General features: G+C 41.8%; 1 protein-coding gene across 2 annotated transcripts; it reads left to right on the plus strand.

The window, feature by feature from the left end:
• Nucleotides 1-18,972: 18,972 nt before the first annotated feature.
• Nucleotides 18,973-103,601, plus strand: SLCO5A1 (solute carrier organic anion transporter family member 5A1). Of its 2 annotated transcripts, none has more exons than XM_075743924.1 (10): nt 18,973-19,392; nt 20,163-21,519; nt 55,246-55,378; nt 62,247-62,473; nt 70,504-70,668; nt 75,502-75,700; nt 88,616-88,775; nt 92,375-92,616; nt 95,533-95,597; nt 96,880-103,601. In XM_075743924.1, exons 2-10 carry the CDS (start codon nt 20,592-20,594, stop codon nt 97,323-97,325), a joined length of 2,565 nt encoding a protein of 854 aa, XP_075600039.1. In that variant the 5' UTR covers nt 18,973-19,392; nt 20,163-20,591; the 3' UTR covers nt 97,326-103,601. The 2 variants fall into 2 exon arrangements, with proteins under 2 accessions (XP_075600039.1, XP_075600038.1); XM_075743923.1 differs by lacking the exon at nt 18,973-19,392 and adding an exon at nt 19,494-19,636.
• The last annotated feature ends 3,604 nt before the right edge of the window (nt 103,602-107,205 follow it).

A 107,205-nucleotide genomic window follows, 5' to 3' on the forward strand; every position in this document is an offset into this window, starting at 1 on the left:
CAATTTTTCCTAACTCGATATTAATTTTAATATAGTTTTGATGTGATTTAGAGGTACTGAAAATTATTCCAAGTAACTACGTTAGGGGTCTATCTGAGTAATCTCTTGGAGAAGTCATTCTTCTGCATTGGACTGTCAGGAATTTAAGAAGATTTTACTCCTAGATATTTATAGGTAAAAAAATGAGAATAACCCCAGTATTTTTGGTGTAATGACCCATACTGCCCTGTCACCTTAAGAAATCACCAAATAAGCACACTGTGCTTGCTCCAGGGACCCTGGGAAAGCACATTTCCCTCCTCCACAAACTTGGAAGATGCACCTTGGCTGACCAAGCAGAGCCCTCAGGGTTTGCAGCCAGGTGTGCTCCTGGGGCTGACATCACACTGCCTGAAATACAGTTTAGAGCTATAAATGTTTGGGCTTGCCTTCATTGAGAATCATAGAATCATAGAATTGTTTTTGTTGGAAACGACTTTTAAGATCATCAACTCCAACCATTAACCTAACACTGCCAAGTCCAACCACTAAACCATGTCCCTAAGCACCACGTCTACACGTCTTTTAAAATACCTCCAGGGATGGTGACTCAACCACTTCTCTGGGCAACCTGTTCCAATGCTTGACAAACCTTTGGCAGAAGAAATTTTTCCTAATATCCAATCTAAACCTCCCCTGGTGCAACTTGAGGCCTTTTCCTCTGGTCCTATTGCTTCTTACTTGGGAGAAGAGACCAACCCCCACCTGGCTACAACCTCCTTTCAGGGAGTTGTAGAGAGTGAGAAGGTCTCCCCTCAGCCTCCTTTTCTCCAGGCTAAACAACCCCAGTTCCCTCAGCCGCTCCTCATAAGACCTGTTCTCTAGACCTTTCACCAGCTTCGTTGCCCTTCTTTGGACACGCTCCAGCACCTCAGTGTCTTTCTTGTAGTGAGGGGCCCAAAACTGAACACAGCACTCGAGGTGTGGCCTCACCAGTGCCGAGTCCAGGGACACAATCACTTCCCTAGTCCTGCTGGCCACACTGTTTCTGATACAAGCCAGGATGCTGTTGGCCTTCTTGGCCACCTGGGCACACTGCTGGCTCATGTTCAGCTGGCTATGGACCAACACCCCCAGGTCCTTTTCCACTGGGCAGCTTTCCAGCCACACCCCCCCGTGTCTGGCATAGGCAGCCCAGGGAATACCCTACGCACATCTTGCTGTTTCCAGTATGATCTGTGAATGTACTTCCCAATGCAGTCTTTTTAAGTCTAGTCCTATATATAAAGACTTTGATGCTTCAGCAGAAGACTTTTATAGAAATGTAGAAAATGGTCTTGATAAGATTAAACCGTGTTCTGTATTTTCAAGCTTAGAAGAATCTGGGTTTAGACCTGGGATCATCAAATGGGTAAAACTAATAACGGTCAGAAGCATACGAATACACTTAAAAGTGGTTAATCTCCATGTCAGCTGAGATTTTTCTGGGAATCCTTTGACAAAGGCCTGGGTCCGTTGTGTCTCCATAAATTGTTTTCCGCACTGTAAATGTGAGATTATATAAACTTCTGCCATTGATGACTGATTGCATCTACTTTGGCAATGCTTTTAAGGGTACATCAGGTTTTCCAAAGTTACCTATAATGAGTGATACTTGGAAAGGAAAAGAATATTTTCTTATATCAACTACCGCAAATGATCACTCTGAGATGTTACCTCCTAATTCACTCTTCTCCTTCCCTCCCAAAAGACCCCCAAATCATTTAAATTGCTGTGCTGGTGACTGATCCATTTGGACTACTATTTCATCTGCTTCTTTCTTCCCAAGCAGTGTCAGTGTCTGGATTTAGGCCTATGTTCCTTAAATGGATGAAACTCTGCACACTCAGCAACAGGCAAAAATGCATTTATAAATGTGTTAATCTCTTTGCCATCTGAGTTTATTTTCAGGGAATCTCAGCTCTTTCCCCTCTCCTGGATTTCAATATACACAGGCCCATGTAAAGCTAGTGATATAAATCAGGTCAGCTCTGAGATTAGAGGTGTGGGAGCGAGGCAGAGAGAACATAATCAGTGCCTGCACACTGCTACAATGCTAATGACATGGTTATGAGGAGTAACTTTAATCCCAAATGTCCTATGTGTTCTGCAAAAACGTGTCAAGCCAACCTGCCAGGATTTAAGATAAATCCACTGAAATTAAGTGAACCATGGCCTTTGCCTTTTTTTTTTTTTTTTTTTAAGTGGCAGATGTGAGTTTAGAAAAAAACCAAAACCTCATTCAAATGCAGAGATTTAAAAATAGAAGCTAAAACAGTTTCAACTTTCTGGCTAGATGGCAGATTGTCTGGCTGTAAAAAATAATAAAAGCACTATGGCCAGTATGTATTTTAGAAAACAGAAGAAGTTTCATTATAACAGTGAAGAATGAAAGCTAGAGGAAACTCATAGTATTCCTGCAGTATGATCAGCATCACACAGATTCTGGCCTTAATTGCCTACAACTATTTTAATTGAGCATATGCAAAACTGTGAGCTGGCTAGCTGGGCAGTTCCATGCTGTAATTATTACAAACTTGAATAATTAATATTTTGGGAGAGTATTCTTGGTAAAAAGGTCTTTTTTTTAATTCTTTCCCAAGGTGCTTTGTTATGTAAGTGCATGAATCCCAGATTGGTACTTCTAATTAAGTAAGTCAGAGGTTTCTTCTGAGGTAAGCACATTAGATAACAGGGACAGAAAGCAGAGTGGCCAAGCACACAGATCTTTGAACTTATTTTTAACCTCTTCGTCACACTTGGTCCATCTTTCCTCAAATAGATCAGCTACTAATAGTAACAGTATCTCCTACTGCCTTTGGGACTTGTTAATGTTTTTGTAGGATCAGTTTGGATCAGACTGTCAGTTCACATGGAGAGCCCAAATTTTTAACACTGGTGGAGGATTTGGGTTGAAAATGCCAGAGCCACAGCTACAGGACCAGGATTTAATCAAACACAGTAGGAAGCACAGCACAAGTAACAAACTCCCATTAGGTATTTGAACCTTACTGGATACCATCAAAGTTTGGGTCCTGCTATCTCCATCTTTCACCAGGTGCTTTTGTACTTTTGCACTTAAAATGATTGTGTATTTCTGGGTTTTATTAACAGTGTTTTACTAATTTAACATTGCAATGTGGTGCAAAATTGTATTGCACTCATGCTTATGGAGTTCATGGCTTTGGTTAATAATAAGATCTGAGAAACAACCTGATGTTTCGCTGAAACAGATAAATCAAAGAAATGATTTCTTATTGGAGAAAAAACCCCCAGAGAACCAGGATGCCCCTGGGAAGGAAGATTGCATGACAAGAAAACATTTAAAGAATTCACTTCTTTTATTTAGCAGCAGATTTCAGGACGGGATCCAGAGTGCACACAGCTGCCTGGGTCCTGCCTGCCTCAGGCTCTGGCCCTCCACCAAATGGGTACAAAACATCTGGGGAGCACTGCAGCAAGGCAAGAGCCGTCCTTTTGGGTCAAGACCCTGTTGCTGGTGGGGCAGTGGTTGCCACAGTCCCAGCAGGGAGGAAGGCAGTAGGGAGCAGGGTCAAGATGCACCTCTGGGATAGGGAGGGATCAGGAGCTGTGGGGAGAAGGGCAGTTGTGGGTCAGACCCCTGTGCTGCAGTGGCACTGAGCTGGAAAGCAAAAGCCATACTGGGAAGGGAGGGATTGAGAAGGGCAAGGGAGGGGAGGGCAGATATTTAGAACTGACCCCATAACCAGGAGGTCAACAGAGGTGGGAGGAACTGTTGAAAGGTGTAGGTTAGAGGAGCAGCGTGACAAAAGTGGTCTTTAGATTGATGCGTGCTTTTAGTACGGGATACATAGGTGTAACAGTCAAGACATTTAAAAAAGCATGGCCAGCATACTCTACCCATTATAGAGGAGGAAAGATAAAGTCCAAAGAGCTGGAACAGAGCTGCCTACTTCAAGCTGGAAAACAGTGAGAGGTGCAACACTTAGTGCAAATGCAGATGCACTGGAAAGTGCTGAAATAACACCTTTTCTTTCTTCACACTTGATGAGAATGAAGCACTCTTTCTGGGGTCATTCTCATTGGTTCTGCAGGGCAAAAGGAGAGGACAGGGTGGTGGAGTCTCTTGTGGAGATACACAGCCCATTTACACTACAGAACTGTGTGTCTCCTACCAAGTCTGAGCAGGTGGGTTGGGACAAAAACAGGCTGGGGAGCATACCAACAAGGTGAGCAGGTCAGCATCCTCTAGTCATTTCAGTGGAAATACCAGCAAAACTTCTGGAAAAATAATTTATTAATTGAAAATGCATTTGGCACACATTGTGCAGCTGAATGTAAAAAAATGGTGATGGCTGGAGAAATGAGACCATATTAAGCTAAGCTTTGCTTTAGTTTAAAAAGCAACTGAAGTAACCATGCGTTTTATTTGGGAAGGTTGGCATTTTTGCTATGAAGTTTTGCTAAGGAATGGATTTTTTTTTTACATGAAATAAAATATCTCTACTTGAAGTTTGCCAGGTTTTTCTCATGCAAGTTCTAAGCTAATTACACAGACCTTGAAACAATAAATCAGGCCTAAGATCTCATACAGGTCTACAGAATCTATTCAATAAAAAGATCCCTCCAGCTCTGGTAAGGAGCCATACTTAGATTAGATAATGACCCATTTATTTTTTAAAAAGAAATGAAAATACTAATATTTTCTCCCTTGACATATTTTTTATACCAGAAATTGGTTCTTTCATAAAAACATGACCATTTATTTTTGAAATCTTCCAGTTCAGCCCTGGGAGTGAAGAGATCTGAGTTTTATCTAAGTTCACAGTAATGAAATTCTGGGTGAACTGAGAATAAAGGAACCTTTTTATTACAAAGCCCCCATTGGCTATAGAAGCATCCAGCAGTCAAATGCTTCTTTATGCCCATAAATTTGTTTGTAAAAGCCTGTTTCATAGCTTCCAAAAAACACAAAAATCTTGTGGGAAGACATGTTTCCTATTTCTTTTGCCAATCAGATATGATCTGCAAGCTTCTTAAAATTAAATTCAACTTCAAATACTCCTTACTTAAAGACATGTGCCTGAATTGCACGTGCGCTGCAGAACTAAGGCTGTGCACCTGAAAAGAAACGCCCTGTGTTGCCTAGGCAAAGGCAATTTCACCAGCTGATGTATGTCAGCAAACTGGCTGCTACTGTGAGTGCTTGAGTATGATGACGATGTGATTTTGTATTTATCTTAAGACTGTGCTCAGAAATCCACTTAGCTGAATTTATTTTTTTTCATATTTCCACTGAAGTTGTGCATGGTAAGCAGGAGTTGCAAAGCCTTGGACACAAGCGCGAGATTTAATGTAGGACATCATGTGTGTAATATAGACTGAGTCCTGAGTCAGCAGACCTGTTAAGCACACCTTAAATTCCCATAATATGCTACAAAGCTTCACTGAGTAAAGATAAAACTTGTTACATGCTTAATGGTAAATACTTTGCTGGCATAGGACCCTACCCATCAACCTGTCCCAGGTGATGTCTAATTCTGGAAATTGCTATTCCCAGAAACATCAGTGTTACCTGCTGCACAAGTTTTACTTCTATCTCTGCAATTCTCAATAACTTTGTGTTCTTATCTGTACACCCATGGTGAGATTCAGCACCAGATCACAGACAAGTAAGTGCAGGTACCTACATGTAGGTAACAACATGGGAATTAGGTGTCTAAACTTTGTTACGCTCAGTGGAAACCTAAATGATGCACCTGACAGACAATGCTCACTGCTGTGAGCTCTTCAAGCCATCCTTCTTCAAGTCACAACAGTCTACACGAGGAGCTCCAGACTCTATTGAATTGGCCTAATGGAGGAATCTAATGCCCTTTGGGTGTCCTGCCCGGTCTCCTGCTGAAGTTTGGAAAGGCATGGCTCTCCTCCATAGCTTGTGCCACATCTGCAGTGCTGCCAGGTGTCCTGAGACATCTCCAATGGTACTTGACATCTGTACTTGGCAAGTGAGTCAAGTATCTTATTTTCGGTGACTAGAGCAGGAACTTCTACACTTAGGTTATATGTGTTACCTACATTTAGACACTAAAATGTCCTACAGGATGAAAAATATCAACATTTTTTAAAGTATTCTCATGCTATCCATACAAAATCTATTCCAAAATATTTATATTCTTTAATGCTAAAAGCAACAAGAGACACTTGCCTGAGTTTTAACACAGCTGATTAAAAATCTGTGCTTCCTTACCACTCACTGAATTGGCAGTAGAGTACCGACCGTATGGTTTTCTTGTAGAGAAGAGTAAGGGCTTTGTGTAGCTAAGAGGCATCCGAAATTCTTTTCTGTCTACAGCGCTTTGAAGCTTTCCTTATAAACTCTTGACTGAAACTCTTGACTGCACAGATTCTAGTTTGCAGGCAAGACAGGATAAGTGACTAGAAAATCTCTTTCTCCTGGGGGCAGCAATTCTGATCAAAAGAACCCAATATATGCCCTTTTGCAAAACCTGCAAAACAAATGAGGTTCCAATACTGATGTGCCGTGCATATCCTGAGCTTTTAGAAAGAGCTGAAAAAGCTTTATGCAGCCGAAGAGTGGGAGGGGAAAATAAAAAGTAAAAAAAAAATTTATTTCTAAGCACATTGCCCCAGTGTAAGCTTGGCTAAGGTAGGTGGGCCTGTGAAACATTCACACTATTCCCATAGTCTTAACTGGTTGTAACTTTCTATGCTTTTATTTGGATGTGCTAGGATATGGCAGCCTTCAGTCACTTCTATTATTTTAGAGCACTGCCATTAACATCTCTGTTATTAAGGCTATTAAACTTCAGGAATTTGAAGCATCTAAGTGCTGGGAATACTTTCTAACTTGTGCATTTCTCTCGTGTCCTAAGGTACAAGAAAGTATATAACAGAACTTGCATGTTTATAAGGTCTGTTTGTATTAAAAAAAAAAAAAAAGGAAGAAAAAAAAAAGATTAAGAACTTACTCATGCATTTGCTGTATCAGATGCAATGCTTTGTTACATCATGATGCCTCTTTCATGATATGACACAAGCTCTGCTTGTGCGATGTAGTTTTCCTCTGGAAGTGAGATTCAGGACAGCTTGTTTGGCTGAACAAGATAAGGAGAGGACGAAGCTGTGCCATCATGCCAAAGTGAGGCTGGTAGGACCAATTCATCCTTCCGCGGTCTGCACCCTCTCTTTTGTGATGCAGAGACCACGCGCTATAGGACCTGGACGTCGTCCTGCACACCTGCTAGGTGACTTCTAGCATAGCTGGCAGAGCAATGGGACAGACCTTTTTGGAAGGCTGGATGAGGAAGGGTACGGGGATGGCTAGGAGGAATGGAGACTGTAAGCAAGCCTGACATTAATCATTGCACTTTTTAATAATTTTCTTTAGGATTTCTGACTGAATAAGAGTAGAAAAATATACAAGGTGTACAAATTTTGGTTGTGTTTCCCCCCCGCCAATAACTAAAACCCTAAGGACTTTAAAATCCAATATATGAGAAATATATCAACCAAGCACTAACACTGAAGGGTATAGAGGTAGATGTAATGTGTCTAGATAATACAAAACAGGTAACCAAAGTCTTAAGCCCTCACCTATTTCAGTTTTGTATAAAATCCCACTGACACTAAGCAAAACTGTTCAGAGCTACTTCATTGTACAGACGCTCTAAGCATTTTCACATCAGTATAACTATTCACTGCATGTGTATAAAGTGATGAGCAAAAGATATCTAGAGGACAACCTCTGACTTTGCTCTGTATTTGTTGAATATGGAGCCTAGTCCACGACCCCAGTGTGGATGGCCTGTATGAGACAACTCCAGTTAGGTGAGTTGGATCCCGTTCACTGCTTTTAAAATCTCTTGGCCTGATAGGGGGGAAATGAACAGACTTTCCACAACATGAAACTGTAATTTATCAGAGATAAAATGGCAATTTTCCTCTATGTACTTACATTTTCTGTGTCTTCTAGAGCTGCAAAAAGAGTAACTAGCAAATGAGAAAAATACCACAGACTGATGTCACATGAATGATGACAGCATCAACTGATGACAGTCTACTAATAGAAGGAAAGAAAGGAAGGAAGGAAGAAAGAAGGACAAATTTAAGTAATGACCTGGCTCAACACTTGGTTATATTCTATATTCTGCTTAAAATTGGGCTGTAACGGTGTCCAATTAACGAGACGACAGACTTCCTTGCTACGCAGTGTCTGCTCCAATCTTATCTAAATCAGTGGAGCTACATCTCTGTAACCTCATTTTGGTGACAAAACACAGTGTTTATGCCAGTAATATCACAAAGATGAGTATACTGAAACTGGCAACTCAACACGAACAGTGCTGAAGGCCTTAATATGGAAATCTTCTGTCTTTCAGTATTCACAGTTTTAATTTTGCATTTTGAGGCTTTAAAATTCATTAAACTATTCCTTGCCTTATTCATCTGAGTCATCCTTCAATCTCCTTCCAGCATTCTGTTTCTGATTAATAGTTATTAAGTAGTAACAGCAATCATGGGAAAATTACTATTTTGTGCTGGAAAATTTAGCAGTTCTAATAACTGTAGGTATTTCCACAGTTGAATGTGAACATATAGAATACAATCTGAAGCAATGCTAACCTTTTAAAATCTCTCTCTAAAGAATATTGTGGTTTTTTTGCTTTTTCATTATGACTGTGAGCTACTATGTTTTCTCAATAGTTTATTTTAATAAAGCTGATATTTCCTTATGTGTAGTAAACAATAAAGCTGATCTTTCTACTGCAGAAACAATTTATGCTGTAGAAATAATTAAATCTGTAATTGTGTAACATGCCAAAAAGAAGAGTAAATTGGATAATCCAAACATCTGTTTCTGCTCATAAATGCAATGTAGAGATCCATAAACCATCCAGGGTAAATACAGACTATTTTGTATTTAAATTCAAATTAACTACCTACAGAAGAAGATGTCTATTTTTTTATTAGAATGGTTGGGTTTTAAGGTTCTTAACAATGAGGCTCAATACACATTTCAGGTGAAACCATGGAAACAGCAGGACCCATTTTACTCAAAATAGAAATACAACAAATGACCTTGACATTTAAAAGCCGATGCTGCACATTGTCATTTAGATTGTGAATGATGGGCATATTATCAAGTCCTCTGTTTCAAAATTGGTTTTGGTCTTCCAAGAAGGAGTATTTGAAAGCTGGGGACTTCTCTCATCCTCCTTTTTTATGGGTGTAAGGTAGGAAAGTAGGAAATATGCAGGAAGACATGACAAATTAATGATGGTAGTGGAGTTTGGAGGAATTCATTTGCACCTGAAGACTGGTTTGAATTCTGTCTGAAGACCCAACATGTAAAACTTCTCCCCTCAGGTAGCTAGGTGTGAATGGCTTTTTGCTGTCTGTGTGCAGAGAGATAGAATATATCTGCATTACATGTCTGAATAATACTAAACATTTCAAAATACTGCTGAATTTAAGGATTTCATCCTTTCAAGGATTGTCGGACAATGCAATTTCTTAGTCTATAACCCCTGCATAAACCCCTAACTTCTACCATCTTTAAACAGTTGAAAATGGTGAACGTATTTTTGCTTTTTGCTGTCAAGCCATCCTTCTAGGAGCCATATTTCTGTGTCTGTTCAAACGATATACTTGTTGCTGAAACTCAATTGGTAACCTGAGGCTGCTGGAGGGATTGGGGATGTCAAACTTCTCAGTGCAGGGTCCCTTTTAACAGGGTCCTACTGGGAAACACATCTCCTGAGAGGGGCTGTCCCTCTTGTAGGACCTGCTGCCAGGGACAGGCACCTGATGTGGTGGCTAGCACATATGCTCTGGCATTGGCACCCTGTGCCCCGGCCCTCACCAGCGGGGAATAGTGAGGCAACACGGTGTGTGATGGGGGTTTGCTGTGAGGGTACAGCGATTTGGGTTAAGTCCTTCATTGGCACTAACTTCTTCAGAGGCACTAAATGGAGGTCGTGTTTGGGAGGGTGGGACTGGCACTCCCAGTTCTCCAGCCTGTTCTTCTTTGAGAAGACTAGGCCATATTTTTTTCCCCTGGTATTCAGGATTCCACAGTTATAGAGTCAAAGACACTCCTAAAGAGGTTTCAGGTGCATGTGGGTTCTTTGTTTCTCAGAAGAGAAAAAATGGGTTGAGGGAGACAATAACCTGCAGAGTACATGCCTGGCAATGGAGATTTTATCATTGACTTTTGTAGGACTAGGATTTTACCCTTTGACTTTGGACAGCCTTTCATCTCTTGGGTGTAGCTAACACTTAAAAAGCCCAAACCCTTGTTGAATTCACCACTGCCCCATCTGCTAATTCACAGAACACAGGCCAACACATGTCAGTGGGAATTGCTGCTTCACTGAGGAGCAGTGAAAGAGCCGGCACTGGCCACCATATAAGGAGAGAGTCGAAGTGCCTACTGCCGCTTGGTTTGCCTTCTCCGGTGGTTTTATACTGCTCTGCTGAATTCACACCATTTCTTTCAGTCTTCAGATCCAACTCTTTCCCTTTATTTATTACTAGTGGGAGCGTAGTCTGTGTGTGCACGTGCCTCTGTGCACGCACGTCTGCATGTAAGTATTAATAGCTTTTACCGGTCTTCTCTTTCACTTTGTTGAGTAATATTTGTACTTCTAAATAGGATTTTTAATACTTAAAGAAGCCTGCTAACACTGCCCTTGAAGCTTTACTTACTTTGTCTTGTCCTTACGCTGGGAGCAACTCTTCCTTTAGGTGATGGATTGGAAGCCCATTTTCTGACATTTCAGATCCAGCAGCATCAGGACATGAAAGGCAAAATAATAGCTGCAGGGACAACAATGACAGACTAAAGATATCTGAGTGAGAATCTGCTTTATTAGGATCATTCTAGGCAGACTTTCCTTTTAAAACTATTTAGAATTAATTTTACATAGCCATTTTATATGTAAAAGCATTTAATTCCATTCACTACAGGTAATGCTGCGTATTGAAAGTGAACACACTGCAGCATTTCTTGTACAAAGACAAAATCTGTCCCTGTGGACCAGAAGGATTTCTGAGGAGGAGGAAAGACAATAAGAAACTCGATGTTTGCTCCTGCTGACAATGCGAGCAGCAGTCCCAGTGATGTCCTACATGACTTCAAGCCTACCATGAGAGCCTTGAGGTCACATTCTGCTGTGTGTCCTTGAACGCTGCGCAACAGCCAGATTTTAATGGTCCCTACAGACATCTAATAATAACTTAACAATTAGTACAAAGCATTTTTTAAAAGAAGAAAATAAAAGATTACCGTCTGGGTGAAAGGAGGGCTACTGTGCCTCACTTTGAGCTGAGTGAACTCATGCTCTGGGGCACACTTGGGTCAACAGCACTTGGCCCCTAACTTTTTTGCAAGTTGTATGATCGGTTACAGATATAACCATAGACAAAATAACGTTTAGCTAGTAACCAGGCCAGGACCATGCTGCCAGCCAGGGTGAGTGGAGGAAGGGAGCAGATAGAGCCTTCTTCTGCCACAGCAGAGTGGAAACTGCATTTGGAGAAGAGGGAACGGCAGTACCTCAGCCCCTCCTGCAATTCCACTTCAGGCCGTTACTCGCTCTGTTCCAGCCAGTATTTCTAATGAAAATCTCCCATCTTCCTGCTATGATTTAACCTGCTAACTAAAGCCAAAATGAGAATAGGCCTTCCCCAAAATGTCATGACAATAAGTATCTTACAAGTATCTGGGACCCTAAGCTGAAGAGCTGCACAGGCCGGTGACCTAGCTTAGCTGACACAGAATACTGTCATTTAAAGAAGCACTGCAACAGTCACCATCCTCTTCTTGACAGCAACGAGACAGCTGGATCACATCTGGAGGCAGCAGTACAGCCTGCAGTAGGACACTGAGGGCAGGAAATTCACTGGAGAAAAAATGGGGCTAGCTTGCTTTCTCCCCTTTGAGAAGATGTCCTTTCAACCCTACGTATCTCCACCTGTCTCTGGTGACACCCAGGAAACACTAGAAACACCAACCCTGCTGTGTGCAGAACCCATCAGGCCACATCTCTGCTCTGCTGCTTCTCACTTGAGCTCCAGTGCAGCAAGCTTCCCCAGTCCCGTGCCAACCGATGAATACTGGATTAAATCAGTGTTCATCCTCGCTGGCAGCTGGACAGTCCTATGGGTAGAACAAACCCAATGGTATTTTCCAGAACCCAGGGAAATTGTTTTGTCCTGTAACTCAGATGAGGATTTCGGCCACAGAGATTAGAGCTCAGGGCAACAGTAGGGTGGTCTTTAACGCAGAATGGGAGGCTGCAACAGTTTACATTTACCATTGGATTTCATACATAAGCCTTCATGACCGCCATGCCTGAAAGCTTTCTTGGGTCAGCAGCTGCAGATGCTGCTGTTTGCTGAATTAAGCCTTCAGAGTGCCCACATTAAAAACATGTTTTCAAGGATAAAAGGTGAATAATGTCTCAGCATATGGTTCCTCTTAGAGCATTTCCTTTGGTTCCTTATAATAATAAATACATAACTTCGGGATAACTTTGCATGCATTCTTCTAAGAGATCTGCAAGTTTTATTTGTATAGGGACCCTAAGGCTGTAGAATATGCTTTGCTGGGTAAAATATTATTCCTAAAAAACCCACAAAACTCTGCTCTCATATCTGGCCTAAATCTGTTTTGAACATTGGTGCATATTTACCAGTTGCTTTCCTGGCTACTTTTTTGTAACTCTGTTTTTTACACTGTATCACTTCAGACCAGATAATTGTAAATTGCTCACTACATTCCTTTCAGGTTTTCATATTCTAGGTAGAGAATTTGGTTTAAGTGCTGGAGATGTACAGTAGCCCCAGGGCTTCGAAAGCCCCAGGGCTTTACCACTCCAGAGGTAGGGAGAAGAAGTCTTATGGACTTATCTCAGACTGTAATTCTCCTCATTTCAGCAGTTTTCTCCCTTTTCAGGTCTACTGAAACAGGATGAAGCTAGCTTCATCATACTGGCAACTGACGAACATTTTTAATATTCTCAGATTTCCTGAACTGATTATATCAAATCATATTTTAGATGGCAATGTGCTTCATGAGAGTCTATTCTCATCTCTCCTTCTTGTGCTATCCTTATTTTGCGCTCCATTTCTCTATATTCATCAATGCCCAGTTATTTTATTGCTACTCACTAATTAAACTTGCTCATGATTTTATTTCAAGGTATCGGTTCTGAATGACACGCACTTTCCCCGGACAAATGCTTCTTCCCTTGTGCGAAGGCACACGTGCTGATTCCAGGTGGCACGCTGCTGACTCCCACCTGAGGTGACTGGCTGGGGTGATACCGCGGAGCACCAACTCAGGCACAGCTGTGGTCCTGAAAGATGGATTTGATGTGTCTACCTCTAGACACACACTAGATTTACTTAGAAGCTGGCAATGAAATTGATTTTTTTTTTTCTTGCTCTCTGTTTAATGGTGCATTATAGATTTTGTGGGTTTTTTGGTGTTTTGTACTAAACCCCCTATGTTTTGCAGTTAGTGATGTTTGTGGTCAAGCCACACCATGGCCCACAGTAGACTAAAAGCCTATTGTGTTGTTGTAACTGGGATCAGGGGATGATGACCCAGGAGTTCCCAGACGTTTTTATGTTCCTGTGTACTGACTTTCGGAGAAGATATTTTTACCCAGTGGCATTCTTCCATGTTTCTTCTATTGTGGTGCTGATATTTTGTGATTTTTGCCAGTGTGCTTCCCCTGAGAGAAACTAAGGATCAGGTGGACGGAAAAAAACCAATGAGCAAATGTTCTATTTTAATACAGAATTTTGAATTTGGATATGGGCAAAGAATTCAAACAGATTCAAACTGTTGTTTCAAAGTATTTTGACTTTGTCACTTAACATTTAAAACTAGCACACTTAAAGGCATATAAGCGTAGAGAGGAGAATAATGTTTAAGGATGGTTAAGGTCATAATGCATATATTAACCAAATATAAATGCATTAGCTTATACACGAATACAGAATTCTTGCCAAAAGGCTGCTGAAAGGTGACATTGAAATAAAGCGGCAGATGCTGAGAAATGAGATCTCTGTGAATGAGAGTGAGAGGGAAATCTGGTTTAGTGTTTGTTCATGGCTTTGATCCTGGGTTCAAACAATGCTTCCACAGTTTCAGATGAATGCTTACATCATTTAAAAAGCAGGATGTAGTAGAGGAACTGGGACTTTTTGGGGAAAAATGTGAACATGAAAATGAAATGGCACAGAAAGGCACAGTCCAACTGCCTCCTTCTTCTCCCACGTAGACTGTGTGAGTATCTCATGTCTCCTTATTGCCCGATACTGCTGTGACAGTAGGAAGAAAAAAAGGCTTAAAACCAGAGGTATAGATCTTAGGGAACAATTAGAGGCACTAAACATGCCTTTGCATTCAAGACATATGCCATATCTCATCTTATTGCTGCTAGGCTACCATAGCCCTGTATACATTCTTAACAAAGTATCCTCATGTTTAATAATCTGGTATATCTTACATGTAAATAACTTGGAAAAAAGGTATCTTTGATGATTATCATCTGGTGGATTATCTGCCTTTAGATATTCCTTGCTCAGGGCTAGAGTGCAGCACTTACAGCACTGCGCTGCAGGATGAGCTGTGGCTCAAAGCTGCCCAGATCCTCGGCATCCTGCCGTGCCCAAGCGAGGGGCTCCAGCCCGGCTCCAGAGTGGAGGAAGGGCCTGCTCCTCTCCTCAGCACAGGGATGGAGGAAGCCCTCACAGCTCTCCTCAGGCCTGAGAGACTGCCCATATAGAGGTTCTGTACTGACTCTGAAAGCTTCCCGCATCCTCCCCCTTCCCTCTGCCCCATTAGACAAATTCCTAGCACACTCTGACATGTTGCAGGGTTGGGAATTAGAGCCCCTGCCTCCTAGTTTGTCACATAGCATTTATCAATATGATCTCCAGAGGTTAACGGTATGTACAAAAAGAAAACATGCTTCAGTTTCTCCTTGTTTCTTCTATACTTTCTCTTCTAGGTTTTTTTTTTTTTTAAATATTTTATTCCTTATACTCCTCATGTATAAAAAACAACTGAGACTTTTTACACTTAAATTTATTTTTCAAAATAAGAGTTTTTCTGTGTGTACTTGCTTAGGAGATAGACATAAATAAATGAGAGTCAGTCCCATTTTAAAGATGCTTGACTAGCTTTTTCAGATAAACACACTTAAACACTGGGCTTTTGCTTGAGAAGGAAAGTCTAATTTTGAAACAACTGTAAAAATTATCACATGTAGATTCACTATAACTTACCTTCTGAGACTTGGCACCTTCTCAAATAAAACAGTAAGCCCTACAGAACCATCACTATGGGTAACATAGGCATCATGGGCTCTATCCTGCAACTAGGCACTCAAAGGGGAGCCTATGTTTATAGGCAGGGTGCCAGATTCAGCTCTGCGATGGGCAAGGCATGCCAGAGCCTTCCCAGCTCTACCCTTTGCAGGTTGCCTTATCACTTGTTGCTTCTGACTGGGCCCCCTGCACTGATGCAAGCCCGGCTCACCACCTCTCCGTGCCCGATGATCACTAGATGGCCAACTGAACCCATCACTCACACCGCCCTGGCCCCACTGTGGATGGTGGGGCAGCTGCCTGCATGGGAGGGCATGGCACAGGGCAGACCGTAATGTAGAAGAATGACCTCAGTGAGAAAAGGTAGCCCTTCCTTCTCTGATATGTACAGTTTTAATGCTGATAGCTGTCACCCCTAAGCTTAACCGTTATTTCCGAGGCTGTATTTCTCTTTTCTTGCTTTTGCCTATCGCTTTGCACCTTCCTCCCATTCATGGTTCATTTATTTCATTCACAAAACTGTAGCTAGCTCTCCTCCAGAGACTGACAAACGTTAAGGTGAATTTATCTGAACAGTGTCTGAGTGTGGTTAAGCTCATTTCTTGTACTAAATGAGCTCTTTAGTTTAGGATCTACTGTTGTAAGTGCTCTCTCTGACATTCCAAATAAAAATAATGAGCTGCTCTCTTCCAGCAGTGAGCTGCCCTCGGGAGTTCATTAGGACACTAGCTTGGTGTGGGTCCCTGAGGAGTGAAGTTACTTGTCCTTTCGCTTTATGCTTCCCAGTGCTCACACTCCAGGAGGACCTAAAGCCCATTAGCTTCCTAATGCACATCCTGTTTTGCTTATTGCTTTATTAATATTAGGCTGGGAATGAGGAGCAGATGTTGCCCAAAAATGGCAGCAGCATTACGGAAAAAGGGAAGGAAGACAAGTGTGTTGATTTATTGTGTTTGTGGCATAGCATCGAGTGGAAAACCTGGCTGGAAATGTGAAATACTGAAGAAAAAGCGGAGTCGTCAACTCATGCCACCCTTCAGCCAACTTCTTCCCTCTCTTCGTGGCCTGGAACAGACCAGGCTGAGGCACCGTGTTGGGCATCAGCAGCTCCTTAGACTAGCAAGTACACGTAAAGCCCTAAATCTGTCACAACTAAAGCGTGACCTTAAAAAGATGGCACCTTTGTAGCTCTTTTATCTTCTCTTCTGAAACTGATACAGCTGATGAGACTAAGCCAGCCTGAATAAGGTACTGCTCTCCCCCTCTGCTGATGGTTCCCAGCTCTCTGCCAAGAGGTCATGTCCCACTCACCACGACGCAGGGGCAGCCCACGATGGAAGGAGGTTGTCAGCTGGGAACTTAGGTAAGTACTGTTAAGAAGAAGGGCCTGTCTCCCACTTGTCCTGACTTAATGTCTTTCACTAACACAGATAAATCAAAAGTAAGATGTCAGCCCGTGTCCTTACTCTAGTAAAATGGGAACTATGTTCTTTTGCAGCTGTAGCCATAAACAGAGCATTTTGCAACACCAACTGATTGCTTTGTGCTTGAGGGATACTGTCTATTTTAAATTCACTACAGTGAAACTTTAAAAGCAGAAAGTTTGCATAATAAGTCTTATACATTTTATTGTGAACTTGGGTACCATCATTGCACCTTCTGTAATCAACCTGTCAAGTGAAGAGAGTAATATTGATTTCCTATTCACCCCTTGGCACTGGATGCTCATACCCACTGCAGACTACAAATACTCTCTTTGCTCAGCTAACCTGTTATTTAAGTATTCAGAGCCAAAAGTAAGCAGGGAAGTCAGGCATTTTGGCAGCTGTAGTCAGCTGGAGCAACCTCCTAAAATAAACATCTTCACCTAGTCCTAAGGACAATTTTATCTCTTAGTTTGTTTGCCACTGCGGAAAGAATTGCCATTGTACTTGTTTGCAGGCTGTACTGTTTGCAACTGCTGTGAAGGCTGGGAATGCTGCACCCTTATATTTTCCCATGGGATTGGAGAATGCTTTGGTGATATTTACTGTTATTCTGTAATCTCATGAAAATTATTGTTGGTTTTATAAAACAATGGCTAGCAATAGAACAAGATCCCAAACCTGATGTATAAAGACATGATCTGTAAAGCTTACAAACTGCATTATCAGCTCATCATATACTAGTTCAAGTGCAATGGAGTTACTGAAGCTTAATGGGTTACTGCGTACCAGCTGAATTATATGTATGTTCTCAGGGATGGCTCAATGAGATGATTGAGTTGAATTAAGAGCTTGTCCTTGTTGAAATGGACTATCCTCTCTTCCTCTTCCTCATCTCTTCATCTCTTCCTTTTTTTTTTTTTTGCAAGCTCTTGTGCTTCCATTGTTGGTGAAGTGATCCAGCTCATAAAACCAGCAAAAAAATGTTTCTTTCCCTTGGATTGGTTTCCTGCCACCTCAGCGAGCTGAATCAGCTTACTGAGGGCTGAGCTGAGGGCCAGAGCTGGCGCGAATGAAGCTGTGGACACGAGGGCCTGACCGTGGAAGAGGAACAAGAAGAGAGGAGCTGCAGTAAAAACAAGCTCTGCGATGATGAAATAGAAGAAACTGTGTTACAGACCTTATCTAAAAAGAAAGAATAATTGTGAGGAGTTTTTCAAGAATCCTTGAAAACCTGTCTGAATCGAAGAGAATGCTAAAACTGCAGGCCAAGCCAACCACTGCACTTGGGGTACCTCATCAACATGGGAAATATGGTGAAAACCTAGGGAAAAACAAAATTGTTTTGGCTGTGTTGAGCTTGAGCTGTTTGAATGCTAAGCAAGCACAAAGAGGTATCAAGCACAAGCTTGATAAAAACTGAAAATGGTATCCCATGAAAGTATCTTATCGATCAACATTATAAATAAGTAAACAAATATGGTGAGTCAGTCTTAAACACTTTTTTTTTTTAAAGGAGAGAAAAAAATCAAAGGTAAATCCTCTATCCTGCCAGAAAAGCACTAGCTATTCAGAAATGTGTAGGCTATTACACTTCTTTGGTGTATTCCTTGGCATTATTTTATGGTAAAACTTAGGGCAAAAAGAGGAATACTTCATGAGTCCACCCTCTATCAAACCGCAACAAATGTAATAATTTGCAGGACTATTTAGACTTGTCTTAGTACTAGGGCTTTGAAAACAGAGACTTGAGAGGAAAACAAACCAGTGCAATTCAAGACACTACACAAACTGAGAGAGGGGGATTAGGAAGGAACTCTATGAGAAGTAAACTCCAAACTACTTTTCCCAGGTTTTGTGCGTGTTTTCCACTTTTGGAGATAGTTTACATTGGAGACAAGACCCTGGACAAAACAGATCAGCAGGTGGCCTGGCTTTATTTTTTCCTAAAAATAAAAAAATACCCGCCCCCTTCGTTCTTTCTTCTCACTTTTCAGCAGACGCTGTAACTGAGGTCTCGTCTTCCGAATATTTCATTATTTTTTACACAACGCGATGCCACACCACGGAGCATCCTAAATGCCGCCTGGGGCTGACAACCGCGCCTACATTTCGCGGGGCGCTCCGCTCCGCTGACTTTCTCAGCGACGGGCGCCAAGTTGCAGCGTTCGGCACCTCCAGAGGCGAGCGAAGGCACCGGCCAGCCCCTCGCAAAGCCTGCCCCGCCGCCGGGCTCACCCTCCCGCAGGGGCTCCGTAGAGTCTTGCGAGGGGAGGTAAGTTGGTTTATGGCGGGCTGCCGCTCTGCCCCGTCGGTGCAGGTCGCGGGGGCCCCGGGACCCGCTCCCTGCTCGGCGGCGAGGGGAGGTCGGAGAGGACGCGAGTGCCAGGCGGTATCGCCCGCCCCAGCCCGACCCGCCGGCGCCCCGGCCCGCGGGCGGTGGCGGGCGGCGGCGGGCGCGCCTGCGCTCCGCCGCGCCGCCCGGGGAGGCGGAGGCGGCCGAGGGGGACCTGGCGTTGGGTGACAGGCGGGGTGGGGGCGCAGGGCCCGGCTGGCTCCCCGGCTCGTTCGCCGGCCAACCCCCCGCGCCGCAAGCAGGGTGAGTAGCCCCGTCCTTCTTCTCCGCGGCGGCCGGGAGAAGAGAGCCCGGAGCGCCCCGCCGGCTCCCCCGCCCTGGCCGCTGCACACCCTCCCGGGGGTGGGGGGAGAGCCGCCGCCGGGGCGCGGTTGCCCGGGCTGCCGGTACCTCCCCCGCCCGCCCGCCCTCCCCTCCCGCACCGAGCAGGCGGCGGCGGGGAGACAAAAGCGGACAAAGGAGGCAAAACGCGTGTTTGGCTGCCGGGGTAGGCAGGGCTGGGCATCACTTGTCGCACGGCGGTCCCGCGTGTCGGCGGGCACGGGGGGCACCCGGGCGAGCTAGGGCGGCGAGGTCGGCCCCGGGGTGCCGGCTCCCGGGGTGCTTGCTGCCGGGCATCGGCTTTGTTCTCCTCTCCTCCGCCCGCTGCCGCTCCCCGGGCCGCAGAGTTGTAGCGGAGTATTTATTTCAGCGTGTTTATTTTTAGGCTGGAAAATAAAAAGTCTTGGCACGGCCACCTTTAGCTGTCGCATCCGGCGCCAAATAAAAGGGTCGCGCTCTGGCCGAGGCCCACGGACGCGTACGCCCGCCCCTGCTCTTATGTAAATCCATGTGCTGTCCCCAAGGACGCGGTCCCCGGGGCGCTCCCGCGGCCCTGCCCCCCGTGGGGGCGGCGAGCACTCCCCGGAGCAAAACGCGGACTCCGGGGTCGGGCGGGCAGAGGCCGGGGCGGCGGGGAGGGGGGCGCTGGGGCCGGCGCCGCTGACCTCCCGTGCTTGCTCTCCGCCCCGCAGATCGGCGGCACTTCCCCCGGAGCTCTGTCACCGGCGTCGGCGGCGCGGAGAGAGGAAGATGCGGGCGGCGGAGCGGCAGCAGCGGCGGCGAGCGGCGCTCCCCCGCGGCGGCCGGGCTGGCCGCGGGGCTCCGGCGGGCGGCTGCTGAGCGCGGCGCCGCGGGCATGTGGCCGCGGGGAGCAGAAGCCGCGGGCAGCGGGAGCGCCCCGGCGGGCGGGCGGCCCCTTGAGCGAGACTGAGGGAGGATGGAGCCACAAAGGACTTTGGCTGACACGTGCGGCGGGGCCGGCGGCCGCGGCTAGGGCCACCCCCCTCCCCTCCCTCCTCCCCTCCCCGCTATACTGCGCTCCCGCCGGGCCCCTCAGCGCGCTCGACGCACGGCGGCGATGGAGCCGGCCGGGCTCCTCTGAGGCCGCGGCCGGACCCAGCATGGCCTCGGCGGAGACCCCGGCGCAGCGGCGCCCCGGGGCGGAGCGGCCGGCGGCAGCGGGGGGCCGGGCGGAGGCGCCGCGGTGCCGCAGCCTGCCCGCGCTCGGCGGGGCGGCGCCGCGGGGCCGCGGGGCCGCGCTCGGCTCCCCCCTGGCGGCCGGGGGGAGCGGCGGCGGCGCCCCGCTGAGCCCAGCGGCGGGACCGGCTCCCCAGGACGGACGGGGCGGGGGCCCCGCCGCCGCCGGCGGCACCGGGAGCTTCCCCCGGAGGACGGAGCGCGGCCAGCCGGCGGCTCCCGGCCGAGGGGTGTCCCCGGGCCCCCCGCTGCCGCCGCCACCGATGCTGCTGGCGGGGCCCCCGGGCAGAGTGTGCCTGCGGGCCGTGCTGGCGGACTCCCGCTTCTTCTTGGTGTGCATGTGCTTCCTGACCTTCATCCAGTCCCTCATGGTCTCCGGCTACCTGAGCAGCGTCATCACCACCATTGAGCGGAGATACAGCCTCAAGAGCTCGGAGTCGGGGCTGCTGGTCAGCTGCTTCGACATCGGGAGCCTGGTGGTGGTGGTCTTCATCAGCTACTTTGGGGGGCGCGGACGGAGGCCGCTCTGGCTGGCTGTAGGGGGGTTTTTCATCGCCCTGGGGGCTGCGCTCTTCTCCTTACCTCATTTCATCTCTCCGCCGTACCAGATCCAGGAATTGAACTCGTCCGTCAGTAACGAGGGCTTGTGCGTGACTGGCAATGGCACCGCCAAAGAGCAGTGGGACTCGCCGGCCTGCGTCAAGGACTCCGGCGGAAACGACCACTCTCTCTATGTAGCTTTATTCATCTGTGCCCAAATCCTCATTGGCATGGGCTCGACACCCATCTATACCTTGGGACCAACCTACTTAGATGACAATGTCAAGAAAGAAAATGCTTCGCTTTACCTAGGTAAGGCATCTAAGTACCAGGGTGCTTTGAAGGCTGAAGCCCAGATCTCTCTGAGGGACCAGTTACAGGCACTTCTGCCCTGTTCCTTCTGAACAACATCTGTGCAAAGCTTTCTTTCTGAAGTGAACTTTTGAAGTAAAATTGCCATGCTTTCCTATTTTAAACTCTTTTATTCCTCTTTTTGTGGAATGGTGAACAGCAGTAACAGGTGAAGCTAACGTAGTATGCGTAAAAGTGGCTGTGCTCACACCCTCCCGCACGGGGAACGGGACAGCACAGGTTGGCTTCTCTAACGCTTTTTGGCACTTGGCATTAGCCGGTGACTTTTTCAGAAAGCAATGCTAAAGTTTGCTGTGCCCCTTCAAGTTTCTTTTTGCTAATACAGAATTTTGGTCTAAATTTTGGTCAGCGTGCCTTTAGCCTAGAGTCTCAATCTATGATGTAAAGCCTTTAGAAGAACTTTGAGAGATTTTGGCATGCTTCGTTTTGCTTTTCCAGCATTCATTTATCTTTAACCAGCAATGAATTTTGACTGGCATCGGTAAATCATCTGGCAACTCAGAATGGGTTAAAAAACCTGTTGATAAAAAACAGCAAGTAAAACCTTCAGGGTTAAGAGCTCGGTTATGGGAGCTCAAGGGACGCAACAAAATCAGAGTCCGATCTGGCACCTTGCTTCCGTGAGGTACGGACCGGTCTTCCTCATAGTCCTTGTTATGGTGGGAGAAAGGGGTTTCTCAGATAACTGTGTACTAAGCTTCTTTTGAGTTTGAACATGATAACGAACACCATATATTTTTGATAGTTTGTGGAACGCGTAAGAAGAACGACTGTTTTCTGAATTTGCATTAATATTTCACATGATTCTGTAAGAAATGAGCCTCATGTACTCCTTGAAATTCTTTTCAAATAAGGAGAGGCACTTAGGAGGCTGAGAGAGCTGCCAAGGGGTTTTGGATGCTCAGCATTACCATTTGCAGTTCAATTTACTTTGGCTTTACGATAACTGTGGAGATAATAATTCTGTGCAAAATAGACATGCATGAAAGGAATACACTCGGCGTGTGTGTGCAATTACTTTAATAAGCAAAATAAGTATTTTTATTCCTTTTGACCTGTTCTTCAGCAGTTTGACTGTTCCCTGAACCGTTTTAAAGCCATGCACAGTCTATGTGCGGTGTCTTGAGAAAGCCTGAAGCACTGTTGGTTTTCGGGAGACGGAAGAGGTGTTACTGTGTTTTTTCTGTTGTTTTCACAGCATTGCTAATCTGCCTGATGAAATATTTGACAAAGAATTTTCCCTCTCTTCCTCCTCTCTGAGAAAAGTTAAGTGGTATGGAAATTTTGATTAACCTGTAATCAGCTTTATTGGCAGTATGAAAAAGCAAAGCATCTTGTTGCTGAGGTTAGTTACTGTAGTTTGGAGCAGCAGAGAGGGGACTGAAACTTTTGCAAATAGACCATTTCATACAGTTCTCAAAAACATGGAAAAAGAAATGGAAAGGCTGTAGGTGAGGAGCGAAGGGTAAAAGAGATGAAGGGTGTAAAAGGAGGAAGAAGTCTTCACCAAAGGGGGGGATAAGGTCAGCGGTCGGAAATCCTCACTGTGCAGGAGAAAGGATGCCTACCGCTGAAGTGCTTCTAGCACAGGAAATCGTAATAAAGTGACTCAGGTAACTTTTAATTGCGGCAAAGATCAGCCTTAAAGTTAACAAAGGTAAAAGACACCAGCAGCTGTTGGAAGACTGTGTGTGACCCTGTCACCAGGCACTGAAGGCAGCTTTGATCTATACTGGGAATAAGTTGAAGTTCATACGCAGTGATACAGAAAAGCAAAGATGAGGTACCCAGCTGAAGTGTAAATGAAAAATTTATGCCTGTGATCTGATTGTGTCCACAGGGAGAAGAACTAAAACGAACACGAAGCATGTTTAAACATAGAATAAAATGTACCATCACCTCCTTTCAGTCTTTAAGCCACTCAGGGCTAGAAGCAATGTTGCTTGCCATTAGAAATCTTGGTATTATCTTTTTTAAACAGTGTGAAATTCTGAGGAAACTTTTAACTCCTTCAGGTTTGAATATTTACCTCGCTTTAGACATAGGCCAATGACTTTTTGAGGGGCAGGAGTACAATCTGAGTTCAGTGGAAAAAAAGAGCATTGTTTGGCATGTTGATGTGAGCAAACATGGTTTTTGGAGCTTCTCAGAGGTTTGGAATGTTTAATGTCCTCGAGGAGAGGGATTTGTGGGTGGCAGGCAGCCCAGCCAGGCACGGGGATGGGATAGAGGTGGCCGGGGCATGGCTCTGCAGGCCAGCCACTGCACATCTTGCGTTACGCAATGCCTGTTTCTCAAGGCAGTGTGATTATATTACTGGGGCAAGCTATGCAAATGATGTCATAATGTAAAATGTATGTCTGCATGTAGACATGAGCTAACAAAAAGTCTTGGAGTGGGCTGTGGGAGCCGAGAGGTTTTGAAAAGAGAAGAAAGCCTGGTGAGACAGATGCGAGTCATGCAGATACATGTGTCTGAGTGAGGACAGTTAAAAAAAAAAGGTATCCTCTGACATAAAGTGGAAGGTCACTAACGTGTTTGTTTGTAATCATGCTGGTATTGCATTCTATTTTTTTTTTCCAAAGAAATGTAACATATATAAAGATGTGTTCAGGCGAGAAACTTTCTTTACGAGCATGCACATGATAAAAGTTCCACCGAGCTGCAGAGCCGAAGAGCTCTTCCACACTGCGAGTGTGCCCACTAATCGTAGGTCAGTAAAGCCCCCCTGAGTATCACTAATCCTGATTCTGCAAAAACTCACCTTATGTGGCTGTGGAAGCTATTTTATTTATTTTCCAAGTTAATCCAGCTCAGGGCTCGAGTGGCAATAGCATATCCTCTTAAGTGTAGGCATGCAAGCTCAATGTGGACAGCTGTTTTAACATTCCTGGCTGGAAGTCCTGCTCTCAAAAAACATATTCGATGCTTATACATAGTCTCTTGGCTGCCTACACTTAAGTCCATCTGTCAGGGTGGCAAGGCGCCAGTTTACAAGGTGGTATGTGGTTTGCAGTAGGACAAAGGTGCCAAGCAAGGATGTGTATTTGGGCCGTCTGCATAGCAATGTGCGAGCTCACTCTTCTGCAGGATGTTTCTTCCTTGTTAAGGCAGTGCCACCTCCGGGTCCTCCTGCCCCTTAAACCTGGCGGTGCTTTGATGCCCTGATGCTAACTTTGAGAAAATGTATGACATCAGGCTTGGGAGCAAGTGGTGATTGTAACAGGTGCCTAGGAAATATAAGAACCGGCTCTCTTAATCACAGATAATCCAAAATGGAAGTTACACACTTTCTGTAAAAACTGAGCAATCACTAAGTTGTCTCCGTCCGCTCCTAAACTCTCTCCCTTCTGAGTTTAGCCATGCTGTAGCATGTCTGTCGTCAGCTGTCTGATGTGTGTCGGTTCTCTTTCTAATTTATTAATTAATTAAATTAATTGCAATTTAATTTGGAGTCAGATTGGACTTCATGAGTCTTGTTTTGTGCTCTCGATGTTGTTTCTGCTACTTGTCAAATTCTAACACTTAAACACAGTTTTTTCCTAAAGACTGTGGATTTTTTTTGTAAGGATCCGATAGTTTGTCTTGAATGTGAATTTATCTTGTGATTGTATCATGAATATATCATGAATTTTAAAAGCAGTTCCTTCAAATGAACTGTGGCACTTGGAAAGGGAAGTTTTATTAGTGGTATTATAGTGCCTGAATATTTTTTAAATATTTTGCTTCTTTTGCAAGTTGATACTGTGATAAAAAGGGAATTTACTTTGAGAATTTGTGCATAGAAGGTCAATGTTAGGTTTTACAGAAATGTTACATTAATGAGAATATTTGAGCATTCAGGAATGGCTAGTACCCCCAAAAATGACTAGTGGATGAATTAGTCATTGTGCTAAGGATGTTTTATTTCAGTTTCCAGAATGCTATCGGCTGGTTAGGATATGATATAAGAAAAGGGTCTAAGTTTAATTTCATGCAGACTCTCCATAGTTTTGGGAACAAACCATAATTACAAAATGCAAAGATAAAGGTTTTATGAGCTAAGAGCTGAAAAATTGGATAAACCCGTGTAAATGGGGCTGGTGCAGATAATGGCTTGAGAGCCAGGAAAGTAAAAAACCTTTCCTAACCTGGAAAAAGAACAAATATTTAGACTAGTTTCAAAAATATCTTGGACTCTAGCTTTGTTATCATGAGGATCATTTGTGGGTTGCTGTTTCTAGCATTAGGTAAACCATTTCACTGTGAGTGTATTCAACTTGGAAATCACCTTCCTACTGGTGTTTTACAGCTGGATGCTCTGTGTACCCCTCATGTCTTTTACAGACTTCCCCAGAGCATATCAACATGTATATATGTTGATTGTATTTATTGTATTTCTAGTTAAATGTACCCTTATATTGATGTCCTGCCTGGAAGGAGAGGGCAGAAGGAGCAGCTTCACGTACTCCATCAGAAACCCACCACCTCTGCCTGCTGGGTCCTGGGGCAGAGTCCAGCTGCCAAACGAGCTGGGCCTCCATAACATGCCGTTGCCTGGATGTTGGCAGGAGAAGCCCTGCGTTTTTGTGCCGCTGTGATTGATTCGTTTCGGTCTGGCCACTTCTGGGGTTACGGATGCCGCTGGAGGACAGGGGCTGGAGTCTGTCGGGGGCATCAGGTCCTCTGGGTGGATGCTGCAAGATCACTGAGGTTTTCCAAGGCAGGATCAACTTTCTAGCTGAACAGGAAGGACCGTCTGGAAGCAGTGAAGCAGCTGACCAGCATTTCATTTTATTCTCACCATTCAGCCTATGACCAGTTGTGGTTTACATCGAATATGCTTCCTGCTACCCGATATCAGAAAACACTAGTTTCCTACAGGGTTTTCTCAGCATTGATCCCTACAGGCATAGTACATTTATTTTTACATGTCCGTGAGGAGGCAGGATTTTATGAATCAAAAATCGAAGCAAAAGGGCATGTTCACCAGCATTTTTTATTGTTTGCTGTATTTCCCTTGTAAAAGAACAGCGTGCTGAGCTTAGTTGTCAAATACAGGGTTTTAGTTCATCTTAGTGAAAGCCACATCTTGGTTTATAGGCTAACGTAGCCTAACACTGAGACTTGGCCCATCGGCAGTCTTTTCTGTGCAAACATGTGCTTGCTTTGTTTGCACACTTGGCTGGGCAGAGCTAGCTGCAGGCTGAGTGCGCTGTGCTCTCGGCTGGGTGTAGAGAGCATTTTGGGATACAGGTGAAGTGACGGTGGGTCTGTTTATGCATATGGATTATATTGTTTTCCAATACATGATTTAGCACTCAGAGGGTTCAGTATTGTGCTTCTCTGGCATTTCTGTAACACCTTTTTTGTGAAAACACTGATCAGGCATCAGGCATGGTTCCTAATAATTATTTAAAGTAGTACTATGCAGTTCTATTGCCCTTTGCTATAGCGGAGGAAATAGATAAATTTTACTTTTCTTCTCCAGTTTAGTCTCCTGCTCCATAGATGGACTGATACCTTTTTTTTTTCATAGTGTAATCTTAAATATAATTTTCTTAGGCATTTAGAGAAGGTGGGGTTCTGTGTCCATCTAAGCAGTGTGTGCATGCAATGAGTTCGATGAAAGGTCGGGGCAGCCTTTCCTCTGAAATTTTCTGCCTGGGGGATTTAGTGTTGTGAGTAATATACCTTCACTGGCCCTGCCAGTGTTGTGTCCCTTGGGGATGCTTTCTGCATCTCTCCTGTGGTGTCCTTGCCATGAGCTATGTCATTGTTCACAGCTTTATTGACAAAGCATCGCTTGAAGTAACTGGCAAAATGTGTTTTGCCCTTCTTAGGAGCAAGAGGAGACTTATGCACATATTTCCCTGATTGTCTCTATCCTTTTGTATTCAAGGAGAAAAACTGGGTGGGATCCAGGGATCTGAAACACACTGAAGTCCCAGGCCCAGTTGTTTTCCTTGCTTAGCATTTGTCAAAATGTTTAGCATTTTGTTTCTGAGGCTGAGAGTGCCCTTTTCACCTGTCGAGTTGGGGAATGGTGTTTTCTTGGATAGCAGCTCCTCTCTTCTCTGCTTCTTTGAGCAGACAAGCGTCTGAACCTGCCGTGGTCCCCGGAGAAGCTTGGAAACTTAGATGTGAAAGTGGCTTTTAAGTAACAGCTTGTTTGTATCTTCTCCCAGGAACTGAAAGCTTGGGATCTAGTGTCTGATTACCCCGGGGCTGGAAACTTGAGCTGTCTCCTGGATACCCTGACTATTTTGTAAAGGGTCACTGTAATTACTCCTGTTGCAGGTGGATTAGAGATGCTTTGTGTTTCATGCATTTTCCCTTAACCTTCATTCAGTGGCCACCTCACCTGGGAGGACTTAATTGCTGTGAAAGTGCTTATGCAGTCAAAAGAAAGGAGACTGGATTTCTGCCTACCATCATTCAAAGAATTTCTCCCTACCATCATTCAAAGATATGTAGGTTTCTGTCTTGGCTGTGCAGGGAACGTGGGCAATTAAATAAATGAAGCTCGACTTGCTGTTTCATCCTGAAGGTCAGCACCTAAAAATTCTGATTTTTAAAGTAGGTGAATGGATTTCATCCATGGATTTTAAAAGAGCAGAAAAGTAACTCAGTCATTAGACTAGTCTCACGCTCTCTTTTTAATCCTATTTTAAGTCTTTTTCACCCTGATAGAACTTTTAAAACCCTTGTTACTTGGGAAACATGAACTCAGTTTTCCTTTTTTGTTGGTTTTACATGCCTTTCTCATTTCTTTTGGAAACAGCTGAGAAGTTACCATGCAAAAATGGCACATACTTCAACTGGTCCCCTCTGGCAGTTGCTGCCTCTGTTGACTCTAGTCAAGTAAGTGTTAGCTCTGTGTCATGCTGCTGATGGATCGGACAGTGCCACACGAACTCCAAAGGCAGGGCAAGCCGATTTCCTGCCTTCCTGTGAATTGTTTCCAGAGCTGTCAAAATTTCAGCTCCAAGTCCAAGGGTGCCTTTGCAACCCCCCCTCAGTAGCTGGGGGGGTGCTGTGAGTTGTTAGGGCTGTAATCTGAAGGTGAAGTGGCACAGTCGGAAGAGGGAAATATTTTCCCCGGGGAACCTCTAGAAGTGAGGGCTCTACACAAGGAGCAAACAACTCTGTTGGCTTTCTGGGTCCTGGTGTCCGTGCTTTTATTCAAGCAGCAAGGCTCAGTTGGACTATTCGGGCACACGGGCCGGAGCTAGCAAAGTCTATGGCAGCAGACGACTGTGGTTCAGTGCAAACTAATTCCACTTGAGTCAGCCAGATCCGTACCCCAAGTTCTTCCAAGTGCCCAGAAAAAAATAGGACGTTTCCCATGATGGGAAAGAATATGTCAGTGTCCGGCAGCACAGAGAAGTATGGGCTGTGTCCTGCTTTGCTGCTGAACAGTTGGGAATTTGGGCATCTGTTGTGCTGTCACAAGGCCAGAAATTCAGTCACTGCATGGCGTTAACGGGAGAGCTAACGAACCGAGGACTTTCCTCTTCCCTTTCCTCCATCCTTCTCTTCTGCCACGGTGAATTTGTGCTTACCTGAGAAATTGGGAAGTGCGGACACAGAAACTGGAGTGCTATTTTATGCTGCCGTTAGACCCGATAGTCTAATCTGAAAGCACTAATTCTCATGTAGGTTAACAGCTTACTTGGCAGCAAAGACAAATTACACCAGTTGAAAACATCGTACTCGAGTATTAATTACATTTTGTGGTGAGTTTGGAGGAGATGCAGTTGGAAAAATAATGTATATTTTTACTTGTAATTTGAACAAGTGGATACAAAATTATTCAAAGAAAATAAACATGAACTGTGTCATGCGAAGTACTTGCAAAACAGTACTGCATGTTTAATAATCATATGCTCCTGTGCTGTTTCTTTTTGATTTTCTATTCCATTTTGAGTATGGGTTTTTCAACAGCCTGCTTTTTTTTCATTAGCTTGCTGGAATATTTTTTGGTTGCTCCCATTTTTTCCCGTACATATGTTGATATTAACACTTTCTTTTTTCTTGCACCATGCACAGCAGGACCTCAATCTGACCATTACCCTCTGCACCTTTTATTTTTGGTGCCTACAGGATTAGAATGAAAGCCTCAAGAGTGTCTCAGAATTGATTTTCTTAAAATTCAGTGCTGCTCTGAAACCACCTACCAGCTCTTAAGTTGCTTGAATTTAGTAAGCTTTTGTAAATTAGCAACTACTTTCCATATTTATCTGTCTGTTTTCAATCAGCTGCTTCTAAGTGATAATAAGTAGATCCTGGATGGATTCTCCTGTGGTTGTATCCTTTCTTTTCTAGATTAATTAAGCTATCCTCTAGAGTCAGAATATTTCAGATAATCCATGTATTAGCCGAGCATATCTTCTGATAGATGCATTGCTAGCAAGGGCATGGTATTTGCTGTTTCGTGCTCAAGTTGTAGTTTACTGCAGTGTTTGTCACAGATTTGTTCACGGTGCTTTACTTCAGGTGTCATGTAGGCACTCAAAGGTGCCAGTGGGCTCCTGACGTCAAGTGCTCCCAATGACACCTTAGTTCTCACTTCTTTTTATCAGTCCCCGGTTAGATTGAAATCTAAATACCCAACCTCCCCAGACATATTTTAAGAAATGTGTTTTTGTAGATAAACCAAAGTAGATAGTGAAATAGTTGTGAGCACACTGTGGTGGCTGCTAACCTGTAATTACTCCAACAGAATGTGTTAAGCCAGCCTCATTTGTGTCTAAAAATATCTAAAGGAAATACTCTGTAAGATATTATCTGATGTTGCTGTGTGTTAAGCTTTCACTGTACTTAAAGAGAAATTGCTGTATTCAGCTGAGCTGTTGATCCAGTAGATTTTGCTAGGTGTAAGATGACTGAAAACACTACCTTTTCTATGAAAGGTCCCAAAGGAATCAGCTCGTACGCTCAGAAGTCAAGACCATGTGAAATTCACGAGCAGAATACCCTCAGGATGCTGGTTAGGTGGCATTTTTCAGCTGAAGCAAAACCAGGAAAGTTGAAGGAGAAGGGGAAGTTTAGTGCCAGTGGCGTGGGACCAGCAGTGCTCTTCTCTGGTGTGGTCCCAGGTGGTGGAGGGCAGAGCCAGAAGGGGCTGTGGCCAGGGGGCACCTGGTGGGGCCAGTTCCAGGTGGAGTCCATGGGAAGGGCTAAAGATGCTTCTGTGTCTGTGGAGTCCGGGAAAGCCCCTGGCAAGGCAAGGGAGTTTTGGAGATGGAGACAACAGAGAAGCTTTTCTTCTGCCCACACTTCTTTCCCCCAGCCCAGCATTTCCCAACATGCCTCTCCACACCATCCGTCTGTCCCTGCCGTTTCAGTAGCTGGAGTTTAAAAAATAATAACAAAATAGTTTGCCACTTTGTGAATCTGAATTTACGTTTCTGTTTGTTACTTCATCCCAGTGAGTGAAGATGAGGTTTAATAGAGAGTGTAACCTTTTGGAGCGCGAATATCTTCAGTAATAACCCTCTCATTTTAAAACGTAAAAAATTTGCAGAAGACCACTACGTAATATTTGTCTATAATTTTTGTAAATGGGTGGTTTATATCAACTTGATTTAATACAGCTCTCTCATGACAAAAATAGTGAGGGGATCCCTAGGGAAATTTTATAGTCGTGGGGGAATATAGATAAAACATGAGCTTTTGAGTCTGCAGTATGGTAGTGCTGATGCACACAAATTCACACATTTATCTGGTAAGTTACATAATTGACCTAAAATGGGAATTTCAGAAAATTAAATTTCTTCTGCTGATAGCATGACTGAGGGCAGGAAGTGGCATTTTGGGGTTGTTGGAAACAAGTAGGTGTTAGTTTGTCACCACACCTGCACTGTGTAAGTGGAGGAATATTAGTCCTATTATATAAAGAGAGTAAAAAGGCTCTGAACTCAGCCCTTCATTACTGTCATGTAATGCCATACCGTAAATAATTTTTTAAAGGCAGAGCTGCGGAGTGAACGGTTGCTTGAAGGAAGAGCTGTACTCTAAGTTATGGTTCCTAAGTAGCAATTGCAGTCTCTTGTTAGGTGGAAGCTCTGTATATTCATTGGCCTCAGTGACTGAATATTTTAATGGGACAGTAATGGTAATGGCAAAGATAGAGCTGGCCTGTGTGAATTCCATTGGCTGCAGATGCAAAATAGGCAATGATATCTGTATATTTACTCCCATGGATTCTCCAAAAGCTCTGGGAGAAAGAAGATGAGCATTTCATTTGGGAAAGAGTACTCTCTGCATTTAGAGTACCTCTGTGCCTGAGCCTATGCAGAAGTATAAAAAAAGACCTTTCTTCATTAGCTTTTGATATTTGCTAGCAATTGATTTTTGGTTTGATTAGGACGTTTTTTGTGCTTACTGAGTTTATGGGTTATAAGTCTCCAAAGCTGGAACTCCAGCTTATAACCCATAGCTCAATAAGCTCCATCTTTGGACGCTTAGAAGCAAGTAGGACACAGACAGCAGGTAGAGAGGCATTTCACCTTGAAAGGCAAAATAAAAAGACTGGGTAAGGCTACTGCACCTATGCATTTGTGGTAATTAAAAGAAGTCCAGAGGAGGGCCACGAAGCTGATCAGAGGGCTGGAGCACCTCTCCTATGAAGACAGGCTGAGAGAGTTGGGATTGTTCAGCCTGGAGAAGAGAAGGCTCCGGGGAGATATAATTGCGGCTTACCAGTACCTGAAGGGGCCTAGAGGAAGGATGGTGAGGGACTGTTTATCAGGGACTGTAGGGACAGGACAAGGGGGAATGGGTTTAAGGTGAAGGAGGGTCGATTTAGATTAGATGTTGGAAAGAAATTCTTTACTGTGAGAGTGGTGAGGCACTGGAACAGGTTGCCCAGAGAGGTTGTGGATGCCCCATCCCTGGAAGTGTTTAAGACCAGGTTGGATGGGGCTTTGGGCAACCTGGTCTAGTGGAGGGTGTCCCTGCCCATGGCAGGGGGGTTGGAACTAGGTGATCTTTAAGGTCCCTTCCAACCCAAACCATTCTATGATTCTATGATAAGATCAGCCTTCTATAAGAAATGAGGTGAAACTGATTGACTGGTATTTGTCAGGTTGGCTAACGGTGAAGGAGGTGAAAAGAGCTTTTAAATCTGGTGACTCAGAAACCTTGGGTACATGTGTACCTTCTCAGCCTACAGTAAGGATAAGAGATGCAATTTACTGGAGAAAAATAGAGGAATATACAAACTAAAATAATGTTAAGAGTTCCTACACTGATGTTGTTAGAGCAGCTATTACTCCTTTGGGTAAGTAGTAATATTTTAAGTATTCGGATAAGGTAAAAATGAGCTGTTTATGATCAGATGGATCTGTAATTAACTTCCCTTCATCCTTATTCTCCCTTTCATCTTCCCCTGCATCCCCACAATCCAAATTTTAATCCTACAAAAAGAAGAGCTTACCATGGCTGTGATGCAATGTAATGCTTTCAAGAACCCCCCTTGTTTTAATTGAGTTGTACTGTGTATTTATGCATATCTTGAGGATTACAGAGACTAAAGAAGGGATCTATCATATGTCACAGTTTCAGGGTATGCGAGAAATGACATCTCATTGTTTACCCAAGTTGGCATACTGAAATCTTTTGCTAACTGTTGGGTCAGTGTTGACCACTTTCCTGTAAGAGAAGAAGATGTAACTGGTTCAGCCAGCGAGAAGACTGCTGAATGGTCGTGGCAGAAGAGTTTGAGAGCCATGAGGTTTATATTAGCAGATAGGTATCCTACACAATGCATCAGCTGCATTTTGTTTGAATTATGCCTGACAGGAAAAAGAACAGTGTTGTGTATTAGGAATGTGGTGAATTTCCCTTGTCTAGTTTAATAAGATGCTCATATCAGTTATTTTGTGATCTGAGCATTAGGATTTCTCCAAGGTACAACTGCTGGGCTAAGCAACTCTTCTAGTGCTGGATTAATCCCAGTTTGCGTGGCCTGTCTGGAGATATTAGAAGAATTAGTAGCATAGCATTAGAAGAGACGGTAGCATAACCCATGTGACTGTGTCAGAGAGTCCCTGGATGCTCTTAGGACTGCTGTCTGCTGCTTTTCTACTGGATCAGGATACAGAGTGTGAGGAGCAGTGCGGTTATTTTTGTATGCAGAGGACTGAAAAATATTACAACAATTGTGCCCTTAATTTAGACTGTATTGCATTCCTGTTAAATTAAAAGCAAAAATGTGTTGAGTTTTTTGCTTTCCCCCCCCCCCCATTTTCTTGAATAACAAAATAGTGTGGCGCTTGGGGAACTGACAGCTGGTGGTTTTCTGATGCAGGAGATTTGACTTGAAGAATATATGTGTGGGTGTGATGATATGAGGCAGCCTCTTTGTACAACCCCTTGGTGATGTGCTGTATGTGCTCTTGTTATACATAGTGCCAAAATAGACAGTAATCCTCTTACGTGGGATTGTGAAGCAAGTAATAATAGAGCACAAGTCAGTGTCATCAGTTCAGAGCTGGTTTTTTTTGATAAACATATTTGTCATTTGTATCTCCTACATTCTTTAGTACTTCTTAGTCTTTATATTAACTAAGCCCTTCTCTCCAGCTGCAAATGTTAATGTTTCACAATCGTAATGTCAGCTGCAATCAAGACCTTTCTATTCATCCTTGTAATTGATGCACTTGCTTTAAAAAGGCCACAGAGATTTTAAGTTTTATAATTCAACTCATTTCCTAATATGAAAAATTCAGATGAAGAAAAACTCTAAGATCACTTAGTCTGCATAAAACATTTCAACTGTCTTACGAGGCACCCTGAAAAGATCTGAAGCAATCAGAGTTACTATCTGCAGGCTGTTCATCCCATTTAGAAAACATGAAGTTGGCTGCTATGCAGCAGGGTAGGCACCATAAGCGTGTGCTGGAGGAGAAGACAAGCAATTAGCTCTACAGCAAGCACAATCAGAGCAGAAAGGAAGGTCTGGAGGCGTTTAATTAATACTAATGCTTTTGTGCTTAATGGCGGCCAGAGTCATGATAGGTTACTGCTGCCTTGGTCTTGTGGTTCTCAAGTGTGGCATCTAATGAACATTAGATTCAGAAAAGCTTTCCGGAAAAAGTTAATAAATCACAACTAACTGTGGCACATTCATATTCCCCCTGAAGATAATGAGGTATACCTGATATTGAATGGGAGCAGGATCCGATCTGTAAAGCTTTTTCATTTTTAAACAGATAACAAGTCCTCTTGGGATTTTTGTACCAAATTTATGTAAGTAATCTGAAATAATGAAAACGCATGTTGTTTATTAAACATTTCTCAAGTCGCCAAACCAATTAGGGAAAAATAAAACAGGGTTTCTTTTCCATTGTGAAAACAATTTGGGATCAGGTATCATTTTTATTAATCTGAGTTTGATGGCAAAAGTACATTTGGAAGAATGTTTAGCCATCAGTGTATACTTATTTGCATAGCTTGACATTTTGAGATGCATTTTTGCTCTTTAATTCTGAATGTTTACTATTCATTTCAACTTCCATTCATTCTTGGATGGGAAACACAAGTATTTGGTTTGAAGACCACTCTCTGTGTAACTCCTCTTGCTCCTGTTGTCATCCAATGTGTTGTTCAAGACATATTTAGACTCCAGCAGGCTGGAGAGTATGAATTTTTCCATTTGCTCCCACTGAGGATACCAGTTCTGTGGCTTCAAGCTTACCTGTTTTGACATTTTGTAAATGTTTCCCTGATGGGTTTCAGCAGTGCACATTAATAAAAGGATGATCTCTGTGATGATTTACTCTGTGTGCAGGAGCACTAATATAATCCAGTTTGAGGTGTACTTGTAATCACAGACAATTTGGATAACTGTAAGGGGCCATTCACAGACTTTTCGGTTTTATTTAGAGATTGCCTGTGTTTAGGTAACCCTATGTCACCTCTTCTACTGATGGTTGTCTGTACAAAGAGCTTTATTGTTCCATTTTGGGAGCAAGCCTCCGTATCACATTGCATTTAATATATTCTTGCATTGCACTGATTGTCTGTTAATACATATATTCAGATTTTGCAGGTATTGTGTGATTAAAGTATTCTTATTTGCACAATACTGTATGATCCACGAGTTACATATCAAGGTAATTAGTCTATACTTTCTCCAAGGAATAAAAAAAAAAAATAGTACTGGATTAGAGTCACAACGTTTAATGATTATTTATGTCACAAGAAAACAGCTGAACAAAAGCATTTGGATTTTCCTATTCTGATGGATTTTTCAGTGTATAGCAGTTTGTTTCCTTAGTCATCTGGGACTCTCCAGCTGAACGTTGTTAGCGCCACGGTAATAGCTTACAGGTCTGGAAAATGAACAAAAGGAGTTGAAGTCTGAATTACAGGCTTCTGAATACCCTTAATAGCATCAGTATGCTGTTAAAATAATCAAAAAAAAAAAAGAAGAAAAAAAGTTGGTTTTAACTTGAATTGGATCTGGAGGCCATTTTCCCTGAAGGCTGTCCCTTAGTTTTTGTCAGCCAGCAGGTGTGTTTCCACGTCGGCATGGCGTGCCACCTGGAGGGAGGTCTTCTACAGGACCACCCGGGTCAGCAGCCTGCAGACGCGCTCTCCGGCATGGTGGGTGAAGGCCCAGGCGGCGGCTGAGCCGCAGGCTGCCTGCGGTGGTTGGTCTGGAGGCCTGAAGAGAGGCAGCTGCAACAAGCATCGGAATTTTTAGCAACTGCCTGAAACTTTCGCTCCTTTAGTCGTATTTTCTTGAAACCAGGAGTGTATAGCTAATTAGATCATACATTTTTAGTGTTTTGGAAGAGAGGATTTTTTTTTTAGTATCATATTTGGAATGATGACGTCTTCATTGCACATCTTTCAGTGGAGTGTTTTCTGTGTGGGCCTTTTTCCTCTATTATTGTGAATGTTTGAAGCTCCCACACTACAGGCAACTGCCTTATCCATTGATCTGCTTCTGACACACTTGTAAATAAAAATTTGCAAGTTAATATTGTAATTAATAGTAATACATAGTGGATTACTGTGATGCTTGTGTAGAATAGCAGCTAAATATAAAACCCATTTGATTTTATACAATACTGAATATTGAAAATGAATGATAAAATGAGAAATGAAACAAAGACGACAGGGGCTTGATCATCCCCCAAAATAGGCGTACTCCTTGTCTTTCCTCTGCAGTAGTTTGCTGCCAAACTCACCTTATTCTGCCTTACCTCAAACATCTCATTTTTGTTTCTGAGAACCAGGAGAAATTAAATCGGTGCTGAAGTGTCCATGCTGTAATCTGCTTTCAGATTCTGCAATGATGAATCTGAGCTAAAAAAATAATAAAATAGTGTTGAACAACCTTTGAGATTAAGCGCTCTCCTTTCACTGAGTAGCACATAAGGAGATGGATGTTACAGTCTAATAAGGTATTTCTTTTGATTTGGGATATATTATTCTTACAATGGGAGCTCAAAGAATTTTCAATTAAAAATTAATAAAATAGGTAGAGAAAGTACAGTAATGCATTATATTTTTTAGAAATGGTGTGAAGTGGAAGTAAGTGGTCCTGCAGAAATGTTAGCTGGTAGAGTTGCGTGAAGTCGAACCTCTGTCGAATCCCATCTGCTCTGTAGTGGGGAGCAGCTCTTCTTCAAGCTTGGCTTTTCTCTTTCCACTCATAAACAAAGTTGACGCATCTCTGCAGAGATTAATATCTCCAGTGTCACCAGGCTAGCTGTGAATATTTAAGCATCTGCTTTTGGGTTTGGTTTTGTTTGGTTTTTTTTTAATTGAATTGCTGGAGGGGGGAATAGCTTCCATTCTTTAAGATTCAAACTTGATTGTTTGGCCTTCATTTATGTCTTTCCTAATGCAGATATCTGGAGTTATATTAATTATGTGATGATAGCTGCAGCCTGAGGCATGGGAGAACCGTTGTGTGGGTGACTGGCAGGAGGACCTCTGGGAAGGCTGTGCGGTGGCTCCATAGTAGCAGAGGACTTTGGAGAGGAAATTAAACAGACAATTAATAGCAATAACTACAGTATTTTAGAATTGTTACAAATTTTTGTTTCCTAGAACAAAATCTCTACAGAAATGAAAGCCTTCTAGTTTTCATTTCTTTCAAGTGGAATAAACTATCAAAAGTAAAGATGGCACATAAAATGTGTGACTCAGGTGAGCCTACTGAATAACTAGTTCGTAAATAATTGTCCCCAAATCAGCGCTCCCATTTTCTACCCGAGAGTCTTCAGGACATTCCCAGAACTGGGCAATAAGGAGAGAAAACCGTTTTCTAATTTCGTTTCCTCCTGTGACAATCTGAAGACATTTCATTGAATTCTGTGGATTTTTTTTCTGTATTAAATCAATGTAAAGGAGAACATGGTGTGATCTAAGCTTTCCACTTTTTGTTTCTTTTGTTTTGGGCTATGCAAATAGTTTATTTTTTAGTTCATCTCCTGAGCCAGTTCTTCTATAATTAAAAGACTGCGTATTTTCTGTGATTATATGAAAACTAAAAAAAAAAAAAATAAAAAATAAAAAATACTCTGTTAAACAGGTTTTTCTTCCTGGGCACTTTTAGTGGTACAACTGAAATGAAGGGCTGGGTTCATAAAAACATCAAGGGAAGCAGTGTCCATCAGCTGTGTGCTAATATCCCAAAGATAAGAGCCTGAGGGGGTATCTCAGAATTGTTTGTCCTGTGAAAAAGGAGATGCATGCTGTTAGAGTTTTCTACACATTGTTTCACATATGTGAAACTGGGAAGTAACATTTTAGTTTGGTTATTCAGCTATATTTGCTGAGAACAAACGTCTGATTCTGCTGTCATATCTCTGTTAGTGTTTCACTGCAGTGTTTTGATCTTTTAGTTGCTAAGTTTTTCCCAACAGTTTCAGTGTTTGAAAAGCAGAATGCTGTGTTACTATCATTTGTCTGTTTTGAAAGAAACATTTGTCTGAGTGGTTTATTATATGAGTTAGCAGATGGCAAACTGTGCTTGATCCAACAAGATTCTTGGTTCTGAAAGTATGCCTGCAGCTCAGAAAATCTCTGCAAAGCACTTCTAAATCAGTGAGCAAAGTAGTGGGAGCTGTGCTGTTTGGGAGCACAAATGGAGCAGCTGTGACACGTTTGACAAGGGTTAACACAGTTTTGGGGGTTAGAAATGGCCTCTAGACAAGGATGTGTCACTCCAGTGTGACATACGGTGACCTCAGGGATGCAACGGGTGAGCTGCTTGATTGAGGAGAGGAGGAAATTACGGCAAGAGATATCTCAAAGTTGAATTTACTGTGCGATGTTTCATTCCTATATTTGTGTATGAGCGTTACCATGAAATACTTCATGAAATAGCTGAAGAACTTCTCCTGTAGAAGAGGTCTGCATTTCTCAGAAGTTCTGCAAAGACTCTTTCTTAACTTGTTCTGGTTTGTCTGAGCCATTTGTGGTCCCAGTGTAGTGTCAGCACTCACAGCAGAAGTAGACTTGTAATCTTTGGATGTTTTTTAAAAGTTATTATAGACATGCAATTTAAATTAGGGATAGGAATGTATCAAATATAATTATCTATGTAATGGTATAAAAATACGGATCTACGCATGTTATAAATAATTTACATAATATTTTTAGTTCAAAAGAATGTGATAACCAGAGATATTTTTGTTCTGAAGGCAAATATTTTATTGTAGATTGTATTTTTATTTATGGAGTATATTAGAAGTAAGTATGATTTAAACAGTGATCAAAAATTTAAGAGGATTTTATTGCCAGTGTTCTCACATTTGATTATTTTAACTTTCACATTGTACCTTTAGTTGTTTCAGAGGAGACAAAACTGAGACTTGCACTGCATCGTCAAGTATATGTGTTTAATAAATAGTGGTGACTGCTGTACTGAGTTTATCATTTATATTGTCATAAATGAATCTCATGACAGTATAGTTTGTTAAAATAATTAGTACAATGGATTACAACTGCAGTTAAATATAACGTGCAATATAGAAATATGTTGCATGCTTTATACTGTCTCTTTGAAGGGATACTAGATGTTTATGCGTTTTGGTGATTAACATTTTCACTCTTTTTCTCTACCTATGAGGTGTGTGCTTTCATTGGTTTTGGTAGCAAATCTATCAGTATGAATCTGAAAATGTAGTTGAGGGTCCAGCAGTGTGTGAAGACATCTCTCTTCTGTCACATGTTGTAAAAAAACTCCCATAGAGTGGAAAGATGCCAGATCGATTTTCATTAGGCTTGGATAAGCTCTGACAGCAGCAGAGACCACTGGTAACGCCCGCAATCATGGTTATTCCAAGCAACTCCAGTATCATCCTGTGAGGACCTCCCTGTCAATCTCTCTCTCTCTGTCAGAGTAATTTAATAACTGAGGTTAAGATTTCCCAAGGAGCTTAAGGAAGGCAAGGACATGACTTTCAATGAATTTCAGTGGGATTTAGGGCTCAAATTTAATTTTCTTTGCAAACACAAGCCTAAAGTTTCAACAAATAACTTGCTTGTGGTAAACTTATTGAAAGTTGTGATAGTTTGCCGCTTGTGTACGTAAGTGTAAACTTCCAATTGAATCTTCCTAATGTAAATAACCAAAACCATGTTCTCTATGAGAAGGAGTGAGAATGGACAGAGATACTAGGAAGAAAAGGTCACTGAATTGCTTGATTAAGCAAAATTTAAGTCATGAAATATATTTTATTTTTATTGGTACTTAGTATCTTATTTCCTAAGCCTGGCTGAGCAGTTTCTGTGTTCAGGCATCCGTACTAGCTCCCATTTTTTTGGGACATTCTTGTTCCTTGGTGCTCTCAGAGTCAGCCTGGCAGAGAGGGATGCCCCAGGGTGGCTCAGGACAGGCTGGAGGTTCCCAAGGCCGCCCATTCTGCGGCCACCCCTGCTAAATGCTCGACTGATACATTGGTGAAATATGTAAAGGGCGCGGGGCCAGCTCTGGTCCTTCCCTTACCTGGGTAAGGACTTCAGAGATGTCTCGAGGCAGCATAGCCAGGAAGGAAAGGTGAAGAGGTTTCTTGTCTCTTGGCATCCTTGTTTGCAAAGGATGCTGACTGCATCTGTAAGGTCTGCTGAGTCAAAAAGAGAATTTGTGGTATAACTTCATGCTTTATTGGGCCAGAAAGGACTATTATGTTCTTTTACTCTGACATCTGTGTTGAATCAGATTTCATTACAGCATTATCCCTATGCAAAGCTCTATTTATATAAAACCATTTAGCTTAAAAAGAACCACTTGCAGTTAAAGAGTCTGCCGCATCCCTAGGAATATTGTTCCAACAGTTAATTACCCTGTTAAAAAAGTTACTGTTACAAAAGTCTGCCTAAAGTTGGCTGAAACTCATTTGTTTGTAGTATCTAGCCACCACCACCTTTTTCGTGTCTGTCTGCTACAAGTGTAAGCATTTTTACTATTGGGGAATAACAGTATGTTTAATAATCTGGTAATCTAAGTAGTTGAGAAACAAAGCTGTCATGTCAGATTCTACTCACACAAGAGAGAAAGAAACAGAATGAACAGTCTTTATTTAAAAAAAAAAAAAAGACTAAATAAAAGGATAGTGGCCAATTTTCCCCAACACATGTCATCTGAATAGTTAAATTACCTAATTAGTGAAAGTAATTATAGCCGATTTTAAATTTTTCAGTTTTTGTAAATCAACCATGTATAGTGTCTTGAAATATCTAGGAAGGATCCCTGGGAAGTTTTCCCAGATAATTTTCTGTTGGAAATACTAACATTGCAAGTTAGTAATTCTCCTATATTTTAGTAACATATTAACATATCTTACTGTGACTAGGAATGAACTGCAAATGGAGCCTTAAATCACAGTGGCAGTTTGTATCTTAAAAAGGAAGAAAAACTTGTAAGAGTAATTTTTCAGTGTAACACTTGGTGTTTAAACTATGCCATTTAGTAGCACTGATAAAGATATTCTGATGGTTTTGCTCAATTAAATCTGATTTTTGGAATATATTGATTTAATTTTTTCATGTATAAAAATTATTTCCTTTTGATAAGGTTGAAATATTTAACTTACATTGTGTTATTTTGACGTTTATGTAGGAATACAGGTTAGCATTTAAAAAAATCAGGTTATTCTTACTTGACAGATAGACAACCAAACCAAAACATATAAGCCACATTACTTAATAATGTCAAACTAAAATATTTTCATGGTTTTTAATTTGCTTATTGACTTTGCATGTCAATATCTACTTTTTCCTGTGAGACGAATGTTCATTTCTTTCAGGACCCTAACTAAAACTGGCTAAGCAAATCATCAGGATTTATAGAATCAGTTTGTTACTAACAAGTGGTTTTTGTGGTGGTTTTCTGTCCAAACCAAAAATATGAATGAATTCCCTTCCTTTTGCTTTCTTACAGAACTGTCTTTCTTACCCTCTTTTCTCTATGAGTCTCTGATATTTCCCATTTCTTTTTCTCTAAATCTCTTGTTTATTGCCGACAATTCACATCCCTTGATCTTTCGGGTTTAGCGGGGTCTTTTCAGAGATCAACAGCAGCAGCTCTGTGCTTCTGAGTCCTATTTCATGGGACTGTGCCAAGAGTGCCAGGGTAGTTTGGGAACAGTTTGTTTCTCCATGGGGCACCCATTAGCTCCTTAGCTATGGAAGGAAGGAGGTGCTGGGGCATTTCTTGCTGGCATTGCTCCATAGGCTCCGTGTCTACACAAGGGTGAAGATAATCCTTTCCTATCTAAGGGTTATTTCCTGAGCTTGTTCAGTAAGTAGAGGTGTGAGTGGTGTTTTCTCACTGCCCAGAGCTCCTTTGCAGGCTTTTGACATAGGTCTTTGATATTACTAGGTAACTGGGACAGAACTTCTCATGTTCGTGTCACAAGTCCAGTTTCAGCAATTCTTCTTTAATTCAAGATACTAAATCCCAGGACTCTTTTACTTCTATTCAGTGAATCCAAGTCAGGGCCTGAGAAGCTCAGGTGTATACAGAAGTTTCTTCTGCTTTGCTCTTACTAAGGCCATATGGTCCATGGTCAGGCTTGCCATAGCCTGGGTTCCTTGCACGACCTGTTTTTTAGATAATATTGATCTAAATTCTAAGACCTGGCTATCGAGATCTGGCTACCTGATTAAGCGTCGTTTACATCTAGGTGGTTTTAATTCTTCTGCCCTAATTCTATTAGAAGCTGTGACTAGAGCCACTAAGAACATTCTGCTGTTGCACTGAAACCAAAAGCTTTTTGTTGTGGGCAGTGGTGAAGAAGACAGGGGAAGCCTGTTGTTTTCACCATGAATCTCTTGTTGATAGGGAGACCGTGAAGAAGGAGGTGGTGAATAAATTAATTTTGGTGCTACAGTGAAAAACTCTGCTGTCTCCAAGCAGAACATGGAGTTGAATGAACTCTCACATCTAATGATCCCTCTATGGGGACACAGAGAAGGAAAAACTCCTATCCAGCACCCAAAGCTCAAGTTTGGGTTTGTTTTTTTTTTTCCAAACCCAAATATTTCAGCATAATTCCAATTTTCTGAAAATGCCCAAACAATCTTTGTTCTTAGGAGAATAAAGAGCAAATTTTGAAACTTTGGAGGCTTTCCTAAAATGATGTTGTCCTATAGCCAAAATAAATAGCCTCCGCTATTTATAACTGTTACACATGGATGGAAATGTTTTTCAGACTCTTTGACCTGTAATAATATTTTCAATATGGTTTCAAATATGGGTATTTCACTTTACTAATTGTTATTTAATATTGTTTTTTATTCAGGCTATTGCAGCTTTCAGCCTTTTTGAATGTAGAAAAATAACTTCTTTAGCAGCACAATAAATGTTAATAAAACTAACAGGGTCATCTGCAAATTACTGGAATAATGTGCTTTTGCTTACAGGCAGATTTTCAGTCAGATATGAGTAATGAACTGTAATTCCTGTTGTTTCGGTTGAAAGATGAAAATGTAAGTGCAATTTACAAAGAAAACAAGAAGAAATGCTATTTGGCTTGCCCTTCTTTGCAATCTATTAGCGAGAGGTAGTCAAGGGAAAAACGATCACCAATGTTTTCAGTAATTAACCTGTGCCTCCTAGGCAGAAGCCAATTTTTGAAAGGAAATTGATTCTGAGAGGACATGATTGAAATAATTTCCCCCTTCTTTGTTCCGTTGTCTTGCTGGTGGGACAAAGGAGAAGTGAATATATATATAGAAACTCTTTGACTATCAGCACCTAAACTTCCCTTTCAGTTGATATTTGGTCTATATCTTTTTCTTTCTCACGGTTTCTTTCCTATGCACAAAGGTACGGTTTTGGATAATGATGAAGTGTACAAAATGTGTGTCAAGCCACCCTGTGAAAATCAGATATTTATGTGTGCCGTTACCTGGTTTGTGCACAATAACCAGTGACATTAGGTATTTAATGTACGTAGACTTTGCTAAGGAACTGGTACTTATTCCTGGTTCTTCCCATGGTGCATGATGGCATACTGTAAAATCTGATCCTGTGCCTGAAATATCTCACCAGGCTTTGCCCTGCTTTTCTTCCAGGAGTGCATGCATTCTCCCAGCAAAAAGAAACGAGAGGACCTGAACGATATATTCCTGTCTGATTATGCTGTTACACTGCCTGAACATGATATAAAACTATGACAGATAGAAGTATTCTGAAATACTGTTCTGGGCTAGGTTCTGCTGGTCTTGTAGCTATGGACCTGGGCTTTCTCATTGCAATTTTAAAATCACAGAATTGAAAAATCTTTCAGTCTCTTTCTTATATTTGTTTATTAGTGATCTAGCTGGTAAGGTCTGCCTGCAGGCCAAATTTCAGCTTTCACAGTTTGATATTTTTCAGTTATGATAACCTAAAGAAAAGGGGATGAAATGCGAAGGAACAGCTCAGTCTTACTCCAGTTTAGTTATAAGTAATACTAAAGAAATGAAAATTAGTTTTAAGAAGTTGAGATCAACAGAGTCCATAAGCACGTGCGTGGGGATAGTCCCTAATGAAAATTAAATGTCTATGTGTAGCCTCAACTGCCAAACCATTAAAAAAACCCAACAACAAAGCCAAGCAATTAACAGGCAGAGATGAGATATTCCCATTTGACATGACTTAACGGAAAGAATGACTATGAGTCAAAAGGCTGCTCCAGTATCCCTTAAAGACAGCCAAGAGCTTCAGTGTCCTCTTGTTAGGAGCATCACTGAGTAAAAGGGCAGAAGTGCCAAATCCTGCCTGCCTCGTGAGAGTAGCCCCACTAACTTAAAGGATCCTACTAGTGTGAGTAATGAGTTCACTACTGTGGATTTAGCTTTCAGTGTTTGAATGGGAAATAAGACAATGAAATTCTCTAACAAGTTATTTCTTGGATTTTGGATGTTAAGGCTTTTAAAATAACTTGGAATAGTAGTTTGCTTAGGATTAAGGTTAGTGATTATATATGGTAGATAATTTTCTGTATGGAAATGAACATTTCATTTATGATGTTTCATTGAAGGTAACTTGGTGATGGTGAGAGATCAAGAATTCAGAAGGGATTGAGGAGTCACTCAGTAGATGTTTACATGAAGGGTCAATGTCTCTGCCTAGGACCATTATTTAAGGGTATGCACAGGAGAAGACATCTTTAAGAAACATGCTTTTTTGAAAAGTTAGAGCCTGGAATCTCACAGACCTTGGGATACGTTAAAAGTTGTCTTACATATATAGTGCAGTGTACTGACAGAGACTTGAAAAACTTGAAGGTGAGATGTGGAGCTTTTTTGAGAACTCATTTCCAGAAAATAACAGCCAGGAGCAAAGTTTTGCCTTTTGGTTCATCTTTGGACATTCTCACTGCGTTCAGCACAAGTAGTGGGTGCATCTGTCTGCGAGCTAAATTGCAATAACAGTGCATTTCCAAATCAAAATTCCCTATGTGGGGAAAAACACCTCGGAGGTTTAGGAAAGACGGTTTGATTGTTCTCTTATTCATGCATTTAAGTAGTTGTTGACACTTCTATTTTTTAAAAAAACATATCGTTAGGGGACTAGTGCTTCTTAGTCCATGGAAAGAATGTCAGAGCATCTTTGTTTTCAGTTTAGATTCTAATCATGCAAGTATTGACAAGCTTATCTTTGGGCACGCGAACGATTCATGTCAGTGGGGACTTTCTGTATGCTTCAAGTCAGAGATATCTGTATGTGCTTTTGGAATACCATCAGCAGAAGGTTCTTGCCTTCAAATTGGTTTAAGAACAGATAAAGCTTATCTGACTTGCTTAATTATCCAATCTACGAATTTCCTCGTATATGGTGTCTAAATTCATTTAACCATACTGATAGGGAAACTGGACTCGGAAATTGCAACTGTTTTCACTAAACCCTTAGAGCAGATGTGTCTTTTTCGTATTTACTTACTAACCACAAGCCGTACTTGGTGATATTATCAGCAAATGTTTATTTATAGGTGAATATAAAGAGAGAAAACACAGATTTTTGAAGAAAAAAAAGAAGTAATATTTGTGTTTCCAAATGAAACAGTGGTCTCTAAAGAATGGGACAGTCTCCAGTTGCCCCTTGGGTTTCTACTTCCACAGCTCTCAGGTTTTAGGAATAAAGGAATAAAGACTCCATTTTGAGCAATGGAGTAGTTTTTCTTGGGGCAATCTTTTCTTAAGCTGAGTATCTCTAAGGCTGAAATAACATGGTACAAGTGTAAACCTTTCTCCTTTGATGTTTTCAGTGTTTTCAGATGTTGGATTGGATGCACACACCTAAAGACAACCTAAAGACAAGTGCTGAGTCTGTGAAATTTTGATTTATGATGAATTTCTTTGTAGACACTGTGGCTCCACAGTATAGCGAGTGACTTGGAGGAGCATTGCAGTCACAGTGTATTCGAGAGGTACACTTTGGGATAGGCAGCCTATTTTAATTTGTCTTATTTGGCCTTATTTTCTTGTCTTTTTGTGCTGTAAGAATTGGATCCTGTGAAAATGATTGTAATGTTTTAGAATATGACCACAAATGGAGAATACAAAGTATAACGTAGCTTAGCTGTTGAGCCAGGGAATGATATCTGTTTTGATAGAAGTGATATCTTAGTAATAAATCTGCAAGAGAAAAGTGAAAATGTTGTGCTTTTCATCTGGCATTGAAAAGTTTCTGGACATATTTTTTTTTTCAGTTTAACTTTCAGTGTTTTTATTGGAGTGGTAAGCTGGACCATTCATTTTAGTTTGCATTGTAGGCATGTAAAATTATGCTTTGGTTATGCTTCTCTATAAATTTGTCTCCTAGATCTGTAGAATCTGCCTGTGAAAACAGTGACATATATATTCTATACAAAGATCAAGGGAGGCTACTGGGGTAGTTTTGTTGCTCTGTTGATTGTTTTGAGTGGAGCACTGCATCTGAGAGACTTTTAAAGTCATGGTAATGCTAATACATTTTGAAAGGAAATGATTTAAAGATTTGATCTGTCCATTGTTATCTGAACTGCAGTAATGCTCAAAGCATGGTTTTTTCCTGAGCAAGTAACCACATTAAAGAAAAAATCCTAAAGCATGTATAGATAGGCTTCATTGTGTGTTCATGAAGAAAAGAAGGAAGTGAACTGATTTCCTGACTTAAAAGCTTCTGCGAAGTCTGCCTGGCTTCTGCTCACAACTCCTCTTGGTTTTGTGTCCTCAGGCTCAAAAGAGTGGTTAAACCTTATGTTTTTTTGGGTAGCTTCTGTGTGGGTGAATTTGGCCAGGGTGAAGTAAATATGCCTTTATGAATGGGAGCAGTGCTTCTTTGGAAGGTGCTTTATGCTTGCTTGTCCTTTGCTACCCCACCACGGTGCTGGGACATGAGAGGAATAGGGGAGAGCTGAGACATGTTCCTCATTGAAACCTCTGCCTGTCAGCTTTGTTCTGTGTGGAAATTAAAACCTGCTCTGTACCCTGCAGAAATATCTCGCTGCTTAGTCTTCAGTGACAGCATCACTCAGCTTTCCAAGGAAACATGCTGCAGTAGGGCTAGAGAGGATGCTATGCTGCCATAGCATGGTGATGCTGCATCTGCTTACAAAATCCCAGACAGGTATCCTTGTGACTTTTTTTTTTCTTTTTTTCTCCTGTAGCCCCCTAAATCTCCTGACGCATAGAGACACAGTCAGGATTATATGAAGTTCATCTTGCCATGTCTGTTAGAGCTCACTCCTGAGGTTGTAGACAGGTAACCTATAAGCACAAAACTTTTATTGCAAATTCACGAGTGGTTTTTTTAGTTGTTGTTTTTATTCTCCTTTGTGCTATTCTTTCAGGATGAGTGTTGTTCAGCAGGTAGGTAGGACACTGGGTTATTGCTTTCATTATACAAATTATACTCCTGGACTTTCCACGCTACTCCATGACTATGGGGGATTCACTCTATCTTTTGTATCTCTGTTTCACAATCAATACCCTCATACTAATGACAGTTAAGTTTTTGGAGTAAAAATTTGAAATCTGCAGATATAAAAGGATTATACTTCTATGTCACTAAAAAGTGTCCTGCAAAATCTACTAAAATTGCCATACGTCTCCAACAGGGAAAAAATGCATATATATATATATATATAAAAAATAAATATATATATATATATTAAAAAACCCCTCCAGAATGCACACTGTAGCTTTTGCAGGAGTTTGCAAATTCTAAACTTTCATTGAAAACAGAATAAAGGTCAAATTCTGCTTGCCTTACACATGCATGACATGAACAGTTGTACTATGGTGACGTGCTGCCAAGATTTGAACAACGGGGCCTTTCAGAAATGTTCCTTCTCATCCAGTGATAAACTCTGTGTGGTGACATGCGTGTGCACACAGAGGAGATGAGAGCAACTGAGCAAAATATGTCTTTCTTTTCACTTTTTGTTGTGTAGTTTCTGTTCATCAAGGCACAATATGATGCCTGCGACTTTAATTGGCGCTAACATTACTAATATAAACACGCACAGTTGAAAGGTTAACATTGTATGCATTTGAGGATGCCATAGGGACACGTTATATATTCCCATATGCAACACATATTGAAGTTGTCATTTGGTGTGATTAGAGGAGGAAAAGGGCATTCAAAGTATTTTTATGACCTCTGTCTCAGTATATTTTTATACTGTGGGTAGATTAAAAAAAAATAAAATCTTTGGCAACAAAGTTATTTCATGCATGTGATCTGAACACAGGCATTTTTGGACCTGTAGAGGATTCGGTCCGTCTTATTCTAGTCATTAAGACTTCGCTGCAATAGGCTCTATGTAAAGCTTTCTTCTGTTGAAGAAGAATCTCCTATGAACAGAAGCAATAGACAATATTATAACTTGCCAAATGTTGTTTAAATGGCAACATTGATTGCAGCATGAACCAGGATAAAGTTTTCAGTGGAGAAGAATGACATCATTGCTTAATCTTACTTCGCTTTAGTAGGTAAATTCCATGTGTAATTCAATTACTGTTGGTTTCACTCCCTTTCTGTCTCCCCTCCAACATCTTAGCTGTGATGGACATTTGTGGCTACGCCTGGCTAGCCATAGCCAGCTGCAGTTTCAAAACTAGACAGCCTTGCTAGTATGGTGTCATGCCTGAGACAATATACCATGCTGAGGACATTCTCAGTGAGGCAGAGGAGCTCCTCAGGTACAAAGCTTCAAAGAAATTAAAGTAACCATGGCTGGATATCGTGGCAGCAAATGGACACTTAACTAACTGTGTCTGAACCAGGATATTTTTACTTATCCACAGTCTGTGTCAGAGGTAGAATTATGATCTGAAAGCCCAGGTTTGGGGAGGGCTGGGAAAGGCTGTCCCTCGTCACTGAGGAGAAGCTGCACCCGGAGAAAGAGGTGTGCTTGCTAAGGCAAACTCCTCCCCACAATGCTGAGTTCTTCAGAGAAAAGAGACACTTGAGAGAATCTGCAATGTCTTTGGTCTTTGAAATTGTCTTGTTAAATACCATGTAATTGTAGTAGACTAACCTGTGCTTTCGTTTGAAGACAAGATCCATCACGGCAGCAGCAAGCTAGGACAGGCTTCTGGGGAAAAACTTCTGCAAAATCCAGTCTGAGCTGGTTGTGTTGAATGTCATGAGTAGTTCTCAGATGGCTGTAGTTCAGCTAGGAGTGGGTGACCTGCAGATACTCTCTCCTGTGGAGACGCACATTTCCAGAGAAGTGTACTCAGTGACTTGCCAGCATTGAACATGCATGGCTAATGCAGTAACTCTTAGGGGTACAATTTTTCATTTCAATAGAAAACAATTAGAAGAGATTCAGATGAATGTTGTAGCCAATATGTCTATATTGACAATAGTTCCTCATTTTATCTTTTGAAGATGATTTATTGTTCAGAGTAAAGATACAGCTTGCAGAATATACTTAATCTCTATTTTATCATGGGAGAGGAGATACTACTGCTATTTCATAGCATAGTTTTTTATGACTTAAAAAATTTGAAGGGAACTTGCAAATCTCAGCACCAGTCAAGGTTATGGCTAGGAGGTTAAAAGACAAATCCTGGTTTTAAGGGCAATTTAAAAAATCAGCCTGTCCGTGCATCACAGTACTCCAGCATGTCCCCTGATAAAAATATTTATTACTTCTGTTGTTGAAGCTTCTCGGCTGTTGAATTGGTGCAACTCCGTAGATCAAGATCCCAGATCGTGGCCCAAAGAGGGAGGACCAAAAAGAGCTAGCTGAAGTGCCAGGCAGGGGCTGAAAGAACGGTGCTCCTACATCATCTACATGTTTGAGAACCTTTTTTGTCCAAAAGCAGGAGACCTTCTAGTGACCTGAGTGGAAAAAATTACGGAACAGTTCTCCATAGAATTTTTTATTTGTGAAGTGGGTTCAGTTTTGATGATGCCCTGATTGAATCTGTTTCCAGTTTAGTTTCCTTTACATGTCATCCAGTAATCTTGGTGGCCTGTTTGGGAATCAGGAACCTCTTTACTGCTGGACACTGGGGTGCATAGCTGTGAGGGCTGTGGCCAGCATTTCAAGGGTCGAGGACTCTGGAGCAGCCTACAAGGGTGACTCTTGGATCTGGCTTTCCCTTCACTTCCACAACGAGGTTTGGAGGTTTGGGGCAGACTTTTTCAAGTACCTCATTTTGAAATATCAAAATATTTTACTTGCCATCTGTAGTCTTATTTAGAAGTCCAAGTCAGTTTATTGCACTTGGTGTCCGGTTTCTGATAGTGGCCATTACTAGGTGCTGAGGAAGGTGCTGCAAAGTGTCTTAAAATGGCAGTTGTGGAACTTGTCTGCGCACAGGTTTCCTCCTGCCCTGGACCAGGCACGTGGAGGCTCTCTGTTCTCTGAAAGATTCTGAAAGTTACATGTTGTCTGTAAGTTATATTAAAAAAAAAACCCTTGAAGCCTGAACAGCATACAGTAATTTTAAAATACTTTTGAAATGGTGGGCAGCATTCTGTCCTCTAATGGAGCACAGTGTACAGTTATTTTTATCTTTACTGTATTGCTGCTTATGAAGAGAACTCTCTGAAGTTACCAGGTATACAAAATACACTCTCTGCGTAGTGCTTCTAAGCCTAAGCAGTTGCTGCATTTTGCGTGTTTCATTGGTGCAGCTGGATCTGAATAAATGCACCATAAGTATTGTTTCTGAATACTTGAATGAATGGATTAAGTCACTCTTTTACTCTCTTTGTGTTTCCTCTGTAAACTTTTTAGAGATCTGAGTTTGCTGTAGGTGTTTGAATCAATTCTCCAAGCAAACATTTGTAGAATGAAATTTATTATAGTGGGTGGAGGTTGTTTTTTTCCCCCTCCTCATGATGTAGATTTTGCAAATAACAGTTACTGTGGGGTTTATCTAACCACTTACTGCTAAGGAGCAGTGCTACAATGTCTGATGGAGCATTTTAGGCATACAGAGAATTGTTTACAATCAGTCCAGAAGGGAACATGGCTGGAATAAATTTAAATAGTGAACACTGTTCTGGAAACCATTATGCAAAAAAGACTTCAGCAAAATCTAATTATTTGAAATTGCAGTTTCATAAAGACTGAAAATGTGTTTGAGAAAGAGTAACTTAAAAGTGATAAATCTGTTTAATCAATTTGTAGTCTGGAAGCATTTTTTACTATAGGCAGTTTACCTTTTCTGATTTTTTTCCCTGCAATATCACTCTCAGCGGCCTCTTTTTACTCATGAGAATGTTCTTTACTCATGAGAATGTTATTTTTCTTCTTTCTCTTATTTCAAAGCATAAGATGAAAATGTACAAGTTACTTTGGTTTAATCAGGCAGATTTAGTGATTTCTTTTTTGCTTATTTTGTCTGTGAGATATAAGTTACTATAACTGGTAACGCAGAAACCCAAGCTCTAACAACTCAGTTATGCTTCCTCAGCTGCTGCCGTCTAGGACACAGCATGTCTGATTGAGAATGGGACCAAAAAAGATGGAGTCTGCATACTGCCATGGAGAGTGACTGGTCCACAGAAACCATGTGGAGACAGAGATTTTGTGGTGAAGGTGATGTTTTCAGAGAATTAGATAATCAGTTGTTTTTTCATGTGCTACACGGTGGATCTGCAGTACCTGAGCAAGTGGTGTTGTGCTGCTGGAGCTTGGGTTTGGGTGGTACCAGACATATGAGGGGCCAGCAGAGACCATCCCTTACCTCTTGCTTTTCGTGCTTACAGCCAGACAGTATGGGAAGCAGGGCAGAAGCATCTTAAAAGGGAGGAGTACTGCAGGATGCATTAAGGAAGGAAAGAGATGGTGTAGGGGAGTAGAATAGAATAGAATAGAATAGAGTAGAATAGACTATTTCAGTTGGAACGGACCTACAACAATCATCTAGTCCAACTGCCTGACCACTTCAGGGCTGACCAGAAGTTAAAGCCTGTTGTTAAGGGCATTGTCCAAATGCCTCTCAAACACTGACAGCCTTGGGGCATTGACCACCTCTCTAGGAAGCCTGTTCCAGGGTTTGACCACTCTCTTGATAAAGAAGTGCTTCTTAATGTCCACTCTGAACCTCCCCTGGTGCAGCTTTGAACCATTCCCACACGTCCTATCACTGGATCCCAGGGAGAAGAGCCCAGCACCTCCCTTTCCACTTCCCCTCCTCAGGAATCTGCAGAGAGCAATGAGGTCACCCCTCAGCCTCCTTTTCTTCACACTAGACAAGCCCAAAGTCCTTAACTTCTCCTCACAGGACATGCGTTCAAGTCCTGGACACATTCGAGGACCTTCCCATCCTTCTGAAATTGTGGGCCCCAGAACTGCACACTGTACTGAAGGTGAGGCTGCACCAATGCTGAACTCAGTGGACAATCACCTCTTTTGACTGGCTGGTTACGCTGTGTTTGATGCACCCCAGGACGCGGGTTGCCCTCCTGGCTGCCAGGGCACCCTGCTGGCTCATGTTGCGCTGCTGTTGAGCAGCACCACCAGATCCCTTTCTGCAAGGCTGCTCCACAGCCGCTGCTCTCCCGATTTATACTTGTGCCTGGCATTACTCTGTCCCAGGTGCGAATCTGGCATTTGGACTTGTTAAATTTCCTGCCATTAAACATAGCCCAATGCTTCAATCTATCTATATCCCTCTGCAAGGCCTCTTGTTCCCTCAAGACAGTGAACAGCACTTCCCACTTTGGTATCATCAGCAAACTTGCTAATGATTCATTCAACTCCTGCTTCCAGATTGTTGATAAATATATTGAACATAACTGGCCCTAGAATTGAACCCTGAGGAACACCGCTGGTGACCAGTCAGTCGCCAGCCAGATGCAGCCCCATTCACTACAACCCTTTGAGCTCTGCGCTTCAGCCAGTTCTTCACCCAATGCACTGTGAACCTGCTCATCCCACAGTTGGACAGCTTGTCCAGAAGGATGCTGTGGGGGACATTATCAAAAGCCTTACTAAAATCCAGAAAAATTACATCCACTGCCTTCCCTTTATCTACTAGGCGGGTGACCTTATAGAAGGGTATCAAATTAGTTAAACAGGACTTTCCTTCTGTGAACCCATGTTGACTGTGCCTGATGACTGCATTATTTTTTAAATGCCTTTCAGTAGTACCCAGTATAATCTTCTCCATCATTTTTCCAGGAACTGAGATTAGACTAACAGGTGTGTAGTTCCCTGGGTCTTCCCTCACGCCCTTTTTGTAGATTGCAATAACATTGGCTAGCTTCCAGTCAGTGGGGACCTCCCCAGACTCCCAAGACCTTTAGTAAATGATCGAGAGAGGTCCTGCCATAACATCTGCTAGCTCCTTCAGTACTCTGGGATGAATCCTATCAGGCCCCATGGACTTTTGAACATTGAGCTGATACAGCTGAACCCTTACAAGAGAACAATCTTTGGAAGATGGCTGTGGTCTTGGTGTTGTGGTCAAGATCGTATGGATCTTGTAGAAGGAAGGTGTCTGAATTTGAGGTTGTGATAACTGACCTTGGCTTAGGTCAAACGTTCATTTGGGATTGCAGAAGTAGAAAAGGAAAGACGTGGAATTGGCAAGACTTAAGGGCAAGGCAAATGACAGCCTTTAAATTCTGCACCTTTCAAAACCTGGAAATGAGAGCAGGATTCCTAAATCTCAGCACTCAGTTCTTGTCAGCAGACCAGATGTTTTTGTCTGCTCCTGCTGGTGTCTCCCAACTATGCCTCTACTGGGAGATGCAGAAGGGTTTCCTGGGTCCCAGATCCAGTTGCGTCTTGGCCCCCTGCTAAGATGTAGACTTTCCTTGCCTCGGTCTCTCCGTTGCACTGGCATGCAAGCCAAAGGGGAGCTGTGATGTTTTCTCACACATGCCCTGGTGTGGATGGCTGAAGAACTGGGACTGGAGATTGCACTCTGAAGAGTATCTTGTAGCAGACGCAGGAGATAGGGGCCTTCTATTGATATCTCCTACTCTATTATTCCAAGTTACAAGGATTTTGCTGTCATCCAATGTTCGGACCATGATGATGTTTTAAAATGTGTGTCTGCATGGTTGCACATGAGAAACTTATTTTCATTTTATTTGCTTTTTAAATTAGGAAATCTCTTTTAAAATAGCATTAAGATTTTAAATTTAAAAGATCAAATGTTCCGAATAAGGCAGAAGTCTCACAGGAAATATGGTATATGTGGTCTGCTGGTATCAGTATGCGAAGCAGGTGCAAGTCTGTGGCTACACAGATGAAAACACATTTCTGTCAATCTCTGAAATAGGAATATTTGATTTCTTAACTTTGATCGTTGTTTTAAATTCAGTATTAGTCTGATGGTAATTAAGTTGGAATGTTGTACTTTATTCCTTGGTGTCTTACACAATTTTTATGCTTTGCTTTTCTGTTTTCTTACCATTAGTTATTTTTTTTCTATTTATGTATTAAATATTGTTTTGATTCAAAGGAAATGTTACCAAATATGAAAAATATGTCAGTCAAGTATGCTTTCCATCCAAAATACCAAAGTAGTGTGTACTTCCATCCATAATTTGACTGAAAATGTACAGAAAGCAGTAATTTTCTTATCAATATGTTAGTTATGCAGAAGTTGCTGCCTTTGAAGGTTGCAAAAAAGGGCTCTGAAGGTTTTAGGGTACAAAACCCCCTGCTTTAAGAAGTGTCTTTTACTTTTGGATTTTACACATAAATAACTAATGAAGCATTCCTTTTATTGATGTATGACTCTGACCTTTTATTTCCTCAGCCATCATGTACGTCATGGGAGCACTGGGTCCTGCAGCTGGATACTTGCTAGGAGGACTTCTTATTGGTTTCTATGTTGATCCTAGGACAACTGTTTATATTGACCAGAGTGATCCCCGATTCATTGGAAACTGGTAAGAATCAAGCATTTTTCAAACCTACTCTCTGGTATGGAATTGAGACAGGTAGGGAAATTGTATCCCTGGAGGGCTTGTTTAACGTTGTAGCAGAAGGCCAAGGAAGAGGAGGTCTCTCTCTACTACACACTAGCCTCTGACAGAGAGGGAACGTTTGCCACAGAAGCACACAGGCACATTGCTTGGAAAACCTCCTGCTTTTGGCTACTCCAGGACTGTCTCTGACCACTGTGGGCACTGACTGACAGCACTCAGCATGGGGATGACAGGACAAAACATCCAAGTTGCAAGAGGCCATCGAGGATCACTGCTTGAGCCCTTCCTGCTGGAAGGTGGATTAATCCCTTCTTTAGTTTTCCAGAGCAGGCAGCATGAACCGCTGAGCTCTGCTGCCCAGATGAGAAATGGTAGACTTTGTTTACCCTGGTCTAGGAGGAGGAGGTAGGATGGGGTCAGAACATGACCTTTCCAGTCTTGTTTCTCAGCATGATGACTCGTGTTTAGGCAGCAGATGATGTAAACCGTCACATTATTCTCTAGTAAATAGTAGGCTTCCAGCACCGCTGAGATGTAACAGTCATAGTTGTTAGCTGATGTCTTTGGGCAGCCTTTGATATGTGGCCTCCTTGGAAATGTCTGTTTGAGGAAGCAGGTCTTGAGGAGGCTCTAACTGGCTTTTCTCAGCTCTTTCATAAATCTGCCTTGAAATTTTTGTGCAAGCCCAGGAAAGACTTACGTTCATTATCCCCAGAAGATACCTCTGCTTTCTAGGTGTAGGGTGCAGTGTCAGCTCTCATGCACTGGATTAGTGTTTGTCACTCCACTATCGCAGTCAGATTGTATCTGTTTCTATTTATCCTGCAGTGATCTCTCCTGACAGTTTGATGTGAAAAATTCTCTCTTTGGAGTGTTCCTAAGCCTTTGAAGATTTATTGCTGCTTTATTTGTCTTACTTAGTCCAAGAGCATTGCTGCAGAGAAACATCTAGCTGAATTTTCAGCGAGAGAAAGGCAAACCTGAGTGCTCAGTTAACCTGTGCCTTTGGGGTTAACGACTCTGTGCTCTCATGTATATACTGACTTCTCTCACAGAAAAGATTTGTCATGTGAATGTGCTGCAGTGTGAAAAACATGCTTTGACTATTCTTGAATGAAAGACTAGAAATCAAACTATTATACATTCATTGTAAAACTCTTATGTTTCATGTGCTTTTGAAGACATGTCAGAACTAGCAGTCAGCATCTGATCAGTACTTTTCAACAGAAATCATGAACTGGACCATAAATATAGAATCATAGAACCATAGAATGGTTTGGGTTGGAAGGGACCTCAAAGATCATCTAGTTCCAAACCCCCTACAATGGGCAGGGACACCTTCCACTAGACCAGGTTGCCCAAAGTCTAATCCAACCTGGCCTTGAACACTTCCAGGGAATATTTAATAATGAAATAAGTGGGGCTATACGAGTGTGGGGTAAGCTTTTACTTTTTACCATAATGCAACCACTGATGTAGCTGCCTCGTAGTGTGGGCATATCTGTGTGAGTTTAACTTAAACAGCTCAGGTGAAGGTAAAATAACCAGAGTGGCATGGACACATAAGTTTGTCACTTCTCAGGCCATTTGCACAAAGCTCTGTGCCGCAGCAGATGGATGGCCACTACTACATGTTTAAAGCTGGCTTGGATATACGTGCAATGTTGTTATAGCCAAATGCATCAGGGAGATCAGGCAAAAAAATGCATGTCCTTGCTCATGAATTACAAGTTTAACTGTCCTCCCTCAAAAGAGTGAATGGCAGGGATGGATGCCCAGTGCCAGGGATGGATCCCCAGCATCCTATAGGAATGCTGTAACCACTCTGCGCCATGGCAACAGTTGTGAGAAGTCACCTCTTACAGTTATTTCTGTGGGCAGGCTTTGAGAACATCTACTCTACCAGGCCTTGCAAGCAAAATAGGGAAAAGAGCCTAGTTTGGGCATTTGGAAGATTTTATGTCAAATTGCTAAATGCATTTTATGTATCTTCAATGTTTAATGTCACCTGAACAAAGTATCTTGGTGATTTCAATTTTGCACAAGGATGCCAGCAGAAGTGATGCAAATATGACAGAAACAAGGTCAGGAAATTGCTTGTCATAGGATCTCAGTGGGGGAGTCATATTTTAGCCAACAGAGAAAAGCAAAAGCCATTCAGTTTCCTTTTTCCATCATGTTGATTAAATCTGTAGACAGTGGCTTTCCCTGAAGGGTGTTCCAGGTCCTTGTGTTAGTTTTTTTCATTTTTGGTGCTCTCAATTTTTTCTCTCTTTAATTTCTAAAAAGTATCCCCTGCTATCAGATCTCTGGCAATTTGTTTCACAGTCTGTGGTAGCCTCTCATAAAAGTTCGGTGGTGTTCATAGCATCTGTGCCTCATTCTCTCTTCTCTTTCTGAAACTTTGTCTACCCATTAAAATGAAGACTCTGACGGTGTGAGGACTGGTCCTTTGTCCCTTGCTGCTCACTGACTGCACGGTTGCAGAGAGCTGTGGAAGTGTAGACTTTCATTCCACTGAAATCTATTTTCTGGGACTGTGACATTTTCTCCTTGGAGTGAAGTGCCGCGTAGCCAAGTTTATTTTTATGTATGTAATCTAACGATTTGGAATATAAGTGTAGTCTAGCACTTACTTCAGCTGATACGCTTTTTAAAAGTAGGGTGCAGTTGAGATAAGTTAATGGGCAGTCATATTTGAGATTTCTCAGCGTTGTCTCCTTTGAAGTGAATTAGTGTCTTTAATTCTCATCTTTCTCTTACTACAGCTGTAAGGTTTCTAATGTAACTTATTGCAGGGACCCAGTGGAAAAATTCCATTATTGAAGGAGGCAATGATTATAGGCAAAATAGTAAGTATAGCAACTGTGATATATGGCAACAAAAGTTACAGTAAAGCCTATTTTTTACTTAAGCTGTTCCTTTCTAAGAGGTATATTGTTTATATGCAGGACAGGTAACTTGGTTTGTCTCTTGTGAAACCTCATAAACAAAGTAAGTGGGTGTTTCTCAGGGTTATTTCTGATCTGATTGTTCCTTGAGTTTCACAGAACTTGGGTTTGCACTGCTGGGTTTTGCACATCTGGGCTTTCTGTAGGTGGTCTGGGCTACATTACAGGCCAGGTGTCTATGCTAGCCTGTCAAATGTTTAAAATTGCTTTTTATTCAAATGTAGTAACTGTAGGGATAGCTGTTAGAAATCATCCATCATGTTGTTGTCTTTGAGAACTGTTAATGTGCTATACAAGGATCTCATTAGTTGCGGAGTAGCCCTTGGCGGTCTGTCAGGTGCTTTGAATCAAATTTTCTTTTGCTGACACTTTTCTGAGTGTTTGCCTAGTTCTGAATCTGTTTAATACTTGGATCTTCCTGTATAGTCTTTCATCGACATTCCACACAAGAAGTTTAAAGGAATTCCTCCAGCACTGTCTGGTCCTTCCTTAGCTTTAATTGCTTTTATTTGAGGTCCTAGAGCTTATGGAAATGCCTTTAAGGTATTCTCCCACATATTTTTTCTCTGACTTTAGAAGACAGAAAATCAAGGGCTTTTAAATTAATACAGATCCTGTTCTGACCTCTCATTTCCCATTGTAGGTGTCATTATTATTTTTGATACCTTCTTTTGTCTGTTTTCCAATTCTTTGATATTTCTCTAGGAAGATGTGAAGTGTAGACAGTACAGATAATTGCATCCAGTGCTGCATTTGTGATATCTATCTCCAGCACTCGGTATGCTGCCGGAATTGTCCCTTTGGATTTGAATTTCATCTCGTGCTACATGACAGGCCCCTGCCTCCTTTGCTATTTCCTGCTGAGTGGGTGGTTTCAGAGTTCTGCGTATTATTGCCACAGATCGTTTCTTTGATCAGTGCCTTTGCAGCTTCTGCCTTTGAGATCCTGAAAGGGATGTTACTACATTTTTATGGTCTACCAATTTATTCCCTGTCTGATAGTGCTGACTAATCCTCCTAAAAGTCTGTTTTCTAATCCGTGTATGTTATCAGCTAAAATGAATGGAGGGTTTTCTGTTTACATAATATCAAAACTAGTCAAAACTTTGAGTTACTTAGATTTGCCTCACAGAAGCCTCCCATGCAATCTTTCTAACAAAATTGTTTTACACATGGTTGATTGATTGGTGTTTGCCTTTGCATAACCATTTACGACACAAGCCATTACACATGCATATGAATTTGCCTTCATTTAAAAATACAGTTTGCAAAATCCTTTCATTACAAATACGAAGCCAAATGTTTTTGTTTCTTATGCAAGTAATCCTGTCTACTCAACACTTTTAAATGTTTAAAGTTTGAACAAATATATAATTAGTAGCTTCCTGTTCTAGCTTCCTTTTTTAAGTATGAAGGATGTACAAAAAATGTAAAAAATGTTCTTGTATTGGGTTTGTGTGGCAAGGTTTTGGTAGTGGGGGAGCTACAGGGGTGGCATCTGTGAGAAGCCGCTGGAAGCTTCCCCCACGTCCGACAGAGCCAATGCCAGCCAGCTCCAGACAGACCTGCTGCTGGCCAAGGCCAAGCCCATCAGCGACGGTGGAAGCGCCTCTGGGATAACAGAGTTAAAAGCGGTTTGTGAAGAACTGCAGTCAGCGGGAAGGACTCATGTTGGGCAAGTTCATGGAGAACTGTCTCCTGTGGGAGAAATCCCACCACAGTTCTGTAAACTGATTTGAAAGCAAAGAGCTTCAGTCTTTCGTTGTCATGGTTTGATACTGCAGTAATGTGATTGACTTCACTGAAACTTCCAAACACTGTGTAGATTGATGTGGTGAGTTGACCTTGGCTGGCTGCCGGGTGCCCACCAAGCTGCTCTCTCACTCTCCCTCCTCAGCCAGAGAGGGGGAGAAAATATTATGAAAAGCTCATGGGTCAAGATAAGGACGGGGAGAACACTCATCCATCATGGGCAAAACAGACTTGATTTAGGGAAATGAATTTAATTTATTGCCAATTAATAACAGAGTAGGATAGTAAGAATTAAAACTACAAACACTTTCCACCCACCCCTCTCTTCTTCCAAGACTCAACTTCACTCCTGATTCTTTTACCTCCTCCACCTCGAGTGGTTCAGGGGGACGGGGAATGGGGGTTGCAGTCAGTTCATACCATTTCGTCTCTGTTGCTCCTTCCTCCTCACGCTCTTCCCCTGCTTCAGTGCGGGGTCCCTCCCATGGGAGGCTCTTTCATTAACTGCTCCAGCATGGGTCTTTTCCATGGGGTGCAGACCTTCAGGAACAGACTGCTCCAGTGTGGGTCTCCCATGGGTCACAAGTCCTGCCAGCAAACCTGCTCCGGCGTGGGCTCCTCTCCACAGGCTGCAGTTCCTCCAGGAGCTTGCTCCACCATGGTCGTCCGTGGGTTGCAGGAGAACAACCTGTGTTACCATGATCTTATCCTAGGCCTGCAGGCAAATCTCTGCTCTGGCACCTGGAGCACCTGGTCCCCATCCTTCTTCTCTCACCTTGGTATCTGCAGGGCTGTTTCTCTCACATTTTTTCACTTCCCTCACGCAGCTGCTGCGTAGCATTTTTTACCCTTTCTTAAATAAGTTACCACAGAGGTACCACCAGCATCGCTGATGGGCTCAGCTTTGGGCAGTGGTGAATCTATTTTGGAGCTGGCTGGAGCTGGTTCTGTCCAACAAGGGGGCAGCTCATAGTGTCTTCTCAAAGAAGCACCCCTGCAGCCCCCAACCCGCTACTGAAACTGTGCCGTGTAAACGCAGTACAATTGGATTAGTATATAGTGAGAATTGCACTTTCAGTACATGGGAAGAACTCTGTGGGTGAATTCTGAGGTTGTCCTTCTTTATGGAAGCATCTATGTGAGTTTAACCATGTTTCCTTGTAGTCTTCCGTTGCAAGATGAACTTTGAGAAGAAATTGTGTTATCTGATACTCTGTTATCAGCCTTCTGACTGCAGAAGGTTAACTCTGGAGTACTTTCTAGTAAGGCCCTTTTGCCCATCTGTGTTGCTGTGGTAAAGTTCATTAAGGTTCTTGGCCTCAGGGAGGATAACTGTATGCCTGTAGTCTGAAGGGCACTTTTCTGGCATCCCATACGTTGCCCCTTCTGTGGTATGGCCTCAGTCATTCCGTGGGAGCCAAGGGATCATTGCAGGGTTGTTTATAACTTGTTCTTACAAGACAGAGGGAGAGAAGAGGGAATTCTTTGTGAAGGGCTATTTCAGGTTGTGGTCACAGAACAGAGCTGCAAAATTTTAGGCGTAAACCCTGGCGTGAACTGCAAGACACCAGTTGTTTACAACCAGGCTTTGGGAGCTCCTCATTGGGGAGGGAGAGAATTGGACAGTCAGGGCAGTGAGAGGCAGGCATTGGAAAGCAGAACAGATTTAGCCCTGATGTATCCATCTGGACATTTTATCTTGTCGTACCATGGATAACTTTTTTCATGATCCGCAGAGGAATACTGTGTTGCTTTACTGGGAATTATCCAGGAAAGGCAAAGTAACAGTGAGTATCTACTTCTCAGTACTTGGTACTGAATAATTACCAAAAGTGAAAATTTACAGGAACTCAAAACTGACACTATTCCATAATGTTTGGTGGGTTCCGGATAAATACATTTATCAGTAGACAAGCCAACAGAAGTATCTTCTAATTAAGGGTTTTAGTGCAGTGAAGCCTCTCCCCCACTCCAATCCTTTACTCTTAATGTTAATGTTCCATATTTTGCAAATATGTCTTTCCAGCCAGTACAGCCTGTAATAATTACTTTGTTGGTTTTTTTTTTTTTTTTTTATTTCATGTAATGTGTTGGCTTTCATTTCTGTTCCTGTCTCCTGGCATTAGGTGGAGTGGATTTCTCCTTTGTGCTATTGCAATGCTCCTTGTGATATTTCCCATGTTTACCTTTCCGAAAAAGCTCCCTCCTCGACACAAAAAAAAGAAAAAGAAAAAGAAGATGAACTCTGATGATGTTTCAAGTGATGATGAAGTCATGAAAGAGAAAACAAACAGCAAAATACAAGCAGACAGTGCAGTTCCTGCCTCTATGGGATTTGGAAAGAATGTTAAAGGTGAAGCTTGATTTTAATTTTTACATGCTTTAAATTTTGAATACAGGGTCATCTAGGATTGTATGAGTGTAATTGATATCCTGTATTTAATATTATGTTTTGCTATTGAGATTTTAATAGATGGTCATCCTCTAAAATTACAAAATGCAGTGATGAGTGTGAGACATCAATTTACTTAAATTATTGAAGTGTTTAATGTGCACCTGTAACAAACAGGTAGCCTGTTTCCCATAGTTCTAGGGCCTCTATTACCAGACATATTTGTGCACCTTACAGTTTGTAACTGTCAGACTTGCTTTAAGCTGTCCTTCATAGAATAAAGTGCTCTTCTAAAATACACGTGAAACAAGTCAATAATTCTAGTATGCAAGTTCAATTACATTCATGCATTTAGGTAAATTAATTGAAAAAGATTATTTGTTTCATATGCCTTTCTTGGCTATTTTGTACTGCAAGGTGTTTATTTTCAGAAGGCCAGGACGAATGAAACCTGTGATAATTTTGAAACAAGAAGAGATCAAAAGATTGACAAGTAATAGAGATTTTTATTTATTCAAGAAGTAAACCATTAATGTGAAATCTAACAGTAAGTACTAATCATTGACAAAATGCTGTGGGAAGAAGGGCAGTTTTGTGAAAAATTAATTAATGATGTGAAGCATAGGTATTTGGACTTGACAATATAGGCTTAACAGTGTCATAATATTGAATAGTATAGGACAAGAATGAATGTGCCTTAATGCTGTTGTGCTGTCAGTGCTGTTGTGTCCTCCTTGGATTCCATGATGTGAATGCTGGTTGTGCCATTTTGTGGTAGCCTGATGAATGCAATGGGACTAGGATAAGCCATGAAATGTCGTTTGTACCATTAGATGTAATTTGAATTCAAAACTGTAAGCGTTTGTTTGTTGACGTGAACATTAGTGTTACTTTTTCATTGGATATCAGTCCAGGCTATAAAGATTGGCAGATATTTAATGACACGTATGTGATCACTCTTTATACTAAATAGGCAAGGCTTAGCAAAACCAACATGCTGGATTTAGACTAAAACCAGTGTAATTCTAAGTAATGTTTGCCCACATGCATATTGATTTGTTCTACATTGCATTTACATCTGTACTCTCAGGGTACCTAAAGTTCCTGTTAATTTCTATGGAAGTAAAGAAAAAATAGGAGACCAGAACTTGCTTGCAGTGATTTTATTAGCTTACAAAACAGCTTCTTAATCAAGGCATGGAGAAAGCAAGGTAAACCTGCAATATCAGATATTTCAGAACCATGTTCTCCCTTTGTTTGCAAAGTAGCTAAAAAAGTGGTGGAGAAGCAAGAAAAATATGTTACCCTCTTCCTTCTTTGAAGACTCTCCATTCCCCATGTTTGTGAGTCCCAGTACATAATGTTTTCTCCTAAATCCATAAAGCTAGTTGTGGTTTTTTTTTGGCCTTCAAACCTACTGGCCTCTGATTAGCAGAAGTAGCTCAGGTCTACTCCTGTCAAGGTTTTCGCACTGACTTGGGGAAGTGGGAAAGGGGACTTTAGTCTTTGCTGGGCTCCTTCCTAATCATGGCAGGCCACCTGACCGTAGAGGGACTGCTCCATCCTATAGGTGTGCCTGGAAAAGATGCAGGTGTTCAGACAAACTCTGCATCTGGGTGAGTTTGCTGATGCTGGTTCTCTGTTTCTGTACATAATTTCACCTTCCAGGTGATGTTGGGCCACTACAGGCACAGCAGATACACAGAAAACAGCTATACTCTTAGGAGAATGTTTCCTGGTACTTTTTATCACAGAAATGAAAACTACTGTATATCTCATTATAGTGTGTATTTTTTTAAATATATATATCTGCCTAAATGTGTACCATACCTTCTACAAAATCTTGTATTAATATATGAGTGGAGACACCAAATTAGAGCTTCTCATTTACAAAACTTTTCATTTTCTCTAGAGGAGAAACTTCACCACATGGAACAGTGAAAAGCAGCATTGTATTCTACATGCCAGAAAGATACCAAACGAGTCGAGATAACGCAGAGAAAAGTATTTTGCTATAAGCTGATAATAGCTTTCCCATTAGGTGTCATTTACCCTAGCAAAGAGGGCCTGCAGCAGGAATGCACTATCATTTAATTATTTTTCAAGTTTAAGTGGGCTTTATGGCATGAGATCATGCCTCAAGCTTCTCAGTTGAGGTAATTTTGTTTATAATGGGAAGGTAAAAAGGATTGCATGTGTCTAAGTCATTTAGCATCGCTTCTTCTTAGGTGCAATGTACATTTTATACTTCCCATTGAATTTCAGGGCTTCATCTTTTTATAGCACGATGGGCAAAAACTCCACTTAGGCAGTAGCCGGGAGACTGATGATTTAGTAGGTCACGTCTTCTGTTCTGCACTAATAAATATCAGTGATGTCGTATTCTGCCATGACAGAGGTCAGTGCCATTAAATCTATAAAATCTGTGCAGCTTTGGTAAGAAGAGTCTCAGGGAAGAAGCTGTTTTTTGATCTTCTGATATGATGTTATCTTACCTGGGAAGCCTGGCAAAATTATTCTTGTCCTGCTGTAAGTTGTCCTAATTTCACGTAAGTTAGTTCTCTAGGTGAACGAAAAGGAATTGAAAAGGCATGACGGGAGAGGGCTGATGTCCTTTTTCCTGCAGTGCCTGCCAGTATAGGCTGAAGAATTAAACCAAAACTGGATCTGGCTGCGAACTTCCAACTTCAGTGACCTGAGCTGTATTTTGACCCATAGTAGAGCTGGGATCAGATAAAAATACAGATACATCTTTGTTTTTTCTCATCTTTTGAGATGCACAGGCTTGGAATTCAGTCATTTCCTATTTATGTTGAAAGTAAATAATGTGAGAGGGAGATTCCTTCTGATGCAGGTATCAAAAGTATTAAATAAAACATTAAATAGGTCACAGGAGGAGGAAAATTGGATGTAGTTTATTGGTAGAAATAGAGGTAGTGTAGATAACATGAGCTAGAGGAGTTTTATAATGAAGAAGCCACAGTTCAGTCCCACATGCAGATAAATCATGAACCTGAGCAGACATAACCACTGTTTTCATATATTACATGGATACCCTTAGGGTTTTGTGCCATGGAAATTGTATCTGCAGTCCCTTTTACTTACCACTACAATGAAACTTCCTGTGCAATTGGATAAAGGAGCAGTATAAAGAAAATCAGTGTATATATTACCTCAAATGTACTGATCTAATCTGAAGGGTGTTAATTAATTACACATATATTGTAGCCTTTGGTTTTCTTTTTAACATTTTGAGTTTTGTCCCTATGGACAGCCCTTTCCTAAATGTGGAATATACCTGTCTGCCTTTTCATGTCTACCAGCTGTCATACGCCCTTCCCAGTCAGCCCCTGTCAGGAATGGAGACAGGATAATAATGCTTGCCAGGGCATCAGCAAAGGCAAAAGAAACTCCTGAGGGGCTCGTGGCTCTACGGTAAGTCCGCTGAAGTGCTCCCCCATCACAGGATCCGGAGTTTCTGCAGTACCCGAAGATTAGTTGGCAGGGATCGGAAGAGGAGGAGGAGGGAGAGGTCTGTGTGCGGGAGCGCTTGGGGAGCACTGGAAATGTCAGAGAGTTCAGCAGACCGTGGGCTGGAGATCTTGCTGTGCCATTGACCTTGAGCGAGTCGCTCCCCCCTCGCCCTTTCTTGGGCCATCTTGAAGAGCTCAAAATAGAAAGGGTTGGCATGGCCCCGTGCAGTGATGAGCGGTGTTAGCTGGAGCCTCAAGGAGCTGCTCTAAATCAAGTTAACAAAAGTAATAATCAGATCAGACTCGCTCCAGATCTCCCTACTCTTGATGGGATATTAAGGGCTGTTCAACGGTCTGGCCACCACCCAGGTACTTAAGACATGTCCTGAAAATGCTTGAGGAATCAAGTCGAATGAGGTTGTTTAAATGGTATGTGAGTAGATAATGAAATGAAACACATGGCAAAATATTCTTCTAGAATTTAGTGATTAGCTCCGTGCAGAATATATTTTCAAGTAGTCACGTGTGACTGAAAATGCTCATTTCTATTCTGATAAATCAGAAATTCTGTCTCAAATCTTGGCTCTGCCTTGTACTGCCTGGGAGCAGGAGCTGCCCCTGAGACCTCGGTGTGGAGGCAGCCTCCTTCAAAGCTGCAGACTCGGACAGTGCTGTCCGGGCTTGGAGCACCAGCAGAAAGGAGGTCCTTTGGCTAATATCTGCGTCACCCTTATGAGCGGCTTCGCTGATGGGCTACAAGAGGACCATGCTGTAGATTGGGATGGTTTTTTGCCCTGGTTGTATTCATTGCACTGCCTTGGGCTACACGCACACGAACAGGGATAAAAGAAAATATATTAAATTATGAAAAAGGAGGTGAAGTCAGAACTATTTGAGTTTTTATTGAAATTCTGTTTACAGTGCTTTAAGAGTTTTGCTTACAGCAGTATTTATGAATATTTGTACTGCTTGCAGATTTTTCTGATGCTTTTTCCTTAGCATGAATCAAGCAGTGGTCCAGCACATTAGTGAAAGAAAATTAATACTGAATAAAGAAAAAATGTCATCAAAGACCATGAAGGGGAGAAAATTACCAGTAGACTAGCAAACCAGTCCAGCAAGACAGTTTTCAATTTACTCTTAGTTGCATGTTAGGTTATTTTAAAAAAAAAAAAAAAAAAAAAAAGAAAAAACTAAAAAGATGAGGATGTTTGAGATTTAAATTACTACACAGAAGTGTAAACATGTTTGCAGCCATGCTAACAGATCATTTCAGTTTTTGGAATGTAATTGATAGAGATTTACTTGTTCAAATGACAGAATGAGGGAAACTGCAGGTTCTCATAGGTTTGTTTCTGATGCATACTTGCAAAAACGAGATATTTTTGAAGACCTCCTAAAAATCAGACAGGTTTAATAGTGGCCTTGAAATCAAAGCCCAGGCCTATGGCTAATCACACAAAACTAATGTGACATTGAAATGTTTTAAATGCACGATTGATTATGTAGTACAAAGGATCCTTAAAGTTTTTAGCATTCTTGCTTTTTAGTAGAATTAGTGTGATTGAAAAATATGAGATACTTATAGTGCCCTTCTGTTAGAGGTTTTTAAATTCAGAAGTGTAATACAGATTCTGTCACACAGGATTTGACTATAATCATAGGAGGAAATCAAGGAAAACCTAATTCTGAATATGTATTTTTATTTGCAAATGTCTTTATAGCAACTTTTCCTGATATGCCAGGCAGTTGCCCTTTATAAATCACAAAAAGCTTCAACCCTCAACTGCTCCAGGTGGTATGTATTAGTGCAGCACACAGGAATAATCTCTGTTTTATTTCATGCCAAAAAATACAGTAATCAGCAGAGCTGTTCCGTGAAGAATCCTTCACGCGGGTGTAAGAGAACTTGTGTTTATTCCAAGACACTTTTTTAATCTATTTATCACTAGAAATACAATTTGAAAGTACTAATTAGTTTTGAAATTAATAATGACCTTTAGACTGAGTGCTCAAATGAGATGCAAGTAGGAGTCAACTGAAAATACAGCTCTGCATCCAAACACCAGAGCAAAATGTTCATTAGCTCTGCAGTTTTTTTACCTAATTGGTTCTTCAGTATCTCTAGATTGAAAATTCTGAATCATACATTTTCCTGAAATTCAGTTTTACGAGGAAGAGCTGAACTTTACTAGGCGTTATAATATTTGGACCAGACCCTTTAATGGGTTTAGCAAAGATCTTGGACGCAGTCCTTGGCCAAGCACTTCCAGTTCATTTCTACAAAGAGCACTTAGTGCATCCTCCTCATAAAATTACATTTCTCTCTGTGACGTCCAGTCTTCCGAAAGTTACTATCTTACTATTTTCTTTCATGTTTTTCAGCACAGGTGAGCAGCTGCCACCAAATAGCTCGGTCTCCAGCAGGACTGATCCTGGCACCCCCTCTTTCTTTTTCCTGGCTCTTTTCTCCGAGGGGCAGCAGCACGGCCGTAACTGCTTGCTGCTGGAGCAGGAGGAGAAGCTCTCAATCCTGCACCTTGTCCCTGGGGGAGATCTGCTACAGGTGCAGTCCTGTGGCAGCCGTTTGTCTTAAACTGCGTCACCCAGCCTGTGAGAGGCTTTGCAAAAAGCTGAGTCAGAGCATCTTGGCTCTTGCCCTTTGATTTCTTTTTGCATCTAAGCCCCCAACAGCTACCCCACTCCAACCCAACCCAGCCCAAAAATAGACACAACGCCAAAGCTGATGAGGTTTGAGGGCTGACATCTGATGGTATTGTAGATACTTCACTTTTTTCTCTCTTTCATTTCCTTTTGAACAATAAGTTTTGATCAGCTGTATTTTGAACGTGCAACATATTTGCTGATAAATACTGATACTATTTTATCTGTGTACTTGCTACTGTATTGTACTTTCTGAAGGTGTACGGTTGCATTACAGTTTCCATATATTCATGTTGATATTATATTGTCTCATACTCTTGTTACCTTGTTTCTTTCTGTTCTGTTGCAAGCAGCATCACATTTTTTTAAAAAAAGCTGTGGGTGGCAAAATCATTAAGATTCAAATATATGAGTGCTTCTTAATATGATTTATTCATTACTTATTTCCATCAAATTTTGTATTTAACATTTAATATTTCTCTTCTTTGAGGCAGCAAGAGAGCATTTGACTACATTAAAATTATAAACCCTGCACTCATAATGAATTCGGTATAAATTTTGATGAGTGGCATACGCTAAGACTGGATACAGTCAGACAACTTAGGTGCTAATTTGCAGCCTGACAAGTTTTGACATGACAAGAGTCTAAATTCTGTTTGCTTTTATACAGATAACATACTGGAGTCAATAGAGGAAGAGACACAGATTTTTGACTTGACAACTTTTAACATCAATGACATTCTCACTCAGGAGTTCTTGCTCGACATGTATTTCTAATGGGTGCTCTTGTCATTGAATTCAATGGGCTTTAGTTCAAGCAGTGTTCAATTTCCATGCAAAGTGAAAAACAGATGAAAAAACCCAAACCACAGTAGGCTGGATATAATACTTGAACAGAAAATCTGATGTCAGTAGAAGCCCCAAGGGAAGGAAAAAAAAATAAAAATCTTAAAAATTATACCATCTAATCTGAAAAAAAAATTAAGTCTTGAATAGAGCTATCATCATCTGGTGATGATAATTTGACATCACTATAGGACTGAATTAAAAGTATTTAAGTGTTTCTTTTAACTACAGTGCTGAATTTCTTGGGGTTTTGATATTTGGTTTAAGGATAATTGCAACACCTATGAATACTTTTCCAATTTAAGTTAATGATGTGCTTTCATTTTTAATTGATTGTTTTATCCCTTCTGAGAATATAAAATGAGTTTTGTGTGAGGTGTGTTGAGATTCATTGATATCATTGACATAATTTTTTCACTATGCTTTGTATTTACAAATTTACATCTATTGTAAATACTTTTAAATCATGTAGAAAAATGTTTACTTAAAAATCATTTGATTCCCTTTACAAATTATAATAGTGTTATCCCAGCTTTCCAAGTGTGGTCCTTAAAGCAGAGAGTTACAGAGGGAGTATGTGATCTGTTTTCCTCCTGTGGTAGTAGTCCCTGTTCAGCAGTGTGGTATGTGTTATCTCTTAGAAAATTTCAAAATAAGACATCGGAATAATTCCAGATTTGCTATATTTTCTTGCTGATTTGCTATCCTTTGTAGTGTTACTATGTAGGCCTGGCTTCTTCAGATGGTTTTGCTAAAACAGACCTCAGTTGTATTTGGGAAAAGCAGCACTGCAGCCTCAGGGCGATGCAGTGAGATAGGGTAAGAGCAGACAGCAAAGATTGCAATCCCAAATATGCACTCTCCCTTCCGCTTAGCAAATGTAACCAGATGCTAGCAAGCCATTATTGCCAGTCCATCTCAAAGAAAATCAATTTGTTTTGTTTCAGTTTGCATTTGTTTCTCGCTCATTATTTATAACGTTCGTTTGTCATTTTTGTCATTTTATAGAGCTTCCAAGAGCAGCTGTCAGGATCTTAAGCAACATGACATTCCTTTTTGTGAGTTTGTCATACACAGCTGAGAGTGCCATTGTTACAGCTTTTATTACCTTCATTCCCAAGTTCATCGAGTCACAGTTTGGCATCCCAGCTTCAAATGCCAGCATCTACACTGGTAAGGCATTGCCACATAGTGTAACGGTGAAAAGGTTGGCGTTCTTTGACTAATGAAATGAATCAATGTAGGAATGAACCAAAACCATGCTTGTTAGAACAGGTGATTGGATCCAGCTTTATGTATTTGGTTAGATATTCAGGCTGTTCTTTGGTGTTTGCTATATGTGTTTAGTAAAACATGAACCCATTTATATTGTTAAAGGGCTGGGGTATTTTTACTTAAGCCTAGACAGACATTTTCTAATGTGTTAATGGTCTTCAGGGAGGAAAAATGCAACAAAAGCAAGCTAGAAAGCCCGCAGGCATTACTGCAGTTTGTGTGCCTTAAAAGATCTTTTAAAGCTGTTCTTATTTTATGTGAATTTTGCCTTTGATCTTTAAAATATCCTAATCTTTCTTTTTCCCCAGTGACAAGTTGTTTTTCTGTCCCATCTTTCATTTATTTCTCCCCTCCAGGCTGGTGGTTTTCTCCTTATTAACATTGAGTGCACAATGATCTAGTCTGGTCAGGAGAGCTCCCCAAATCCTCTCCCGCCTGTCATTTCAGGTCTGAGACCCCTCCTTTGCAGGTGCGGCACTTCCCCTGCTGCTGCAGCAACGTACAGCCAAGTCCAACTTCTAACAGAGCTACAAACCACAAAATTTTAAGCTTTGCCCTGCTCTGCGGGAGGGAGAGATGGGAACTTCCCTAGGGAAAGGGGCCAAAATGTTGTGCAGAATTGGGACCCATGTCATGCAGATCATCTTCCTTCTCTCCTAGCTGCATCAACAATACTTGGTTTTGTATGCATCTTTTTGACTTCTCTGTAGTACTTCCCATATAGAATAGCTGCTAATTGCTAGGCAGGTTAGTTCTTTGCTCCCCCATACTTCCAGATATTGCACGTGAGAAGGAGTGATGGAGTGGAGAGATAGTTGTGGGAACAGGGGTAAAGTATGGGGTGAAGCTGCCCCAGGACATCAGTCAAGGAAAAGACAAAAAGCAGTAGAAGAGAGACAGATGCAGGCATCTCACATGGGAATCATTTGTCACCTGCAGTGGCTGGAAGAAAAGCAAGGAGTCTTGCTAGAGTGCAGAGCGGGAAACATCAGAGAAGCACCATGTGGTGCACCGTGTGGTGACTTCTGCTTGAGAGCTTGCTGGGATGAGATTTTCTTCAGGGCATGAAATCCCTGTGTTCTGTATATACGGGGAAAACACTGATTGATGGGACCGTGATTCTATCTGAGGCTTAGCGTAGCTACACACACATAGGAGTTTTGCTGTAATGAGTCTTGATGTGATTCCTGCTCCATAACTCGCTTCGTTCTCAGGATAAACCAGAAACATTCTCGCCAGACAAAATATTCAACAGCCAGTACATTAAAAGAGGAAAAAATGACATGACCTTAACCAGGGTGTCAAGCTATTAACATCTGTTGTTTTCCCTGTTATAAATTGCTTGAGAAAGACTATTTTAATGAACTAGAAGAAGAAGATGAAATAGCTCAAGCTGGATGTGCAACATGGACAAGTGAACACTGCTTCCACAACCCCAACTCCTAAACTTAGCATTAAAGTCAGCAGTTGTTATTAATTTTATAAATTCTTTTTGTAGGAAAAATAGGAAAAGGAAACTTGGAGATTCTGTATTGGATTGCTATGGGGTAATCTAGTAAAAAACTTGTCCAGTTTACAAACTTCTGATTAGCAAAAGGAGGACTTACATGTTATCTATATTACTTCATATGTGCATTGGCAGCTGAGTACATGTGCTTGCTGAATCTCTTTATGTTACTGATGTAAAATTTTTATTTGTCATTTTGCATCTCAGTTCATAAGCAGGAATTCTTTAATTAAGTCTCAGTTTGTTGCTATTTTTAAACAAACCTAGCATTAATCATCAGCAAAAACGCCATGTGCCAAACTGCATGTCCGGAACTTGTGCAGCTTGTGCTGCAGTCTTGTCTTGTTTGGAGTTTTGTTTTCCATGTGTAGAGCAGGTGGCGTTCAGCCTCCAGGCTTTCTCAAGTCCCCCAAAAAAATGAACATTGATATTTGGCTACAGGTAGATCTTAGACAAATTCACGTTAAAATTTCAGGAGCTTTACTATTGGATTTACTTGTGAAAAAGAGAGTTACGATTCAAATAATTTGTAAGAACTGCACGCTATATATTATAAAGTACCACTCTGTTAACTTCTGCTAAAATAGTTATAAACGCATTGCATCTGCCTTTAGTTCTCAAAAAGACAAAACATATATCTCAGAATTGGTTTGAAGATCTCCACGATATTCCCTTTGGAAGTGTAGCCCGCTTAGCAGATATTGCAGTTTTCTGTTCCCAGAAAATTTGTAGCTGTTAAGATCATCTTTTGCCACTGTGGAAAGCCTCAAGTGCCGCAGCATCCTGACAACAGTAAAAAAGGACAAAGCTTGAAAATTGCTGACTGAAAGCCGATACTGCCTCAGAGCACTGTATCCAGCAGTATATTTGGCAAATGTATAATTCCTGTAAGCCAAACTGTCATTATAAAATGAAGGAGAGTGCAGTGCAACAGCTTAGTATCAGATCTTAAGCTTTATTCCTCTAAATGCCTTTGAAACAGAAGAATGTATGTCGTGATTAGATGTACATGCTTTGCTTTGCCCTGGAAGCTTGTCTAGAAGTGCTCTGTGGTAGCTGCGTTTCTTTGACAGTACATCACTTCTGATTTCATATCCCCTGTGGAAAGAGAGGGGCATAAGGATGAAGAGTTTGTACTTAGGGCAAAAGAACCTGTCAGGCTTCCCGACACGTATGAGGGAATGAGCGCTTCTCTCTGCCGCCTTCACCACAGACAGCGAAATCTGCTTCTGCCCTTCCAGTTTCTCCTAGAGAGAGAGTTTTTCTATCCCCAGCTCCGCTTTGCATGGAGGAATTGGTCTTTATACTTCTTCTGTGTAGGCTTTCCTTTACCTTTCCATCCTCCTGAATGAGAGCAAGCCTCAGCAGACAATTTGCTCATGTTCTTCTCCTCATTTTTAATGTTCTGGTCTTCATGGTGTGGCAGAGGATGGATAAAAACAGCAGTGCAGTTTAACTCACTAATGGAAGAACCACTAACCTAGTGCCTCACAAAATATTTACATGCTCAGTTTTGGCAAGGTACTACACATAGACACACAGGGTCTCACTTCTAGTGAAAGGCTTCTCCAGTATTTGTGCCCTCAAGAGAATAAGAAAGAAAAAGCAAATTGTGGTCCAAAAGAGGATAAGAACTCAAAGCTAAGCTATATGGTGGAAGGAAGAAGAATAAAATACTGAGGATAATTTATTGTCAGTAAGCCCTTACTTTGGGCTAGATCCTTAGCTCATATAACGGATGCAGCCATGGATTTGGCCTGTGGAATTTGGTTCACCTGAGAGGGGTGTTATAGAAGGCACTGCAGGTGTGCCCAGCCTGTGGCACAGATTTCGTGGAGCAGGGTATGCCTGGTATGCTCAGATGGCTGAGTTACCATTTTTACCTGGAGAGAACATTTTCAGTGCAAGTGAAAGGATTTGCATTATTTCTCTCCCTCGTTCATATTCAGTCATTGAAAGTGAGAGATCTGACAGCTCGAGAGAGATAACAGCTTTGAACTTTGTGAAAATAATTTAATTCTCCTAGAAGGGTTTATACATTTAATTTCTGGTCTTATGATAAAGACTGGTTTTGATTCTGTGAAGAGTTGTTATTATTAAGAATCATCCTCATGAAATGACATTTTATTTTGTAATGCCATTGGTGATGGCAGTATAATTAAGGTGGCAACTGTTTTTACCTCTCACTTTTACTTTCATGATATTTTGATAAATATAATATCCCCTTCACCTTTAGACATATTAGTGGAGAATGAGAATGCTTTGCAGTAGTATTAAAGATATTTGCAAATGATAGTCTTAGTGGCTTCTTTAAAAAGAAGACCAACATCTTTAAGAATTTGGATTATAAAGTTTAGCTCCTTCTCCCTAGATGCAGCTGCCAAAAGTTATTCAAATTCTGTATTTATGTGGAACACATCTTTATTAGCAAAGACCTAATTTAAAGACCTTCTCATGTCAGTGAGAAGCAAAAGCCCAGGGAAGTGAAGAAGTGCAAGACATTCGCTGACCTAACAGCACCTCAGGCCCTGACGAGTGAGGACAGCCCTGTGACATGTTGCTGAACTGCCACCTTAAAACAGCAACGGAGGGACAGAAATTTCATAGGCACGTCTTTTGGATCTTAAACTTACCCTGATACCAATTCTAGTATCTTAATTTCTTTAATCATGTTCGATAAGTTCACACTCCACATGGCTGTGCTGAGATGAATGGGGCTGCCGATGTCGGAACATGCCATTCAACTTGGCTAAAGCACCCAGGAGGCAGCACGTGCAGCCGGGCTCACGCCTGCACTCCCAGGTGGGAAGCTTCTGGGTCCTGCCTGGGATTAACACTTGTGCTTCGCTGGAATTAATCATGAGAGTAGGAAGAGGAAGGTTCGTCTCCAAATCTGGATTTCTTCAAATTTGCAGTAATTAAACTGGAGCAATGTGTATCCCTTCTCCCCATTCTAAAATAAATACAAAGCAATGTTTCTGCTTGTAAGTACAATAGTTCTCTTATAGTGCTTTGGCTGCTGGTAATATCATAAGGAGGCTTTTATTAATTCTTTGACAACACTCCAGAGGTTTGAAAAGTCTGACTCTGCTAGCGGAGAACCAGACAATGGAGATCTTAGTGCAGCATTTGTAGTCATCTGATTACGGAATGAAACCAATATTTATGTTTTATACCCTTTCTATAGGTCCTGTTTTAACGTTGCTCAATTTTCTTCCTGGCAGGTGTGATTATTGTCCCAAGTGCTGGTGTTGGTATCGTCCTAGGTGGCTACATTATAAAAAAACTGAAACTCGGTGCGAGAGAGTCTGCAAAGTTGGCTATGATCTGCAGTGGTGTCTCTCTGTTGTGCTTTTCAACTCTCTTCATTGTTGGATGTGAAAGCATTAATCTAGGGGGAATAAATATACCTTACACAACTGGGTAAGTATCTTGGAATCATCTGTGGCAAAACCAGCTTTTTCCAATAAGCCTGGTAAAGAGATGTAAAAAATGCTGATGGTTGATGTACTGAAGAAGTCACATGTTCAAATGAGAATTCAGTGAGTATTGTAATATAGACACATGCTGTTACTATGTAGCCCTTCTATTTTACATCTGCTTGGTAATGAAGCCCGTGTGATAACTCACCTTTTTGAGGGATGGCAAAATGCATTAAAATGGATTTTTATGCCAAAAAGCGATTTACAGGAAAATAAGAATAGTATATGTAGATTGCTCAGAGTTTAGTTAGTGTTTCAAAATGTTTTCTGTTCAAGAAAATTGTGAAAATACTAAAGGGATTAGAAGGTTAATTTCTGAATAGGTTTGCTTGTTATCACCATAATAGTGTCTTGGGACTACGGTCCCTATTTGAGAGGAATCACTTGAGCATGTGCTGTCAACATTAGTGGCGTGTGCTGCTTCTGAACCCCTTCCTATAACTGTATGAATGCCCTCCAGTGCTTGCTGAAGCAGCATCAAGACAGGTTGATCATAACCCTTAAGGATATATTGAGAATGAAGAAGGCTGTCTTGAAACAGGCTGAGAGTTGGGGTTGTTCAGCCTGGAGAAAAGAAGGTGCCGGGAAGACCTTATAGCAGCCTTCCAGTGCCTAAAGGGACCTACAGGAAAGCTGGAGAGGGACTGTTTATCAGGGAGTGTAGGGATAGGACGAGGGGTAATGGGTTTAAACTAAAAGAGGGTCGATTTAGATTAGATGTTAGGAAGAAATTCTTCCCTGTGAGGGTGGTGAGGTACTGGAACAGGTTGCCCAGAGAAGTTGTGGATGCCCCATCCCTGGAAGTGTTCAAGGCCAGGCTGGATGGGGCTTTGGGCAACATGGTCTAGTGGAGGGTGTCCCTGCCCATGGCAGGGGGTTTGGAACTAGATGGTCTTTAAGGTCCCTTTGAAGCCAAACCATTCTATGATTCTATGAAAAAGAGGATGTGGAGGTGGGAAGGTATTAGGAGTGAGGGATTCTAGCTGTGACATTAAGAAATGCATAGACAGGCATTTTTAAAAAATGAGGGATATTTGGAAAGAAGGCAGTATGGTAAAAGAAGTCAGAAGGTGTTTCACTGGAAGGTAATTCCTCAGAAGCTTGATCATGAGCTTTTCTTTTCTTTCTTGTTTTGTGCATTAGCTTTTCCCCAAAGTTGCTTTCTTCGTGTAGCTTAAACACAAGAACAGAGTGAGCATTTGAAGAGTGCAAACTTATCTGAAACAATGTTTTTCCCTTTGCTTTTACATCTGAGACAATATCTACCTTTTATTTATGGTTAGATGCTGGGTATCAGATCCATTTGAATATCTTGCTTTTCAGGCTCAGCTTTGAACTCTTAATATTTTGAGCTTTGGAAGAGAGTGTAGAATAAGTGTGGAGCAGGAAAAGAGATGATCAAATGGGGAAAAAAAGAACTGCAGTGGGGCAGTGAGCAAGGCAAACGAAAAATAAAAAGATAAAATGGGAAGCAAGGGAGGAAGAGTATAGGCACTGTTTACACAGAGAGTATTTTGCATTGTGTGTTAGTAAATTGCTGTCAAATTCTAATCCTAGAGCAAGGAAAACCAGCAACTGAAAGTCATGAGCTGAAGGAAAGCTGGTATACTCCTTTGCATTTTTAATACCTGGAGTTAAAGCTTTGTGCTGAGGGGCTGACTGTAGAGGGGAATAGCATGGCGATGTAATCCGGGTCTAGGCGTAGTGGGCTGAAGAAGTAGAAAACAGGGATGGGAAGGGGGTGGAATGCTTTGATTGTCCACCTTCTATTGATGTTTGTGACAGCCTGTGGGAGTAGATGAAGAAATGAAAACTAACAGGAATTAAAACATAAATTTCAGATGGCAATTAACTGTGTGGCAAGTTAGAATATCCCTGGCTGACTAATGAGAAGGCTGTAGCTTTCTGTCTGTGAAAAAGTGTTATTTAATTGAAATCTATTTCTAGATGGAAGACAAGTTGAACTACTGTTAATGTGGCATGTAACATTTACGCTGGACTTGTAAGAGTATCGCATTTCCTTTTTGCAATAAATAATAACATCTGCAGTGAATACATAACATGAATTGAAATAGGAGTCTATTCACAGCTGTTCTGAAAGTCTGCAGTAGCATTACTTCTTTACCACCTTTGTCTAATTGTTCTCATTGAGACAAGAGATGAGAGATAGTAATGGCAAAATTCTGGAAAGTATCGAGTTATATCAACTCTTTGAAATCAGTATAAAAATCAGTATGCTTAGACTGTAATGTCTTCAGAATTTGAGAATTACCAGCATGTTATAAAGCAGAGTTCAGGAGTTTTCAGCCTCAGCCCTATATGACTTTTTCAATGCAAAGATCAAATCAAAATTTATTATCAAAATGATAATAAAGAAGCAGCACTATACATAAATGAATTTTGAACATCTGACATGATAAACCTTCTCTTAGTCCTCATGGTCAATCATTTGATCGCTTCAAACCATTTACTTGGTAGGCGACTCTTCCTGAGACATCAAAGAATGTTATTGTTCATGTAACAGAAAAGCATGCTTTCATTTTGAGGTTTAATAAAACACATACTTCGTTCTCTGGTTCCAATGCAGTGCAGTGTATGGACATCAAAGGCAGTTCAACAGGCTAGATGGGATAGGAGAAGCACTACAGCTATTTCATTCAGAGTAGATTGTCTTGCACAATGCTCTCCCTTTACATGGCTGTGCTGGGTCTGATGTCTGAGCTACCTGCGCTGGCAGCAGCCCAGAGATCTCAGCTGCATTGGGCCGTGGAGATATGCTCTGCAGGAGATTCCCCTTTCTGAATCTTCTCTGGACAAGCATGTTTAGTTCTGCTTTTCTTTTACATTTAAAAAGTAGTTCTTCTTTCAGCTGAGCCATGGACCAGTACAGAGGGGAAGAATGAGCTGGGGTTTAGTTAACATAGAAGTATGTCCGTCCCAGTACTCAGCAAAGTAGGCAAGATATGTCCTAATGTGGTATGTTTCATAACTCAGTATTTTTCTAACTGTACCAGCTGTGAGGAAGTGGATGGGACCTGGGGGCATGCACAGATTAGAATACATTTGCAAGGATTTTCTGCTGTTTTATGTTGGGCACAAGCAGTTTTTCTGTTGCTGGTGTGTCATCAGCAGTTCTGTTATCAGGAAGGTCAAGGACACCTCTGTAGTATACATCTCAGCATTTTAGAATCTGTTGTTCCATGCCTCTGCCTTGTCTCGGAAGGCATGTTTGATATTTGAACATAGTGTAAGGAGCCTTATGTCAAACTGTGTTACGGCATCCCTTCTCTTGCACCATAACCAGCATCCGAATGGGAAGTCCTGAATGAGTGAATCAGTCTCTTTGTCCAGATGACTTCTGAAGATCTCCAAGGGTGGAGACTCCACTATCTCTCTGGGCGACCTGTACCAGTGCTCAGTGACCCTCACAGTGAAAAAAGTGTTTCCTGATGTTCAGAGGGAACCTCCTGTGCTTCAGTTTGGGCCCATTGCCTCTCCTCCTGTCATGGGCACCACTGAAAAGAGCCTGGCTCCATCTTCTTCATTCCCTCCCATTCAGCATTTATATACATTGATGAGATCCCCCTGAGCCTTCTCCAGGCTGAACAGTCCCAGCTCTCTCAGCCTTTCTTCACAGGAGACATGTTCCAGTCCCTTCATCGTCTTTGTGGCCCTTCACGGGACTCTGTCCAGTATGTCCATGTTTCTCTTGTATTGGGGAGCCCGGACCTGGACCCAGTACTCCAGATGTGGCCTCATCAGTGCTGAATAAAGGGGAGATAGCAGAGAACAGCTGCTTTGGTTGTCTATAGACCTGTCTCTTCCATGTTTTGTGGTATAAGACAATTAAAACAGGCTCCATGGGGAGCTCACTTATAGTAACAGATTTCTGGATTAGTTCATTTCCATCTCTCATATTTCTGGCATGTAATGAATCATAACAGACCCTTTCTGATTGCTTTCTGTTGTTTTGGTACAATTAAGGTTTAGTTAAATCATGCAATTGACTTACTGAGGCACTTCACATTATAAAAAATATATCCTATTCTTCCTCTTGTACCACCAGTTTGGGTTTCTGTTGTTCTTATGTCTCTTTCAGTCCAATCAGCCAGTTGGATCCCTTAAGTTGAAAGCAGTGACTAATTGGATCTGAACAATGATAACAAAGAAGGAATCCAGCTAACACAGTGAGAGGGTCCCTTGTTTGACAGCTACACAAAAATTGCATCATTGCTGCGATTCCAGCTGCTTGCCAACAAGGAGCCTGCAGATCTCTGCCATCCAGAATGTCCTTCAATAGCAAACCAAAAACATTGCCATCAAATAATCCTTTTAATCATATAGCCCAATATTAAGATTATAGAAATTGCATGGTGAGGGGTTATCTCCTTCATATTTCCTTGGTGCTATAGGTTACTACAGTGATCTAAATAAACATAGATAAAAGCACGTGCAAACCAATTATTTGTTTAGATGTTACAAAAGCATAGTCAGAGATTGTTTGTTTAATTTAAACTTCATTTCACTTAGATTGTAGCTTCATGGGAAGAGGGTCCACCTTTTTTTTCCAATATGTGCGCATAGACTGCCAGCACAATGAGGTTCCAGTCCAAGCCTGGGTATCTGAAATAACAGGTCACAGCTCTAGAAACTCCAGGCAATATTTCCCGCCTTATATTTTCCCTTTTCTTACTTTACTCCTATACCACAAGCCTTCCACAAAGTAATAGTTGGAGAGGAGAACAGAATTCAGGAAAAATAAAGTTAGGAACTGGAGTCCCTTTTATTGTTAGTCATGTCTAATAGAGGTCTCCTTTTTGTTAGTTTTACCAGCATCGTGTCATGGAGACACAGAACAGTCTCCCTGGGAAGTGAACAAACGCAATTTGTCAGATGGGATTCTGGGTTTTGTCCCAGCACGCATGTTTAGCAAACTTGCAGTTGAATCTTATTAATGAAAGGACCAGCGTCATTGTTTGTAATTGAAAGAATAGTTCAGGAAATGCTGTCTTTTGGGGCTGGTTTCTGTTAGCGTGCTCGTGTATGACGGGTGTCCTTGGCAGCTCAGGTGAAGCAGTGCTGCAAGTCGACAGCGTCTGTGCCCACTGAAACAAGCCGGGCAGCCGTTTCTCAGACATCCTGTGTGTCTACGGCAGTGGGTGCATTGGAACTAAGCTGCTTTTCCCACAGGCCAGCTCACGAGCAGGACTTACTAGCTTCGGTGCAGTTTCCCTAAGAGCCTGCTCTTTCTGACTGATGCAGGTAACTCTGCGATATGCTGTGCAGTAATTCAGGGATCAATGCTCTGTTTTCCTTTGTGGGGAGTAGGCAGCCTCCCAGTGTCAGAAGGCAGGATTAGTAGAGTACTTTGGTTCAGCTTATTGCTGGAAAAATACATACCTTCAAGAAAAAGTGATCCCCTCCTGGGAGGAGTGTTCATAGAAATCCGTTACATGCTACATTGGTAGAACACATGTGATGAAAATGGGGTTACGTAGATATATGTAGATATACGTAGATGTCAGTAGTGATTTCATGTCCCCAGCATCTGAATTCCTTCATCCTTCATTAGTTTCTCATCATTGAAAGAGAAGTGAACCACAAGTATTACCAAAGGTAATAAAGATGAAAGCATGAACCTCTTACAAATGTCTGGTAATGAGATTTTGGAAACAGAGTTAATAGATGATTTTGTGTATCACATGTGCTTGAAAGGATGAAAAAAAAAATCTCTTCGCGTGCAAGGCATTTGCTGTAAACAACAGCAAAAAAATCCCCCAAATAAACCTTACAGTGATTTGCTGAGGTACGAAATGTGATGAAAGCTGGAGAGACACAGCTTGCAGTAGCTTGTTATTAACTTGAGCATATTTGCCTTGTGTATTTGTAAAGTTAAGGCTTCTTCCAGGGAAGACAAAAAAATGCCCTTGAGATTAAATTTTCGCAGTGGTCTCAGTTCAGTTTCCAGTTTCATGCTTCTCATTACTTGCATGCCTGATTTCATTCACCTTTATTTTTAAGCTGATTTCCTAAGCTCTGTGTCATGGTAACGTTCAGCAATGCAGCTGAAGCGAGTTAGCTACGTAAGTGGAGCGAGCCTGGGAGCGAGCTCTCCTGCCCGTGGAACAACATGACCCATCTGCTGCTGGGAAGGGTTTTACGTGATGGAGGGATAAGAGGTCAGAAAAATGCATTTCGCAGGGTGGGAGAGGTTGGAGAGGGGAACCCGAGCTGAGCCTTTCCAGGCAGCCTGGGCTGTCCCCAGACCTGTCTGTGTGCAGGGTGGCAGAGCCCTGCGGGCAGCCGGGATGTGGGCGCGAGGGTCTGTCTGCCTCCCAGGCAGGCTGGGGAGCCCCTGCTTACCCCAAATATTCAAGCATCTGGGACGTCCAGCTCAGCAGGCTGCCGAGGAGCTTGTAAAACTCTGAAAACGCTGCCTGTCCTGTTGGTGTGAAAAACTTCTGTCACTGTGCTGCTGAGATCAGTATGTTCCTGAGGAATGTTTTGATGATTTGGTGTTTTCCATCGGAGAAAAAGTTCTGTTGAGAGATTACTGGAAAAGTCTGCCTGTTGCTGTATGACGTGTTGTTGCATATAGCTTTCTGGAATCCAGCATGACAAATAAGACAAGTTTCAGCTGATAGCTGAGAAGGTGACAGAACCAATATCAGTCCTGGATATTTAATTTCCTGCTCAAGCTGCAACTTGTTTCTAAAACTGTGCCTTGTTTATTTATGGCGCAAGAAAGAAAACACTCAGAAAGGCTTTGGTTAGCATCCAACTAGACCATAGAGTGTAAAGTAGCTCCAGGAGCTAAATATGTGAACCTGATTCCTGTGATCAGTAGACGGTCAATAAATATTTAAAAGCTACTTAGCAACATTTGATCGGCTGCAAAAGTGCCCAGCTGGAAAGACAAGCACATTCAACAAAAGCAAATAGCGGTGTATAAATACATTAAAAATTAGTCAAGTGGAAGCCGGAAGCAGCAGTCATACGGCTTAGTGTCACTAATGACAGGAGGTGAGGTGATGGGTGACACGGGTGGCAGTGGCTGTGTGCAGAGTAGCTCCCAAACCAAGTCCCTGATCTGTTCGGGTGACAAAGATGGGAGCAGAAGAACATCCCTTTTGGTCCGTGGGGTAGCTGGGACGCAGTAAGTCTGATGCTAGCTGTTTGCCTTTACAGCGGTCCTGCCCACACGTTACAGATGTGAAGGCAAGCAAACAGCAGCCCTTGTGAGGCTCTGCAACCCCGGCGGTCCGTGAGCATGCGTAGAGGATTTCAGGGATGCAGCCACAAGCCCAATCCAGATTCCTGTTCAGCTCCTGCCTGGCTGAGGAGGTGCTAAAATTCCCTGGATATCTACTCATCTGCTTAGAGCAGAGATACTTGAGCTAGTTTTAAACAGCAGTGCCTTCTCTGTGGCACCATTGAGCAATACCGAGAGCAGGGCAAACAAGGCAGCACAGTTAATTCAATATTACGCTGCAGAGCCCGGTGTGGAGAGGTTGTGCATACCAACATAATTCCCAAGGCAAGATTTTTGCTTACGGCGCATGTGCAAATACTCACGGCCCAACAGAGCTCAGTGCTTAGTTCACGTTTAAAACCTGTCTGGTTTTGCAGAAGCTGCAGGGGTCAAACTGGCATTTGTTTTCAGAATTCAGGTCTTCTGGGTTGGACTGCACACAGACCTCAGGCAGTGATGGGATGGTGCCTGCAGCTCCGCTTACCACTCAGGCCTGAGAAGGCAAAGAGCACATTCTTCTCCTGGAGTTGGGGATTGTCATACATACATTCTAGTCTCTGGAAAAGGCCTCTGAATTTTGCTCCTGCAACCTCTCCTCTTTATCCGATTCAGCCTTGTGTGGGTTGCTTATTCTTCCAAGTATTCTTTGGAAGCTGGGTTTTCATATCTACTCCGTGGACTACTGGATAAATGATGCAATGGAGGACACTTTTCACTTCCATTTGTGGAAAAAATGTCAGCTAGTTTAAAAATATTAGCCAGGAAGAGGAAGGAGGGACAGCCTTGTGTCATGCAGCTAGGCAGATCCAGCCTTTTGGGAGAGGATCCAGAAGCTGTTCCCCTCTGTGGAGGATCCAGAAGCTGTTCCCCTCTGTGGAGGAACAGTGTGAGTGACAGTAGTCTGTGAAACACTGGTGAAAGGTGGCACATGGAGTATTCAAAGTAACCTTTCAAACTAAGCTAATGGCACACCAAAGGGTTCTGGTACCACTGTAATAAAACCCATGAGAAAAGAATTTATCCAAAACTGTGTTCTCAAAGCACCGCCTTTCTTCACTGTTCCGCTACCATGCACTCCAGCTATGAACAGTCACAAAACCATGCAGATGATGGACTGCATGGGCCAGTCTACTGAGCTAAACTAGGTGTCCTAGTTTAGTTCTGTCCATTGTGACCACTGTGGAGAAAGTGGAGGAGTGCATTGACTGAAGAATGATTTTGGGATGTGTTTAAATATGTGAATTATTTCCAAAACCCAGATTAAGCATATTTTGGACTTCTCAGTCTGAGACACCTGTTTTCAAGGACTACTGAAGTTAAATAAGCTATTGCTTGTATTTTGGCCAAAGTTCTCCAAGTGTCCAAACATAGACATTTGTGTGGTTTTAGGGAGCTAGGTAAGTGCAGGTGTTTAAGCTGCTGCGACTCAAAGATAGGAAGGAAGCATTTGGAATGTGTCCAGATCCACAGGGGATGATGTATGCATGTTTCTCACTGGTACCCACTTTATTAGCACTGGCCACTATGTTTAACAGTTACTGTGGAGAAGAGAACCGCCCAATAGTGTGGTTTTGCTAGGAAGTCAGGAAATTGGTTGCTACAAAAGGAGGTGAGTTGCTCACCTTATGTGTGGTGGTCTCTAGCCAGCAATTTAGACAGAGAGCATCTGACCCTGAACTCCTGATGTCCCCAAGAGCACCATAACCACTGCACAAATGGATGGTGGATGCAAGGGAAGAGAAAAGAGAAAAAATGAGGAATGAGTAGAGATACAGAAGAAAAAAGAGTAAACAAGAGAGGAACCTAACTTAAAAACCTTCTGAAAAGCGATTTCCTTTGGAAGAAATGGCTTTGGTCCTGGTTCCTGCTTTAGGTTTTGCTTATAGATACAGCAGTAAAGAGTCATTGATGAGGAGATATGAGCAGGATTGGGATCACGTTCAGCTTCAGCAGGAAGGATGGAAGATGCCCTTCTGGAGCTTGCTGATAAGAACATACACCATCAAGGAGATGTAGATTTGAACGCCTTCAGGTTGAGGAGGACCTGGAACCCTCGTGTTCCCACCTCAGGCAACGGCAGAACTGGTGAAGAAGAGAGAACTTCCTTTTCCACTTCAGAAGAGATCTAAGTCCATGAAGTATAGTGTTTCTGGAGAAGGCTATCAGCAGGGGGGCAGCTTTTTGCTCTGTGCATAGGAACTCACTGAACCATCTACAGTGGGCACTGGTATTCCTATGCAGTGTCAGGGTGCGGAGTGTGTCCCCCCTGCTTCTAGGAGCTTGGTCACCTGAGTTAAGCAGTTCAGCTGGCTGAGTCCAGGGTCAGCTCTATCACTGATAAGAGCTGTTGTGAAGAAAGCTGGAGGCGAGGGCCTGTCTCTCCTTTCTCTTGGACTTGCTGTGTGATCACTGGACTAATCACTGTGATCACTGGCTCTGGACCCAAATTCTGATCTGGTCTTGCCATCACTCTTGGCTCCCGTCTCACCTTTCCTGGCCAGGATGCCTGTCAAAATGTCATTGGAGGGAGGTCAGGCCCTCACTTCAATGTTCTGAATTTTTGGAGATCTTAGAAGTGCCAACTGTTTTTATTCCTTACAGAACCTGCCTTTCTGACTTGGGCACCTGGAAGGACTAAAAAAGTTTAGATATTACAACCCATAAAGGATGTGGTTTGAAACTGGCCCTGTATCTTCAGAAAAACTTGTGTATCGCAATATGGAATATTGTAGCGCCTAACATTTGGATACTTTGAGGCACAAAATAGCATTTACAAACCTAGAGTGCAGCTATAACAGAATGTGAGACATATATTTAAGAGTAAACCTCAGAAAAAGAAAGCTATTTAAGCATCACAGGAAAGTATAGATTGCAGTTCCTGGAAACATAATAAAATGGGGGTTTTCCTAAGTAACAGGAGGAGCTTCAGGTGAAAACATGAGTAGCAGCTGCTTTTCGGTTTTCAGTGGCTTGGTATCGCCTTATGCAGTGAAGAGGGAGTGCGGGTGCAGAATTCAGGAATCCTGATTTCTTTAGACAGAGAGGTATTTAGGAAATAAGTGCTAAGGTCCCTAGAGTCAGCCAGCCCTATCACTTGGAAATAGATTGCTATGAATAAGGTCATTCAGGTAATTTTTCCATTGGCTTAATGTGTTCACGTTGCTAGCAGTATTTTAAACCCAGATGAAATTCCAAATGAGATGCACAAAATTGAACCAGCAATCGCACTTATGAAATTAATTTAGCAACCTGAAACAAGACAGAGAGCATGGTAAGTGTAGTGAAAATAGCTATAAATATAATACAGGCTGTTTAAAAGTTCATGCTTGTTACAATTTGGCTGCATAAGGAGAGCAGAACATAACTTACATTTCAAGGTGTGTCTGCATATATATCTAAGCGGAACAGTTAGTTTCTTTTTGGTACCTGAGCTAGCATGTTCAGTAATAGCATAGACAGAAGGTAATGCATTATGTCTATACCTTCAGGTACCTCCCGGCATAATGCCTTCAGGTAATACTAGATGTGATTTGATTAAACGAGATTAGATTAGATTAGTTAATATTAGATCTGGTTTATTTAATTGCAACTACAAGATTTCACTAGAGCTTGCAAATACTTTCATATTGACCATAGGAACCGCTTAAGTTTATTTTTTCAGGAGTCTTCATGTGTTCAGAATTTACAAGCAAAGTAGTAGAAGTGGGTACTGTCAGATAAATCTGGTAAGAGCCAGATTGAAACCAAACAACAGCTCATTTAACAGGCTGTGGACCATCAAAAAATCCTTGCTGTGGGATAGTGTAGATGCAAAAATTTAATCTCAATGGGAGAAATGCAGGGAAAAAAATGGGGGTTATTAACTAAAAAACCACATTAGCCTCAGAAAATATTCTGAGCTGAGACTCTAAATTAGAGGCCAAGAGAATACTTTTTTGGGGAAGTTATTTGCCGTGTTCTTGCTCTTCCCTAGTCATCTTCTTATGGCTACTGTTAGAGACAGGATACTGGTGAAGAGACAACTGTGATCTCAACAGCCATTTTCATGTTTCTAAGGTTTTCACAGAAAATATACACATACAAAAATAAGTTTTCAATTAGTCTTTAGCCAGCCAAGGCAAAAAAACAGTGCTATAAAACTCATCTGAACAATGAGCGGGCATTTTTAAGTGGCCTGAGAGTTGTTTTGTGCAGGGCTGAAGTGATATGGTATGTAAGACAGGAGCTGGTTAATTTGGTGACTGTGTGACTTAGTCAACCTGAGTCAAAACCAGTGATGGTGACCGCTGGCAGTCAGTTGTAACCAGAGTTGATTTCTTTCTGCTTGTGGCAAAAAGCACCATTTGATCAGTGAGGGTTTTTTTTTCCCCCATCATCTTCTGATGAAGAGTCTGTGATCTTACAGATACAGACTCTGCTGTTACTAAGGCTTTTGTCACTTCTGGATTAATCTGCAATGGTACAGCTGATATGGTAAAGCAGAGCCACAGGGGAATGGTATATTTATAAAATCTCAATTCCAGCCATGTGTTGCCCACTGGCACTCAGTGGTTCATACCAGCTGCCCCTTTCAGGTCAGGATGTCAGGTATTGGTTCTGTCTTAGGAGTTTGTCTTGCTTTGGGGCTCCCAGCACCCAGGGCAGTGCCATTTGGGGCACTTCGGAACGACCTGCTCTCTCCAGACGGGGCCCAGATGTGCCGTACAGAGGTGTTAGCTGGAGGAGAGAGTGCATCGGGAGAGACCTGTATCTGCCTCGGTGCAGTGCTACATGAGCCACTGAGCTCAGATGAGTGCCATGAGCTGCTACCATGGTTGGGGTCCCCTCGCGCATTCATCCCGTGGTGAGGACGTGCTCAGGCTGGCCTGGCGCTTGCCACTGAAGAGTTGCTGCAGTTCCCTGCTGTGGCAGCTGAGATCTGTTCAACCACCTGTTTGGAGCAGCAGTGATCGATAGTGAAGAGCCTGCTTTTTGGTGTGTGTCTGTCCAGCTTTGAAATTCCCTTTAGTTCCTTCTGAGCATACCACCAAACCCTTCTGGGGAGGAACTAGAAAGTTGGGCTTTGGGGAATGGTCCAGGGAAGTGGAGCAGTGGTTCTTTTACGGACATTTAGCACCAGCACAGCAATCCTCCAGATCCAAAGAGATTCCTGTAGATTTCACATATACATATAAATAATACAAGCATTCTGAGCAGCTGTTGGTATGTGGGAAGAGATGCCTATTCGTTCACATAATGCTTACATCTCATCACTGAGCCTTTCACTAGTAATCAACAACAAATTGCCGCAGCTTAGACTAGACATAAAATAGTGGTGTCTTAACTCTTAAAGGAAGAAAAAATGGGAAAAATACAACTATAACCTGGACAAATAAGATACAAGTTTTAAACTTTGGTATTATTTTTGTATTGCGTTTTTAGTTGATGACAGGGATGCCTTGGGTGTTCTATATTGTTTAAATCATGTGCATAACCTAGAGTTAATGCAGTCTTTCTCTGATAATCAACTCTCAGTTCCAGAGTTAACGAGTAGGATGTTTTCTCCCTCTGAACAGCAGGATATCTGTACTTGCTCTACTAGCATGTTCTTTTTCCTTTCTTCAGTCCCACTCTTGCCATGGCCCACAGGAATCTGACTGGGAGCTGTAATGTTAACTGTGGATGTAAGATTCATGAGTACGAGCCTGTCTGTGGATCAGATGGAATAACATATTTTAATCCTTGCCTAGCTGGCTGCATCAATGGTGGAAACCATAGCACAGGGGTAAGTGCTTCACCCACCCACCCACGTACAACCCACGAGTAGCCCCTCAGGACTGATGCAGATCAAGGGCTGCTCTGTTTCTAGTGCAAGCATCCCCCCTCTTAAGCTCGTGCTCGTGGTGACTCGTGCATGAGTCTTTCCATATTTTGAGAGGCTGATGGTGCACAGTTCCACCCCCCTTCCTTTCAGTTACGTACAAATTTGAGGCACAACCTCATTTGTACCAAGTGAATCCTCCAACTGAGTGAGCGCGAAGTACCATGGGGTGGAGAGGGCTGGTGTTTCCAGTACAGAGTCTGAAGTCCCCGATGGCAGTGGCCTGCCTGTCTGCTGCTCCTGCATGGCTCGGAGAGGTGACCTGGAGTCAGTGTCATCTAATTCAGCTTTCTGCTAACATGGGCAGCCACATCATACTGTCTTTCCACAAGCTCATCAATGTTACTCTTAAGAACAGTATTTTTTTTTCTTCTCCCTTTTCAAATGGAAGGAAGAACTTAACTCTTCAGGTAGTTGGAAGTGTTTCAAACTCCTGTTTCAATTTAGTTATGGCCTATTTAAAGCCTTTGGTGTTCATATCAGCCTCATCATTTTGCATAAGTAACTGTTGCACCTGCTTGTATTGATAGGTCTTTTGTTTGCATGGCTAGATAAAGACTGACGGTTTATTCTGCTCTTGTAAAACAGTTTGGCCATTGTCATAGCCCTTCTCCGAACCTCTTCCAGGCTAAGTGATGTGACTGTCATTAAACTCAAGTAACCAGAACTTAAAGGATGTTAATAATCCACTTTCTTTCTTGGAAATACATTGCCTGTTACAGCCTGACCTTCCAGTTATGCTGGACTGGGGAAGGGCATCCTGTTGGTAAAATCCTGCCGTGGAAATTTGGTAGTTTCCAGGACTGGGCACAAGAAAACAGTTGAAAAGAAAAATCTGCCCTAAATATCGACAGAGCATTATGGTCGTGCTCATTTTGTACAGAAAACAAACTCTTAAATTCTTCTGTGACAGAACTGTCTTTTTAAAAAAGGATAATTAAGAAAGACAGGAAGTAATATAAACATTGATTTTTCTCAGGACTTGATTGTGCTTTCCAGAAAGCTTATTTATAATGTATCAGTCTCCTGATTTGCAGTCCTGAGCCAGCCTGTGAAGCAGGAGGACGTTAAGTCCAGCACTGTGCTTTTTTAGGTTGACTGGATAATGGTCTGAAAATGTAGTTTCATACATAGATGCCACTGAGAACACATTAGTTTCCTTTATTGTTTTTATTTTTAGAGTTTCATCTTGCTGGTTTTTAGTTGAAAATTGCTTTGGCCCAATTGGAAAAGCCTGTGATGTGAGCCTGCGGTTAACTTTCAGTGTCTATATAAATCTTACTTGTGCTTTGCTGGACTGAGACATAGGTTTGATCTTTGCTACTTTTCACCTGATATCAAACTGGCACTATCGATTCGTTTAGTTGGCAGGTACTTCGGGAATATGTACTCTTCACTACAGATTTTGAAACATACTATTTCCTCTTAGAATTTAAGAAAAGATCCTTCATGGCCTTAAGTTTTAACTTGGTAGCTAATGGTCAATAGAATAGGGCTGACATTGGTGGGAAAATGCATTTCTTCATTAAATAATGCTTTATGTATGTAGGCTACTTTTAAAAACAACAAAAGCTTGTACCACTGTATAACACACAAAATATTGCTAACCTATAACATTCAGATTTAAGTTTATAACATAGAGTGTTCACAAAATTAACCATTTAAAAATTGGAAATAGGAGAAAAGGATGCCAGTGTACAGTTCATACCTGTTTTATATGTATATTCCTATACTCTAGAATTTCTGTTATGTCATATCTGTCTCATTTAGGACACAGACTTGGTTTCTCTGGTGATGAACCAAGATTGTTTAGTAAAAAGAATTATTTTCTGTAGGATGCCTATTTGGCATTTGGAAGCAATAAGGAGATAAGGTGAGGGACCGTAGGAAGGAAGCAGATGCTCGTGTGATATTAGAGAGTGGGGTGCTGCCTTGGGAAACTGGATTCTGTCCTTGCCTCTGTTCCTAAGCAATGATGGGCAAGTCATTGAAAACTCTCAGTTGGTCATTAGTCTCATATTCTTCATATTCTGGATGATGGACATGAGCAATAACCAGAAGTGCCATTTGTAGTAGCACTGAGTGCCTAAATCTGTATTTGAAGGCATGAAAAATTACATTTAGAATATATTAAGTTGTATATAATCGCAAATGTTCTGAAAAAAAGGATCCCGATTGTCTCAAATTAGCCACCCACATTTATGAGACTTTTGATCTCTTTCAGTTACTTAGCTACAAAATAGAGAACAACATCAGTGCTTCATCTTGTAACTGTTTTGAAGATAAATTACTCCTTTTTGAAAGAGTTCAGCTATAATGATGAGTGTGATAGAAAAATCCATATGAAACATGAGTCATTCTGTCTTTGTAGTGGAATATGTTTAGTGTGAGGAAAAAAATACCTGGAGCCACATTTTGAAAATGGGAGGTAAAATACTGGATAAATGAATATATTATTAAGATGTTCAGCTAAGTCCCATGGGAAAAAAAAGTGAGGCTGTGTCATAACATGAACACATGCAAAGGTATACATTAAAGTTGACAAACAGCCATAATTTGGATATTTCCCGATGTCCAACTGCTTAAATTGCAACCTTAAGATGGTCTTGTAATGTTGCTTCTTGCATGTGTGGTCCGAGGTTTTATGAATGCAAACATTGAAACCCAAAACTCCTTCCTGCAACATCACATGCATCCTGACCTGTCTCTTCTCCAGAGCCAGTGTATTCTGATCTGCTGCACACCCCTCTGCCATTAGATTAGTTGAAAACAATAGTAGAATAAATGTGACAGGAGGCTATTTCAGATCTAGCTCTTCCTCACCTTGCTCAGACCACGGTCCCCTTTGCCTATGAAATGCCCCTTCTTTATTCAGTCTCTTCATCCTAATTTCAGCCTCTTTGTCCATTCAGGAATCCCTCATGTCCTCCAGTCTCACTGTTTAAGTCTCTGCTTTCCCCTTATTCTCTAGTTTTGTTCCTGTCCACATCCCATCCACATCCACACCCACATCCACCTGGAAGGTCCTCGGCTGCAAGCGTGAAGGGCAGCTTGTTGCTCTTTAGCCGAATCTGAGTAGACTTCCACTGAGATGGCAGAAGACACCTCCTGAATATGAAAGTCAACAGACTGCCATATTCCAGAATATGGCATGATCAGTGCTGCTTAAGGACTGTTTCCTCACAGGTTTTGTAATACAGTAGGAACAGTCTTTGTCTCCAGCCTCCCTGTCAGAAGTGATTGAATTGTTTTGGCAGAGTTTTCCAAGAATTTTTTTTAAACTCAGCCTAAATAAAGCAATGGAAAGGCAATCTCATCATGGAGAGTCCTGTCCAGCTTTAAAAATACTGGGAGTGGTAATCTCACTTGCACTTGGGGTAATGATGCCAGAGGCAAAAGATCCCTGATTTGGAAGTACCATGGGACTGTCATACCATATCTCTGCTCAATGTCTTCCTCGCACAACTATTTAATGTGGAAATGTTCTTTTTCGCTCTCCCCAGGTAAGAAATTACACAGAATGTGCCTGTGTTCAGAGTCGCCAGGTGATCACTCCACCGACAGTGGGCCAGCGCAGTCAGCTCCGGCTGGTTATTGTCAAAACCTACCTGAATGAGAACGGCTACGCTGTTTCTGGGAAGTGTGATCGAACCTGCAACACTCTTATCCCGTTCCTGATATTTCTCTTCATCGTTACCCTTATAACAGCGTGCGCGCAGCCGTCAGCAATCATAGTGACACTCAGGTGAGAACTTAGTTATGGCTTTTTAAGTATTTTGGCTGCTATCACCAGTGTCTGTGTCAGAAGGGGCTGGAGCAATGCAGCCAAACATTGAGCTTCTATATCCTTAAAAAGTGAATAGAGTATGACTGATGTGGATTGGGTGAAACTTGCTTGTGTTTAGAATATGTTACATGATAATGCACTTTCGGAAATGTGAAGTGCCCAGCGATTTCCAGGCGATATAAAGAGGGAACAAGTAAAAGCATCATGTAAGAAAATGATTACTCCTGAAGGAATTTTCAGCCTTCTCAGAGCAATGGTTTGGATTTTCAAATGCAAATGAAAAAAGTTAATATTTGACTAATGCCTAGTTCAAAAATGAGAGGACATTTTAAAATTACCCTTTTTTCTTTCTTGAAATTGTTCATTTCTGCCACATGCCCATTTTCTTCACAAGAATTTAGAACTTTTAATCACTACACTGTATTCGTGTAGTTGTCACCGTGGTCATTTATGGCTAGAGAACAATGTAGTCTTTGTAGGGTAAGGTAGTGGAATTTATTTCTCCATTCAAAAAAAAAGTGTTCAGTTTTTTGGATTGGCTTTTCCCATCTCTGCCATCTGGTCTGATAAACTTTATCATTCCCTATGACATCTTTGTCCATTTAAAATACAACCTCTGTAAATGAACTTCAGTCTGATTTTTAAAGAAAAGTGAGCTGAAAAAGCAGAATATGGTCTACTGCTAAAATAACTTTGTATAATATATGTTGCTGTTGTTAAAAGAGGAGGAGGAAGAATTAGAGGAAAATGAGATAACTCAGTTATTTACCAGGATTTACAATGCACACCCGTAGGTGTTTCTGCTGGTAACAGAAAGACAAAAATGGTTTAAAGAGGTCGATTAGGTTTGGAATCTAAAGCTGGAGAGCTCTCAGAGTTCAAGAACTGAGTTCCTATCAGATGGAGATGAGTTGGAAGATAGAAAAAATAGCATAGACTAGACTAGACTAGACTAGACTATGACTAAACTAGACTAGAATAGTTCAGTTGGAAGGGACCTACAACGATCATCTAATCCAACTGCCTGACCACTTCAGGGCTGACTAAAAGATAAAGCCTGTTGTTAAGGGCATTGCCCAAATACCACTTAAACACTGACAGCCTTGGGGCATTGACCGTCTCTCTAGGAAACCTGTTCCAGGGTTTGAGATGCTCTTCAGAAGCACACCCAAAATGATCCAGATGTAAATGGGTGTTCAGTCCCAGGAACAGGTTAGAGCTGGTCTGAAGTAAAAACCCTACAAAACCTGAAATGCTTGTGGTGTAGATATCAGGTCCTCAGGACAAACTGTTTAGCTGTATAAATCTGCTCCTCTTGAGCCGCATTAATTGCTGACATAGAGACACTTTTGACCTGGTTTTGTGTAAAATCTCTCTCCAAATTGAGCTTTTTTAAACCAATCTCGGGCCTTTTCTCCCTGTGAGAATGGTCCTCCCAACCAAGTGGGATTTTCTCCTGGTAGTGTCTTTATATCTTCACTGATGCTGTGAGACTACTGATGTTCTACCACTGCTCATAATTAGTCCCCTATGAAAATAATAATGGCAAACCTTTGAAAAGGAGCCTTAGAAAATACGAGGCAGGTCAGGACTTGACTGTGGTCTTTGTAGGCTCAGCTCTGCGTGCAGCTCTGAAACCCTGTGGCAGGCATCTGTGTCTCATCCCCAGCAAGGTCAAGCACTCTCTTGCTGTCATTTTCTCAGCTCAGGTGGCTGAGGTGTATGCAGGAGCCTGCTGCTGACACATGGAGGACTGTGCCATGTGTCACATGTGGTGGAATTTGTCTTCCAGTTTACTTGTGAAAAAATTTACAAAATGGGTACAAGGATCACTGTTAGGACTGTGAAGCCAAGTGCTTGGGAGTAGGCATGTCAGTCAGACTTCCAGTTGCTCATGCAGCCTTAGCTCAACTACTGTGTGCACATGTGCACAGCCAACTGTATCCTGGGCTGCATCAAAAGAAGTGTGACCGGCAGGTCAAGGGAGGAGATTCTGCCCCTATACTCTGCTCCCATGAGACCTCACCTGGAGTACTGCATCCAGCTCTGGGGGGCCCAACATAAGAAGAACATGGACCTGTTGTAGCAAGTCCAGAGGAGGGCCATGGAGATGATCAGAGGGCTGGAGCACCTCTCCTATGAGGACAGGCTGAGAAAGTTGGGATTGTTCAGCCTGGAGAAGGGAAGGCTCCAGGGAGATCTAAGTGCAGCCTTCCAGTACCTGAAGGAGCCTACAGGAAAGCTGGAGAGGGACTGTTTACAAGGGCATGTAGTGATAGGACAAGGGGAAATGGCTTTAAGCTGAAGGAGAGTAGATTTAGATTAGATGTAAGGAAGAAATTTTTTACAATGAGGGTATTGAGGCAGTGGAACAGGTTGCCCAGAGAGGTTGTGGATGACCCCACAAGTGTTCAAGTGTTCAAGGCCAGGTTGGATGGGGCTTTGTGCAACGTGGTCTAGTGGAGGGTGTCCCTGCCAATGGCAGGGGGCTTGGAACTAGATAACCTTTAAGGTCCCTTCCAACCCAAACCATTGTGTGATTCGATACAAAATGACAGGAAACTATCATGAGAAGCCATGAACATTTTGAGTGGATTCTCTAATTTCCTTAATGGGTTTGAATCAAATTCTTCAGGCCTTACATAGGTAAAGAAAAGTTCAAAGGCAGGACTGAGATTTTGATTACACAGGGACAGGAGGAACCAGCTATATTTTTTCCTAGCCATAAGACTTAACAATATTAGAAGCTAAATGGAAGAAATTTAGACAAAGATTTATTATAGCTCAGAATAGCCAGGAGGTAAAGCCAGAACATACCACAATGATTATCTGTTATGACTGTTTCTTCAAAGGAGTTTTCTTCTCGCCTGCTAGGTCTGTGGAAGATGGAGAACGACCCTTTGCACTAGGAATGCAGTTTGTGTTATTACGTACTCTTGGTAAGTCTTACAGTTACTCAGCATAGCATTCCCATAAACCACAGTGTTTCCAAAAGGCTTTCCATGTTCGGCTTAAATGTACCATAAAAGTACTAAAATTCTATAAATCTGCAGCTAATTGCCTGACTAATTGTATTAGGAACCTAAAATTAATAGCTTCTGAAAACACTGTAGCTGATAATGTGATAATGTATTTAATTTTCTTTTTTTTTTTTTTTGGTTACTGACTTTCTAGAGTAACATTTTTGTCCCAGAAAGAGACATTTTTACAGTTTCAAATTCTACTTAAAAATTAAGACAGTTAATAAATATTATTTTCCAAGGATTTTTTTTTTAGAAGCAGATTTTTATTGCTTTCAGCGATAGCTCTTTGCTTTTTAAAAATAAGAAGCAATTGTTACTTAACGTCTCATATCAAATGTTTCAAAGCAAAAAGGGTGCATGTTAAGTCTTTATTCCACAAAGTAGTTTTTTTCAAGCTCTTGAATTTCCAAAATCCTGACTATAAAGAGCACTCCAGGTATTCAGCAACCCAAAACATGTGAATGGAACAAACGAGGACTATTCTAAGTGAGAACAAGAGGAGAAGCCCATGTAGCTGCATCTGGCCAATAACTAAGTTTTCTTTGACAAAGGAAGTTTCTGACTTGTCCTAAGGGTGTCTTACTTCCAGGAAAAGAAGGATCATTCGATGGACTGGCTGCATTTTTGGCAGCCTTAGGAGTTAAAGTCTGTTTCTGAGGAAGAAGTCTTCAAAAGAAAATTTAACATTTTAGTGGTCCCATCGCTTCCATGCATCTTCAGTAAGAGAAACGTCTTGTGGTCCTTGGTGCTTTTTCTCCTTAATCTAATGCAGCAACCCCCGCCCTTTCCCCGCTCATGGGGAATGGATGTTCAGGAAGCAATACTCTGGAGATAGCGTATTTTGTTCCTCTCCTGTATTTTATTTCCTGAGACCAACATTGGATTTTCTTTTGGGGGACACGTAGTTCACGAAGAGCTGTCTGGGGCCAGCAGATTGAAGCATTATCTCTTCTAAGGTGCTGCTGCGTTGTCGTCTTTCTTTGCTTGAATTCTTTCCCATTTGTAATACTTTTTGTGTGTGGGATAAGTAGTGTTGGTGGGAAGACCGACTGACCATGTTGTACATTTCATGTGAAAACAGCGGTGTAGAAATCTCAAAACTTCTCGACCTGCACTGTTAGGCTAAGGCATATAGTTTCTTTAGAAGTTTTCCACAATGTGCTAACACATATTATTTCTGTTGCTGTTTTTCTTGCAGCGTACATTCCCACTCCAATTTATTTTGGGGCTGTTATTGACACCACGTGCATGCTTTGGCAACAGGATTGCGGCGTACAAGGATCTTGTTGGGAATACGATGTCACCTCGTTTCGTTTTGTCTACTTTGGGTTGGCAGCTGCTCTCAAGTTTGTGGGATTCTTTTTTATTTTCCTGGCCTGGTATTCCATTAAGTGTAAAGAAGAGCAACTGCAGAGACGGAGATGGAGGGCTTCACCGGTGAACACTGTGAGTGAGATGGTTGGCCACGCTGGACCCCAACAAAACTATGCACGGACTAGATCCTGCCCTACCTTCAGTTCTCGAGGAGACATCAGTGTGGCACAAGGAATGAACTGCGTAGCACAGACATACCCCAGCCCTTTTTCAGAAGCAATAAATTCCTCAAATGAAAATGCGTTGGAAGAAGTCACTGCTGAGATATAGACCCCTGGCTTGGTAATGTAATATTTAGTTTTGTTGGTTGACTTAATTACGGCGCCTTGTAAAACACCTGTGCCTTCTATTTTTAATCTAAATGTAACACATGATAAAACCAACAAAGCTTAATGCAAACAAACATAGTTTGTTCCTGAGGGCTGGATACCTCAAACCAACCCAAGTTCTTATTTCTCCCCTCCCGACAATGGAGTTTTAAAAATTGTGTTTGTAATTATTTCAGATGTGTCCATTAAATGTCCATGCTCTGATCTAATATCAATGTAAAGGTGAGGTATTATGAACAGCAGAAGTCAGTGGAAGAGTGACAAAAACTCATATTGTTGATGTCTAGACGTCACAAAAATGCTTAAATGTATCGTCAACTTCACATCTGCAAATCGTATTTTTAAGAGATGAGTAATTACTGTGAGTTCTGCTACAAAGCACAACTGAACTTGTTTAAACTATGCAACTTATTTGGATAATTGTATGTGCAGCAAATTAAGTTTAAAGTTTGCTTTTAAAGACATTACTGCAATTGAATTTGAAAGGGGCTATTTTCAGACATAAGCATTAAATTAAAAAGGAACATAAGGTTTAAAGTACTGTTAATAACATGTTAAGCCATACAAAAGTTATGCATCAGGTAATGTTTGCAAATGTTGAGTCATAATATCTTTATCCTGTCAAAATGTGCATTAATTTTCATTTGATGAGATGTAGTCATTCTTCACAAAATACACAGGCTAAGAAAGTATAATGCTTGGAGTTAAAAACTTCAGTATTAATTTTGTAATAACATTAAGATGTAGAAATCAAACACACATACCAGAGCAGATAGGTGCATATTTCTGTAATGATACAGGCAGTTAGTCGGGTGGTTGTTACTAGTACCAAATCCATACTTTTCCTGAACAAGAAAATAACCAGTTATAGCTTGGTAGGAAGAGCTTGGCTGTCCTTCAGAAACGTGTGCCAGTGTAGTTCAGCTTCCATGAAAAAATCTCAAGGGAGAGCTGGTGGCCTCATTTCGTGTCTGAGTGGCTGCCTGGGACCGTCAGGCAGCCAGCGATGGTGCGGGGTCTGGGCTGGCAGCGCTCGCTGCCTGCTGCAGGAGTGAGCAGAGACCCCCCGGGTGGGCTGCAGCAGCCTGCCCGCCGCCGTGCCCGGTGCGAGGCTTTCGCCCTGGGGAGGGGGTGCCCCCTCAGACCCCGGGTCCCTCTCGTTTCTGCCCCACTTCTCTCTCTCCCACTACCCGGTGTGGGGCAGGCTGGTGGACAGGTCTGGAGGTTCTAGTTGTATGGTTTGTCCCACACGTGGCCGCCTTTCCTTTTCCCAGCTTCATTGAAAGCTTCTGTGAAGGCAAAGAGCTAAGAATAGAAATTGTCTGCAAGCGTGGACCCACAGGACGTGATGTGGCCTTTGCTTTCCAAATTACTCTACTGTGTTTTCTCCCCAGTAGATGCTGAGGTTTTCTAATCAAGTGTACTTGGCATTTCATTTCTTGCTCTGGAGGCTTTGTAGTGCCATGCTTATGATGTACTAATGATGTCTCAAAGGGCAGAGAATGATTTCAGGTGGACACTAGGAAGTCAAAGCTGTATTTTGCCCTGCAGGGAAAGTCTTAGAAGTTTAGGAAATTAAAAGCACTTTTTAAGAGGACTTAGTCAGGTTTGGATTTTGCCATGCATGAAAATGAATAGGAAAGAACAGAGCTTCTACGTATTTTTGAACAGAGTTATTCCTGGTTTAATTTTTAATTTATAATATGTAAGTTAACCAAACGTTGTATGGAACCAAGTCCTTGAAATTAAAGGCAGTACTCTCCTTGTCATTCATTGAGTTGTCCTGGGAAGAGTAGATTTCCCTCTCCTCCTTTGCTGGCTGCCTTTCCTCGTCTCCTGGCTCTTCTTAAACAGCACATGGAACTACCCACAGTGCTGGTTCCTCTGCTTGAAATGGTGGGTGCTTATTTCAGAATGTCTTGGTCCATTTATGTGACTTGTAACGATTCCCTCTCTCTCTCTTTCTGCAAATTCAGATGCTTCTGCCCCAAACTGCAACATAGAGGAATATAATTTTAAACACCTCCTGCTATTCTGTAGATATTAATAGCCTTTTTGGGGTCAAGCCTGAGAATTTTTTTTCCTCTTGTGCAGCCACCAGATACAATACATCGTCAGTCAGCATGTGCCGCCTGAGATGTTAGTTTCTACACTTCTCATCCCAATAAATAAATTTCCTTGGTTCAAAGGTATTGGGTATATTTTTTACCATAGGAGATCACAATAGATGATAAAAACGTTTCCTCTTGCTCCACTCTCAAATGCTTTTTGCACCAGAAATTTCCTGCCATGGAAACAATTGAGGCAAAGTAGTAGGACAAAGTGTAATTGCAGCCCATCACCCATCCATTTTAATCACTTGCCCATTTTAATGGTCATGGGGTGAGGCGAAGAGTGACAATCTTTTCGAATACCTCATAAACAGAACATTTAGCGAATTGTAATAGGCTGGAGATGAATCATCTATCCTGATCTATTCTATTTCATGCCTTGTGTGTGTGCTTCCATTCCATGCGAGTAGCAAGGGAGAGCAGATTAGGGTTGTAGGATTGTCGGGAGCTGACACTTATGGCAAAGAATGAGAGTGATAGAGGTGACACATCTGCAACTGCTGCCGCTTCTGAGCTGATTTCAAGGGAATTCAGAGCTTGTTGGAATGGAGGTCATCTGTTTTTCAGGAAATCCTGGCATTTCAGCTTCTAAAAACATTAATTTTTTTTTAATGTTTCAGAAACTGGAATGTAGAAGGAAAGATGTTCACTTTGGAAATACTGAAAAAGTCTTGTTTACATACTTTCAATAGCCTTCAATTTTCCAAATTATATGCAAAACAAAAAGTAATTCATTACTTTTCAAGCAAATCTATTAGCATTTTTGGATATAGATTATTTTGACAATATGAATATATTTCTACAAAATCACTTAATTAAATCAGCATTATCTGAAAGAAAGAAAACCCAAACTCTGGCCAGTTTTGGCTTGATTCCTGAAGGAGGCTTTATTGTGAGTAAGCTGTAACAGTCTAAACTAAACCAATAAAGGCACGCAGGGGAAACACATTAACTTCCTAGAGAAGTCAATTCCAACATTGTCAACATTGACTGAAATATGAACTGAGACCTGCTGAACAAACACTGCTTTCTGAGTTTGTCATTGCTGAAGGAAGCAATGACAATTGTGTCATCCCTAGCAGGAGTCAGGATCGACGTGTGGTGCTAAACCGACTCACAAGAAGAATAAAGGAGCATTATCTATCACCCAGTGAAGGTGGCCGTGCTGTCTTCCTGCTGTGAAATCCCCTGACCACAGAATATAAAATCCATTGCCTTGTCATTTCTGACACCTTCCCTCTCTGCCCCCAAACACGAAAGGTTAGATAGTAGTGAGTACAAAGAAAAGGTAAAGCTCACCCACAGGCTGCTATCGGTAGTAAACCTACGTCATCTACCTGCAGTTAACCAGCCAGGGATCACATGGAGCAACGACACCCAGCGACTAACTACAAGTCCACAAACTGAAGTAGGGGCACAAATCTCCTCATCGGTATTAGAAATGTAAGTTTGAAAGGCCCTAAATTAGTTACAAACACTTGAGTTTGTTTCTTTTTAAAAAAATATAGCTTATTAATTTGTAGCATTAACCATTCATTATGGCTCTGATCCAGCAGAACACTTAAATGTGTGTGTAAGTTTATATACTTAAGTAATGCACTTAAAAATAATACATATGTGTAAGTATTGGACTGAATCCCATCTGCATTCAAAAAGGAGTTCGTTTACCCAAAGAGTAATTTCCACGCAGAGTTTTTTCCCCCGTGGATTCAGGGATCGTTGTAACCAGAACAGCACAAAGTAGCACTCAAGTACTCTCCTCTGGCATTCACATGTGGCTACTTAGATATCTAGCAATGGAGGAAAGCTTTCATTTTCAAATATAATTAAAATTCAAAACATCTTGTGGACAAGCTCAAAGATACATTCTAGCTCTTCCTGCCATTCACTCATTTTATTAATTTCTGGCTGAAAATCTGTGTGTTCTGTGGGGAGATAGATTGAATAAAGGCATCTTTCTGACCTTAAAGCCAGTGAAATTGCTTAAGTAATGGCGTAAGTTTGGATTGCGCCCTTTCACAATATTTGGACCTAGAAGTTCAGATGACAAATTTTCAGTATCCCGCACAAACGGAGCAGAGCACTGCCTGCTCTGTAACTCCAGACAGCGTGGCTGGGAGAGGGGTCAGCACCTTCTGTACTGTTCTTGCGGGTTTTTCCCCCAAATGCCTGAATTAATACTGCCTTACTACACTTTGTGTGTAATACCACAGCTCTTTGTGGTGTTATATTGACATAAAACTGAAGATGAATAGGTCCAAAGTGTCTTACTGCTATTTTGGAGCCAGATTCTCAGCTTCATCAGTCCGGTGATGAGGTTGAAGAACTGGGCCAGTACCTTGGACATTAACAAGGTGGCGCTTTAGCAAGTGCGTGTGAACTTAAGTGATGATATCAAGTGCTTGTTTAGCTTTTGTACTCTGTTCACTGGTTACCACTACTGTTTTCGGAGATCAAAGACAAAATATTTCCTAAAGAAGTTTATCTTTTTCTGTTTTCTCAGTAATGCATCTTTTATAACAGCATAGGGGATGGCATGCTGCAATGTCTGGTTCCCACAGCTGAAGGCACTCAGCTGCGATTGCTTTCCAGGGGCTTAAAACACCTAGTAATGGAGATTTACCTGGACTGCAATCTGAGTCGGCGTTGCTTTGGACAGTGTTTGCCCCTTGTAGATTAAACCTGTATCAACACATGTCAGGTTCTTCACATATTGGACTTGATTTTATAGACAATTTTATCCTTTAGAGTGCTTAGAAAATGAGCAGTTGCCATTAGGGTGGTAGATTCAGTCTTTGGCATTGACTAGGGCTTTCCTTTTTTCTTAAAACGTCTTATTTTACAAATAACAATTCAGAAAGATTACATGTAAACAGTCGCAGAGTAGAGATGTGAAGCCTTCAGCGTAGGCGCTAGGTATGGTCGGGGTTCGCATCATCCTTCTTCTTTACACTGAGTATCACTAATAGATGTTATTATGTGGCCAAAGGTTTCAAAGCCTACCTGGTCTTCAGGAAGGGAATTTCCCCATCCTTTCCACAGAATAAATTACCTAAATTAGGGAGCACAGCTAACAGTATCCATATCCCATAGCCATACCAATTACATTAACTACAGTTAATAGCTGTAGTTTTTAGCACCCCCCCTCCAGTCCTTCAGATAAGCTATTTTCTTGTAACATAATACAGCCTTTTAAACACAGGCTTAGCTCTGCAAGTTCAAAGTAGCTCCAAACTTTTCTTGGTTTCAAGTGTTACGAAGTAGATGCTTATTTATTCAGGTTCCATTTTACTCTTGTTACATTATCCGTTGTGTGTACTGTATTTTCTTATTTTCTCTCTCTCAAACCAGTTGTCACAATGTTATCCTGTAACAACATTTTGTTCACGATAGAGAATAGGTGAAAAGATGTGGAATTCGTGAAGGGCTACAAAAAAATCCAAAACATTGTTCACCTCGAGGAAGGGTGAGCCAGCTTGATAATCTTTGAACAAATGACTAAACAACACTGTGGTGCTACTAGGTACTGAAATATTTTATGATGTATTCACTATGACTTAAACGACATATTCAAGGCATGTCAATGATGCAACTGCATGTGTTTTTGTTCTGAAAGTCTGGACTGCTCCAGCAAAGATAGTGTTTGTAATTCCTGTAATTGGTGGGCCAATTCCTACCTAGCTCTTCTGTGGGAAAGTAATTTTGGGAGGCGGTATAGGATTTGGCCCAGCACTAACAGCTAAGGTGAAGGCGATACAGACCACAGAAATCTCATGTAGGATGTATTCATCCTGCTGTAACATGTTTAGTGGCTTTGCTTAAGCAGAGGCTGAAAATAAATTCTGTCGTAATGACAAGAAACACTGGGCTAAATTCTGGGACGCCTTAACCAAGCAACATAAGTAAGCATTTGAATTAAATTGAGGATTCAGATGTGAAATATTAATGTTCTTCCATGGAATACCAGAAGGAGAGGAATAGAATATAAGAGCAGGCTCTAGCTCTAGCAGTGAAAAAAGGCCAAATCTTACAGTGAGCTATGATTTAAAACAGAGGGTCTGGTCTTAAAATCTTGAAGATAAACTTTTTACTTTCCATTTTGAATTCTGAAATTTTTGAATTCTGAAATCTTGAAGATAAACTTTTTACTTTCCATTTTGAATTCTGAAAGGTAATTGTTTTGTGTTACTGTGCCTGGGCTGCTCATGCAGAGGAGGCATCTGTATCCTAAATTGCACTAAGAGGTACACATCTGACTGATAGGTCAGAAATTTTACCTCTTTAACCAAGTCCGTATTTGAAAACATGGAGGGAAATTTCAAAATAATAATTTAAAAAAAAACCCACATACAAAATCATCCAGAACTGAGTTTCTGTACCAAAAAAAAAAAAAAAAAAAAAAAAGAATTTGGAGTCAGTGAGACTGATGGTTGAGTAAAGGCTTTCCTCAAAGAAGACCTTGTCTTTTCCCCAGTTGAGCAAAGAGGAGTTTTGTCCTTGGCTGCAGTACATACCTCTACCAAATGATTTAAGATTTAAGCAGAACAGCAACAGTCTGGGTAGTATGTTAGGAGCATGGAGTGGGCACACTGCCTGTAACTGTTTAGTTTTTTTAAAAACTCATTATTAAGCAAATGTGTAGAGTATTAAGGAAATTTGTAGAGTATGTCTGACCGTATGAGTGTGTGGGTGCTGTGCTGTGGTAAAAAGAGACTAATTGGTTTATGCAGTTTGTTTTGCATACTTTAGGCTCCTGTATGGGGTTTTTTAATTGATATTTATTTCTCAGCAGAGCTTAGAATAATTTTAAAGCTGTGTAACACATCATTTAATGAAATCTATTGTCAGCATCTGTTGTAAACATGTGTTTACAAAACAAACTCTTGAATACTTGATATTTGGAAATAAAAAATAGCATATCATGTGTGTTTTATTTCTGACAAAAAAAGCGGAAGTGCTGAAAAAGGTACGTGGGTCGCTGTGCAATCATTCTGGATCAGGTGATGAAGTATTTGGTCTTTTAGTGCATAGCCAGGCAAAACCAAATCTTTCCACTGAATTCAGTGACCACTGAATCACAACTAAGTATTGATCATGCAGAAATAAACTGTAAAATTCTACAGTTTCCTCTAGCATTAAATTTGATTAATACTAGTTATATGCTAAAAAATACAAATGTGTTTGAAATACACATTGTCAGTAGAGTATGAGTCTATGTGCATCTATGCTGCTCAATAAAAGAGGGCCAGAGCACGAACCCAAGGACTGAACTCCTGATGTCCACACTGCTTAGTGCTTTAGTTCACTCCTTGGCTCTGATTTGGACCACGCCAACAAACTACATCCGTGTGGTTTGTGGGGAACAGCTATGCCGCAGAGAGCTCCCGCATGTCCGAAGTGGCTGAGCCGGGTTTGGTTCCCCTCTATTCCTGCAGCCACCGAAAACCACAGGCTGTGTCCGTCAGGGACCCCCGCGTCCTCATGCAACACCACAGGGGCTGCAGCACACACCACAGTACCACGCCGTAAGTGGTTGCAACACAAGTCTTGTGTTACCACAGGCATTTAAAAATGCAAAGAAATGCAAATTATATTTTGGGTCCACAGGAACATCAGCACGGAGGCAAGGGGAGATGCTAAGTGCTACGTACTGTGGATGGGGCCAACCTGATCCAGCAGTGTGGATGTGACTTTGTTCATGCAATTTGGGTTTGAAGCTAGATTTTCTGCTCTCTGGACTCACTTTTATTTAAAAGTATAGGTATATCCATGGACAGAAATTCTGTCCCAAGGCAGCCTGGTCTTTCAAGATGAAAAGAACAGAAGGTTGACGTTGAATATATTTTTCTAGACATTTCATTATTGACCCTTTATACTGAAAGCCTTTTGACCTGTAGTGCATCTTTTATAACTGGATGAGCTGTGGCTTGTTTCTATGAAACTTCCTCACTGCTTGGTGTAGTGTGAATACTACGAGCCCCCGCACCCCAGCAATGACTGAACAAAACTTTGCTGCCACGGAGCAGTTGAATTTCCATTGATCCAGGACACAGCTTGTCTTTCTGAGGTATCTAAATGCATTTGGTTTCAGACCACAGTCAGTAACTGTGGTGTTGTGCGCAGCATCTAGCAGATTCGAGTCCTCAGCCACCCGATGTGTGTAACCAGAGAGGAGCTACTGTTTCACGGATGGCAGAGAAATCTATGGGGTCCAGAGCCTGTCTACCTTCCAAGTTCAAAGAAAGACGTCTCAGTTTTCATTTCCAATACATATAACCACACAAAAAGGCATCTTGCAGATTCCCCTGAAAGTCGCCCGTGCCCAAGACTAGAAATGCTAAATCAAGGTACGTGCTGTGGATGAAATTACCATCAGAAGATTTCTAGCACATTGTTTCTAGTTGAAAACAGAATAAATGAGTTACCTGGGCCGGGGTGGAAGCACAGCGGGGCGGTGCAGGGGCCAGGAGGAGCAGTGCTGTGCGGCTCTGCACTGACCTCTGCTGCCTGACGGGGGGTAAAATTACCCCAGGCAGCTCCGAGGTGGCTCAGGCTGGGACTGTGTCCCTTCAGATGGGTCGTGTGGTTTTTTAAATGACTCTCCAGCTTGTACCCCACTTACTGCACATCGGTTCTCACTGCAAAATGGTGTCAGAGCACACAAGTTGGACTGTTTTTTTGCTGAAACTCAAGGAGGAAGCTTTTTTTACAGCATCACACCAGCCACCCACAGGTGTGCAAGCCTCGAGCCTGAGCAGATCCTCCCTGAACAGGGCTGCTGCAGCTCCTGGCTTCTTGGCCCCAACTGTTTCACCACACAGACGCTCTCCCATTGTGCTTCAGTGGCTGCCAATGTAGACAGTTGCAGGCATCTACAGGGATTTTGGTGGGGAGAGTGGGGGTTTCTGTGCCCAGACCTGCACTCTGAAAATGCCTTCGCTCGGCTGTCATATAAACCCAGGGGTGGCTGAACTCCAGAATGATGCTATGATCCAAATGCTACCCAAGAGCTTTACCATTTTTTTATAGCTGTTTGTATACATTAACACTTCAGGAACAAGAAGATTTACCTATCCATAACAGCAACTAACAAGTGCCTGAAGTTCTGGAAATGAAGCATTACCCATCTTTGCTTTTTTTGAGGGCTTTAAGTTGGTAGGAGGTCTCAGAAAGTGTCTCACAGAGTCCAAGTGTGTGAGAGCAGTATTGGCTGTCTTCTTATGAATCCCAGAGGAATCTTAGAACCGTAGAATAGTTTGAGTTGGAAGGGACCTTTAAAGGTCATCTAGTCTAACCTCCCCTGCAATGAGCAGGGACATCTTCAATTAGATCAGGTTGCTCAGAGTCCTATTCAACCTGACCTTAAATGTTCCTAGGGATGGGGCATCTACCACCTCTCTGCGCAACCTGTTCCAGTGTTTCACCACCTCACCATAAAAAATTTCTTCCTTATGCCTAGTCTGAATCTACCCTGTTTTACTTCAAAATCATTACCCCTTGTCCTATTGCTACAGGCCCTACTAAAACATCTGTCCCCATCATTCTTATAATCCTTTTTAGGTACTGAAAGGCCACAGTACTCCATCTCCTTCTCTTCTCCAGGCTAAATAATCCCAACTCTCTCAGCCTTCCCTTACAGGAGAGATGTTCGATCCCTCTGGTTATTTTTATACTCAGGACCTTCAGATTATGAGACTGACAAATTTCACA

Source organism: Balearica regulorum, chromosome 2 (genome assembly GCF_011004875.1).
Source record: "Balearica regulorum gibbericeps isolate bBalReg1 chromosome 2, bBalReg1.pri, whole genome shotgun sequence".
Classification (NCBI taxonomy): Eukaryota; Metazoa; Chordata; class Aves; order Gruiformes; family Gruidae; genus Balearica; species Balearica regulorum.

Excerpts from the sequence above, each read along its gene's own strand:
- SLCO5A1 (XM_075743924.1), top strand. The coding sequence starts at position 20,592 with ATGGCCTCGGCGGAGACCCCGGCGCAGCGGCGCCCCGGGGCGGAGCGG. Across the intron at positions 88,776-92,374 it reads GTGGAAACCATAGCACAGGG|GTAAGAAATTACACAGAATG; the intron begins GTAAGTGCTTCA and ends CGCTCTCCCCAG. Across the intron at positions 95,598-96,879 it reads TGTGTTATTACGTACTCTTG|CGTACATTCCCACTCCAATT; the intron begins GTAAGTCTTACA and ends TTTTTCTTGCAG.